General features: G+C 39.6%; 7 protein-coding genes across 9 annotated transcripts; 3 read left to right on the top strand and 4 right to left on the bottom strand.

Annotated features, from left to right (window-relative positions):
- The first annotated feature begins 24,753 nt into the window (after positions 1-24,753).
- LOC102775629 (thyroxine 5-deiodinase-like) lies at positions 24,754-26,175 on the top strand. The gene has a single exon (XM_035908656.2). The coding sequence runs from the start codon at positions 24,820-24,822 to the stop codon at positions 25,624-25,626; it is 807 nt and encodes a 268-aa protein (XP_035764549.1). The 5' UTR covers positions 24,754-24,819; the 3' UTR covers positions 25,627-26,175.
- A 25,187-nt stretch (positions 26,176-51,362) lies between these two features.
- ppp2r5cb (protein phosphatase 2, regulatory subunit B', gamma b) lies at positions 51,363-82,327 on the bottom strand. 3 transcript variants are annotated; one of them, XM_087851891.1, is made up of 16 exons: positions 82,254-82,327; positions 81,680-81,739; positions 77,042-77,207; positions 63,980-64,179; positions 60,807-60,917; positions 60,623-60,715; positions 59,919-60,049; positions 59,721-59,780; positions 58,137-58,245; positions 57,621-57,674; positions 57,044-57,214; positions 56,808-56,935; positions 56,592-56,693; positions 56,254-56,326; positions 55,768-55,884; positions 51,363-54,312 (listed from the first exon to the last, which is right to left on the bottom strand). In XM_087851891.1, the coding sequence occupies exons 1-16, from the start codon at positions 82,278-82,280 to the stop codon at positions 54,178-54,180; spliced, it is 1,737 nt and encodes a 578-aa protein (XP_087708017.1). In that variant the 5' UTR covers positions 82,281-82,327; the 3' UTR covers positions 51,363-54,177. The 3 variants fall into 3 exon arrangements, with proteins under 3 accessions (XP_087708017.1, XP_087708018.1, XP_087708019.1); XM_087851892.1 differs by having other exon boundaries at positions 77,042-77,204; XM_087851893.1 differs by lacking the exons at positions 77,042-77,207; positions 81,680-81,739; positions 82,254-82,327 and adding an exon at positions 68,635-68,876.
- Positions 82,328-84,917: 2,590 nt separating this feature from the next.
- hsp90aa1.2 (heat shock protein 90, alpha (cytosolic), class A member 1, tandem duplicate 2) lies at positions 84,918-91,255 on the bottom strand. Its single transcript, XM_006793052.3, has 11 exons — positions 91,074-91,255; positions 89,885-90,034; positions 89,354-89,720; positions 89,130-89,263; positions 87,230-87,547; positions 86,935-87,100; positions 86,631-86,821; positions 86,271-86,418; positions 85,892-86,160; positions 85,467-85,800; positions 84,918-85,368 (listed from the first exon to the last, which is right to left on the bottom strand). The coding sequence occupies exons 2-11, from the start codon at positions 90,032-90,034 to the stop codon at positions 85,256-85,258; spliced, it is 2,190 nt and encodes a 729-aa protein (XP_006793115.1). The 5' UTR covers positions 91,074-91,255; the 3' UTR covers positions 84,918-85,255.
- Positions 91,256-91,587: 332 nt separating this feature from the next.
- On the bottom strand, positions 91,588-96,192 carry hsp90aa1.1 (heat shock protein 90, alpha (cytosolic), class A member 1, tandem duplicate 1). The gene is made up of 11 exons (XM_006793050.3): positions 95,916-96,192; positions 94,834-94,983; positions 94,378-94,744; positions 94,156-94,289; positions 93,732-94,037; positions 93,481-93,646; positions 93,165-93,355; positions 92,902-93,049; positions 92,540-92,808; positions 92,091-92,424; positions 91,588-91,993 (listed from the first exon to the last, which is right to left on the bottom strand). The coding sequence occupies exons 2-11, from the start codon at positions 94,981-94,983 to the stop codon at positions 91,884-91,886; spliced, it is 2,175 nt and encodes a 724-aa protein (XP_006793113.2). The 5' UTR covers positions 95,916-96,192; the 3' UTR covers positions 91,588-91,883.
- Positions 96,193-98,238: 2,046 nt separating this feature from the next.
- On the top strand, positions 98,239-106,812 carry wdr20b (WD repeat domain 20b). The gene is made up of 4 exons (XM_006793049.2): positions 98,239-98,530; positions 100,920-101,102; positions 103,247-104,656; positions 104,990-106,812. Exons 1-4 carry the CDS (start codon positions 98,282-98,284, stop codon positions 105,044-105,046), a joined length of 1,899 nt encoding a protein of 632 aa, XP_006793112.1. The 5' UTR covers positions 98,239-98,281; the 3' UTR covers positions 105,047-106,812.
- A 2,902-nt stretch (positions 106,813-109,714) lies between these two features.
- Positions 109,715-115,541, bottom strand: mgat2 (alpha-1,6-mannosyl-glycoprotein 2-beta-N-acetylglucosaminyltransferase). The gene is made up of 2 exons (XM_006793048.3): positions 115,396-115,541; positions 109,715-113,015 (listed from the first exon to the last, which is right to left on the bottom strand). Exon 2 carries the CDS (start codon positions 112,761-112,763, stop codon positions 111,351-111,353), a length of 1,413 nt encoding a protein of 470 aa, XP_006793111.1. The 5' UTR covers positions 112,764-113,015; positions 115,396-115,541; the 3' UTR covers positions 109,715-111,350.
- A 2,436-nt stretch (positions 115,542-117,977) lies between these two features.
- On the top strand, positions 117,978-119,000 carry rps29 (ribosomal protein S29). The gene is made up of 3 exons (XM_006793047.3): positions 117,978-118,084; positions 118,555-118,654; positions 118,895-119,000. Exons 1-3 carry the CDS (start codon positions 118,023-118,025, stop codon positions 118,901-118,903), a joined length of 171 nt encoding a protein of 56 aa, XP_006793110.1. The 5' UTR covers positions 117,978-118,022; the 3' UTR covers positions 118,904-119,000.
- The last annotated feature ends 25,179 nt before the right edge of the window (positions 119,001-144,179 follow it).

The following is a 144,179-nucleotide window of genomic DNA, read 5'->3' as shown; positions in this document are numbered from 1 at the left end:
CTAATGTGCTCATAATACATCACGTCTAACACATTCCTGTAGGATAAAGATTATGGTAATGCCTGAACAACGCTCAGTCAAATGAAAGACCAGGAGATTAATAAACCTAATAAACATTTAACTTAACCTAAGCTTAATCTTTGTTTACTATGTGGAGAATAAATATTGAATGGGATTTTGGAGGGTGACTATAGGCAGCTTCACATGACAAATAATCCACACTACTAGTAACTACTAATTACTAGAAAGTTGTCTCTAAATGTCTGACAGTAGTTTCCACCATGATTCCTCAGTTACTTAAAACTTCAAACTAAATATTTATGAAAACAGTGAGACTGACATCCGTTTTATCAGCTGTCAGATTTTATCACATCTATCGTGCGAAAGACGAAGAACTGGGTCGAGAACTTGTCTGAAGCTTTTTTTTCCCCCCCACTTGCAACAAACGGGAATATTCTCCTCCTCAGATGCTTTGCCACCACTGGAAACACTCTGGTGTAGACATACAGGCGACAGGATACATAACACCCGCTCGCTCACTGTACATTTACTGGATAATAACTTGCCCTCTTCTCACATGGCCACAAAAGGATATCACGCTGACTTTGTACCTGCATGGAGGGAGGGGGTTGGGGGCAGGTCAAAGTCTGACCTGACTGAACTGCACATTTGACTGCTCACATATTACTCCACCAAGTAATTTGTACTAAAGTTAAGGGACTTATGGATTATGTAAATACTGCAGGATTGAAATCTCATAATAAAAGAGCAGTCCGTCTTGTACACAGTGTGCAGTTGGCAAATACAGCCTTTTCAAAAGAACACTCAGTATGTCTTTTTTTTTTTCATTAATCTCTCTGTACTTGTATATATCTGCTGAGTTCCTGCTGACAATGCCCAGCTCAAGGACTGCACCAGACATGTGCTCCATTATTTATTATTTATATCGCTTTCATCTTCTTTGCATCTTCTTCTCTCATTGCTAACCTAACCCCAGTGTTATGTAATGCCATCTACTATGCCGAATGAATTAATCTGTGTTCTGACAAGTGTCCTGTGGGTCTAGTTTTATCAATGCTCACAAATACCGCAGATCAAGCGTTACATCCTGCTGTGTGTTTGGAGCATGTTTGTGTGTCTGTGTGTACAGTCCATGTGCTCTCAACCACAACACGCAGTAGAGCTTAAATACGTCACCGCAGCTGGCAGCATGACTGGAACTTTCCTCCCACCCCCATGCAATCCAGGGCTGAAAGTCACAATCTTTCTTCCTCTTTGTCCCTTAAACTAATTAGTTATTTATGCTGCCCCACCTGCTCACCTCCTTTAATCCCATTCTCCCCACATTTCTTTTCTTTCTTCCTGTCACGCATAGCACATATACAACAGTATTCCTCCTTGTATGCAGCAGTTCCACAGAAATACCATGGCCTCATGTGAACCTGAGCTTTCTGCGTATTTTCTGCCTCCATGCCCCATCCCTCCTGCTGCTTTACCTAAGTATCAGAGCAAGTGCCTGCTGTTAGATAAAAAGGCTCTCTCTCATACACACATCCCTCTGCTTTGCAGCTAGACTTTAAACTTCAGTGATGACAAAAAGTTAAAAATGTAGAGTTTCAGTGTGTCTGATTTATATTGAATCTTTGTTAGAGGTTTATGTTTTAATTATTCATTTCATCTACTCTAAAATAATCACTTTTAAATAATGGCATCACTTTGAAATGTAATAAGGTGTGTTATTACATATGTAATATGTGGGAAAACATATGCTAGCATACGTTAGCTAATAACCACTGAATTGATACGGCCTGATTGCACTACCAATATGTTCTAATGAGAATTAGTTGCAATTTAATTAATGTAAGTTTCAAAAATTCCATAAAATGAAGAACTTTGCTTTGTCATATAAAATTGTGAGCTTTTGTCTTTCATTTAGGTTGGTTCTGTCAATGCCCAGATTTTCTACAAACTAAATACCTGCAGTCCAGCATACTATTGTTGCTTTGCCATATTTCACGAGCTTGCATGCTGCCTTTGGGCACTTAGAAAACATTTGCTTCCAAATTGTTGCTCTGAATGTTCATAATTAGGTCAGCACTTGCAGCCACATATAATGCCATGTTAGTTCATGCTTCTCAGTCACTAATTAAAGTTTAGTTCAAAGGAACTGAATAATGACCTTAGTTCCAGATTAATTTTTTTTAACTCAAACTGAAAATGTGTTAGTTCACATTAATAGTAATCTTCTGTGTCTAGTTCCTCTATAATTATAAACACCTTTCAAACAAATGGAATTACTGTGATTTACTAGTTGACAACCAAACTGAGTTATTTTAAATGCAAATATTGATTTAACCACCTGATGTGTCATAAAGCCAATCAGCTTGCAGATATTGAACATATACATTTTTTTGCAGTTATTTGCAAAAATTGGTATTGATTTTGATTTCTTATAATTTAGCCATTTGGCAAATTGTCAAAACCAACTTATTGTTTCAATTATTTGTGGGATTTAATATTTGGTGCTGGTGTGGCTGACATTCAGATTTCTTTTAAGGAGCATCCACACAGAACCTGACTGGACACTATCTTCCTCCACTGTTTAACAATAAACTGAACGTTTGATGCCCCACTCCGTCATCAAGGCTTTCTTTGTTAAGGTTCTAAAGGAATTATTAAAAAGTTCTTTACATTACATTCTAACTCCTGTAGATCTTATATGTTGGTGATTAGTGAGACAAAGCTGCTGATAAATGATAAATCAGCATGGTCATTTACTTGCTAATTATAGCTCTGTTTCCATACAGGCAAATGATTTCAGAACAGTAAAGGGTGAGCTAAACCAGCGCCAGCTTTTCTATCACAAGTTGGCGCTGGTCCCACCATTTTTCAGTCAAAGACCAGAGATTTATCCATGATGCACTTGCAAAAACAACCAGAACAAGCTCCTGACCGCTCAGCTTGACAAGCTCAAGTCGACACAGTTGCCCATTGGGTCAAGAAGCAAAAAAATAAATGGTGGATAGCAATATTAAGCCTGCTTCCAGAGACAATAGCCAATTGTAGTGACAGGATGGCAGCAATTCAATGCTCTGGAGTCAACAGAGCAGTGCACTAAAATCACATCATCGATTTAACATGGTCTAGCAGCCAAATCCAAACAGTGCAGTTATGCAGATTTTATTGACAGTTTGATGTATATAAGTCCTACACCATATAAATGACTGAAGCCAACAAAATAACCATGGTTATGCTTTTTATGCTATGGACACATCTTACTATAAATAAAAAGGAAGCCTTTCAAATCTTTTATGATATGATAATGATATTGTTAAACTATATAAAAGAAAAGAAAAGCAAACATGTTCTGAATCACATTTAATTTTATATTTTAAATTGTTTCAGTAGACATTTGGGATGTAGGTATTTGTTTTAGTTTGACACTGAAAAGCACCATTTGCTAACAATGGTTGGTGCAGCTCTCCCAAAGTGCGGGTGGGATAAGGATTAGGGTTAGCACATATGATGACTTACACCTCAGAAGCTTAAAGGATGATAAGCCAACCAGCCAAAAAGCTTTAGCATAGTGTTTAGTGTTTGAAATGAAATGAGAGAGCTCACTTTCAGCATGTTTTAATCTATGTCTATTTTGAGTTTTCACTGGACAAGCATTGATTGCCTTCCTTGCCCTGATGCAATTCCACTGGTTTGCAGTGATTGTGATATATAGTAACTCATGAAGTAAATCTTCATGACATTACTGAGCAGGGGCCTGTCAGATAATTTTTCGTCACCAAGATAAACTAAGAACATATGAGCAAACAACAAATAGATAAGTGTATATGTTTTGAGCAACATCAGAAAAAAATCATGGCATAGCAGTTATTTTATTAAATATAAAATTACCAAAATAGTGTATAGCATGTGCCGATCATTACATAATCTTGAATAAACCTGAAACTATATATCCAGATAAACTCCACAGGATTATTCAGAACATCGAAGGCTACGAGACGACACACACCGACACGCTCTAGGTGGTTAAAGCACACTTCTCTTTTATCCTCAGAAAGATGAATTTTAAACTTTATTATATAACAGAGAGTGGAAAGGCATATCTCCATAGTAATAGCTGTTTAAACACCCTGTAGCTTGGTGTTGTGGTAACTGAAGCTGTTTGCATTCAGCCACCCCCCTCTGATTTCATTGAGGCACTGAACATCTAAAAATGCAGAAGCCTGTCAGGGGTGCCCCATGAGGGTCTGAAACAAAGGGTGATCGTAAGAAATGCAAGTTAAAGTTTTGTCAGAGGTTTTCTGATGAAAGGAATTGAAATCAAACAGAGAGGATGACACTGCTGTACGTCACTAAGAACCTTGATAATGGATTGCATTTATATAGCACTTTTCGGGGCCCTCAAAGCGCTTTACAATTCCACTATTCATTCACTCTCACATTCACACACTGGTGGAGGCAAGCTACAGTTGTAGCCAGAGCTGCCCTCGGGCAGATTGACTAAGAACCTTAAGCAACTCTCTCTCAGATTTACCTCAATATGTGCCAGTATAAGTACAGTATGGGTCTAGAAGCACAATTTAACAAGCTCCTGAATAAAAAAAAAGCAAAGTGGATTGTCTGAAGAAATGTAATACATATTTTTGCAACTTCAAAGGGAGAGAAACCCCAGGACATCTTCAAAGGCATGTCCTTAAAAATAGACCATAGAGAAGTCCAACTTGTTTTCAGACAAAAACACAAATACAACAAAGGTAATGAAACTAAAGTAACAAAATAGAAGATCCACATACACAAATAGATTATTATATAGATCACAGCTTTAATTTCTTTTAAGGAGTGAATGGCTTGGATTTGCTAGCCTCTAATTTTATTCAACTATTGCACCCAAAACAAAATGACACATCAACCATCACTGCTTTTCCTCAGATAAAATCGAAGGCTCTATCACAAGTGATGTATGATTTTTAGCAGTTTTAAATGTTATATATTGCAATTAAAATTCTCTGAAGAATTACGTGCACTTTATGTCAGGTTTTTCTGCAAGATGTTGTAAATCATGTGTGTTATTATGGTTCGACCTGAGATTGTCATCCAACGTCCACCATGGTTTTGAAGACTTGGCTGATGAGATATAGTGGTGTTCTGTCCTTTTATTTCGGCTGGGACACATATTGTTCTTACATTTATAAATCTTACCTATTCATCAAATATCACTGCAGACTTCTTTACAGGGCATAAATATATTACTGAATTAACATATTGAAATATACACCAATGAGCCCCAACATTAAAACCTGATTTGGCTCTGCCGACTTCATGCAAAACATGCCACCATGTTTGCCACCCCTTGATTTGCAAACCCCCATTTTCAACTGTTGTTGAACTGCATACCAGTTGTTTTACCAACTATATGCCATTCAGAAATTGTCACTAATTGTTTTTTGAAATTTGCATTCTTTTATCAATGTGTGCTCAAATATGGGACTTTGCAGAAATGCTGGACCAGAAGGGCTGGATATATACAGTAGCTACAGTTAGCCTCTTCAACCAGTAGGTGGGAATCATCTAGGGGCCTGGTGCTGTCCAACTCTTCATACTTGAGACCTTTTCTTATATATCTGCCATTGTGATGGTTACTGGACTCTATTCAGGGAGGTTGCTGTGGTCTGCTCTTAGATCCATTAGCCACCGAGCATTGCCGTTATGTGCTGCGTCCTTCTCCCATATGTTCTTCCAGTGTTGCTCCATTTCCAGACTTGGTCGTGCTGTTCTCATATTGTTCCCCTGCCACTGAGAGTAAACCTTGGCTGGTTCTTTGGAGAACATCTGGTTTATTCTCCTGCCTTCTGTCTCTCTGATTTTTCAAGCGGTTGGCCAAGGCTGTGAGTCTTTGCTTGGCAATTTCCAAGGCCTCAGGTATGGACAGCTTCCTGTACTTCTTAGGCACCTTCTTTATCAGACCTTTCTGCAGCTATGCTCCTTGTGGCTGTTTAATTTGTGGCTAAGCATCTCATCTGTCTCTGCTGCCATAGTGTAGATCAGCTGGTTCGCTGGTCGCAGAATGTATTGTCTGTAATGCTGCATTCACATCATCTAATAGATCTTCTGAAGGTACTTCACGTAGTCTTGGTAACCGGCTATGGAGGATCCAGGTTTCAAGCTTCACCATGATCCTATCTCACATGTCAGTTCCTCTCGCACTCAACGATCCTTCTTACATCACATTTGGAACTTGGTACCCAATCCCAGGTGGGAGTAATGATATCTGTCCTTTGACCTGCCATCCTGGCTCCTCTTTACCATAGCAATTGTGTTGTACCTCATCAATCTCTAGCCATGAGAGCAGTTCCTTCTTCCAAATGTTGGAACACTGAGCTACTAGTTGTTTCACCGTCAATCTGGATGCTGGGTATCTAAGATTCCATAGGTCCGATACAAAGAAGCGGCTTGTTGCTGCAACATTCTTGCCTGTGCTGGATTATGGTGATATTCTATATATGAATGCTCCTGCTCAATGTCTTCGAATGGATGATTCTGTGTATCATGCTTCTCTGAGGTTCATCACTAACCGTAAATTTCAGACTCACCACTGTGAGTTATACTCTCAGGTAGGATGGCCTGCTTTGGTAAGTTGGAGGAACTCTCATTTATACAGTTTTATATATAAAGCGATACTTGGGTTGCTGCCTTCTTATCTATGTTCCCTGCTTGTAATGAAACATGCTGGTCGGTATTCTCTTCGTCCGCATGGTTACTTGTTGCTTTCTGTTCCATTTGCCTGAACTGAACTTGGTAAAAGAGCTTTTGTCCATTTAGCACCCTCGGCTTGGAACAAACTGCAGAAGGAAAATGACTGAATTTATTTCATTAAGTGCTTTTAAATCTAAACTACGAATCCTTGAGGCCAAGTAACATGCAACTGTTTCAATTAGATTGTCATTTTAACTGATTTTTTTATTTATTTATTTATTTTTATTTGAATTTTATTGAATTTTTTTTATTTTATTTGTATTCTTTCAGTTATTGTTGCATGTGTGTTGTTGCTGCCTGTGTTTGAGTAATTTCTGTAAGTGTGAGACACCTGCTGCTGCCTATCTTGGCCAGGTCTCCCTTGAAAAAGAGGTTTTTAATCTCAATGGGATTTTCCTGCTTAAATAAAGGTTAAGTATAAGGTCCCTTATCCTATTTATGTAACCCCTTCCGCTGGGGTTATTTGCATGGTAGCATTCCAACAGCACCCTATTTTCATCTCTTGCCCACTGATACCATTTTGTTCTAGTAGCCCACTTCTAATCATGGTGCCTTGGTTCCTCAACATCTGACACAGTATATACCCCATCAAAAGTTTAAGACACCTTGAAAAATGGTAAAAAAAAAAAAAAAAAAAAAAAAATCCTGTTTTTTTCATGGTTGGATCTGAACAAGTTTCTAAGTAGAGCTTCAACATGCAACAAGAACTGGGAGTGAGACAAAGCATTTTTTGGAGCATGCAATTTATTGAAAACAATGCTTAAAATAAAAACAGGCTGTTTTACAGCTGATCAAAAGTTTAGGACCACATGCCTTTAAAAGGCCAAATCTGTGCAAAAATGTGGATTCATTTTCATTTTCTGTCAGGTAGCCACACTGTCATGATGTTCTGATGGCAAAGGCAAAAAAAGGTTCCCTTTTTGAAAGTGGTCAGGTTGTTGAACTACATAAGCAGAGTTTCTCGCAGTGCAACATTGCTCCGGAGGTGGGACGCAGTAAGACAGTCATTTGCGATTTTTTTTAATAATCCTGAGGGTTATGGAACAAAAAGGTCAAGTGGAAGACCCCAAAAAATTTAACTAGCACTGAGCCAGAGGATCCAATTGGCTGTCCATCAAGGCACTGGACGATTCTCAACCCAAATTAAGGCTGTTACTGGTGCCGACTGCAGCCCCATAACCATCAGATAGCACCTGAGACTGAAGGGCTTCAAAAACAAAAAATTCCTTGACTCATTAAACGTCACCGAATTAACCGTTTGGACTTTGCAAGAGAGCACCAACCATGGGACAAGGTAGAAAGGTGGAATAAAGTTTTGTTCTCTGATGAGAAAAAAATTTAACCTTGATGGTCCTGATGGTTTCCAACATTACTGCTATGACAAGCAGATCCCACCTGAGATGTTTTCTACGCACCACATTGGAGTGGGCGCGTCTGGTCTGGGATGCTTTTTCCTTCAGTGGAATAATGGCGCTCCAGGAGGTGCATCTGCTGGCTATATCCAGATGTTGCCAAGAGCATCATGACTGAGGGCCCTCGTCTGCGTGGTAGCGACTGGGTTTTTCAGCAGGACAATGCTACAGTACACAATGCCCGCAGGACATCTTCCAGGAGAATAAAATGGTGTTCCCGTGATCTAAATCCAGAGAACCTTTGGGGGGGATGGCCACTGAAGTTTACAAAAATGGACAATAGATGTCCTTCAGAAATGCTTGCATCACGTATGCCGCAACAAATTTTTGAAGTGATCAACAATAACGGAGCTACGCATTACTGAGTTCATGTTTGTTACTTTGGCAAAAATAAAATCTATAAAATAACTAACCTAATCATACATTTTCGAATGTACTGTATGTATCCCTAAATTGCAGATCCTGTTTCATTTTGATGGTGAGAAAGACCAGTGAAATTTTCAGGCTTTTATCTTTAACAGTCTTTGAGATTTTTTTTTCAAACACAAAATGGAGATGATTGCCATCTTGGTGTTTTGAAGCATCCATTGTGAATGCAAGGTTGATCTGATTGATGATCCTTATTCTTGTATAGTAGAGACTTGGCCAACCCTAAAGCTTCCGTTTAAGTCCATGTTTTTCTTGCTGACACTGACCACTGATGTAAGAAAAAAATGGGCTTGTCAAAGATGCCAAAGGCTTCCAATTGCTGTTAGCAGTTGTCAGGTAACAAATAAACAAAGACAACACTGTTATACAAAACTCTATGCAGCAGATCATAAATTAAAAAGCAGTAATCTTTTTTTTTTATGATTTACTTAGTTTTTTATTGCAAAACCACAGTGAAGAGTAACTGGTAGACCAGGAAGTGCTAACTTCCATTTTTGCTTCTGTATGTGAAATATGTCAATCATTCATACAAGGAGCTGTGTGCATGCACAAATAATAACCTGTCACCAAGACTTTATCACTTCACTTCCCATGTGCTCCTGCTGCATTCTTCTTAAGACAAACAGGTCCACATGTCAGTACTTGTTCCACATTGTATCCATTTGCTGTAGTGTTGTCTTAATGAGTAAGACAGTTCATTTCCTATATTGTCCATGTAATCGCCCATCACTGAATTTCTCAATAATGTTTGTGCATGTTTCTGTCCAGAAGCACAAATGTTCTTAAAGATGCAGTCAGTCAAATTAGATTTTTTTAATTTATTTATTTTTAATTAGTGTTTAGTTGTTTTCATTTAGATGGAGAAATTTGTTGCAGTTTTATTATCTGAAAGGGGGCCCCTTTTATCAAAGAAGGGAAAACATGAACAGAATCGGCATCTGGATAAAATGTTGTCTTTGTTTTCTTCACCTCTAGCCTCATCTCCTTCGCTGAAATTAAGGTTATAACAAATGAAACTACGTATAAACATGCTTATTTATTCCCAATATGGTAACAATTACTAAGTCTCCCATCTCTTGATAGCTGACGACAAGCCAAACAATAATAGCTGTTTTTTTGGCTAAAACTGTGACAGCTAATGTTGGGCTCAATTGTCCAACAAAATTACACTTTCTAATAAAAAAAATTATTACATTCATACATTGTCTGAGAGTTTATTTGCTAAATGTCTGAGTTAAACAATTTTATTTTCTACTTTAAGGATAGTTTCACTAATGGTGGTTAACGTTAGCTAACAAAGGCTCACAGCAGATAAGCCAAGCTAACAGCAGCTAGCTAATAGCTGCAAAAACAGCAGTCCTTACCAGCAGAAGTCCAGAATACCCTCAACAAATCACCTCAGTATCAAAGTCATGGGACAGAAATTAGCTTCATTTACTTATTGACTTGTATCAGACAAAATGTTACCGCCTTTCCAGATGACGACACATATATATTTACAGACTGGCAGCCTGCAGTCACCACAGATGAATGGGAGCCACTGTAGCTAGGATTGTGCACTTGAGCTGAGAGGGGTAAGAACACAGAAATCAGTTGACTGCTATCTAATCTACTGACCTCTAATGATGAGATTTTACCCACTGTACCTTTAAAAAAAAATTTAATTATTTTTTTTCTTTCTCCAAAAAGCATTCCCAAAGTCCCATATTGAAATGCCCAACTTTACATTAAGAATAAATAATAACTTACAGGATGCAGTACATATAGAGTAATGTAGAAGAAGCTTTTTACAGCTGCTCCCCTAATCACAAGGGTGGTGCAGCCTATTTAAGTTTATTTTCTCCAGTTTTGTTGAATTAAATTCAAATATTTTATAAATATGTTACTTAGCAATAATAAGCAAGTATATGTGACTCTGTGGTGTCCTGTTAATAGTGTTAGCTCAAGGTTTAGCACTTAATTGTTTCCTGTCTTCAAAATATGGTCACTTCTCTTCTGAATCCAGAAAAAAAACGCATGGCCACAGCCTAACATTGAAAGGCTCTCATGTCGCTATGTCTACCTTTTATATACAATTTATGCTCTAGACACTTGAGAACAGGTAGCACAGACATGGCTTTGTCAATAATCAGCTTGCCGCCCTTTTAGTATATTCTTTGCAGTCAACTACAACAAAACATTGTGATATTTTAATTCTATTTTAAAAAGTAATAATCTCCTTGTAGTCTTGTCTTAGTCACTGGAAACCCCCACGTTTTGGTGGCTCGGTATTAAGTCCGTATTAACTGGGGGAAAGTCCCATAGTGGTTTTATTTGGTCTTAAACAACACCTAGTCATGGCTTAATACCACTTTTGTTAAAAAGAGAGAAAAAAAGACATAAATAGTCTGTGAAAACCAGAAGATATCCAATTAAGTTACACTTTTAGTGAAAGCACAGTACTGCCTTCCTTTTATGTGTTAAATAAATACTTTATATTTAGACCAGAAGATATATAAGATATGATTAAGGTTCATTCATGTGTGTTCATTCAAAGTGCTTTCGTATAGAGGTCTGTGTGCATTTTCATGAGGATCTTTATTAATCTCTTGATTAAATAAAGTCATGCTTAGGAGAGAAAAGCATACAGTATATAAAATACTACCATTTTACTATTAATATTTAACACTTAACTAGCTGGGCCTTATAAATATAGAACCGAAACATAAACTGCTTCTGAGAACTTGCAAGCACGGAAAGGAATTCTCTGTAGGCGGGACAGTTTAACAACTCGACTCTGAGTCTGTGATCTACCAGCCAAATAAACTGGTTTGCAGGTCATATGAGGTGACAACTGTTCATAGGGGAACAAGAAAGTGCACTCTGAATAATGCAAAACTTTGGTCAGCTCAACTCCTTCCACATCATATCAGCATTTAAAGTGCAAAGGTTTCTGGGAGCCTTATACGTATCTTGTTGTTTATTGACAGGTTAGCATTCCAATATGGTCCTTGTAACTTTTCAGACAGATAGCAGTGCATAGGTTGAGCTGATACTGGTGAGGGGGTTGGACATACATTGGCAAATATTTGCTCAGGCATTCTGAGGCAATAGCTTAAACTTAAAGCGTGAATCCAAAAAAGGGGGAAAAAAGTGTAAGGAGAAACCATTTTTCAACATTTTGTTTTATCGCAAATACACAGAAACACTCAGCAGAGTCAGATACATTAAGTGTGTAACTGTATCAGGTTGAAGACTGAGTCAAAGTAAATCTATGACACACGATATGAAGTAATAATATAATCTATTCAACAAGAAAAGAACTATTTGTATATGTAATCATTCAAACAAAAAATTTAAAGCCAAATAAGTGATAGTTGAAACTTTGTTACTAATAGCATTGAATAAAAATAGATTAAGTATTACAATAAAGTCACTAAGTCACTCATTTAAAATAAAATAATTCTGAAAATGCAAAAACAGTGGAGCACAGTAACAATTCCTCTTTATTTTAGCACAATAAATGCTCACTTTAAAGTATTCCATTTTGTTAACTACTTTTAACATTTCTAAAGAAGTTCCAACCATTATCTGTAATCACACAGTGGCATTTATTTTATCAAAAGAACCTGTAAGCAGTGTTGTTTCTGTTACGTTACTGAATGAGAGTAACGTATTCTGAATACTTTGGATTATTTAATATATTATCAAGTTTTTTACAACTACATTTATGTACTATTGCTATGTGATTTCTTACTTTTACTGAAGGCTACTCGCCATACCAATACCAACTAGATTTTTAAATCTTAATATAAAATGAGTAACAGTAGGGTGGACATTAGATAAGACTGCACTTTTTGCAGCAATCACGTATAGAAAACTATTCCGCGCTTATATAAAACAGGTCCGCGGCTCCGAACAGTAGTAAAGGGACCTCTGGCTAATATGTCGGGTTCCATGTCGGGCTCGTAGCCGAAAACTAGCTTTACTTTGTTGTCTGGGTCAACTTTACTAGCGAGAGACAGAGAGAGATAGCTTACTTTCAACTGGGCTACACTGCCCATAAGGCTAGATTCTTTAGGGCTATGCTTGTAACACTCTGCCTATTGCCTTCATATTAAATCATTTTTTGAACAATAATTTTTAAAAATATTTCTTCACGTCATTATGCAGGCTGCAAGTAGAGGCGACATGGGCCGCGAGATTGAGACACAGGCATTAGAGCCTCTTAATGCGTGTTTTGTTTGTGTTTCCACCGGTGTGGAATTACCAGAAATAGAGAGGGGACAACATATGAAACAGGAAAAGACCGCCGCGTAATCCCTTTATTTCAAATAAGTAACTGTATTCTGAATACCACCTTTTTAAACGGTAACTGTAACAGAATACAGTTACTCATATAATTGTATTTTAAAAACGCAACGCCGGTACAGTATTCCATTACTTCACAGCACTATCTATAAGTGAAGTGACCTTTAATGCACAGGTAAGTATACACAGGAAACATTTGTGGAAACATTCATTCTTTCCAAGAGTTAAATAATACCACTCATGCCTCTATACAGTTACAACCAGCAAACTGAGATTAGCACAAAGACTGAAAACAAGGGGGCGGTATCACAACACACCTACTGGGCAGAAACGTGCTCAGATTATCTGCACTGTAATCTGTACACGAATAACGTTCACAAGAATACAAACTCTGTGAAATACTCACAGTCTGCACGTCTGTGTTCACATGCTATAAATTGAATTAGGGAATTAGTAAATGAGCTTTAGAGGTGCAGCTTGCATGGCCTTTATCAGAAGTCATAACAAAAAATCAAAAACAAACCGTAAATCAAATTAATGCTGCTGCATTCTGTCCAAATGGTATAGTCTCGCTTTATGTGCACTTTATGGAGAGGGAGCCTGTATAGGCATGCAGCGACCTATAGCTGTCCTATATACTCTCTAAAGATGTGAGCTTCACAAGCCAACGCTGTTTGTTTCTGGTAAAACGTGCAGGCAATGTGGGAATTCTGTTAATGGCATTTTATGTTCCATGTTGGTCAAATAAACATTCAATTCCAGTAAGACTTATCCCAAGAAGTCCTCTCTGCTCATGCCTTAATCGCAGGAATCTCTGAAACACACTAAAGACTGCCTTGGGTGAACCGGGTGAAATGAACAAAATATGAGTGACATTCCTGTCTAAATCAAAATCACATTAGTAGGCCTGCTGGAAATCTCTTCTGGATAATAAATCTGTCCTTTGACATTTCAAAATAAGTCTTTCATTTTCACACCAGTGTCGCTGACGCACTTTGTTCTGGCTTTATCTCTTTTAACTTTTGGTGTAGCTTCAAGCTGAAAAGTCAAAAGAGGCAGCACGACTCATTTCAGAGCACGCTGATAAACGGCGGCACACTGTAAAACAGACCTATCTTCTCGCTGCTGACTCTTTATCAATACAACAGATTAGTTATTCTTCAGGACCAAATGACCAGATATGTGTTGCGATAAAGAAAAGAAGTCACCCTCTCTAAAGACCTCAGCAGGTGTATCAAAGGATGCTGCGGACAAAGGATGCCGGTGATCCAAGGTGATGTACCATTGTGCATCGAAGACTCCATGCAGCCAAAGTGGCCTAGACGGATTAGCCTGAGAGGGACTACATGATGGTTGCTTAGTAACTACAAACCTACTCAAATGCTTGGCGAACATTATGGGCAGGGCTGCATTTTGACCATGAATAATGAATAGTCAAAAGTGCTTTATATTCCAGCCTTACCTCACCTTGAACTCCACACAGCATGATGTAAACATATGTGCCAACAGAATCACCTCGCAGCCCTGAAACTTCTGTTGCAATAATCGGTGTACATACGTACCTGCGGCATGTGTGTTCAATAACTTTCCAGTGGCCGGTGTACTATAGTGGTTTCAGCTGGATCTCTGCCACCCTTAGTGCTTTGCTTCAGGCTCTGTCCAGGCTGTTTTTCCTATTCTGGGATGTCCTTGTATGACCCATACTTCCATGCCAAGATCCAGGCGGTGTCTAATGAAAGTAGGGTTCCAGCAGTTTATTTCAGAAAAAAAAAGGGAAGAAAAAAAAAAGAATCAAAGCTCAGGCCGACAGTGTTTCATTAGCAATACTTGTCAAGCCAGTGGTTGAGAATTTGAAAAGTAGATGTGAGAATGTGATAACAGACTGGGAGGTTTAAAGGGAAAGAAATATTTTCACAATGTAAGGGGAACCATTTGTTCTCTAAATTATTATTATTAAGCGAAGCAGAAAATATTTTCTGGTTAGCATTGACTATTGTAAAGTTTTTGCAGTGAAATGTAAAGTGGTTTCAGATTGCTTAGAGTAGGTTGTAAATTGGTGCAATCTAAAGAAAATGAAGAAGAAAAGGAAACTGAATTGTGAAGTGAATCAGAAAAACCCTAAAGATATAAAGGAAAAATTACAATTTTACCTCCATTTTTTGGGTATAATTTATTGGATTATTCTTCTTGTTTGTTAAGCTGCAATAACATGGACTGGTATTTATATAGGGTTTTTCTACCCTTACTACAGGATCATTGCACCAAAATGTAGACTTTCTAAACACAGACCAGCAAAACATCGGGAGAGAGAACCATCCAGAAGAGCTAGTGTAATCTAGGAAGTGAAAGTGAAGGTAAGCTCTTGTCCTGCTCATCCTATTGCATTTGTAATCAGGTGCTTAGGGTTTTCAGCGGTCACAGTATGTGTGCATGTGTAAGGCCCGTGATTTGAGCGACCCATGTCTGAGTGGTTTTAAGTTGACAATCGTCGCTAGAGTTAATAAGCTTAAATGCAACAGTATTTCTGATGACCTCCTGGGCTGTGGAGTCACACAAGGCTAAACCCTGTCTTAGAAGTCCTAATTATTCCATGAAAATCTGATTCAGCCCAAGACACTGGCCGAGGGCTCCTTGCAAGCCAGCACACATGCTCTTTTCCTTCTTTAGCCTTGATGTAAACAACCAAAAGACTTAGTCCAATTGAGTAATCCAGATCACAGTGGCAGTTTACCAGAGTGATGTGGAGAAGCCAAATTCACAGTAACTCCTGATCTCCTCTGTGTTTCAATTGCTTCTCTCTTACAGAAGAAGCTAAGAAATCAGCTTGGTGCCGTTTCCTTTATTAATGGCGAACACCTTTTTAGAAGCATTTAAACAATATCGTGTGATATAACATTTGATAATCTCAGGTATTGCTTTTTAATGTTTTGCAAGTTCTTGTTAAAAGTCCACATGTGCGCATTGCATAATTTCATAAAAGCATCGTGCCCTTTTCAGGCTATTCACTGGCCAAAGCTCATTACTAGACTGACATGAGTTGAACAGCAATTAGATCAGTTAGCCGATTATGTAAGTGTTTAAACTAATCAAGTGTCGGTAAAGAATAAAGACACAACAGTGTCAACATGTCAGCAGCTATCATGTTAGTAGCAGCGTCTGAGTCACTTCCCTTTAACTATGTCTTTTTTTTTCCACTTCCAGTCAGCCTCCTTTGAAACACAAATGGTGAAATTGGACTTGCAGGAAAATGCGTTTTGCAAGTTCAAGCACAAATGTTATTCCCAGAAGTATTTTTTATGGTGATTTTGAAAGTTGAATGTATTTGAATTCACCAGCATAACATTCAATCAATTATGTCAATTTACTGAAGTCTACTCTAATGCTTTTACTCTTTTTATTGCTACGATTTAGATAAAGAGAGGTGCCGGCATTGTTTTAGATTTTTTAAATAATGCTATAAACTACTTTTAATATCATGCTTATTGTGTTCATTCTTATTCATTTTCCAAATATTCTATTTAAAACAAAGAAGGTTATGGTCTTCCGCAGTGTGTGGCACCTTTTTTCTAAACAAACACACATCTGGCTTTGAGAACATCTGGTTTATTACAGCCATTTCTCAGCAGGTTGTCTTCAGTTCGTTTTAGAGATTTTGCAAAACATCAACAGAGGCCTCTAGTGCAACAGCTGCTAAACAGTTACAGGTGCTTTCAGACAGCCAGGGCGTCTGGGCTGTATTTGCAGGTGTATACTCAGCTGCTAACAGCAACTTTCCAGCTGCGTATTTTTATTCTTGGAGTCTGAATGTGGTTTTGCGGTTAAAAATAAGCTTTACTTTCTTATATTTGGCCTTCTTCTCAGGTCATCCACTCTCTGAAACAAGCTGTTGAGCTCCACTTGCTTTAAGATTATCTTTGGTTTAAGATAAATTCCTTTTGATTGGTTGGCCCTCATAAACAGAAGCAGTTATGTACTGCTGGAATACTGGATTGTGTTTTTCTCTTATATTCACAACAGAAATTATGGCCATAGTAGACAAATCTTTATGCTCGTTATTGGATAGGTGCAACCCCAGAACGAAGAATTGGTGGAGTTCTAGTTGTTCAACATGCAACAAATGTAGAAAGAAAGCAAATATGATGTTTAATCAGTGTTGTGGTTTCTGTATTCACTAGCATGGGATCCTAGTGACATAGATACCATTATCAAAGGGTGGTCACAAGGTTTTCATGTTTTTTGTTTTTTGTGAATGCTCACTCATCCCTGAGGCACTACACTACAATTCACCAACTGTACATCCGTGTCAGCTGGCAAGAGCTTGCTAACAAACAAGCTTTCTAGTATCTAGTATTGGTCAGAGGAGAATGGAAACAGTTCATTCAAATGTCTGCTCATTACAACCAAGGTATAGAGTAGAGCATCTCTGAATGCACATCTCAATGTGATTCAAAGAGTGGACCATAGCAGCAGAAAACCCTCATGTTAAATCACTTGGAGGGTATGGTCAGAATTTGAAAAAACAACATGAACACGTGGATGTATCCTGCCTTGTATCAACAATTCGGACTGCTATTGGTGATGTAACGTGTAGGGTGAATACACCTGGCACACTTTGAGCCTCTTAGCTGAGCATCATTGAAACGCAATATCCTACCTGAGTATTATTGTTGACCATGTCCGTCCCTTTACGACCACAGTGAGCAAATTTTCTGACAGCTGCTTCAAGGAGGATAATGCACTGATGCAAAACTAAAAACATTTCCAGTTCTGTTGTAGCATACATACAGAGCTCCGTTTGATGTAGGTGGCAGTCAAAAATCTGAACTGGCGAAACTAACAAAAAGCACACTGATAACAAAAAAAAACAAAAAAAACCCAATCAAATACAAAATAGTCCATTTATAGGAAAATATATAGGAAAGCAATTCGGAATGTCTAGATTTTTTATCTATCTTTCTGTGCTAAAGAAAATTAGAGTAAGTGAGTAGGAGATTGACAGGACAACAACAAAACAACAGCATCATAAGGTGATTATAATTCTGCAAAAGTTTAAATTACGTATGAACACACCCAAAGAGAAAATGAATAAAGAAACAGTGTTGCAAAGTTAGCAAGCTAGCTTCCTGGATCAGCTTTGACTGTTGCATCTTTTTGCACTGTACTGAATGTTGCTATATGTTGCATAAAAAATTAAAAGAAATTAAAATTGGCAGTTAATTTCAAGCAGGTGCTGCCTTATATTTCAAGCAATGAAACTTAGAAATAACAAGTACAAGCAGGAAAGAAAGGAACATTTTATTAAATTAAATTAAATTGAATCATTTCCTTTCTTTTTCCAATCCTTACAGAGGAAGAGGGTTTTTAAAAAAAAGCTGTGAGTACAAACAAAACCACAGCAGTTAAAAAGAGATGACCCATTGCTTCCCTTCAGGAGGGTAGAGGAACCACTAAAGGACGATTTGCTAACTAAAGCTGAGAAGACTACCTACTGGAAATGTGTCTCGGACTAATAACGTCTGATGACAGATTCAACGGGCTGTGAACAGGTAGTGGCTGAGAATTCAACTAAGCAATGACTTATAACAAAAGATTGATGATGATATGAAATTGAGTGTAAAAATAATGGTTCCACAGTGGCACGAAACCCAGTCTCCTGGGTGAAGGCCATTGGTGGGGGGGAATGTGCTGATGTTGTTTATAAATAACTTGATTTAATGAAGGAAGCAAACTGACGTCAGACGTGAGTAAAATGTATTTTATGATTTTGAGTTGCACTTTAAACACAAAAAGGTTAAATAAACATAAATCGTAAAGGTCAAATTCTCTAGCAATTTTTTCATGGGTCGGGCTTTAACCTCCTAAGACCCGAACTCTGTCATGGCATGCATTTTTAAGTTCTCTTTGCTATCTGGGCTGATTGTTTTTACATTCATCAGGTCCCAAAGAATTACGTGATTACATGTTTTGTTTTGTACCTTACCTGATTTTTGTTTCTGAGAAAAATGAGATCCACATATGAGGACATTCGCTTTAAATTTTGATAGCACAGTGGCAGTATAATGTCCTTGTAAGTGGATATCAGGCCCTTGTAGAGCAAAATTTAGTATTTTGGTCTAGCCAACCCAAAATGTGATGACCACATATGTGGACGCCAGTTCTATTTTCCTAGGAAAGTGGGAAATACATGCAATGATTTACTGAAACAAGAACAAGCATTGTGGAAATACAGCATATCGACACAACCTGAACTCTCTTAGTCAACCTTTCTTTGTCACCAACAAACCAATAACCTTCCCATTGACATCCTGTTATTCAATCGGACAAGATGCTGCCATCAGTCCATCTAGCCATTCTCTTCCACTTGTCCTTATCAGAGTTGTGGGGGGAGCTATCTTCTATCCTAGCTATCGTAACACTGATTCTAAGAATCCAGCTTCACCAATAGTGTTAAATCTGAGACTGCTTTTAGCGTAAGGCTCCATGGTGTAAATAACCTTTAATACATGTAGTGTGTCATGTCCAGTAATAATACATTACATTCAGGAAGAGTTCTCCAGGCTTTTTAGAGGACATTCAAAGCTCTGGGGAGGCCAGTCCACAACCTGCTGAGATCTATTCTTATAATATTCACTGAAAACTGGACTGGACTGGATCGCAGAAGCAGCAAATTGTAAAATTACACATCAAAAAGATGTTAAGAAGTCAACTTTTCCACGTCTCTTAACTACTAACAAAACATGAAAGGTGAAAGGTTTTGGGTCTTGAAAGAATGTGTGGGAAAAGATGTATAAACTCACTGAGCAGCTTCTTATTGAATAGATGTAAATAGTTTGGAGCTGTCCAAACTAAAATCAGGCAAAACTGGCTCAAAACAGAGTCTGTTGAATGTCCAGTTCATACTAGATATTATTTGAATGCCCATATTTTAATAAATAAATAAATTCACATTAAATTTGTATAATTAGATTTGCACACACTCATGACCTGACTATAATAAATCCCACGCTAAACCTATTGTGCTAAGGAGCCCCAGTAGTCTAATGGGGTGCAGTCATTAGGCAGTATGATAACCCATTATAAGCTTGATATGGTGCACATCCTGAAACAGACGCAGCGCTTACATATGCACATACAGTGCCATGAACATGCATTTGTTAATTTAAAATGGGCCTTTGTATACTACCAGTCAAAAGTATGGATACACCTTCTCTTTAAATGGTTCTTTATTTTTACTACTTTCTACATTACAGATACATACTGAAGTCATGAAATATATGAAGCCATATATATGGATTTTTGTAGGAAGAACAAAATGATAAATAACTCTAAATATGTCTTATATGTTAGGTTCCTGAAATTAACCACCCTTTGCTTTGTTGACAGCGCTGCAAACCCTTGGCCTTCTCTCAATAAGCTTTATGATGTAGTCACCTGAAATGGTTTTCACTACACAGGTGTGTCTTGTTAGCATTCATTTGTGGAATTTCTTACCTTCTTAATAGGGTTGGTACATCAGTTGTGTTGTGCAGACGTCAGGCTGGTACGCAACTGACAGTCTTATTTGACAACTGTTAGAATTCATATTATGGCAAGAACCAAAATCAGCTAAGTAAAGAGAGACAACAGCCCATCATTAGTTTAAGGACTGAGGTTCTGTCAGTCTGGAAAATTGCTAAAACTTTGAATGTGTCCCCAGGTGCAGTTGCAAAAACCAGGAAGCGCAGCGGCTGGCTCATAAAACACTTTACGCTCTGCTTCGGCATAAAGTCCAGTTCACCATTAACTTTCTATAATTATTTGAACATTTCACATGAGGACCGCCTCAAGAAATGAAGACCAAGAGTCACCTCTCCTGCTGAGGAATCACCAGCCTCAGAAATCACAAGTTAACAGCACCTCAGATTAAAGCCCAGATAAATGCCACACAAAGTTCCAGCAGCAACTGTTCAGGGGAGACTGTGCGAATCAAGTCTTTATGGTCAAACAAGAAACGACTACTAAGGAAAAGCAACAAGCAGGAAAGATTTGTTTGTGCCAAGAAACACCAGGAATGGACATTAAACCAGTGGAAATCTGTGCTTTGGTCCAAATTTGAGATCTTTGGTTCCACTTGCCGTGTCTTTGTGTGATGCCGAAACGGATGATCTCTGCATGCATGGTTCCAACTGTGAAGCAAGGAAGAGGTTTGATGGTATGGGGGTGTTTTGCTGGTGAAACTGTGGGGAATTTATTCAGAATTGAAGTCACACTGAACCAGCATGGCTACCACAGCATCCTGCAGCGATACGGCATCCCATCTGGTTTGTGTTTAGTTGGATCAGCATTTATTTTTTAACAGGACAATGACCCCAAACACACCTCCAGGCTGTGTAAGGGCTATTTGACCAAGAAGGACAGTGATAGAGTGCTGCGTCAGATGGCCTGGCCTCCAGAGTCACCTGACCTACACCCAATTGAGATGGCTTGGAATGAGGTGGACCGCAGAGTGAAGGCAAAAAAGCCACAAGTGCTCGGTGTCTTTGGGAACTCCTTCAAGACTCTTGGAAATCCATTTCAGGTGACAACCTCATGAAGCTCATCAAGGGGATACCAGATAGTGTGGAAAGCAAGTAATCAAAGCAAAGGGTGGCTATTTTGAAGAATCTTAAAGAGCTTAAGAATCTTAAGTTCATTCATAGTTTTGATGCCTTCATTGAAAATCTACAATGTAAATAGTCATGAAAATAAAGCAAAGCCATTAAATGAGAAGGTGTCCAAACTTTTTACTGGTAGTGTATTTGATGGGGACATTCTGTGACCATCTGGTAACAAAAAACTTAATAAAATATAAAGCCTATTGAAAAAACACACGAAATCTTTAATAAATGAATTGATTGATATAAAGGTGGGCTATGGTTACTCTACTGTAGAACAGGTTTGAACTGGAGATACCACTTTTTTTTGTCCGATACTGATATCATAAATTTGGATAAGCCAATACCAATATGAATCTGATAGTCTATTTTATAGTCAATAACACTGTTTTCTTTTATATCTTGCTGCCGTTCGTATAAGTTCATACTCAAATTTGAAAAGACAAAACACTAAAGCTATTCTATTACAAAAAAAAATACGCTGCACCCAAAGTATTTCGCAGTTCAGCAAAACTAATATTTTTATTTAACCATTTAGCAGAGCTTTAAATCTTGTTTAAAGCAATATTTAAAAAAATGTAAAATGCAGTTTTACACAGATTTCAAAAACTTTGGTTCTGAAAAAAGTGCAATCTGCACAAAATAACGTTGATATTCAATAACTACAAAGAAAAAAAATAGTCGTAGAATGGACCCTTTTTTCTTAAAGTTTAACATAAATAGACATCCTGAGTGGAAAGCAGTGCAAATAAATCAGACATGGCTTCATGACACTCATCTTATATCAAGATTGAGGTCAGTGTAAGCTGTTTCTGTGATGTTTAACCTGAGACTGAATTTTGTGTAATTTCTATACAAAACTTAAGACAAGTATGAAAATTTTTTTTTTTTTCTTGAAACCACAGAACTGTTTAACCTGCAACACAGTTAAAGTGAAAGTAAAACTTGAGTCCATCCATTGTACAGTCATACTTAGCGATGTTAAGCTTAACATCGAATGCTTTACAAACATTCAGAGATTAACTTCTCTCGGATAGCTTGCTCGGAGATGAAATGCCGGTTTGGTAGTACGTAATAAGGCTCTAGATGCTTTCAGTGTAAAGTACCACTGACAGATCTCGCACGTAACAGCCGCTCTATCACGTGACGCATACTGCTCCAATATGCTAAGGGCAATACCTGGATTACGCCATGTCACAAGTTTTGTGAGGTGCCTTTGTGATATTTAATCCGGTGTCCTTTTTTATGTCCTAGGTCAGGATCGGACCGATACTATATATTGGATCGATCCTGTCCCTAGTTTGAACAGCAGGTCATTGGGTCTTTTCTGCTCACAGTGAGGGCTGTATGGTACAGATGACCATATTAAATATATCCTCTCTTGTTGACATCATGTAGCTCTGAGAGGAGAGTGTGAAATGGAGCGCTTACAGCAGTGTGGAGACCATTTGATGCACAGGGATTATTTGTATATACAACACTTAATCACAACAATAGTCACGTCAATGTACTTTATATTGTAAGGTAAAGACCCTAACTACAATAATACAGCAGCCACCTGCCATAATCAACCAGTGATGAGAGAGAGACAATGCAAAATATACAAATATATTAAAAAATAATAATAATAATAATAATAATAATAATAATAATAATAATAATTGTCACCAAGATGGTGAATAAATCACTTGCTGCACTGGACAGCATCTGTCTCCTGCCCTTCTTCAGCCACTTTGGTCAAGCTACCTCACAGGGTAAGACGGTACTATTAGATCTTTAAGATAAGATGCAGCCTGGTTATTTGATACCCATATTTGAAGAGAATGATTTTGATTTCTATTCTGGATTTAACAGGGAGCCAGTAAAAAGAAGCCAATGTTTTATGTTTAAAATGATCATCCAACATTGTAACTGTATATGGGTGATGATAAATAGTGAACAGCATAGTAGATTCCCCTTTAAAAATTCTGTAGGTGACAAGAAACTGTATATTCCTATCTGTTTTTACAGCCGGTGTATGACACAGCCAACACAGTGAAACAAGCCATGGGGTAGAGTGAAAAAGGTAGGAGGAAAGAAAGAGAATTTTTTTAAAAAAAATAGAGGAAAGGGGACAGACTCAGGGGTGGGAAAGAAGGTTGGACACATGCTGGGAGTGTTATGGCATCAGAGAAACAGATCCAAGCAGTCACATGGATGCCATGTCATCAACGCGAGAGATGAGGAGGAAATTTCATGGTGAGGCAACATGATTTGTTCGGCCTTTTTGTATCATACTGAATAGAAGGAACTTAATATTGAGAATACAGTAATTCCACATTTCTTTTTTCTGTGTAATCATTGTAAATAGGAGGAACTTAAGCATGAGAATACAGTAATTCCACATTTCTTTTTTCTGTGTAATCATTGTAAATAGGAGGAACTTAAGAATGACAATACAGTAAATTCCACGTTTCATTTTCTAGTTTAATCATCTTTTACTAGACCAGACAGCCAGGAACAAAAAGTTGCTGACAAAATAAAAGAATTTTAACTTACAATAACCCCAAAGCCCAGCTCAGCATGGCCTACTCACTGTTCATAGCTCCCATAGACGAACATTCATTTTAATCTCACCTACACAGTACTGCCCAAATGTTGCTCAAAACGGCACAGTGATCATTTCCTCCTTCAGTTTGTGCCTTTGGGATCATGTTTTGCCATGATCACGGGCACAGACACACGCACTTTAATTTTGAAACTGGTGATGGCAGGTTTATGCTGCCTCCTTTTCCTCACAATATGTTGAGGGGCCCTAGACGAAGCGAATGACTCATCCAGCCTGGATGGTCTGTATGAATCCAGCGCCGTCTAGTGGCCGTAGAGGCCGCTGAAGCATGAAGTGAGTCAAATGTTTTGCCTACTTTCTGAACCAACCGTACGAAGTCTACATGCCCAATAAAGTGCAAAAGAGAAAAATAAATAAATAAACAAAACAAACCCCAAAAGATCGAGAACTGTCATGTGTTATCAACATTCAACCTCTCAATATATCTTCCTCTCGCGCTTCCCATGTCTTTGTGGATCTTTGAAGCCCAGAGTTGACGGGAGGTAATCCCCACCATGTGAGTGGGCGGTGCGGGTACCGGAGGCGTGTCCCCCCCCCCCCCTCCTCATTATTCAAACGCCGCTGTACCTATAAAAAGAGTGCCTGCGTGCGTCAGTTAGTTTTCTCCAATGGGTAAAGGTGACTAAATACCAGTTGTCTCGTTTGCCGGCACAGTCTCATCCTATCAGCTGGGGGAGAGATGATGGACGACTCCGGCGGTGTCCAAATGGCGAAGGCGCTGAAGCATGCAGCCCTCTGCCTGATGCTGCTGCCCCGGTTCCTTCTGGCCGCAGTTATGCTGTGGCTCCTGGATTTCTTGTGCATTAGGAAAAAAGTGCTGCTGAAAATGGGAGAGAGGCAGGAGAGCCCTGACGACCCGCCGGTGTGCGTCTCTGACTCTAACAAGATGTTCACCTTGGAGTCCCTGAGGGCCGTGTGGCATGGTCAGAAATTGGACTTTCTCAAATCTGCGCACCTTGGGCGCCCTGCGCCCAACACTGAGGTGGTGCTCGTCCAGGAGCGGAAGCAGGTGCGAATCCTGGACTGCGTGAAAGGGAAGAGACCGCTCATTCTTAACTTTGGCAGCTGCTCCTGACCGCCATTCATGACGCGTCTGACGGCGTTTCAGCGCGTCGTGAGTCAGTACGCAGACATTGCGGACTTTTTAGTTGTATATATCGAGGAGGCGCATCCCTCGGACGGCTGGGTGAGCTCGGACGCGCCGTATCAGATCCCCAAGCATCGCTGTTTGGAGGACAGACTGAGAGCCGCTCAGCTGATGCTCACTGAGGTGCCGGAGACCAACGTGGTGGTGGATAATATGGACAACTCATGTAACGCCGCGTACGGAGCCTACTTTGAGAGACTTTACATCGTGAGGGATGAAAAAGTGGTGTACCAGGGGGGCAGGGGTCCAGAGGGATACCGGATTTCCGAGCTTAGAAACTGGCTGGAACAATACAGGAACGATCTGCTGAATTCCCAAACAGCGATACTCCATGTGTAGATGCTGAACTGCCCGCTGCTCTGCCCACTCTGCTTAATAAGTATCCAACCCACAGTGCAAAATATCCAGATGCTGCTATCAGATGTTCACCCATGGCACATTGTTGTTTTTCTTGCAAAAAACATGAAGATTTTTTTTTTCAGGACTCTGTCAAAATAGCCTAAAGTCATGTTGAAGCATAGACCGTAGACTTTCATTGATTGCGCATAGCGATTCTCTTTATTTCTTCTTTTTGTATGAAAAAGTCTCAATTGGATTCAATTGGTAATCACTCTATTTTTCTACAATACCTGTGTGTGTGTGTGTGCGTGTGCGTGCGTGCGTGCGTGTGTGCGCGCGTGCGTGCTAATATCGCCTTCTGGTGTCTCTGTGAAGTTCGGTTTTTAAAAGGCTCATCCAGAAAACCGACACTGATGTTTCCGACACTGGTAGCGGGTCCATATTAGCGGGACGCCTCACTCGGTGTAACGTTGAAGCAATTGTAACTGAACAAATGTTTTTAATAAATGTCAGATTACACACTGATGACGCACTTTTGAGTGTTGAAAACGCCTTAAAGCTCTTCCTTTGGTCATCCTGGTGCATCCATTTTTATTTTACTGCTTCTGTTTACTTTTTAAAAAAAGAGAGAGAGAGAGAGAAAGGAAAGAAAGGAAAAAGTAAGTCGTCACATTTGCTTCCTTTGTAGTTTTCATATGATTGCTTATCTCTCTGTTATGACGTTGTTTACTCTCTTTTAATTTGGTAAATAATCTGTCCTTGTTGCTCATCTGTAAACCATTCACCAGTTCAAGAAAGGAACTTTTTGTGTGTCAGTGAGATGGAAAAGGAGGAAACAAAAGGCTACTCAGTTTTATTTAGACAGTTCAAAAGAAGAGGCCTGTTTCATGTTGTGTAAGACAGTTAATGAGAAATGACAGTGAAGAGAAACTGATATGATGATCAAGCAATGAGGAAAAGACAAAAAAAAAAAAAGCAAACAAAAAACCCCAAACAAATCAGAATTTAACAGAATTTGTCTAATATCAATATTACACATTAATGGAAGACATGAACATAAATTATTCTCTTTGTTGAATTCATGTAATCTGCATTTTGGCAGAAAAACCGCTCATCGGAGATTGTCTTGACTTCACCAGATAAACTGATTCACAGAAAAGCAAACTTCCATCCATCCATCTTCATCCGCTTTATCCGGGGCCGGGTCGCGGGGGCAGCAGCCTAAGCAAAGAGGCCCAGACCTCCCTCTCCCCAGCCACCTCCTCCAGCTCATCCGGGGCAAACTTTATACTCTCAATATGGAAGCTGCATATTAAAAAAAAAAAAAAAAATGGAATATTAGTTATTCTAAAGAAACTGAGATAGCTAAGCTGCATCTTTAGCTCTTAAGTCTCCCCCATTAAACATTTACACACTGCCACATAATCAGGATTAGGGAGTGCTGTGTAATACTGTAGGTCAGTTGTGGCCAATGTTACTTCTCTGTAGTTTTAATGTATTCAGGTTGATTCTCATGTATGTGCTATACAAAATTGTATGTCCTTAGGCATTAATGTAGTGTACAGCAGCAGGGGAACTGATACATCCTTGCTTTCGCTTCAGTGTTAAATCTGGGGAACAAAGTCAGTGTTCGTTTAAATTTCCCCTTTCTGATTCATTCCAGGTCTTCCAGGAAAAACAGGAAAAAAAAGAAGGTCGGTCAATTAGAAATGTCTGACCACAGAGCTTTTTAAAAACGTCACCGGTCACCTGAGAGAGATTCATGATTCAAAACTACCAAACGGGCTGTCACTGTCGAGCACTGACTCTAGCACTCAGTTTGTTTGTTTTTTAAAATGACATTTTCATTAGTGTCCCAATCCTCTTTTTTTTTCTTTTGGGTTCTGAATATAATGCAAACAACATGATCAGACAAGACTTTAAAAAAAAAAAAAAAAAAAAAAAAAACACTGATCTCTTGTTGAATTACTTGCTTGGCTACCGTGTGTCATACAGATATCAGTTTCATCTTATCTGGCAAACTGACTAATGAATCGAGAGGCAAGCAGACTGCTTAAGGGCCCATCAGACCGAGGGTTCAAACACCGATGACACATCTTTCAGTTTTATCAGATCACGCCACTGTTTGCGTCAGACGACTCGGTCTTCCAGGGAATCTTATTTTTATGGGACCAAGTGATGCTCAGTGACAGTCGGAGGATGATCTCGGTTTAAGTGGCCTCTCCAAACATACAGAGATCCGTGTGCATAACACTGAGGTATTAAGTGCATAATGGATGCAGACCATTTCAATCCCTGTTAGTATAACAGGCTTACAGAGTCTGTGTGTGACCAACATGGTCTAAGCTGATTCCCCTCCTTGCTGATAGGAGGCTTCTTTTCTTTTTAGCTCATTTTTATCACAGTGGTGAAAAATGAAACTGGTTCATAGTTGTGCTAAATATTCAATGAGTAGAAGACAACAGAATGGGTGTTTAGCAGGAAGCTTGAGAAATAGTTATTCTCCTTGTAAGCAGTAGTGCACTGACTGTATTTTAACAGTAATACGTGAGTCACACAGTGTGACTGACATGTGTTTGCTTCCTTCAGACTGTGGTTTGTGGCACTTTGCCTTTCAGAAAGCTCATCCTGCTTTTGCAAAAAACGAACCACAAATAATTCATTTTCACCATAAGTATTCATTCATAATTTCCTCATTTACTTCCCCTTTCTTTGACTGCCCATTTTCTTCTTTAACTAATCTAATATTTTAAACAACTATAAATTACAAAACTGGGAATGTAAAGGTGATGTAGCAAAGACTGTAAATATTTATATTCCTATAGGCCAAAAATCTTTTGTCTAAAACTCTGTGCAAAGTCTTGGGTTTTGCTGTTGAGTCAAATTCAGAGAAACAAATCTAAACAGATCAGTTGAAGTTGGCAAAAAAAAAAATGGCGACGGTTAGGTTAGCATAAGTACATGTACATGATCTATAGAAGTAGTTGCCTTCTCTTTCCTTTTCTTTTGTTGTGGCTTCATTTCTGCGTCTATCTCCCAGACGAACGGGCACCAAGTCAAGGTTGCGAGAATATCCTTGTTTAGACATTTGCGATTATTATTAAATGTGATTTTGTTTCAAGTTGTCAATTTCGTTTCCGTCTTGGCCAGCACACAAAAGGTTTTTAATCTCGGCACTACGTATCCTGGTTAAATAAAGCTATTAACAATAACAATCAAATAACACACAAAACAGTCTAAACTCATAATCCCTCCTGTATAATGTGGGGAAATTCCAAGGAGGGGCAATGTGGAACTATCAATTATAACAAAAAGCCAGAGATAAGATCTTCTGGTCACGTAGGTGTTCATTTGTTAAGCTCTGAGAGTGCAGTATCTTTTCATCTAAACTCTTATTGCATCCTCCACCCCAACTCGCTTTTCTGTAAGTCCTGCAGCTAAACAAATGTGTCCTTTGTTTCTTCTTGACATTTAAAATAAAATAAGGCATTTCAACTTAAAAGGAAGTGACGGTGAAGTCTGCAGAGGGAGGTACACACTCATCTTTTAGGCAGGACACGAAAGTTCATGTACCACTTTTAAGTTTTGTTGACAGCAGATTGCCAGTTTAGTTAGCAAGGTGGATCAATAGACTGTATGAGTGCATTTCACAGAGACAGATACTTGTTTCCTGCTACTGTTATTAATTTCATTGACTTGTAAATGACATGTTCAGTTGATCACAGAGAAAGGAATATTATTTGTCTGACAGCTGCATTTAAAAGTTCCCGGAGCCACCAAGACCACAAAGACAGGTGACTCATATTTGTTGAGGTTACATCATTTAGCCAACTGCCTATGTTGCGATCCACCTATCACTCAAAGTCTCAATAATATTCAAAAACATTAATTAGACAATAAATAAATGTTATCCCCAATCATGTTGTGAAAGAGGTCATGAGTAATAAGAGGTGGTATCAGTGTTTAGTTCAACCAGTTTAAAGATAATGACATTGATGTGGATTTCACCATGTTGCACAGCTTTAAATATATACAATATAATTTGCCCAAACAAATGATGTGTTTTTTATAGCAAGAAGGTTCACTGATATAATTTCATATGCTAGTGAACCAGAACATTAAAGCCCCCCTGACATCTGAAGTGAATGCCATTAATAATCTGTGCAGGCATCACCCATCCCAGTGTTGATGCAGACTAGTATAGTGCTATGCAAAGATTTTAAGACAAATTCAAAATTCAAATTTCAAATTTTTTATTTGTCACATACACAGTCATACACAGTATGATATGTAGTGAAATGCTTGGACAACTGCTCGTGACCTAAAGAAAAAGAAAAGGCTATGAATAAGATAGGAAATAAATAAATATGAAAATAAAAAAGGGTAAATTTAACCAGGAAGGAATAAAATAAAATATAAAAAAATTAAGTTAAGTTAAGAATGAGATAACTGACAATGGTCATTTTGCATCATTGCAGTATTATTATAGCATCTAAGGCACAAAAAAATGCAGTTTGTAAAATTTAAAAAAAAAAAAAGCTTGAAAGTTAACATTTGGTATGACCGCCTTTATTCTGTAACACAACCTGAAGTCTATTAGCCCAGCTTTCTTGTAATTTCTTTACAAAGTCTTCAGGCTTCTTTAAGGACATCAAAAGCTCTTCTTTAGATGTGGGTTGCGTTTAGTTTTCGTTTTCTGCCAAGATGATCCCACATTGCCTTGATAATGTTGAGGTCTGGACTGTGGGGAGGCCAGGACATGGCTGACAGTGTTCCATTAGCTGTGTCTGTGGGATCATTGTCATGCTGATAAATGAATCTGTTGCACATCAGATGCTTTCCAGATGGCATGATCAATTAAAACCTAACAGTATATTTCTGCTTTCATAATTCCATCAATGTTGATAAGATCCCCCGCACTACTGGCTGAAATGTAGCTTAAAACAATGACAGAGCCTACACCATGTTTTACAGATGGTTGTCATGGTTGTACTTTCTCCCGTCCTCCTCTCTACATATGGAGGACAATTTGAACCAAAAACGTCAAATTTGGATTCATCGTCCTGTGTCAGGTCTTTGCTGGGTTTTTTCTTATTTCTTCAAATGACTTTCTGACACTGTTCATGTGTTTTAGATACAGTTGTGTTTAGAAGTTTAAATTTAATCATCATGGGCATGAATGGCTTTTAATGATTCCTCTGTGCTGTTGTTTTTTCCAGGGTGGAATGATTGTACAGCTTTATTGACTTTAGAAAACACAAGAACTTGGATTTTGTTTAATCCACACAGGGTCAAAAGTATAAAAGCTAATATATGGTTAATGTTCTTTGGCAAGTCGCACCTTGATTAGATCCTTTTTTCAGCCATCAACAAGCTTCTCGCATAATTTTGACCTGATATATGACCACTCTTCTTGACAGAACTGGTAGAGTTCATTTAACGTAGTTGATTTGTTGGAACAGAACAAGCTTTTAAGTGTAGTCCACAAATTTTCAGTAGGGTGTCAGTTGGGGCTTTGGAAAGTTTATTCCAGAAGCTTATTGGGCTCTTTCCAAACAGCTGCAGATTCATCAATTTAAACAACTGTATTTTACTACCTGTTATTCTGATGCATCCCTACTTTCCAAAGGTCTGAAAGATTACCCAAACTGTCATCTTTAGATTATTTGGTTAGGATGTTCAGGAGCAACCCAAGGAACTAAAAGAGGGTCATCCAAGAAAGACGCCTCTGCTCCAAAATGTTGAAGCTCAACTGAAATTTGCAGTTGCAAAAGACCTTTTTAGAGAAACCAAATGCCTTCGGGAGACAGGTTTTATGGTCAGATGAGAAAAAGATTGGGCTATCTGTCCACAATGACAAAAGATATGTTTGGAGGCGCAAAGGTGAAGCTTTCAAACCTAAGAACACAGTACCACTGTCACGCATGGCGGTGGTATCATCATGCTCTGAAACTTTTTTTGTTCCCAGTGGTAGAGGTACAATGTAGAGAGTAAATTGACAAATGAATAAGGAGGACTACCTCTAAATACATCGACTACCCATATGTCAACTGCTGTATATTATGGCTGGAACAACCAATTAAAATTCCATGTAAATTGTTTGATGATTATAACCTGCAGGGTATTTCCTGTTGCCACCAGGTGGTGCTATAAGTGTGACATAATATTGGCACATAGATGCCTATGAACTCAAAAATGCTGACAAAATTATACATTAAATTCAAAATGGCTCACTACCATTGGAGTTTAGTCCATGGCTTCAAGAGACTTTGTGCATCTTGATCGTGTCTGCCAAATTTCATGATTTTTTTAGGCTTTTCAAGACCTCAACAATTAACTTCTGTTTCAAGACGAATCACCATGGAACCAGGGTTTGTTGTTAAATGAAATCTCACAATTTTCACACTGAAGCATCATCAAAGTCTGATATTTATTCATGTGGTCAATCTGGGAGGAGTAGAACATAAAATTAAAACATTACATTTCCTGTTTTCACTAGGTGGAGCTCTAACTATTGTTGACAAGTATCACATCAGTCTATTCAGGGCTGGACTCTCATCTTGCCTGTGAACTTTGGGAGAGACTGGACCCACGTGTCTTTGTTGTTATAGCAATTTCATGCTTCATGGTGAAACATTAAAATTCGCAGTGCCACCAGGGTGACGCCCTTTGGCAAAAAATTCACAGAACCTAAGACCAACTTCTTGAGTTATTTTGGGTGGCTCAGGTCAGTCACCTTGAAGCTGTATCTCAAAGTGTAAAACATGCCATTTCCTGTTCCCACTAGGTGGTGCTGTAACCATTGTTAAATATTACAATTCAAATATATTCAAGGGTATACCCTTATCAAACTTTGGATTATTCCTTTGTGAATGACAGCAAATTAAAATATCACAGCGAATGATCAAAATTTGCTGTGGCACCACAGACATGCCCTTAGCCAGACATGCCAAAAACTCGAACCCTTAGCGGAATGCCCAGGTCTGCAGTTAAGACTGACCAAATATGAAGTTAGCAACTAACTGGTAAACTTGCCAGTTGATAGAAATTATGTTTAAGGTGAGCTGTAATGTTTTGCTATAGTGGATCAACATCTGTTGGTTGCATCCATTAGTTAAGAACTTTTAACTATGTTTAAAAGTTGATTTAGTACTTTTTTATGCTTGTCACGGTATTTCATATTTTATAAGCAGTATTTCATCAAAAAACCTAAATTATTAAGCTTTATATCATCGTATTCATTTTATCCCTTCCAGCAGAGGCAAAAGCCTTTTTAAAAAAGACTTTATAATAGATATCCATATAATCCGTGAGTATTTTGTTAAGTTAATGTTCCAGTGAGTTCCATGCTGTATTACTTAGAAACCACAGGAACCCATCTTTTGGCATAGGGCCACTTCTTCTGCATGAAGCACTGACTTTGGCATTAAAAGAACAGAAGAAATCCCAGAACATGGTAAATGGTTGTTAACGACCACGGCAAACCCAGTGGCATTTTAACCATTTTTATTAATACTGGACGGTTGCTGTTCACAATACATGTAGAGCTGCGGCTCTCCCGCTGCCCGCTCAACATCACCACAACAACAACGCCAACCACAGGAATTAGTACAATATTTAATTCGGCGGGGCGTGACTGCGGATGCCGTGCAGGTGCGTCCGCCTCCTCTGCACGGCACCGCAGGCCACGCCCCGCCACAATGGTAAATGGTAAATGGCCTGTATTTGTATAGCGCTTTACATACCTACAATTCTGTTCCCAAAGTCAGGACACATACTCACGGAGAGGCAGCTTTTCAGTGGTATGGTCCTCGTCTGTGGAACAGCCTGCCGGAGAAGCTCAGGGCCGCAGAGAACGTTTTTAAGGTTTTTAAGAACAGGCTCAAGACCCACCTTTTTAATTTAGCTTTCACCTAACGTTTATTTATTTTATGCTTATTTATTCTATCCTGTTATTCTATTTATTAATTTAGGTTTTACCTAATATTTATTGATTTTATTCTTATTCATTTTTCATCTTCTTACTCTATTTATATTTATATTTATATTGTATCCCGTTCCTATTTATTTTATCTTTTTACCCTGTATATATCCTATTGGGTCATATCTCCAGTGTTTCCTCGGAGGGGGATCTCTGCACCGGGGCTGTGATCGACCGTGGCTGCTGGGGCTCTGGGGGTCCTCTCAGGCTGGCTGGGGGGCTTCTTTGCCTCCCTCCTGCTGTGTGCCCAGCCTGGAGGTTGCGGTATGTGACCGGCTCCTGGTGCAGACGGCTCCCTGTGATAGTGTTTCCTCACTTGGCTCATGCGTACCCAGCCCAATTTTACTCTTTAAGTGTGCGTGTGTGTTGTGTGTGTGTGTGGGGGGGGTATTCATGATCGTTTATGTTAATGAGAGTGTGGGGAGTGAGTTGGAGGGCGGGTTGGGCTGCTTTTAACCATCTAAAGCACTTTGTGCTACATTTTTTGTATGAAAAGTAAAGATAAAGATTGATTGATTGAATATATAAAGTTCCTGATATGTGATGAATCATTCTGTTATCTGAAATGAGGTGACGTCTAGGAAGACATAAAATCTGTTGGTGAAATGATCATTTTTCATCTTGCCAATCTCATGACTTTCCATTTAGCTGCAAGCCCTTGAAGTCATATGATGTACAAAACAAGGTTTGTGACCATGGGACAGTGTAGCCATGTGAAACGATAGTCTATGACAAATTTTTTACCTGACCTTAGTGACCCCACTGGATAACTTTTATCATGTTTATCACTTTTATCAAGCTTTTGATTTGGTACAAGACTAGAATCAGAAATTTTGCTGCCATTAAAGACAGAATCCAAAAGTTTTTTCTTTTAGTGCTGTGAGACTCAAACTGGGAAACATACCTGCAATGAGCAAGCCATAATTTTACATAATTAGGTCTGAGCCTTGTAACACACGGCACTAGTGACAAAGTCTCATATAGTGTATAGAATTGTGCAGACAATACAAACTGTGGAAAACACACATCATAATAAAAAAAAAAATGGCTAGACAATAACACTAGGGAGATTTGACTCAGTTTCATAAACTATGCAAACATCAGAGGCAATAATAAGATTAAAAGAATCACAGAAGCAGTGAGCACTCATTTTCAGTGAGGAGGTGACCACAGATGGCTGTATGCTGGTATCAGACTTTTAGATAAGCTTGTGTCATCACATAGTTTACACCTAACACATGGCACATAAATGACTAGCTTACTGATAGAAATACCTTATCAAGATGGGAAATGCTTCCCAGACTTCCCAAACAATGGAAAACCACAACTTAGCACACAGGCTGAAATTGAGCATTCAACAGTTGGATGAAATACAATTACATAGTGAGACAGCTCAAAAGCAATATTTATATATTACAATATATAGGGAGGGTTATGAAGAATATACCAGATGGATCCTTCAAATCCCAGGAAAAGAAGAACATATTTGTGAGCCACACATGGGACAAGCCTTCATTGCCTTCCTAAAAAGAAATGTGGCATTCGAGGGACGTAGCCCCTAAAATAGGGAACAGCTACAATGTGACAAGCGACAAGTAGAAATAGCCCACTCATTGGCTAATGGCTTGTGATTGACAGGTTATTAACCAATGAGTATATCCTGGATAATTCACTTTTCTGAGTCTTAAAACCACCAACATTTTCTTTTTTACTGAAGTCACAGAGTAGGAGCAAGTGGTGGGGTTCCCCCCCAAAGGCTTCCATAGAGCTATATTTGCGACTTGGAGCCCCTAGTGGTCATTAAAAACAATGCAGGTTTAAAGCACTTCCATGTTAGCTTCACTTTTCACGCATCCGTCTTTTATGTCGTCTGTGGTCCAGATAGATTGTGGTGTAACTTAAAAACCAAAGGAGTTGACATCGATGGTGGCCCTACAGTCACTTGTGTGTATAGCTGCCTGTTTTCCACGACAGCGCCACAAGTGTCTGCAGCTAGCTAATGTGAGCTTAAAAATGTAATCCTCTAACACCAATAAATGACAGCCTCCCAAAATAACACAGACTAAAAAACAAATGATAATAACAAAAAATAAATGTATTCATCTCAAGAAAGTGTTTTTAGTAAGAGAACTTTAGTAAGAAAGCTTCGTTAGCAGCTAGCTACTATGTTGGGGAGCCTTTTTATAATAGCTAATAGTGATGGATCATGAGTAAGACAAGCTACTACATCACTACATATGTCATGTTCTGGTTTTCAGAGACATTCCCATAGTCACTGATGTTAGAGGTGAAACTAGTAATCAGCATGGCATTTGATTCACGTCATTTGGTTTCATTAAATTAACACTAACAGAGAGGTTCAAGCTTTCAACTTAGAAGATTATTGCCTCCAGTTTATAATGTCAGCTGATTCGTTTAAAATCCCTGTGATGATCATGCTGGCTAATTATTTTATCAACTCATGTAACAAATCTCATATTTATGAAGCATAGCATTGTACATGTAGGTGCGTCACAAAGTCACAGACACTAATTATAATTAGTATAGTAATTAGTAACTGTATGTCACTTGATACTACAGTATCAAGTGACATACAGATAAAATGTTAGAATTCCACTTCCCAAAACTGGATTACAGACCTCTTGTTCAGTTAATGACACTGTGAGCATTCACCTGTCATTCAAAGTAGCAAACTTGCAATTGTAATAATGCAAACTTACTAAATAAAAATGTAGATAGGTAAGTTCTAAAACAATTCCACATGAAAAGGGAAACTAACCATACAGTCCATATCTTTTTACCTTGTGGTTATTTTGCACTGAAGATTGGCATTTTAAAATGAGAGCCATGGCAACCTTAATCAAACATTTTTTATGCTTTTTTACCACGAGTCCCCTAGGGTCCATTCAGGTCCAAGTGACATAAATTTTAGCATCTGTCAGTTAACACCAAGGCACACACAGTGCACTAACTGCACAAGAGCTTTAGGAAACATAACATAACATGAATGACTACTCCTTTATTGGATCTCTGGCAATCCAGACCAGTAAGGGGATTCATTTATTTTGGGAGTGGCCATTCCAGTATATATATATATATATATATATATATATATATATATATATATATATATATATATATATATATATATATATATATAAAAATAAAAATCAGTCTTGTGTATGTCTCTCTTTTTTGGGGGCCAATGCTCATTCGTGCCTATCTTTGCATGTTTATAAGGATGAACAATAGGGTGTTGAATATAGTTACTGAATGGTCACTGTGATGAAAAGCTTCAAAAAAGTCTTGCATTTAAATTTCTAAGGCATCAAGTACAACTCATCACAAACAGAACCTATAACCAAACCTAAATTTTAATGATTATTATTCTTTATATTTCAGAGCATGTAAAGAGGGAGAAATGAACTTTTACTCCTGACATTTTAGGGCACTTGCTTGGTTTTGTTTGTGTTTTTAGTGTGCACAAAAAACTTCATATATTCATACATCTCGCTTAGTTTAGTAAGGATTTAGTGGGGCTCTACAATTATTTTTAAAAGTTTTTCCAAGGGTAACTTATAGCAAAAGCTATCAATTTTTTCAAATGTCTCTGATCCATAATTCAGGGGGTACATCAATCACAGTGAGAGGAGGCTGCTTTGGAGAAATGGTAAAAAGTAATTAAAGTAAGAAGAATAGGCAGGAAATCGTAGGAGGCCAATGATGCAGGCAATAATTTTGGGATGGAAACTAGATGAATCATTCAGCCAAGTTTTTTTTTTCTCTTATGGAAAAAAATGTCATTGTGGCAGCCAGTTACTCTGCATATCACCTCAGTGTGGCATCTGTATCCTGGTTGCCATAGGAATATGGTTGCTATGAGATCAATTTATCTGGAGATCTGGCGGTTGCAGATGTCACTGGGTGCTGCTCTCAATAACAATGCCCTGGTCAAATTACATATATTTAAGGTTTACAGTCGATACTTACTTTGACAGAAAAGAGTTTAACAAAGACTGACATTTTGGGTACTTCACTCTCCTCCGGTAACTGCGTAAAACTGTGACCCGAACGCACACTCTCGAGTGTTCAATATATCAGATGAATGCCACAGATGCCAAACCTACTCTAGTTTCATTCAGTAATTAATATCCATAAGTGTCATATGAAAATTGCTTTATTGCTCATATGTCTTCATTTATGTCAGCCTGTGTTTATCACAAGTGATAAGAGGGAGTGACTGTAAGACTATACAATGTCCTCACAAGGATGTCAGCTACAGGACACATTTGGGCAAGTTTAGGCCCGGGAGGCTGCAGACCATCTCAATCTCACCAGCAATGTCCTGGAGAAAAAAAAACCCCACCAACAACAAAATAGATTCCTGCTAAGGAATTTTGAGGCAAATTACTTAAGTGAGCCTGAATTATTTTACTTAATTTCATATGTGCTCTGTCAGTTTTTACCACCAAGCCATACGACACCTCAACCACAACACTTAAACACGCACAACACAGCACTCAGAAGCTACCCTGCAGCTTCACAAGTACTCTGTTTAATCTGCACTGGTCACTTCACTTTATTGTTATTGATATTTATATTTAAAAGTGCAATACTGTAATTTTCTGCTGCTCATTCCTGTGCAATATCCCATCTGCCCTCCCGTCATATTTCTTTTCAAGATTTTCTTATTTAATCGCTAGTGTACATATATTTATATTTATAGATACATATATATTTAGTCATCTTTTCTCTTTTACCATGTCTCTCTAATATTTTGCTCCTTACTATTTTTTTATTTTATTTTATTATATTTTATTATATTTTCTCCTACTGTATCATGCAGCTGAGTGACTGCTGCTCGTCAAACACATTTCATTGCAATGTTGACCCTGTGCTAACTTGCATATGACAAATAAAACTGAAAACAGTGTATGTACTCTGTGGGGTATGTGGCACAAGTGGGAAGGTAGTTTTCTAATGTGCGACCTTTGCTTACTTAATTGCTTATTTAACTTAAGTTCTGAAAACACACACACACAGTTCGTCAGCAATGAAAAGGATGTGAAGCGGTTAAAGGCAAGAGCAAATCGCCTGCTGTTTGTGAACAGTAGCTGAGCCTCATTACAGTGTTAGAAGCAGAGAGAAGCAGTAATGGGCTACAGCCTGAAAGTACATTAGTATCAAAGCAGGCTGAAACTGAGGTGAGCTGCACTAAAACGTCAGGTAGCCGTAAAGTGAAACCAGTGCAGAGGGGCCATGAATTCTTCTAATGGCCAGCAGGGGACCCCATGAGCACTTTCCTGATGCGTTTCAGTCTGGCTTAAGTCTTAATGAATGCCACAGTATCTTCTTTGTGTCCCATTTAGAGCAAAATAGATGATACATCAGGGTGGGCTATCGGTGTGACCAATCTGACAAGTCATAAAATGTTCTCAGTAGCTGCGTCAGAGCCACTGCTTGTGATTTGTGATTTTAAAAAAATCCAAGCAGGCAGTGACTCGAAAAAGGAACCACGAGAGAACATGAAGAGTTGTGAGAAAAAAGTCAAATTTAAAACAAGCTGCCAGAGAAACCTGCCTGTAAATGTCATTTCTAGATTTAATTACCATGAATCAAGCAAAGGTGTACAAATATTTACTATATGCTGCCGCCTCTGGGACAAGGGATAATTGAGTTGTGTCTCCTGGGCAGAGATGTGAAGTAATGAAGTACAAATACTTGAATACTGTACTTAAGTAGAATTTCACTTATCTGTACTTTATTTACTTTTTACTTTTACTCCCTACATTTTTACACAAATCTGTTCTTTCTTCTCCTATCTGCCAGGATCAGCTGCTTCTCAGAGAGAGAAAATAATGAGAGCTCACTTCACCCACAGATGGAGAAAGATATAAGAAGGCCATAAAAGACGGGACAGAGAGGAAGAAGAGGTCAGATTTAAAGTTAAGGACTGTTCAGTGGTAATTTACAGACTGAAAATTTAAAGCTGACATGTAATGTCAGCATTTTAATCAAATACTGGATTTGTATGTAATACGTTTTGATGAATCAGTATTCTAACTTTATGTTATTAAATGTTGCACGGAAATACTGGGTAGTTTTGTCCAATATAAACATGTCAGCTTGCTGTACTGTGGTGAGTTTGAACATCTGTGCTTGAATGTAATATCTCTGCTCCTGGGTAGCTTTCTTGATTGAATGACTGTCTAGCATTTCAAATGATGGTTAAAAAACATTAAAAAAAGCTCCATTAATGAGCAGTTAAATGATGCTGTGGCCTCAAAAACACACTGTGATCACAACATAAAAGATTGATTCACTTAATTTAAACGTTCTTCACCTTAAATGCTTCATTTTCTGTAAAATGCATGTCTTAGCTTGCGGGCTTAAATTTGCCACCTGCCCGTTAAACTACATAAACTGCTTGATTTTCTTGTAAAACAGCAGTTTTGTCATTTTATACACTTGAAAACAATAAGTTATGATTTGATAAAGAATATGATACAAATGTTTACTCACTGTTTTCTCACAGAGCATACTTTGTACTGCCTAACTGCCAAACTATTCACGCTCACTGAACAGCAGTGCTGACACATGACAAGCATAACATTAAACTGTGCACTGTGCATGATGTTCTTTTTAATGTCTTTTGGATTTTACAAACTTTATTGAATAGGGAGAAATTTAATTAACATTAATTTCATTCATCTGCTGGCAAAGACTTTATCTCTGATATGATGCGTTAGGGTGTTCTAGGATCTATGGCTTAACCTCCTAAGACCCGAACTTTTTAATTTCTCTTTGATATTTGGGCATATTGGGGCTCAATGAATGTAAAAACAAAGAATTACCAGATTTTTTTTTACGTTATTTTTGTTTTTATGAAAAATCAGAGCCACATATGAAGATATTCGTTTAAATTTTGATAGAACAGTAGCAGTATAATGTCCTCGTAAGTGGATATCAGGCTCTTGTAGAGCAAAATTGAGTATTTTGGTCTAAATAACGCAAAATGTGATGTCCACATATGTGGACGCCAGGTCCTAGGAGGTTAAAAACACCAGAAAACATAAAAAATAAAAGGTCCTGGTAAGGATAAATAATAGTAATGTTTCATTAATTGATTGCCATTTTCTTCACATGACAGGCTTATAGCTAGTCTTCTTAAAAGAGAAATGTATTTTTCTTATCCAGATCATTTACTGGAGAAATGATAGGCACACAGTTTTTCTTGGTAAGCAATGCTGTTTGGATTTAAGGCGAGTTTTGCACTTATTTCGCCTCAGCTTCCTGACATGTTTTTAACTAAGAGAGATGAGGTGTGAAGCCCCTCTAGGGGTAAAATTGCAAATTTCCAGCTGCTCTTCTGGCAAGCTCAGACCCTCCGGTGTGTTAGGGAGAGAAAGGAGAGAAGAAAATGAAAATCCCTGTGTGTTTCATTTCTGGTCATTTTTCTGTTCTGATTTAAAATGTCTTTCAATCTCTTTGAATCAATGTTCTCGTTGAATAGGGAGCCCCCCGTTCTCACACACACACACGCCTTTCCTTGCAATCCACAGCAGGATGATCATTAAGCATCGTGTATCTTGTGAACAGATTTAGGGAAGCCTGTTACTGTGGCGCCGTGGTCAGTGTGGCTTTGAAATCTCTCTTTTCAGAGGGGAAGATATCATTTTGGAAGATTCTAGGCTTCTTTTTTTTTTTTGGAGCAAAGCAATAGAGATCACCCTCTCACTCCAATGCTTTTAGCTTGAAAATGTAGCTATATTGTTGTGTGACGTCAAATTCATTTTATATCAAGGGCTGCATACAGTTCACTTTGATCTTAAGTGAGCCGGACCAGTTCAAAGACATTTGACTGCACATTTAATCCATGAAATATCATAATATAATATAAAGAAATGCAATTTCAACAGCACATCTCATGTTTTGTACATAAATGTGTAAAATTGTAAAATTACATAAAAAGTTCTGGTAGCTCACTGCTCGGACTGTCCCGTCTATAATAGGAACTTCTGTCATTGAATTGTTTATCTATTACTTTATTACTCTGATGTAGTGTGAATGGCTTTGGGGAGATCTTTATCATCAGCCAAAGTTGTAAACCTATTAGAGTTCATCTACAAATGCCTTGCTATTTTTATCCAGAGGGCCGGAGTCTTTGCCAGGCCGATTCTGGTCCCCAGACCTTCTGTTTACCACCCCTGCTCTATAGGCGTATGGAGCTGTTTAACAGCCTGGTGTCACTGTAAATAACCAATAAACTACAGCTATTTAAGAAGTGGCCTGGTAAACTATAGCTACTCTAATCTTATCTAACAGCGAATAACATTAAGTAGTTTGATAAACAGCTAATGACTATACATAATCAGCTGTTAGGAATTAGTAACTAAATGCATCCAAGAATGCCTGAGTCTTTTATTTTATTCAGGATTTGGTTGTTTAATGAATATAACAAAGAAACTCAGTTTTGTTGACTGCCCACAGTTAATTAAATTTAATGGTGTTAAGCTGCCAGATTAAAGTACTCTTGAGCAAGATTCCAGTACAATAATGAGGTATATTGTTTTACTGTTGTTGAACTGGTTAAAGGTTTCTGGGTCACTGATTAATAATAATAATAATAATAATAATAATAATGGATTGCATTTATATAGCGCTTTTCGGGGCCCTCAAAGCACTGTACAATTCCACTATTCATTCTCTCTCACATTCACACACTGGTGGAGGCAAGCTATGGTTGTAGCCACAGCTGCCCTGGGGCAGACTGACAGAAGCGAGGCTGCCATATCGCGCCATCAGCCCCTCTGGCCATCACCAGTAGGTGAAGTGTCTTGCCCAAGGACACAATGACTGAGACTGTCCAAGACAGGGTTCAAACCGGCAACCTTCCGGTTACAAGACGAACTGCAAACTCGAGCCCCAGCTTGGACAGTCTCAGTCATTGTGTCCTTGGGAAAGACACTTCACCCATTGCCTACTGGTGGTGGTCAGAGGGCCCGGTGGCGCCAGTGTCCGGCGGCCTCGCCTCTGTCCGTGCGCCCCAGGGTGGCTGTGGCTACAATGTAGCTTGCCATCACCAGTGTGTGTGAATGGGTGGATGACTGGATGTGTAAAGCGCTTTGGGGTCCTTAGGGACTTGTAAAGGATTATACAAATGCAGGCCATTTACTATTTACTAAACACCACAGCCTATTGTGTCAGTATTGTTCCCGACCATGTCCATCCCTTAATGACCGAAGCGTACCCACGATGTGGTTGGCAGCTTACAGCAGGTCCAAAATTTCAAATGACATGTTCATTCTTGAACATGACAATGAGTTCACTGTGGCCAAATGGCCTCTCTGTGATGCTCTTTTTTATGTCCCAAATCAAGTTACTGTGCTGTTGCAAATTAACCAAATTAGTTTTGAGATGTCCAACATCTTTTCTCGTCTTCTGTTTACCCTCTTTCTACTTTTTTATGAACAGGCTGTTGGCTTGCATTTTAAAATATAATATAAAAATGTATATAAAATAAATCATTTCTAATTTTCACCTTGAAATGATTTCCTAATCATTCCAATTTTACCGTGTCCTAACTTCTTATGAAACAGACAGAGCTGAATTAAGATTGTTTTGACAGTTTGTTTACTACATACCAATCATTTATTTCCACTCAACTGAAAGATCAGCACTTAGTGTGATTTCAGACTTCTAATAGGATTAATCGAAGCTTCCAAAAACATAATATTTAGACCAAAGCAGAGGAAGAGAGTCAAATGCCAATCTTTGTAAGTTCTTATTTTGCTGAATTAGATTTTCAGTCTTTTTTTTCCTCCTAGAGCTCTTTGAAAATCTGGTTAGTGATATTAAGATAACTGCGTTTCTAATGTGCATAGATTATTCTTCAAGGGGAATTCCGACACGTGCAAACGGCTGTCCTGCTCATAGTGAAAGCATGCTATCAGCAATGGCCCCAGCTCTGTAAGAATGTGTATAATGCAGGTAGAAAATAAGAAATTCTGATCTATGTAAATGCTGTGCATTACTGCACATTTTGGTATTAAAGTGATGTCAGCTAAATATAGAGCCAACACTAATACAGATACTTTTAACTTATATAGTGAGCTTAATAATCAATTTGCGAATTCTGAACAAACTTTAATGACCACTAAATCACTGTGATTTTTAATTTTTGTGATTTTTTTTTGTTTGTTTGATTTTGGAGACCCTGAATCTAAATGTGACTGTCTCTAAAGTGTAGTGGGCTGCATACTGAACTTAGGGAACAGAAACAAAGTATTGGTTTTTTGCACTAGTATCCATCTGATACCAATACCAGCACTGGTATCAGTACTAATGATATTTTAATTGAGCTGCCAACCTCTAGTATCGGTTAATTCGTGGGTTGAGCAGGTGACTCTGACCTGAAGCCCCGTGCTGTGTATCTTCCCCCCTGATCTCTCCGCTTTTCTGTCTCCAATAAAGACAAAACGCCCAAAGCAAATAAGAAATTTGGCAGAAGACTCTGAATAAATAATACCAACTGTAGAGAGAAAGCTCACTGCGACTGTTTCTGGGATTTCTTTTCTTCTGCCATCATCTTAATGTTACCCATAAATAGTAACAGCCTTCTTTAGTTTTGTCATTTCTGTTTTCTCTGAAAAATCCACAGTTGTTGATAAAGTATGTTCAGGTGATGGCTGAGCTTTAGATGTGCAAAAACAGCAACAGCAATATGTGTGCAAGGCTACTTGTGTCACAGCAGCTTGCACATGCAATGGCATTGCTAAAACCGCATATGCACAATGAGGATGTTTGGTTGTTGGTTCTTCATGATGCATGCGTGCATGATTTTTATTTTTTATTTTTTTATTATTGCTTATAGATGTTAATGGGCAGTTAGCTGACAGCCCTGCATATTTCTTCGCACAGGAGCCGGTTGCTCTAAAGGAAAATCTATCTCAGGGCTACACAGCATGTGCAGACAGGCCTAAAGCAAACAACCATGTGCCGTGGACTAACTTCAGAGGTTAAAAAGCTGGTTTAACATTAGAATGAATATGTACCCTTCTTCCCGAGGGTCGACCTCCAGCAGGCTATCCATCCCCGGCCACATGCAGCAAAAATCAATGAAGTCAGAGCTTTTTGTGTTTCTATAAGAAACTCTGGAGACCAAGCCGCCCAAAATCAGCTTGACCCCAATGCCAACATGCAGACACTCCCACGTCTTTTTTTTTGTTAACCATCAGAAGAAGCTTGTATTCATTTACCTTCTGTTACCCTGTTAATGCACTGCAAGTTGGAAGAGCCTGTGTGACTTTCAAGCAAAGAATCATGTATAAGTTGCAGAATATGCTTTTCCACAATTAAGTCATAGTTCATGCATTTACATCTGCAGACATGCTATACCTGCGCTAATGGTAATGGCACGCAGGTGCTCATAGTGTGTTATAGTTTGTGAAAGATGCGCCTAGAATTGAATTTCTTGCAAAATATACCCCGAAAAAACAAATGCGCAGCACGTGAATGCAGCCATGCACATGCTGAGAAAAAATCATTCTCCAGTGCTGTTTAGATAAAGCTTCTAATCTGAACATCCTCTTCTGCAGAAGTTTGCCTGCATCATTTCAGCTATTGCTCAGCCAAGTGGAAAAAGAGCAAAGAGTGTGAAAAAGCTTTGTGTGTGTGTGTGTGTCTGTCTGGCTCGGGCTTTTTTTTCTTCCTTCCTCCAATTTCCTTCGTCCTTTTTGACATATTTCCAAATACAAGTATACAACTCGGTGCTCTGCACAGTCTTTTCTGCCCTTCAAGTCCCTCAAGTGTGCTCTGACGTTGTGTGCTGAGAGCAGCGAGGCTCCAGACAGTCAGGTGAGGCTGCTGTCTCCAAACACCGTTCTGGTTCATCTCCCCAGCACATCGTCACACAGTTGCCGGTGGTGTCGTACACCACCGAGCCCTTTATGCGTCTGCGTGGATTCAGCAGACAATCAGGTCGTCCCCAGATGCCCCTGAATCACTGCAAGATAATGAAGGTTCTGTGTGTCTCAGACAGACATGGAAGGCTGTCCTGGTATGACTCTGTTGTGCCCAGAGTGGTAGGCTGCAGGATTACTGCTGGAGAGGTTAACACAGTTTTGTCTCCAAAACGCACATACACGTGCATCCACGTGCACGTGGAGCAGCAGGGAAACTAGTTGTGGAGAGAGAGCGGGCCAATAACGTCAAGACTCCGCAGTCTTCTGATCAGGCAGATGTGAGGTCGGATTTCGACTCTGGTTTTATTGATCTGAATTCAGACTTTCATACCTTTGCTTTTTTTTTTTCCACATCAGTTTTTTCCAGGCTCATTAATTAAACCTCACACTGTTTTTAAAGACACACACGTGAATGCTGTCCTCAGGCCATAGCTCTGACTCTGGTATTATTTATTTTATTTTGTCCCTTTAAAAATACTTTGAAGATGAATTCAATTTTTGGACTCATTTTCTCAAACCTAATTTAAAAGCAGCACTGAGAGTACACAGTCAGTAATCAAGATAATAGAAACATGACATTTTTCCTCTTTTCAGAACTAATAACATCAATATATGTTTAAATTTGACCACAGCTGAACCGAGCCTCTGTGTTTTTATTCATTAATCAACTAAACATTGTTTGTTTTTGTGCTTAAAAAAAAGAAAGAAAATAATATCAGTAAAATGAAGTTTTCATCTTTTTTTATTACTGACAGCCAAGAAAGCCAGCAGCCTGCGTTTTCCAATGGAACGCTGTGATTCCAAGTGTATAACATTTATGCATGATTTTTTTGAGACTTCTACATCATCGGTGGGATTTTCTTCCCCCTTAACGAAACCTGATGTAGGCAATCAGATACATGCGGTGCTACTGTGAGCCATAAACTGCAGAAAAATGCAGGATTTTTTGGAGAAATTATACAAATGAAACATATGCAAATGGATATTTAATGTGTACATTTTTAATTGTTGAAACAATTAAAATCTTCTGGGTTTACATGGTGAAGTATGGTTTAAAGTAAAAAGAGCAAATAATTTGTTTCAGGCCAAATTACAAATCCCTTTTTTGGCCCTTACAGGTCTGGACAAACTCATCATTTCAGTGAGTAAAAGCAGCAGAAGTTCCTGTGTGCCGCTGCTGAAAACGGTCAAAGAATCATAGGTAAGAGTTTAGAGTTGTGTTTCCAAGGTTTCTTGTTCAAGTTTGAAATCATTTCTGTCAAATAATGAATGGATTTCTCCCAAAGAATGAGCTGTGAGTCATACTGATGAGGTCTAACTTCATAAATAAGTCTTTACAGAACATGAGGGTTGTTTCTAGTTTCACTGGCAGGGTTATATCTTCAAACACTTAAGCAAAGTGCTGTTTTACCAAACTTTGTGGTGTCCCTGTAAGGAAGTTTGCTTTGTTCAAGCCGGACGAATCTGAAGTGAAGTTGTCTCTGCCTCTGTGTGTGCGCAAACGTAAGGATGCTGGGCTGCTCCTGGGCCTGATCCCAAGTCCTCGGCTTTGATGCTGAGGACTTTGAAGCCGGAGTGTCGAGCATCAAAGAAAGCGGGCCTGGGCTGCACCCCAGCTCTCCATCCTCAGGGGGAGAGCGGCTGGAGTGCGAGGTGTGACTCGTCGCTTTCCGGAAAAAGACTTCAGGTGTTGCACAGCACCAGCACGAGAGGAAAAGATGAAGTGGATATAAGACCACAGAGCTAAATCCCAGACCCCCTGTGTGATATGATGAGTCACTTCTTGGCTTGCAAACATCACACACACACACAAAGACACACGTAGGCATCACTCATACGTAATATCTGGTCCACACAGATGTGCCCACAACAGACTTCCGATTAAAGTAATGCACAGCCGAAAGCTTTTCCTAAAATCTGATTGGATAGAGTCAAAATGGGGGTCGACGCTCCAAACTTTGGAGCACTGTTTCCATGGCAATAGGTTCTGACATCTCCTGTCGTGACGAGATGCTTTTTGGTTGCAAGAACTGGGGGGGGGGGGGGGGGGGGGGGGTTCGCACAACAAGATTTGAGCACTGACAGTCAAGGAACGCTGTCAGAACATCCTAATAAAAAAGAGTGAAATAAAAAAAAGGGGGGGGGGGGGGGGGCAACACACCATATTTGAAGTCGAGAAGTGTGGTACAAGAGTGTGACTGCAGGCAAAAACAATGAACCCATGTGACCTCATCTGAGAGGAGGGAGAGAGAGATACACAGAGCCTTTTAGCCACCCACAAAACCCACTGATTTATTTTGATTTTCAATGACGCACGCAGCCCTGAGGAATATTTCCTTAGATAATTGGAGGACAATGTGTTGACAATGAGCCCAATTGGGATTTTTTTCTAGTTTTTGTTTTTCCATCCTCATTAGGGCGAGCTTTTAGGAACAAGGGTTATTATGCCCATTCAGAGTAAATATAGAAATCTGTGAATAATAAGTTTGCTGAATGCAACAAGGGCGCACGATCAAACGCCAACAAAGCGAGAAATAAATAAATTAAATAATTGACACACTTTCCCTTCTGCTTTCATGCCAGCAGCCCAACAGTTGTGTGTTTTTGGAGGCGAAAAATATGCGAGTCTATTTGTTTTCCAAATCCCAGCTGGTTCATTTGGGTTCAGCAGATGAATCCCAGCAGGGGTGCTAGACACAAGAGGGTGGGTGCCAAACCTCACTGTTGTCTTCAAATGAATAGAGATTGAAAATGTGACGTCATTCAGGGGCAAAAGCCGCAAAGGATTCTGGGAACGAGTGGCAAGCGGTACTAGCGCACGCAGGCTTTCACATGGAAACAGTCACATAGCGATAAAAAGAAACAAAAAATGGCAAGAAACTGTTGTATTATTAACTGCAATAGCCGGTCACATGACAGCCACGGGAAGCCGACGGGTAAAGAGATCGGTTGTTATCGGATTACGTCGTGGAAGAGAAATTGTTTAAGCGTTTCCGAAGTAACAAAGAGCCGACGGATGGCCTGGATTGCAGCAATTTGAAGACCAAATATAACGTTTCAGAACACTCCAGCCCACATGTTAGTCTGCTCCAAGCATTTCCACAAAGGTAAGTCTTCTGTTGTAGTTATTACGTCATTTATCGTAACATAATTGTTGATGTAGGTTAAAAATAAGTCTTATATTGATTTGAATTGAATTCGTTGCTACTTTGTTCACTGTGGCTTTGCGGGCTAATGTTTGACAATTTTTTGATGTGTCTTATAGAAAACCAGCCTACAAAATGCTGGAAGGCGATCCAGACTGGGCACCCTCTATCAACCTGGGTCAGACCGAGTTTAAAGCGGCTACCACAGCGAGATTTGATCGGTTGAGAGTTAGAGCGAGATCAAAACAGCCACGAAAAGTCCGCATATATGTGCCCAAGTGTTGTATTGAAGCAAGCAAGTGATGAATAACTGTTTTCCAGGATGTTAGTTTTTGTTTTCATTGTTGATTTGTTTTTCACCGAAGCAGCTAATAAAGCACGATGTAATACAATTTTGCCTCCTTCTTGTAAGATTCTATAATAGAATGAAACAATATTTATAAATAAAGAAAAATTGAATTAATTACAAAACTCTTTTTTTTATATTAGATCTGAAAATGTTGTGTAATACTACAACCTGAAACAACAAATAGATTGCGTTGGCCTGTGCAGGAGATAAAGAACAAAAATGTAACAACAGCGGTGAAATGGAATAGTCCAAATCACCAAAGTAAACTGGACCTGGGCTTGTTGCAGGGATCTGAAGTTACTAAACATTTTGTGAGTGTATGCACTCACACTTAGGACCATATAATTATAAATATGTGCGTGATGAAAGTTGGGCAGCACGCTAACGTCCTTACTCCACTCTGTATGCTCGTGTGGGTCTGACCCTTTCAGTCTTTGATTTTTTTCCTCGTACTTTTTTTTTTTTTTTTTGCCTTTTCGTCAAGTCTGTCTTTGTACGGACCTGCCTTGTTCTCCGTCGTTTTGTACATAACTGTTTTTGGGGCAAATAAAATGTAAGTAGGGATTAAAACCGCAGAATTAATAATTACCGGTGCTGGAAATGCTAGTGTTTGATGCAGTGTCTCGATGTTGTTGCCACATGTACCCACAATGCAATGCGCGAAAGTCACGTGGTCTGTCAATCTCATAAGTGAAACTTGAGTGACCTCAGACAAGCCAATTTAGAGAGCGTTCGGGCAATGTGAATGGCTGATGGAAGCACCTAGCAACACTCGAAGACAAGAGGAGAAAAAGAAAGCCGTGTCCTTCAGATGATACCCGAATGAATATCACTGCTTCTGATCTGAAAAGAGGATATGATCACATTTTAGCCTGGAACTGGTTGGTAAAAGTACCATAAAAAAGGATGAAAACATTCAAACATTCAGAGAAAATGCAACATAGACTACTCTTATTGTAATCCAGTGTAAAATTATGAAACCAAACTGACTGGGTTATATACTTTTTCAGAATGAGAAATAATTAACAGGACGCCAACAACAAATGAGATTCTATTTTGAAAATGAGCTTTTAATGTTAAAAATAAAGGGCTGAAAACATCAAAGGGGGCAAGCTGATGTGCATTTCATTTCTGTAATACTTTGCGCACCCCTCGTATTTCTTATTTCTGAAATGCCAAATCATCTTTTAATTTGGAGGTAGAAAAAGTCTGCAGAGATGCATGAAGTCTGCATCTTAAAAGTGTGAGAAATGAGTGCACTGAAGGCAAGTGAAGCACCACATCAATTCACGATTAAACTTCTTGACAAGACAATTAATCTGCGTGTTGAGGAGGTTCAAATATTGAATACTTTTTTTTCTCCAGCAGGGGGCAGCAAAAGGCTTTATTTCTTTAGTAACTTGTGGATGCATCAGGGTTTTTTTCAGGATTGGGGATCTGGGGTTCCTCTTTTAGTGTTTTTCATTATTTTTAATCACTCATTAATAATGAAGATGAGTTACATTAAGACGTGTTAAAAATGCGCATGTGTGTTACAACCTGTCATTGCTAATGTGTAAATATACTGGATGGGCAGTCTTTGGAGACTTTATGGGCCATGTGATCTAAGCTCCTACAGTTTGGCTTATTTGGTTTTCTGACTTCAAATTCAAAGCTAATTTGTTCTTGTCCAACTTAAAAAAAATTACTAAACTTTACTAAACTGAAATACATCAATTTGAACACACTCGAGCTGGTTGTCTTAGTTTTACTATAAACACTAAACACACTGCATCAAATTAAGTTCCACAATTAACCCCGACTCAAACCAAAGATTGGCTGTACATTTAAAAGAAATGACTGGCGGCTAGACTTTGGAAGATTGATCTAAATATCAATAGTATTGATACAACTATTGATAGATCCAATGAATCAATGCTATCTTTTAAGTTCACTGAATTGTGTTAAACTTCAGGCTAAATTATGATCTTCTAAATCACTGAGATGCCATTTGCTCTCCAGCTTACGAGTTTTCTGCTATAGCGTGATGCTTCTGGGTTCCCCCATAAGGTTTCCTAATGATCTATAAAGCCCACGTCGTTTTTTGGACACCACTCAGACAGAATCTTTGTTATTTTAGCTTGTGGAGTGTTAGATATTTACAGAGCAATCAAAAGATGATGCAGATGAACAGAGCAGATGATCATCTGGATCAAAAAGTTACAAAATGTCAACACTATTTAGTCCAAGCATGAACTTGTGACCATCAGGAGCACTGCAAGGAAAAAAGATGACACACACACTGTTTTTTTCTTAGGATGAAAATATAAAACTCACATGTTCTCTTTATTTGCTGTATATAGATAGATGTACACCACTGGAGATTTGGATAAAAGCACACACGAAAAGCTCATGTATGTAGGGTCAACACATCTGGAGGTGAAAAAAAAAAAAATGGAAAAGATGTCAAAATTACAAAGATAAAAAACTATCCAAATTCTATATGGTTTCTAACTGTAAATAGTTACATGTGTTGAACTCTGTCCCACAAAACAACTGTCTGCAGTTGCTAATAACCTCTGTAATCTGTACACGGGATATTTTGTACAAAATATGAAATCTACCATTTAATAATAGTTATAACACAAAAGTACATTATATGTACAATATTAGACAAAGCCATTTAGTATCAGACGCATACTAAAGGACACTTGCAAATATAACTCTTTTCAAAGAAACAAAAACAAAGCTTATGTCAAATGAAGAGAGCTCCAAAGAAGCCAATATTAAAGCCATCTGAAGAAGAACAGCAGTCACCAATGGGAGCCAGCACTGCGCTTCAGCCGGGATGGAATCGCTTTCCTTTTTGTCGGGTTTCGGTGAAAGCCTTGAATGACTGTTGTTCTCCAAGACAAACATGGAGAGAACTGAACAGTGTGGTTGCAGTACTATTTACAAATTTGCACATTCAGTTGAAAACACTGACAAAGAGGTTGTGCGAGCAAAGGAAGAATAAAACCACAACAAAACAAATTTTTAAAAAGAACTTGCAAGCATCCAGAAGCAAACACGTGCTCAAATAACGAGCCCTACAGGTTTTGTTTCGTGTTGTGTTTTTAAACTGAAGAGGGCGTGCACCGTGCGGGCACGCAGGTGGAGGGCGGGACGAGAGAGGATCAGACTATGGGACGAATCAGAAAAAGTGGAACGGGAATAGACGGGCCACAGGATGGAAGAAGAAAAGCTGGGATGGGAGGTGATTTTCCTCTCCTGTATAGGCTAGCTCTTAACAACAGGCACTATGGGGAGGGGACTCAAACACTCAAACAAGCGCACACACACATAGACACACACACACACCAAGACAGACAGCATCACGGATTTCAAATGTTTACTAGTTTGTTTTAGTTTCAGTTGTGTTGTGAGAGTCTTTCAAGTGTTATCAGGAAGTGCTTCTTTGCTGAAGTGGTTTGGGGCAACCACGCCATCTCTGCTCTTTAGCCTTGAACTCAAAAAAACAAAACGGATCCAACTACGTAGCTTCAACAAGGCAGAAGTCCAACAACGGACCTGAATACGGTTTTTATGGAAACTACTGTTATAACCTTTGAAATCATCTGACATTTTATGTCATGCTGCTACTCGGTTCTCAGTTGAGTAAATACCCTCTCCGACTACAAAAGGCACTGTGAAAAGAAAGGCTTATGTTTGACCTCTTCAAACCAAACATACCTCCACTACGGAGCAATCTATTCTCTACCAATTGTTGTACAAATAAAAGGATCTTGCTTGAAAAGATTTGAAAAACAAAAAAAGACAAAGTTCATTATCGGCACGGTTTCTGCCCCGGTTTAACTTCTCTTAACACACAGTAACATCGTGTTAATCCCAAACAACCTAGTACATCTCTTTAACCTCTCATAAGCCTTAAATGAATGATAGTGACTCGTACTGAATGCTAATAACCATGTTAAACACACAATGGCTGGACGTAAATAGGAAACTAAAAATAAATCGTCACAATCCGCTCTCATGTAACCGGGCAGCCAAACATGCTTGGGCCGCGGACTCATCGCTGTGACCGATAAAAAAATGCTTTAACTTTAAGCCATACACGTTTGGGGACTCGTGCTAACTGACTGCCTTCAAAATTAAAAGATCTTTTTTTCTTAAAAACAGGAACTAAATGAGAAAGTTGGCACCGAACTAGGTTTCTACACGGGAATAATGATGTGCAGAAGAAAAACCTGGAACCTCAGTCAGGTTGGCCGTGTTTGATGAACAGCACTGAGTTAAAAGGTTTTTTTTTTCTCCAAATCCTTGACACACACCCCTGCTGAATTCAGGAGTGGCCCGGTCCTGATGAATGGAGTGAATGAATGAATCCTAAAATAATAGCAAGCAACAGAACAGTTCTTCAGATAGGACGTGATTTTTTTTAAATCTTAGAAGAGCTCCTAATATAGCATGAAGGGAAAAATATAAACAGCTAACTAGTTTAAATGTTATGAGAAAAAACAGCCAATATTAAATATACAGAAAGAACTGACACAGTCTCACCTCACTGTAGATGGCCTCCATTGAGGTTACAGTTGGGGGCTCTTATTATTTGTACAAGCACCTGACGTCGATAAAGAAGAGACGAGAAGAAGACGGCTCACACACACTCACACTCACACACAACAGAACAGAACACCTGAGAAAAATGACCAGAAGGGGGCAGCACAGCACCCCAAAACACAAGTTGAGCGGACAGGGGGAGGGAAAAACAAAACAAAACAAAAAAAAAAACAGAAGAAAAGGAGATTATGACAATTTCTTGTTTGAAGTTCAGTATACGGCGGGTTGCTGTGGTCATGCAGGACATCCCAGCACCGCAAGCAAGAACCAGGTGAAGGGGTGGGGATCAGTAAGGACCGAGCACCGCTTGTCTCGCAAAGCCGGACCTGGCTTAGATGTGTGGCTTTAGACATTTTCTGTGTCAGGTGGAGCTGGGATCATTTCTGTGTTGCACTGGGCTGGACTGAGATACCACAGTTCTGTTTTGTTTTGGGGGGGTTTTGTGCTGGCCCTCCGTGGGTTTGTGATTCCACTGTGGATGCTGCTGGTTTATGGTAGGTCTGGGATGGTCTCTTAATGGCCATCGTGTGGCGTCAACATTTCCTCTGCTCTTCGGTGCAACTCCAAAGCTGTGACTGTGGAGATGTCTTTGGGGAGCTCAGATTTCCTCCGCATCAGCGGGCGTTCTCTGCGCTGGTCTTTTTGGATCTAGACACAGACACAAAGAGGGATCAATAAAATCAGAACTAATGCATTTACAGCCCCACTTCATGAACCTAAGCTTCTGCACAGAGGCCCGTTTTACAGGTCGAACAAGATATTAATTCTTGCAATTTGCTTTCCTTTCAAACCCTTTTCTCACTTACATGACAAAACTAAAAGTCTTTAGCTGATAAGCGATACAATTCAAAACTGTATAATAAAGAAAAATGTGATAGTGCTCTGTACTATCACAAGTCTCTGGCAATATTGTCTTTTAACACTCTTTGTTCATCTCGTCTCTGTTGTTTGGGTTTGGAAGGCAGACAGGATGCTCAAGTGATTTATGTAATCTGTCTCCGTTTCAGCAGCTGGAATAACCATCTTTGCTCAGGAATTACTTGTGGGGCCAAACAGCTGAGTCATAAAAGTTCATTTGTGATTCTGAAGAAATATTTCTTAAACCAACAACCTGCAAATTCACTGTATGTGTGCATTTTATGACCACTGTTTCAAAACAATGCAAAGATGCTGTCTGCAACAGTCCTACACCCACATACTTTACACAAACAGGAGTGTGCAGACAGTTTAGAGGTTCTGTGCTGCTCGGTCGAGAGCATTCCACATTTTAGCATTTGACAGATATTAACAAAAAAACAAAGTGATGACAGGACGCATTAGGAGCTGCATCGATCGCGCAGAATTGGAACATCCGCATTCGTCTTTGTGCTTCTGAAAAGCTGCTGGTGGCAGCGACAGTTGCACAGTAACCACTACAAAGTCCCCTGATAGTGCTGCTGTTTTCACACGCGCCACACAGATATTTATGGGCCTGAACGTGGTTTTTATTTACAGCACAGCTATCGCTAAAACAGCACAGACACACCAAACTGGACGATTTAGGCAAAGTGACTGGCACACGGCATGAGAAAAATGTCGCTAAGCCTGAGCTGCACAGTTCACAATTTTAAATGTCCTAAAATTGCTTTTGTATTTATGTCAACTAATGAGAGAGGCTCCAGCGCATCCTGCAAAATGAGCTGTGATTAGTGGAATTCATTTGCGGTATTATTATTAGCTTTTTTCACATCACACATTTTCTTCATCATTAACATTTCTTGTGGTTTTCTGCTGCTTTGAAGCAAACTGAAAGAAAAAAAACTGGACTGCTGGACTGTGGCTGTGTGGTTCCACTTAACATAACCACATTTATTTGTTTTCAAACAAAAATAAACCTCCATTCCTGGCGCCAAAGTCAGTATCAATAAATAAATTAAAGTGTCCAAATTTCTGCTTTTTATGACCACGTATGATTTCATTAAGACTTACTCGACTGCTCTAACATCTGAAATGTAAACAGGTGTCATATTAAAGCGATATTCATCAAAGCTTGTGCACATTTCAGTGTGAACGTGTGGTACCCCTCAGATACAGGCATGCATATTAAATGTTACACACACTGACCTGTGTGGCTTCCTCAACTACTGCTTTCTTTAGCATGTTGACATCGTCTAGCAGTGGCCCGTCTGTCTCCATGTCCATCGGACTCCCTGATCCTATTGAGTCCACATACACGACAAACTGCAGCACAGGAAGAGAAAGAAAAGTTAACCACAAAGAATCGCATTATCCAATATACAAGTTTGTGAGAGGTGCTAGCTTTAAGCAGAACTTTTCTCAATGACTTTAATCCTCAGCTTTTGGATTTCTCCACAATCCATCCTGTAACTTTCCATCTGTTGCTTCCACACATACACAAAAGAAAAAAGGAAGAGAAGAAAAACTAGAAACTCTTTTTCCTTTTTTCTCAGTTGGAGTGTTTGTCAAAACACCAACTGATGTTCATCACCAAAACATCAAACCCTGCTTGATTCGCACTGAGACACCCTGCAAACCACTGAGAGGTTTGCAGTACTGTCAGAATTGCTAGGTTACTATTTATTTGCTCACCTGTGGGTTTGCCTTTGCTAGATTCTCAATCTTCACCCATGCTTCTTCTCTCTCTTTCCATTTGGCTTTCTCTCTGACACACAAACACACACAGAGTCATCATAAGAGACTTCTTCAAACCAGAGAAGATTTGCTGAAAGATAAACTCACGTTAAAAAAGTTATGTACCCAAACTCTTTCAAGTTAAGAGATTGTGGTTTTAGTTTGTATCTACTTAGTCATCTTTTCCACTTCTAATGATGTTTAAACAATGTTTTCCATGACGTTTCTAACACTGTAATGAGAACAAGGAAACTGTAGCTTGCGCTGTATGTGTGATGTCTCCCTGCATTACTTACTTGCTTTTTTCTGCCCTGAACTGCTGGGTGCAGTCATCAAACAGTTTCTGGTTCATCTCCATAAAGAGCTTCAGAGCATTGTAAATCAACCCATGAATCGTCCTACAGACACAAAAAGGTTACCACAGGTCACTTGCTTTGCTTACGCACTATCCTCATAAACTTCATCATAAAGATAAACAGATAAATGGAGGGGGTGGGTGGGGGGAGCCTCACTTGTTCCAGTGGGTTTTGGAATTGCGGTAAAGGGCCGGGAACATGATGGGGAGGATCTTGGCAGCGTTGTCGCTGATCAGGCTCATGATATACTCATTATTCCAGTAGTACAGCGCTCGCTCTGCTACCTGACAACACAGTTTTGCACAGGGTTACGTGCGCACACAGACAAACAGAATGCACACTGTACGATTAACTAAAACACGCATCAAAATAAACAGGGATGTGGTTCAGACCTGAAAGTGCGGGCTTGACACACATTTGGCCAGCTGTCTGAAGAGGGGTTCCATGACTTTGACGAACTCCGAAGGCTCAATGACATCCAGTATCTCCTCCAGTTCGTTGAGGAACATAACTTCTTTTGGACTGTGGGTCTTTGGCCAATACTTTAACAATGCCATTACCGTCTACGCACACAGACACACAGGCAGGATACCAGGCTTATTAAAGAGGAAGCAGGAATGTTTGGACAGCCGATTTTGGTCAGCTATTAATCTGCTGATGGGGGATTACATGAGCTTACATTACAAAAACTATCAGTAGAAGCAGAAACAGTAGTCAACATATTCATAAAGTAGTTTAGTTGATCTCAGGGCCTTAATGCAAGCACACAAAATCCAAAACACCTTCCAGCAAGTTTGTGAGGACTTGTGAGCGTGTTTATGTTTGCTCCGACCTTACCCACCATAAAACAAACAGAGAATACTGTCTTGAGGAGTTTGAATGACGTATGTCAGAAAAGAGCTTGAAGGTCAATCGATAATAAAAAAAAAAAAATGCCAAAAAATCAATATCAAAATAAATAAATCTTACCGGTTCTGTAAGGGTGCTGTCCTTCTCTAAGAACTGTACCACACAGTAGGCCAGCTGGGAAATAAAAGGGAAAAAGAGGAAACGGCATTTGTTTTCATTTTGACAAAATCAGAAGTATCATAAATATTATTGGGAGAGAGATTGCACTCAAACTACAGAATCTACACAATAAAGTAACATCAAAGATGGCGGCTGTCCTAAACGTTCTAATCAGGCAAAAAAATGTTGCTGCATTGGCACATGAGCACAGTGTACGCTATTTTTAAACATTAGTTAGGGGTAAAAGGACCAGATTGTTAAGTTGAAATGTGCATTTTTATCGGGTGAACATTGAGAGGTAAAGTTATGACTAACTCCACATTTTTTATCATTGGATACATGCTTCACTGACAAAATAACTGCTTTGAGGCATTACCTGCATGTCTGCCAAGTGAAAAGACTTTGCTCGAGACATACTTTTGTTACAGCGTTTTGCTTAGCAGAGGAAGGCAGAGGAAAACATAAGAAAATTCCTACCTGTGGGTGATACACACTAAGGGACTTGACTTTGTGCAAAGGCAGGAGGACTTTCAGCAGGAATATCTTGTGCTCTTCTTTCAAAGGTAATGCAAATCCATTGATTATGCTGCGAGGAAGATTGTTATTAGAGAAGAAATTACTCTAGTTTACAATAATTCTGCATCTAAATATTAATTTAAAAAAAATACAGTACTGTGTAAAAGTCTTGAGCCACCACTAATGCTCTTATACATTTCTTCCAAGGAGTCAGCCTGTCATTTTTGAAATGGTCTTGAACAATAGTTCTGCAGGATTTCTGAAGCTCTTTCAAAGACTTTCTTTGGACACTGGCTGTTCTTTCACTCATTTTCAGTCCTTGTACTTGAACATTATCAGAGAAAAAATTTTTCAGCACAGACCTACGAGCACAAAATAATCTCTCAACTCATGGGATGAACCAGTAATATGTCCATACATAGCAACTTTGCAAATACCATGTGGCCTTTCAGGTGTTTACTGAAGCCTCATTAGAAATGTTCTAATGAAAATGACAAATCACACAAGGACTGGACTGAAATCAGTGGCAACAAGTCTTAAGGAGTGATGGCGTCAAAATCTGTATCCTCCACAATACAACTCCATCTGGAAAGCATCTGATTGCCAACAGCTTCATTTTTCAATTGCATCCAGAGAAGTGCTTTGAATGTCCTTCAAGAAGCCCGGAGAACCATTTCTGAAGACTACTTAAAGAGATCACAAGAAAGCTCAGGCTGTGTTGAAGGATAAAGGAGGCGTTACTAAATATTGACTCTTAAACTTACTAAAACTGTGCAAACTCACTTTTTGCCTCATATACTCTATTTCCATTTAAATTTGCAAATGGTATAAATCACTGCACCCTTTAGCCATTATCCTAGCAAACTACAAAGAAAAAAAGAGGTAGCTCAACACTTTTGCACATACTGTGTGTGTACGTACACACATATACTTATATACACACATAGGGGTGTACATAAGTGGTCTGCAGGTGCACTTTCGCTATCAAAATAAAAGAAGCGCACCAGATCAGAAGTTGCAACGCACGTTTGCGTACATAAGATTTTCTGGAGGAGGACAGCCTTTTTTTTTAAAACTCTTAAAGATGTCGTAGAAGCTCCTTTAAGCAATTACTTTGGTGTTCCTCCACCTCCAAAGAAATGTCAGAGGGAGTCCGCAAAAGAAACACGTATTCTCGTAAAGAAGAAGAAGCGCGTATTCTCGGAAAAGTGGTTGGAGGAGGTGAACTGGCTTCAAACAAATGATGAACACACAGAGATGTGGTGCAGAATATGCCATGAAAATCCCACTCTAGTGGACCAAAACAGTGCCTTTTATATGTATGCAAACGCACGATGCAACTTCATATCTGGTGCGCATCTTTTATTTTGATAGCGAATGCGCACCTGCGGACCACTTGTGTACGTGTATGTATGTACCACTTGTGTGTGTACACACACACACACACACACACACACACACACACACACACATAAAAAACAAACCTATATTTTGAGCCCTATACTGTGAACAGCAGCTGCTTTAACAAATCTAAAAGTATCTTACCTGCCTAGTATTTCCAGTAGTTCTGCAATTCCATTATGATGCTCAGTCTCATAAATGAACCTGAAAAAGGGCAAACACACACAAGTTAGCAATAATGTTGCTTTAAAAAAAACAAAAAAAAAAAACAAAAACAAGAACAAGAACAAACCATAAACAAAACAAGCACCATTAATGTAGCTATGGAAGACACACACTCACCTATAAAATATGTTATTAATCTGTTTTCTAATGTATGCTCGAAGGCCCAGGAACTTCCCATAGATGCGATGGAGAGTGGTCTTTAAAAAATCTCTTTCTCTGGGGTCTTCACTGTCAAAAAGTTCTAAGAGCTGAAGAAACACACACACAAAAAAAGGTTACTGGGACAATAAAATTAAACGTAACCGAGTACTACATACAATGCTCTTAAATGGGCATGTTACGGTTTTTATTCTTTCGTCACATTGATACTATTACAGAAATGCAGAAATGCATGCTCATACTAAACATGGCTAAAGCTTCAAACAATGATGTCAGTGTATGCGCAACTAATCTGAAAAAGCCAAAACTTCAGGCCTTAGGCTGCTTTAGTCACTAAACTTCAGACAAACATTGGCCTCAAATGACGTGTAGGAGAGCAGATATCCTCAATATGTTCTTTCCAGGCATCTGTGCGCACAGTCAAAGCTGTACACGCAGATGTCTCACCCACATGCACAAAGGCAGAGCAGCTAAAACAGCTTGTTTTAGACAGTGCACGAACAGAGGGGCTGGACCAAGCACCGATATACGATAAACAAGGATTATTTTGAACTATCAATCATGCAAAGCTTGTCTAGTTAAGAATAAAAATATTAAGGTGGAAATGAGCATCATAGCTCCTCTTTACAGAGAAAGAAGCTGTGCTCTAGCAACATGCTCACCTGCAATACAAACCTCTGGTCAATATACTTTTTGGCTATGTTTGGTTGAAAGTCTGGTGACTCTAAGAACCGCAGGAAGAACTCGTAGACGAGCTGTGGAAGAGGGGCAAAGACTTTAAAACAACAAAAATAGGTGAATAGGCTCTTTCTAACTAAACCATGTATGTGGGTGTGATGCACGTACCTGTAGATGCGGCCACGCAGCTTCTAGAGTGGGTTCATCTTCCTCTGGGTCAAACTCTGCACCGGTGGGGTTGGATGACGGCGGCAATGCCCTAAACATATTCACAGCAAACTGGGAAACAAAAACAAGAGGACAGACAGTCGGACATGCCAGATAAATATAAACTTGAAAAAGACATTTCCCCAACAGAAATCCAAACTACTCAAGGTAGCGGTGGCCTCTGCCCTTTTTATTTGCATAAAAACACAATATTTAAAAGATCACCATTTCTTTGTTTACGTAGGCTGCCAGTAACCTGTAGTAACAAATAGATCAAATCCATTGGACCATGTACTGTCCAAACTGCCTTTAAAAGACAAGTAAAATATTTCTATCAGCACAGACGTGTTTGAATGTTGCAAAATCCACTTTTTGCCATTTTTTAAACATTGTCTGGATCCACAAATTATGAGACGACTCTCCTCCTTCCTTTTCCTTCTTGAGCCCTTCGAGTTTACAACCAACTGAGACGTCAAAACCTGATAAGCACTGCCCCCGGCTGTGAAGGAGACCCGCCTTATTAAATTCCGAATGAGCAGCTGCTGTGGCTAATGTTACCTTAAGGTTTGAGTGTACTCCTACGAGCCACAGTTATGTCAAAATTGGAATGCTGTAATGTAATGAAAAGCAGATATTATGAAAAGCAATAAACAAGAACAGAGTGCAGGTTACTGTGTTTCATGTTGCTTTTTAATCAGCCTTTAGATTCGTTTGCTTCTCTCTGTTCTCGTATCTTCCTCTTTTTAACATTTCATACATTTGACTACGATGAATCTGTGTATCTGTGGACTGACTGTGAAATGTATCCATTTTTTCATGCTACATCCGCAGCACATATTAGGTATACTAGGCAAGTGAGCGTTGATTTGGGGATTGGTGTATATTCGTTTCTTCAGATTAAGAGCAAAAAATGTGCAGTATGGATTAGTTAATATCTGCAAAATACAGCAGACTCTGTAAGGGGCAAAGACGTTAAAACGTTATGGAAAGAAAGACCTGTGAAGTATTTTGAGATTACATTTTAAATACACATTGTGCAAACATATCAGACTTAAACTGTTTTTTAACAAGTCCAGTGTAATATATCAACTTTGAGGTATTGTTTGTATTAAAGAATTAATAAAAAGGTGGTAGGTGACTGGATATCAACAGTCTCTTGCGCTAGTTGTCCACACTGGCCTATTTCTGTGACTGTACAGACCTCAGACTGTGAAGAATCTATTTTGCCTGTGAGATGGCGCATTCAGAACTCCTTTGGGATTCCAGTCGATCAGAGGTCAAAGCACTCTCATTCACCATCAGGTTATTATTCCGAGCAGAAATCACTCCTTACTTTCAACAAATAGATCAGGACAACGAAACCACTGTTACAGTGCCATGTAGTGCAAATAATGCCTGTTTAAATAATGATGAACACTGAGATGTCAAAAATGCTCTGAAATACAGAAACCTTACGGAAGTAAATAATGTGCGAAGTTTTAGCATAAGAATACACAGAATACACTTTATTACCATAAAGGAAAATGTCGTGTCACACTTTACTTTGATCATAAAAGCCATCAGTGGACTTCAAAGAGCCCTTGTCTTTAAGGGGGTACGGGGACAGGCGCTGCCAGGAGTAAGAGTATATTTTTATGCTGATTTGACAGCTCAGTTGCATTTTCTGCCGCATTGATCAAATAAAGCCCAGGCGAAGGAGGACGGGGGGAAATTTGCACCTTGATCATCTGCAGTTTACCATGTGGCATTGAGGCCGGCCTTTGATTAACATCAAAGGCTTTGTAATTTGGCTTGGAAAAGCAAATTTGGCACCAGGAACACATTGAGACCACGACCTAAGAGGAACACCTCTCCAACACAGGAGCTCCAACACAGCTGCACTGGCAACACCCTGATTAAACGAGCAGTTTTCAGACCTACACCATTGAGGGGTACAAACAATTTAGGGTGTGCAATACACGAACAATCTTTAGACAAATTCAAACAAGAGACATGCTGGAGAAAACAAACAGATCACCTGGGTGCATACGAATTATTTAAATGATCTTAAAAGATTTGTGGCAAAAAAAACTACCAAAATAAAAACTAAAATGGGTGAAGTGAAAACCATCTTTCACTGTCAAGAAACCAAATACATTCTCATCTTAGCTGAAAGTTATAACCTTAGTCCCGCCACGCATTTTCCTCTTATTTTCGTTTGCTATGTGCATTTGTTTACCAATGAAAGTGTTGATCATGGGGTCCTCAGCTTTTATATGATATATCTGAATATCATAGTGAAAACCACAAAATGTTCGTTCCATGCTGCGAAAATGAAACTGAAGAAAACAAATCAGCTTCATCACAAACATGAAAAAGAAAGAAAAGGGAATCTACCGGGTGAGATGGCTCTTCGAGGCCATGTGGCTTCCACTGAGCCTTTTTTCACAATTACAACTTACACAATTTTACAGTAAGAGAAGTGACACGTGACATCTCGCTAACACGAAATAAAGCAATTATAAAGGAACAATGCAGAGTTTGTGTAAGTGAATATTTTTAAACCTAAACTACTAAACCATCCCCCAAACCATATTACACATTGCATATTCTATGGAATAAAAAGCTTTATGAGAAATATCATCAGCTATAGAACCACAGCACTAGTACATCACAGGACATTACAGATTTTAATGTTCTATTTTAAATCATTTAAAGCTTTCATTTATGGAAACACTGGTGGCAGAGTTTCCTCACACTTAAACTTGACTTGGGTGGGAGTCCCATGTATCTTGGCAACATACTTTGCATTTTATTTAAATTTTTTCCTCCATCTCAGACAATGATGTGACCTATTTACAACTGGAAAATTCCCTTACTCTTATTTTGAAAGTTAAGTTGACATAAGATGTAGCCTTTCGAGACAAAGTCCACACATACTTTTGCAATATGAGTAACCAAATTGCTTTTTATGCAAGGCTTTACTTTTTTCCAGGAGTTGAGTGATACAAAGTACAAAGATGGCTAACTAAGTTTAGTTAAGTATGTTCACTTATACTCTCTACTTATTAAACATTTGCCAGGTCAAAATAAAATAATAAAATAAAAACAACTGGTCCAAGCTTCTCATTTCCACTGTTTACTGTAATACTGACCATGTGAACCACTTCTGGGTAGATCGGTTCGGTGATGACATTCCTGTTGTGGGTGATGTACTCCACCATCTCGCTCAGCGCGGCTCGTTTCACCTCCTTCCATTTCAGGTCACTCAGTGGGTCTGAGACGAAATCGAAGAGAACGCAGCACTGACGCAACTTCTGGATAAACAGCTTCTCCTGCTCTGCAGGGGGAACATCTGTGAAACACGGAGAGAAGAAAGGCTGGAATTAAATTCAAATTCCCTTCACAAAGCCAAATGTCAATGATTTTTAACATTAGACAGAGCAGCAATGATACTGACAGGCTGACTTACTTTTAAAAGTTTTGCTAAGCAATCTCTTCATTTTACAACCATATTTTATTTTGCTGTGAGCCATCACAAAGGACTTATAATGTTATAGACTGCAAGGCATGTCTCTGAATAACTTTAGGTTTACTGAGCTAGTTCTGTGCTTGTTTGAGACAGAACGATTGCAGCTTTTGTGTGTGCGTTTTCATTTATTTGACAGTTCAGGAAATGCTGGATTTCCTACTGAAAACTCTTTAATAAAAACACCAGATACACATATTTTGTGCTTCTCCAGAGGAAAGAACGTTTCGACTTGCTGGCTTTATTCTGGGCATGACTGCGTTGTTTTTACAGACGTCACTGGAACTGTGAATTTGTGCACAGCAGCTCAGCTGTTAGCTTGGAGATAAGCATTTTGGTTGATAAAGCAGAATATATCCGGGTGGCACGTCACATGAAGATAATGAAGTTACCAGTGCTCCATGCATCAACTGTGCACAGCAGCTCTCTCTGTGCTGCCAGTGTACCCAGTGATGAAAGCCTGCTGACAGCCAAATAACAAATCACAGCTGCTTAAAGCAATAACCAATCACAGAGTAGAGCAGCCCTCCAGTTGACGTATCCGTGCGCCAACTGTTGTGAAATCCTTTTGGTAAAAAATGAAAACTGTTCATCCAAATGATTTCAAACTCAACTTTGCACACACATACACACGTTCCTCTAGTTATTAAAGCAAAAAGCAACCAATTCCACTTAGTGAGGTAATGACTGCTATGTTATCACCACATCAATGATGCAAAAGATCTAAATCACCCTCTGGGAATGTGGGGCCACACCTACCTGTGTATTATTATTAGCTTGCAATTAAAAAAAAAAAAAAAAAAAAACATCGCATGCTTTTGCAGCCAATGAATTTTGCACAATGAGCCAACCTCCAATCAGTGTCCGTTTAAATGATTTATAACCACTTGACAGCTTCCTCAAAGATATGAACGATTAGAGAAAAGTATGAAAACATTTTTTGTCTGCAATTAAGTAATTAAGTGACAATAACAAAGCTTCTAAACAGAATTATTATATATTAAAATAGATCATAATTTCAATCAACTTTCTGGACTGCTCAGAGGGAACTTGAACAGAGCTTGAAGGGTTTGCACACTCCATACATAATAAGGTGTACAACAGTGCAAGGTATGAAAGTACGGACGTTTTTATAAACAAGACCTACTCTAAATCTACAAGTAACCATTTTAGCAATTTTAGAAATAGCTATAATGTGCGCTCTCTCCCTTTATCAGCACTCAGGAAGAAGAGCTCTGAATAAAGTGCAACTTACTTTCACCTTTTTTTGACAAAAGTAGAAAGGACGCCATTACTACAAGCAGCCTATATAGCACCAAATAACCGCAGCATTATGCACTCGACTGTGATGGGGCCTTCACTAGGACACAGCTATTTCCCTTTTCTTTACAATGATCAAAACTGTCAGTAGCAGCCTATAATAAATGACACGAGTCACAGAGAGGAAGCTTCACCTCTGAATTAGCCTGAGCTGATCCGATTCCCAAGCTCCAGAAAATACCATGAAACCAAGAGAAGTGGATTGGTGCCCATTCATTTTCATCCAACACGGGGATTAGTGTCTTAAAACAGAATGTCACCTTATAAAACCTACCTATGGGGCAGCATTAATCTCTTCATCACAGTCTGTGATTCTTGAGTCTTTCTCTTCACCCCATTAACAATCTGCATGTGTACCCTACATCACCATGGTGACTGCAGGCAGAGACAGGACTTTGGACCAGGGGGTGACCACTGCTAATCAGAGACGCATGTCTGCTGCTTCTACACTGGAATCAAGAGACCGCTGAATTGCTGATCACATCAGCTATGGCTGAAGAAAGTGTCAGCAAAGGCATCATGCAAAACATGAATCATGGAGTAAAGTCAGTCAGTCAGCACTCCCTGCTACACTCAGTAATCTTACAGATACATTTATAAACGTGGCTTTCTTGAACACTTTGGAATAAAGAGTTAAAACAGCATGGTAATCTGTGATTATATATCTACAGTATTTTCTCTGCAGACCCTGCTTTGCATAAGTTGATACCAGACAAAATGTTAACAGCTGGCACCAATAAAATAGGTCAATTCTAAAAGATTCAGTAATGGAGGCAATGCTCACAGACTAGAACCTCAAATTGTGACTGACAGCACACCTCCACATTAGTCACAGAGGAAACGTTAGCATTTAAAACAGCATGAAACAAAGCTGTCTGAGGGCTACCTGTAAATCCTATAAGTTCTTTTAGGTAGACTACTCTTTTGGTTTATTGAACCAATAATGTATTTGCTTTATAATTTCCCAACACTGTTACAGTGTCAAAGCTTTGTGGTGAATCTTCCTTACTTCACTGTTGCTAACTTTCTTATCTAATGGCTCTTTGTTGGCTCTTTGTTGGCTCTTGTTTTACGTTTGTCTGTTTTTATACAAACAGTTATACATGCCATAAGATATTTTGAAAAAACTGGAAGATTTTTGCATTTATATTTAGAAGACTAACTGCCATATTCAAACTAATATCCGCAAACAGGATCTAATTGAGCACAGTAAAAGGTCAAACATCAGCCAAGCTCTCGAGCTTTTGCCACAACATCCGTGGAGAACACTAAAGGTGATCCATTTTGTATTTCTGGAACAAGTTGACATAAGAGTGTCTTCCTTTCCAATGAGGTGCACTAACTGTGAAAGTAAAACTCACGACCACTTTTTGTGTTCATGACTAAAATTCAGCTTGCTTCTGCTTAAGTGCGTACAGTGTGTTTAAAAAAATATATATATTAAGCCTTGTTTGGACAGTGAGCACAAATACTTGTCAAAATGATGAACAATCCTCTCTAAATGCATGCAAGTTAATAAAAATATTTATAAGTGTTAAGTTAATATAGTAGCATCTGTCTTACTAGGAAGTCTCAAAATTTTACCCTTAACTCTTTAACGCTTGAAATCCTACAAGGAGTAACCCTTTAAGGTCTTTTCTGAATTGAGCTGCTTATAGAACAAAATGACTGGGTGTGCAGATTTGTGAGGGTGGTCTCTGCTTATTCAGCTACCCTTTGAAAAACCAAGAAACCATCATAATGGTCATCAAACAACATCTTTACTGATAAACACTGAGGTGTCAAAATTTGTCATTAAGAGTAGAGGGGAGGTGGTCAAATGTGGTGTTTATAGCGAAAAGAGTAAGATGAATACAGAAAAACAGTTGCCGAGTTATTTGAGGCTTAGTACACCTGCATCAAGTTTTGTTCCTATTACTGTTACAGGCCGACTCACGAGCACCTCGACTCATCAGCCTCTGAGTGCTGAGAGGTCTACCAGCTCCTGTTACACAACAGCACTAGGGTTTCTGAACAGACCTAAAATATTAAGAGACCTGCTGTGCAACTGCAGACTTCACACACAAGCGTCTCTGCATGGATCAGTGACTAACCTTTACTCATCTAAAAGCTCCAGCATGCATACAGGAAACCAGCCACGAACACAAATTGCTTCTAAGCACAACTCTTGACTCAGACGTTCTGTACTACGGAATATGAAAATAACTGATTAATAAAGTGCCCCTAATGGCAAATGTGGTGCGCTTACCATCTGTTACTTCAGACACAGGATATCCGAAGGAGGGACCGGTGGCTTTCTGCCATAACTTGCTGTAATTATCACTATGCATATAAATGTCACGAGACCATGTTAACAGCCACATAAGCAACACCGTGATACTGACATCACTGTGACAGCAGCAAGCATATGAAATAATTGGCTGCATGTTAAACACACACTGCCACTTCATCTAGAGACAGCTTCCAGCTTCCTTAAGTTTGTCTGAATCAACGGCAACTCAAAAAGAACACTGGAGCTACAACAACATCAAACAACCTTTCCACTTATGTTAGTCACATTGCACCAATACAATACAGACATATACAAACTAAAAACAAGCTTTAACCTCACTTCCTATGACATCAATAGTGTTGATGGGGGAGGGGAGACTCAAAACTAACAATCTTACACCCCCCCCCCCCCCCCCCCCCTCTCTAAACTAAAGCTAAGCTTTGCAATGTCTTGGCAGAACCCTTCCTCGCTGACATACAGACACAATCACCTCCTTTCTCTTTCAAAAACCCTCGTGCAAACAACACTAAAAAAACTCTTAAACTCGCCTCCACAAAAGTAATGATACATATAATATCAAGCTTTTTTTTTCTTCTTCTTTTTTAAATCACCAGCTGTGGCTGCTTAACACTCAAGCCCACCTCCTCTTTAAACAGACCAGTACACAGCAGCAGATTTCCTATTCTCACCTCTAAAATGCATGAGGGCCACAGGCTGGAAAGGCCCATTGGCGCTCGGTCCATCCAGAACCATCCCGCCGGCAGCTCTAGTACATGCCAACATCAGTGAGCTGAGGCAGGAAACAGGAGAGAAGAGGGTAGCCCAGGCTAAGGCGAGGAGCCAGCCTCCATTTTAGCACGAACGCTGAGCAGAAAATGAAGCTCCCCTGCTGCTGGAGGGAACCAGCTAGTTAGTGATGTCATCCCACACAGAAGCAACCTGGTTGGTTAGCTGCAATCACATGGGCGGGCTGTCAGAATAAATAAACATGAGGAAAGAGACTGGCTGTTGGAGTGGGGAGAAAAGGGGTGGGCCAGTTACTGTGATTGGGCCATAAGAACCTACATCTGTCAAGGAGTTTTTAAAGCACAAACAACTCGCCTGAATTCCATTTAACCGGTTCTGAAATAACCACAAATGGAATAATAATACCGTGGAATACAAATAACTGTACAACATGTAGGTTGCTTGTAAGAAGCAGAGGACAAAGGAAACAATTTATTTCTCTTTTAGTCTTTAACTCCCAACAACACCCACATGGAAAAGAAATAAGAAAAACTTATAAAAGACTTGCATCAGCTTTAGCTTGCTTCATATAGTGAATCATGTAAGGCTTATATGATTTACTCATGAAAGTGGCCACTTTCTCATTACTTTCACATATTGTTTTAGGAAGTATCCAAAACATACAAGTTTCATGTATATAATTTTTCAAGGGATCTTATATCTGTTTTCACTCTTGTAAGCTTTTCATACAAGTTTCACACAAGACAAATACAAACTTTAGAAGATCTATATATATATTTTCCATATTGGCAAACCTAAATAAAACAACAAAATACAACAAGGTGTTCAGTGCTTAATGTCACCTTACACTGGTCATCAACTAGTGAACCTTTTTTTAATGTCTGCTGCCATTTCCAGCATGCGTGCCAACTTTGTGAGCGTGTGTCTGTGTTTGCATGACAGATGGCTCTTCGGCAGCACGGCCTGAGCCCAGGTGTATGTGACAAGAGAAACAGGAAGGCAGGAAGTCTCAATGTGAGCAACACAGGATGTGCATATGCAGAAAGCCACATTTTGAATCAGCAGCACTGGGGAACAAAAGCCTGCACTGTAAACCTTTGCGGGCACGTCGGTGACACAGACAATTAAAAGCAACAAATCCATACTCCCAGTCACTGGCGTAGCACTCCCAAATATAGTAACCACTGCACCCTTAGAATACAATAGGGCTCTGTAAAACTCTGCACACAGACACACACAATCAGAACATACACCGACATATTTTATTTTTTGGTGCATGCCGTATGTGTCATCATACTGAAAGTACAGTAAGCACATACAGACAAGGTGTCGAAACAGTGATTCAGCTAAAGTCATAAGCATTCCTATGCACGAAGAATAACGACGCAAATACAGTGTAGATGGGTGTGAATTAAACAGATTTGGACTACAGTGACATATAATCCAATAATATTTGCTGCATAAGAAAGCCACCGAGGAGAAAAGACTGTACAAAAAGACTTTGCTTACCCCATTAGAATGAACATTTCATAACCGTAGCTGTGTGACAACCCACAAACATTTCTATTAAAATGTGTGTATGGAATACTAGCCTTCGCATTTACTTCTCTTTTGTGAAGGACAAAAAGCGACATTATTTTTTTTGCACTATGATTGCTGTCATTTCAGTGATTGGCAGCGTTAGCTAAGATTACATAAAACTGGCCGAGCAACTACAGCAAGGCAACAGGGTTGTTTTTCCTATGCAGTTTCTGCATAATATGCAAAGAAGGAAGACATTCATATACTCTTGACTGCTTAAAAGTAATTAGGGGAATCAATATTTCTGAATAATATTGTCCAGCAGATGTAACTGTATACAGAGGTTTGGTTAAGCTCAGGGCGATCGTGGCTCGATCGAGTTGGGAGCTTGCCTTGTAATCGGAAGGTTGCCTGTTCGAGCCCCGGCTTGGACAGTCTCGGTCGTTGTGTCCTTGGGCGAGACACTTCACCCGTTGCCTACTGGTGGTGGTCAGAGAGCCCGGTGGCACCAGTGTCGGGAGCCTCGCCTCTGTCAGTGCGCCCCAGGGTGGCTGTGGCTACAATGTAGCTTGCCATCAAGCTACATTGTGTGAATGTGTGTGTGAATGGGTGGATGACTGGATGTGTAAAGCGCTAGTAAGTAAAGCGTTATACAAATAGAGGCCATTTATCATTTAAGCTCAAAAAAGAAAAATAGAACACGCAAAACTGTTTTGGAAGTTTCACACTTTAAAAAAAAAACACTGTTTTAGGCTAATGTAATGTTTGTGCAAAATGCATTTTGTGTGGTATTTCATAAAGCACATAATGGTGTCACGGTTCCTCCCTGTGGGTTTGTATTTCTCCGCTGGAGGTGCAGGAGGTTTGGTGTGGTTCGAGTCAGGCTGCTGTTTGTTCTTGCACGCTTCTTGTATTGCCACTGTTGCTCCTGCTACACAACCTTGAGCTTGTATACGTGTTTGTCTGCAGGTTAGAGAATGTAAAGAGTCTTACACTAAAGTCAACTGTACAAAATGGGAACAACTACACCCCTAATGGATGTAATACTTAACATCTAGTGTAGTTGGTCCTAATATATACGATAATGGAGCACTTCATCAGGAGGAACTAATCTGGGCATATAAAGGGCTCTTTCTTGCCATTTTGTACCTTAGGCATAGTGCATCCCATCTGTAGATCTGCTGTTCTGACCATGAGAAAATACTGGATTACTCATTACAAATGCTACTTTGGCACATGCATTCACCAAAGTCGAGCTTTCTGCTGTGTCTGTGCTATTTTTTAAATGCGAAGAAACTTGTGAGATTGAAACCATGCTTGTGTTGTAGCAGAGCTTTTTCTAAACATATCATTGATTATCAGGAGCACTGCCTAAAATACACAACGAAGTGGTTCATTCACAGGTCTGCTGGTCTTCAAGGTCATGGTCCTCTGTAAATGCTTAAGGCTCCGATCTATTTGGAGAAACAGACTGATCGACGCAGCTGAGGACACAGGCTCTTTAAACAGTGGCTGAACTTAGGCAGCTTCCAATGATAGAGACATCTTTATCAAGATCCAACCTATTTTTTCTTCTTCTCGTAACACAAAGATGAATCACAAAGCGATGATACATGCTGATCTGTATTAGTCACATTAGAAGCAGATATATTAAGAAACAAAGCCCAGATTTGTTCATTGTGCCACTAAAAATGTTGCACAAGTGGAAAACACCTGTGGCTGATGACTGCAAGATAAACACGCTTGGAGATCGCATTTAATGTTGCAGATTAAACCTGGTAACTTGAGGAATGTGTTATTTTAATATGTACAACAGTTTAAAAGCTTAAAACGTTTTTCAAAGTCCAAAAACAAGTTTTAGACCTGCAGATACAGTAAACTGGCATGTGTGTGAATTAATTAAATACCATTTTCAATATTTACTATTCTTCCAAACAAAAGACCACCAATTCAGATACAGTGTCATGTTTTTTAGTAGGATCCTGTCATTTCTGAATGTTGCTGATGCATAAATGAAATATTCACTGCTTAAATATAGCAATGTGTCTCATTCTCTGACTTCTAGCTACAAAACCCTTCTAGAAGCAATGCTGAAGAGTCCAATCATGCAAAACCAGTGCACAGCTTGAGCAGTTTTAACACCATGATCACTGCCAGTGACTTTTTTTGTATTTTTATTCATATGAAATTTCTGACCCGGGAAGTTTCTCTCCTAGTTGTAGGGGCCTTTTTCTGCTTGCACATGTATTCAAAGTTAAAGACGTTTCTCTGACATGACATGACAAGTATTGATTTAACGTTAAGATTACTTCCTGGAAGCTTTAGAATGTAATTAAAAGACAACCGCAGTAAAAGCAACATTTTGATTCACAAAAATAAAAACTGACTGACGTACACTTTAGTAGTTTGACTTAGACCTGTGTTTTCTGCTAACAGTCAGTGACACCTACTAAACAACTGTATTACAGGTAGCAATAGCAGAACTAAACACACAACTTATTTCGTTTTAACATCTTCACATGTTTCCTGTCATTATCCTGTCTCCCTAGTGCTAGACTGAAAAAATGCTTAAAAAAACATAACTGCTGACCATATAACTTCTGTCATCTTTACTGTTTATCCCTCAAAATGAAGATGACTGTACACTGAAGAAGTCAAACATAACTAGCTGTTGGTACACAGTGTGACACCAAAAAAAATAGCTCCAACCCTCTGAGGCATGAACCTCTGAAAGTCCCCTGTGATATGTCACACCAACATGTCAGCAGCAGATTTCTTATATTCTGTGAACTGTCAGAAGCACTGCAGCTTATTAGACTTGGGACAGCCCACTGTCTCCAGTAGGGATGGGTATCGTTTAGATTTTATCCGATACCAGTACCAAACCGGTACTTTTGAAACGGTGCCGGTGCTTAAACGGTGCTTGAACCAGTGCTTAAAGAATGAAGAACACAAACTTTGTCCAAAAACCTCTCATGTTCAGCTGTTTTTTTGTAAAAAGATAACAATGTTAGCCTTTTCTGCAGCTATAGGGCATATATGGTATCACTCTTGGCTGGAAGCAGTGCTTAAACAATGGAGGAAAAAAAACAAACTTTATCCAAAAACCTCTCATGTTTAGCTGTTTCCCACTTTTTCTTTGGTCATTTTAGCCTTTTTGGCCAGGGTGAAGGGAGTATCTGCCATCAAACAAGAAGACAGCCGCATGCAACTATGATGGTGTTTGCTAGTTCACCTTACATGCATTAATGTAATAACGTGGTTAGCCTATTGAACGTAAATTACACTAACAACATTAAGCTACTCACGCAGAGAAGAACGGCTGCTGCTGCCATCATCATCCGTCATCATTTCTGCTACACTGGCAGGGCTAGGGGCCAGGACGCTCCTCTTCAGGTTTTTGGGGGATGTTGCTAACTCCGGGTCCGATAACAGGCACCACACCCGCAGTAGATGCGCTCGGTGTGAGGTCTCGCAGCAAGCTATCAAATATGGCGCATTTCTCGGCTTTTAAAAAAACGCTATGCGTCGCCAGGTGTTTCATCAGATTCGAGGAGTTACCTCCTTTGCACAGTATCACCTTAAAGCACTTGTTGCAGGCTGCTGAGTTTGCATCTTTTGCTGTGAAGTACAGCCAGACTGCTTCGCCTTGGGCATTTTTAATCTGTAGCTCTGCTCTAAAAGAACGTACGTACCTGGCCCCGCCTACTATCCTCGGAAACGTAAAATGATTGGCTAGAATCTAAAGTGTATCACAGCTCAGAAAAAAAAAGCACCGAAATAAAGCAACGAAATGTGAGCTGCTTTTCGGTCTGGTTACTACCGTTTATGTCAGAACCGATACCGGTACCCATCCCTAGTCTCCAGCTGTCCCTGCTCCGTGCTTCGTCATTTGTGTCCATTGTGTCTTTGACTAGTGCTGAAGCCCGTGTACCGTTCTCACCGATAAGATTCATTTCAGACAATTAATAATTTACAATGAACTACGCTCATTCAACAGGAGAAACACAACAACGGGAGAAACATATAACAATTTGTGAAGCATAAACTAAATCCAAACTACTTTGAATACTAGTAGCTACATGTTTATAAAAGAGCAGAAATGTCCCAACTTAACCTGTGACAATAAAAATAATATTTTATATCCTGTACCCACCAGAATCTGCCGTGACATAGGCATTTAGCCTCGTCACTATCTGTAACATTTTACTCTACACAATTTTTCTCTCATCCAACTGTTTACTCAGTAAAACATATCTCAGAGTTAGCACGAACTACTGTTCACAGACTAATAAACATTCTCGGTCATTATGATTTCATTATGTTGTTTTTGTAAGGCTTTTCCTGGTGTCCTTCTGTTTAAGTGTTTTATTTTCCTTATGTTTTCTTTTTTACATTATGTACAATGTTTGCATATCTGCGGTCTGCCGACTGTTAGTTATATCCATTAAAGTGCCCCTTAAAACAGTTTCACATTATAAAGGAACATGGAAAAGTTTTGCATTGCCATCAAGCATCGTCTCATTAAAAAGCTAAGGACTGTAAATCCCATGTAATTTCATACACTATGTTAACTAAGTATTATCTGTTTTTAAACTTAAAACTCTGGTTACAAGTAGATATACTTATGTCTTTCAACATCACCTCTCATATTTGACACTCTAGCCACAAGGTGGCACCAAACCCTGTGAGACCAAGGCTCCATGAAGGAGAGCTCCTGCTTTAAAAGAGAACCCATACAGAGGGAGCAACTGTTGTTGTTCTGTGCTTTTTGGCACATGTATATAACACTTGCAACGAGACAAAGAAAGAGGAATTAATCTCCTGTTTACTTGCCTCAGTCAGACAGATCTCCAGCTAAACATTATGCCAAACACAAAAACACAAGTTTGGATTTGTGTATTTTGTCTTATAAAATCTACACACAAAAAAAACGGCAGCTCACCACATCGAGTTTCAACAGAAACCAAACTATCGTCCAAACAAATGCAAAAATTTGAACCATACAGTCAAAGAAAGCACACATGAATCTGGAAGTTCATGGGAAAGGCCTGCTTCTGGTCAGGGTTTTTAAGTCTCGCCTCAACTTTGCGGCTCTGCGGGACAGGCTCACGGACATGTGTTTCCATCAGGAGGTGGTGAACATGCCTGGAATGAAAACAGGCCAAGCGAGGAGCCTGTTTGGACAGGACTAAGTGATAACATCTACTTGGCCACTGTGGGATAATGTTTTGCAGAATGTTATCAAAGCTCTCATTGGGGTGTGGGAAGTGAGCAGGCTGTATCAGAAATGAAGTTAAGCCTATTGGTTTCCTCACACGTTACAAAGGTAACGGCTAGCTAAGATAAAGACACAATCATTTTTTTATGGCAGAGCAAAAAGACACAATGAACAATAAATGGCCTGTTATCATGTTGCCACCTTAGGAAATCCAACTTTGCTCTACTTGCCAAGGTTTCCAAAAACAGAAATAACATTCGTAAATTGAAGAACGCTGCCTTTGCTCTACTGTGAGCTTACAAGCCTCCCACCGATGACGAAAAACAAAAACAAAAGCGCTCTTTTCTGCACACACGGCATCAGTGCCAGAACGTCCACAACATTGAGTGTTCAATGTTTGCTAGACAGACACGGCACAGAAAAATATCCTTTACCAAATACAGAAACTTTTGAGCAAGTAACCCAACGAGACTGCATTCACCACAATTCGGGGTTACAACAGTTCCATAAACTTTACACTGCTGTTGCATCAACTGTAAATAATCTAACAATCCAGGAAATATCTGTCCTTGAAAGGAGATGGATAATTCTCCCTACCCACTCTGAAAGTGTCGGGCACATTTCCAATGTCCCAACTTTGTTTCACTTACTAATAGTCATCTGGGGACCACTAAAATACCCTTTTCCTACGAGATTCATATTTTTCCTGAGTCTGAACATTTAGAAAGAAACAGAAACAGTATAACCAATTCCTGTTGTGCCATTGCCACTATCAGTTATAAAATTGTTTTTGAAGTTTAATTACATGATTATTTAACAGCTAACAATGTCAATATAACTGTCTATAAAGCGTATCACTATGTTAGGTAACTATAATTAAACTACTGAGAAATGATGCGTGCAGTCATCCATGTATACACAGGACAATGCTGACAATATGCATTTAATGTGTCGCAGCAGTGTTTGCTCATTGCTTTGGATCTGGCACTGAACTTGGACACTAAATATCCATATACATCTGTAAAGTTCACGAGGAAAGACAGCAGGAGGAATAGTAGTAGCTGGCAGACATGTCTTATCTGCTCACTGGCAACATTCGGAAACACAAGGGCCGTGGAATTAAAGCTTTATCTCTGGATTACCACTAAATATAGATGCTTGGGTTAAATCCAGAGCAAAATCCATGCCATGCTTGTCCTCTGTTTGTTTCCACATATTGCATAATGTCATGTTCAGCCTGGTATTAAAATGGGGGTGATGCAGCAAGGGATGCTCATGGGCACTTCTGTGGGGAAGGAGTGACTAAATAATTGAGTATGTGCTTGTTAGTACATAATTCTGTGAGGTGTGCACTTATCTAGATCTGCATTTGAGACATTTCTTACATATTAACATACACAGGCAGACCAGGTAGTTTTTTCTCCACCTGCCAAATTTGGTTGATTTGATTCTTGAATTCTGTGCAAAACCCCGAAGCGTGAAAACATTACCTCAACTCCGTTCTCTATGAATACATAACAAATGCAAATTCTCCCAAATCGAGCGCACTCTGTAGTTCATTATGTGATTACATGAAATGGATTTCAGACTGTTGCACAGGTGAATACCTTTAAAAGCAGGAAGTTTCTGCAGTTCCCTGTTGTTGCTCAAGCTGAAGCGAGAGGAGCTCTGCCTCTTGTCCTTTTTGACAGGTGTCTGGGAACCTGGCTGCTTCCCCTTTAGTAGCTGAGTTGTTGGAGGAACACTATTGCTAGTCTTCCTGTTAGAGCTCTGCTGAAACAAGAGAAAACACACATTAGTTACACGGACATAAGAGCAAAGACACACTAAAAAAAAAAAAAAAATATGCAGGTATAAAATATGGGCGAATGAACCTCTGTAGAAATCTAATAAAAATGTGTGCATGCAGCCACCAGCCAAGGAGCACAACTGGTACTTTTAATTATATACTAGAGGTGGGGGGAAAAATCGATACTGTGTAGTATCGTGATATTTTGCTTGCTAATAATGTATCGATACAGGGACAGCAGAAATCGATATTTTGTTACAAAAATGTTTGTGCTCTGACTTCAGAGCATGTTGATCAGCTCCTTTTTCTGAGCAAGAATCCTGACATTCCTTTACTGTCCAAATGTGTTTAACTTTTTTTTTATGGCAGCAATAAACATGACAGTTTACTTTTTCACTCCTCTTGCTTGTTTTATTTTAATTAAGTTTAAAACTTTTTTATTTAATGTAAAATTATATTTTGTTTTAATTTACTTTCAAATTCTTCAGTTGCTGAATGGGCTGTATAGTTTTCACAAATTGCATAGTTCAGAATAGCTATAATTGTACCAGATGGTTGCATTCAGTTAAGTTGGACTAGACTGTAATACAAACCGTTCAGTTTGTCAACATTAAAACCGACTGAAATGAGAGAAAGACTGAGTGTGAGACTTTGATATTAGATAAAATGAATATTGATAAAGTTTACTTTTATGTACAGAATCTGAATATCGCAAAATATTTTTAAAAATTGCAATAATATCGTATCGTGCGTTAAGTATTGTGATAATATCGTATCGTGGGATGTATGGGGATTCCCACCTCTATTATATACACTGAGTTGCCATCCACTTGACAAAATGCTCATTAAAAAAACAAAACTGTTTACCAAATGTACAATTACACTTACTCTAATGTACAATTGCTCTTTACAATAGTGCATCATCCTGATGTGGGATCACCTGAAAGCAGCAAGTTCAACTGATCCAGCCTTCCTACTAGGATCCATTTATCAGTGTGGACCTGATGACACAGAGCTTAATTCACCTGATGCAGCTGTGGAGCTGTGTCAGTCTGAGTCACAAGAGATTTATCAAATTCACTTAAGACCCAGACAAAGTTGGCCACAGTCTGAGCCACACTACAAGACAGACAATCAGTCTGTGCCACTATAAAGCTGTTGTGTGTAGTGGAAAATACCGCTGTGCTGACCTCTGCTATGAACTCGATTACATATTAATGTACTGGAAAGATCTGAATTAACTCGTGTAAGTATATTAGGCCAAAGTAGAAACATCTGTCATCTATGGTTCTTCTCATTTAATGCTTCAAATGTTCATTTGTCAGTTATGGTTGCTGACAACAAGCCAAATGAAAGCTACATATATATTACATAACAGCCTTTACAGTTCTGCATTGCTGGTTGACAGAGCATATGGGAAAAAAGGAAGGGTGGGGGCGGTGGCAACAGCTTGCAGCCCAGCGATTTTAATTTGACACAGGTTGGTGCACTAGCTGATCTAATACATGGCTGCTGACACGCAAGTCTAATGCTGGCAGAGGCTGAAACTTTCAGCTTGAAAAAAAAAAAAATTTCGGTAGGTCGGCAAGGATGACTAATATATGTAATTGTTAACCAGCTGTCATTAAAGGACAGGTTTTAAAATAGAACAGATACGGCCTTTATTGTAATTGTAAATATACAACGCAAATGTATATTTGCGTTGTATATCAGAGCTTTAACTACATAACTACATAAAGTTCTGAAATAGATATAAAGCTTAATGAAATTATCTGCTAACTGACAAGTGTGGATTTTATAACTCAATAAACTGGACTGTGTATATAACACAAGGCAATAAAATAGTGTGTTTCCCACAGATTTAGCTCGTACAGTCATGGTCTAAAGTTTTCATTTCATGTTTTTATAATATGGTAAAAACATAATCATAGGCATTTGATAAGCTTCAAAACCTTTTGTTGTCAGTGTGACATGCTGGATGTCAGCTTCGGGGCCAAGTCCAGAAGCTCATAAAAATGAATCTGATCTCTTGGCACAATAACACTGAACCAGTGTGAATGACTACTGTAAAAACTCAAGTTGCATATTGTATACAATAAGAAAATTTGAGTAACTGCCATGACCATAATCTGTGTGTATGTGTGCCTTTGTGGTTTATATGCAAATCGGACACGGGGGGGGGGGGGGGGGGGTGTCTCTTGAAAGGATGAAAAGAAAAATATGTAAATGTTAAAATGAGTCAAGTGTATTTGGGCAGACTTCAAAAGACCTTGCCACCTAAGCTCAGTCCATCTGTGGTGACACCGGAATACAGCCTGGTTGAGAACATTGTAATCTGTGCAAGAGCAGGACTACCTTTTGCTTTCTAGGCAGCACAAACAGCTGCCGGCTCTCATTTCACACGCACATAACTGCATTCAAATGCTTGCCTTCCTTTAAAAAAAAAAAAAAAAGCCTCTAGTTGTTTGAGGAATGAAGGAAGTCAGATCTTCCTTTTCTCTGCTCAGTGTGGGTAGCTCCTCCCCACAAACACACAGTAAAACAGCAGAAAAGAAAATGTAGTTGGATCATAAATGACAACTGAACAAAGTAATGACTCTCACACTGAGCTTGAAGTGAACTTTTGCACATATAGGGAAACACTAAACATTGTTTAAACTATGCTATCTTCCTGGTGCCACAGAATTTCCTCATATTTTATTTTATTTTTTTACAAGCAGTGTATGACTGTGCAGCACAACAAAGCAATGATTCACATGAGATGCTAGTAATGCAGACGGACAAACTCAATGTTGAACAATTTTGTTATGAGGGCCAAAGATAAATTTTCCCAGATGCGTCCTAATCCAGATGTAAGCAAAAAGGTTTTATAGCAAGTCACAACACATCACTCCTCAAAGGAATTTTATTACTGAACATCATAGATCAATGCATTAGTAGCAAGTGGTGTATGAATAGCAATAGCTATAGCTATCCTACTTTAGAAAAATCACAAGGCAGCAGTTTCATGAATGTTGAATAAAATTTGTGTTTTGAAGTAAAGCTTTCTGCTTAAAGCCGCTGTATGACAGGTCAACCATGTAATTATGGGTGAAATATTGATGAACTCAGCCATGCCCTAAACTGGTGTTAACGACACATTTAGCAACAGGGTATCAACATCAAAAAGAGAGCAGCTTGAGTCACATGAAGTCACTCACCAGTCCACTAAAGATCCAAGGCTATGCGGCTATGAGATTATGATTTTAAAGTTCAGTCATTATCATCATCCCATTTTACTAGTTTTATTAGTACAGGGAGGTCAAATGTAAGGCCCAGGGACCAGAATGAGAATGGCAAAGACTCCAATCCTGCAGGCCAGACAGCTTTAGAAAATATGAAGGAGTTCATAGATTCCTATTGATTAATCACTCCCTACTCCCATTCATACTCCTACAAAGCCATTAAGTAAGAGATAAACAATTAAATGACAGAAAGTTCATGTTTTTCCAATATTACAGTAAGTCCACAGTTGTGATGGACTGAGATTTTCAAATTGAGATGGCCAACACAAGTAGTCCATACTCCCATATTTCACTATGGTGTTCATGTGACTCACATCCATCATTAGTTTGCTCGCTACAGCAAATTTGGTCACAAAGAAGAATTTTCCCCTGATGAGTTCAAAGAATCATGAGACCTAAAATAGAATAAGCTTTTCTTGTTCCACTCCACAGGAGGCTTCCTGTCCTTTTGCATGAGTACTTGCTGTCAAGTGAAAAATATACAATTTCTCCACAAGTATATAACATAGGCATCATGGTTTGTGGAGGCCTTTGTGATGCATTTAAGTATTCTGAATCGGCACTTCAGGAGCAACATTATAAATTGTAATCTGCAAAACACTGAATTGATAACAAGACAATAAACTAGATATACACAAAACCTGATGAGCTTTATCGTGTCCCTCTTCATCTTTTTTAAATTGAAAAAATAAGTTCAGCATGTACGTTCATTTCTATTGTAAGCACAATCACTAATACTGGAGACCACTATCATGCAGTAATAATCCAATTATAATGTAATACTCCTCTTGCAAAGCTGGTGTCACTAAATTCCATTTAATTTTAAATGACTTGGAGGTAATTACATCAAGTTGAAAAGGTTATCCCCAACCCTTGCGGTCCCTGTTTGATCTGTGATGAGTCTAGGGTGTGTTGGTTTTTTTAACTGCTTGTTTAGCTTTTAATATATCATTTACAAGTTTCTACTTTCTCTATCTAATCGAATGTTATATATCGCTCTGTGTTTAGGGTCTTTGGTAATGTATATGCTCATTCTGTTTGAGTTGTTCTCTTGGGCAGGGGACTATCACAAACGAGATCTGACATCTCAAACGTCCCAATTTGAGGGTTAAATACATTTTAAATAAAAATAAAGTTATGTGTTCTTAGAGTGGTTTTCCTTGTTAGAATACCTCATGTTCTGAATTCTCCTGTCCTCCACTCTTCCCCACTTTGCCAGACTTGGGAGACTCCTGCAAAAACATTTTAAATCAAAAGATTAAAAACTTGATTTAATTAAATGAAGTTTATATTGGTTGACAACATCAGGTGAATGCAATCGGTGAATGCCGCCTTGCACAAATCCAAGCTAAATATAGCATGCCTGCCCACCCAGTCTCGCACTCCTGTTTAACCACACTGTAAAGTCTGCTGTTAGCTAGCTCACGTTACACGACCCGAGGTTTCAGCTTCTAAAAGTCCTTAAATTTACACCAAAATAACACACACGTGCAATGTAAGTATCACTTTAAGATAAGGGTGCTCTATTTACATAACACTGCACAACGTGCCAAGTGCTAACATGATGGCAGGATAGGGCTAGCAGGTAATAATTGCAGGCTGGCTAACGTTTGTGTGATGGGACACTGCGCTGGTAGCAAAATGTCGTATTATACACCCGGCACATTATCAATAAATTCAATGAAATGTAACTCGTGCAAAGTTTATTCACTATCGACACAGCCAGCTAGCTTTTGTCTAACTCACCTTATCTTTTTTCGTTTTATTCGGCATTGTACAAGCGTAACCGCCCTTGCTCCCCTCACGGATACTCCACAACCAAAACCTTGACAACTCTCAGGACAGCACACTGCAAGGCGGTTCAGTCTGCCCTTACGCTGTGATTGGCTGTTTTCAGTCAGCTGACTCTGGCGCGTCACGCTAACGATGACCAGCGTAAAGGCACCGAGAGCGCACCCTGCCGGTGACAGGACAGCAACACATGGGATTACAGGCTTCCGATACTTTGGATTACAGCCATCGACAGCATACTTCCTATGGTCATTCCATGGAAAATCAAGCAGTACCTCCCACATGACCCCCTCATAATGAATTGGTAGTGTATATTTTTTTCATTACAGATACATGTTCAGGTACAGTTTTTATTTTACTTATTCCTTTTCATTCAATTTTTCCTCCAAAATCTTTGAGCATCACAATCCTGGCACATACCACAGTTTCAGGAGCGAATCTGCTAAAAACTCGTCTCCATAGGTTTGCGTTTCCTTAATGTTTCTCTCAGTGTTTTTGGCTCTTGTTCTTCTAATGCGTGTGTGTGAGTGTAGTGCAGGAATGAATGCATAACCATGTGTTTGAATATGTAGAATTCTCTTTAATGAGTGATTTTATCCAAACTGTGAAGTAATTTGTTACTAGGTTTAAAAAATCCTATATAAATAAAGTTGTTATTATTATTAAAGTAGTGGTAGCAGTAGAAGTAGTAGTATACTGCAGAATTTTGGGTAGACTCGGATGGTGAAAACAAATTATAACATTTTATACCAGGCTGACCCATCTTCGTTATGTGTCAAAATAATTTTCCTTTATAGTTATATAGCGCTTTACTTAGTCCCTACGGACCTCAAAGCGCTTTACACTACATTCAGTCGTTTACACACTGGTGTGTGGCAAGCTACACAGCTGCCCTGGGGCGCACTGACAGAGGTGAAGCTCCGCCACCGGGCCCTCTGAACACCACCAGGCGGCAACGGGTGAAGTGTCTTGCCCAAGGACACAATGACCGAGACCGTCGGAGCCGGGGCTCGAACCGGCAACCTTCCGATTACAAGACAAACTGCCAACTCTTGAGCCACGATCACCCTAGTGGTCATAATTTTCCGTTTTTACCTACCTTCTTCTTTCAGCTGGTTGAGACCCCTAGGCCGGACCTTTCTAGAATATTTGAACAGCTTGGTAGAACCTTCGTTGAATACATAACGACTGCCATCTACTGGTGGTTAACACGAACCCACACGTGTAAAATGACTTGGACATATAGGATAAAAGCATTGAGGAATGCATGAAAATATCTAAATTAATGTTTAAGCTTATGAGTTAAAGTCTAAGGAGCTTGGAAAGAAAAGCGTCTGGACTTCTTTAGGTTGCTTGAAGATGTTTCACTACTCATCCGAGAAGCTTCTTCAGTTATAGGGTAAAATGGTGGAGAGTCCAGACTCTTTTCTTCCCAAGCTCCTTAGACTGCGATGACCTGGATGACTGAGAACATTTACAGACTTATGAGTTAAACATGTGCCTTTCCACAAATAACAAAATGGGTGAGCCTTAATTTGATCATTTGTATCTTAGAAGAAGCTTAAAGATAGATAAGAAGCAGAAAAGTAGAAGAGGAGACAAAAAAAGGAAGTTATTTTTGGAAGAATCTGACTACAGCAATGATGTATTATATAAGCCTTTCCTTCCTCTTTAGGAGTTTCTCTGTCCACTTTTACTTTTTCAACACAAACATCTATATCCTTGTAGCTTCAATCTGGCAAGAAATATCAGTCCTGTGGAAAAGACTTCAGTGAGGTTACGTAAAAATGAACAAATTCCCAAATTATAGCCAAAAAAAGAAGCCTCGAGTTCTTTTGGCTTTTCCCCGTTTGTCTTTCTTTCAATTCGTTCCCAATAAAGGCATAATTATCAGACTTATCTGCTATTGCTTGACTTCCCCTCAAGCATTTAGCTTTTTATTACACAAGATTGTTTGCTTTTTCCATGGAGAATCTAAAAAGGCAACTGGAGAGCAAACAATCTGCCCAAGGGCAATGCTTCATTCATATGAAGCAAAGAAAAAAGGGGTGGTTCTTCCCTTTCTTTCACTCTGTTTAAACAAGCATTGGTTTGGTAGCTTATGTGTAAACAGTGTTGACTTCACTGGTTGTAAATGAAAACAGTATACTTCAAACATGGAAATTACAACGTCACATCATCACTTTATATTTATCAAGATACAAATTTCTGTCAAATGATGGATAACAAATGTCTTTAAAAAAATCCTGGTGAGAAAAAAAAAAGGTTCTAAAATAATGTTTGTACTTCATTTGAGCTGAATTAAGAAACCCTTTTGACATAGTTTCCTACTTGTTGAGAACAAAGTCTAAAGCAGTTCTTCGACTACAAGTGAACACTAATAGTTTCATTGATTTTCTCTCTCTCTCTCTCTCTCTCTCTCTCTCTCTCTCTCTCTCTCTCTCTCTCTATATATATATATATATATATATATATATATATATATATATATATATATATATATATATATATATATATATAGTGGACAGGTTAACCCACTTGTCCAATCTAAAAAAATGCAGCATACTATACATAAGACTTGTGTTCACTCATCAGTAACAATACAAGTAACCAAATAGCTTAACATGGTAAACCTTTATTAATGGTTTTTGCACCGTTTCAAATAACAGTATTGTGTTTTGTTATATTTACAATAAAGAACAAAATTTGGAATGTCAAATACAAAAAGAACAAATGCATCAATACAACTCAATACAAAAACAAAAATGACGATCTGAAAACTCTAAAGATCTAAAGGAATGACTGAACTGCATGTGGTCAACGCAAGTGGAAATAAAGTTACGTTGGTCATCAAAAGTGTTTAGGAACAGACATTCCAGGCTCATTTACAACATTTAACATTAATTTTTGTATAACATTAGTTTTTTTTTAAAATCTAAACAGGAAATGGAAGCTGATTAGTCCACCTCTTCCATCCTAGATGTGTCATCATCTTCCCCTTCAAGAGGGGGCATGTCCTCAGTGGGTGCAGAGGTGTTATCGTCAGATGTCACATCATCTTCATCAATACCTGGAAGGAAAATAGGAGCAGATCAGTCAGCAAAGCAGGGGTAACTCGTTTACTGGCAAACATACCACCAAAAGATACAAGATTTAACAGATACTCACCAAGACCTAGTTTGATCATTCTGTAGATGCGGTTGGAGTGGGTCTGTGGGTCATCCAGTGTGAATCCTGAGGAGAGCAGGGCAGTCTCGAAAAGAAGGATGACCAGATCTTTCACAGACTTGTCATTCTTATCGGCCTCTGCCTTCTGCCTCAAGGTCTCCATGATTGGGTGGTCAGGATTGATCTCAAGGTGCTTCTTTGCTGCCATGTATCCCATGGTGGAGTTATCCCTCAGCGCCTGAGCCTTCATGATCCTCTCCATGTTGGCCGTCCATCCATATGTGCTGGTGACAATGCAGCAAGGGGAAGAAACTAGGCGGTTGGAGACTGTGACCTGCAGAGGAAAACAAAAGCCACCGGTATCAATCAGTTGAACAATAAAACAAATTCCGTTGTTATATTGTCATTTGGTTTCATCAGCTTACCTTTTCAACCTTCTTCTCTAAGATATCCTTCATAATTTTGCATAGGTTCTCAAACTGAGATTTCTTCTCCTCCTGCTTCTTCTTCTCCTCCTCATCCTCAGGCAGCTCCAGGCCTTCCTTGGTTACTGAAACCAAGTTCTTGCCCTCAAACTCCTTCAGCTGCTGGACACAGTACTCATCGATGGGCTCAATCATGTAGATGACCTCAAGGCCAGCTTTGCGAAGACGCTCCACAAAGGCAGAGTTGGCAACCTGGTCTTTGGTCTCACCTGAAATGCAGACATGATAATGTTGTTCATTCATGCCATATTGCCCACATGAGACAAGTTTTGTTTGCCGAACGCATGCTTTTGATTGGCGGTTTTAAAAGTGTCCTCACCAGTGATGTAGTAGATGTGTTTCTGGTTGTCCTTCATACGTGTGACATAGTCCTTCAGGGACACCATCTCATCTCCAGAGGCTGATGTGTAGTACCGCAGCAGCTCAGAAAGCTTCTTCCTGTTCTGGGAGTCCTCATGGATGCCAAGCTGTAATAAGGAAAACAGTCAACTGTTATCAACAGTGCAGATTTATTCAGCTGAATGTGCAAAAAAAATTGCAGGCGCTACCACTGGCATTCAATTGTTGTTAAGCTACTTTATAATATCCATACTGCTAGAGCTGAATTATTCAAGCAAAAGAATTAAAGACAAGATCTGGTAACCTTGCACCTCACTCAGTCAAGGCTGTGGATACTGACCTTGATGTTCTTGGAGAACTGCTCGTAGAACTTCTTGTAGTTGTCCTTGTCCTCAGCCAGTTCTGTGAAAAGCTCCAGGCACTTCTTGACCAGGTTCTTGCGGATGACCTTCAGGATCTTGCTCTGCTGCAGCATCTCTCTGGAGATGTTCAGTGGCAGGTCCTCAGAGTCCACCACACCCTTGATGAAATCTGATAGGAAGCAGAAAGGAAACTGTTAAAACTCTAAAGATTCCATTGTGTCATTTTCATTATGATAATTCTATTATTGTTAGGGCAATTGTAATCCATAGTTTAATACTCACTGAGATACTCTGGGATGAGCTCCTCGCAGTTGTCCATGATGAAGACTCTGCGCACGTACAGCTTGATGTTGTTCTTCTTCTTCTTGTTCTCAAAGAGGTCGAAAGGAGCACGCCGAGGCACGAAGAGCAGGGCACGGAATTCAAGCTGACCCTCTACTGAGAAGTGCTGTTAGGCAAAAAAATAAAAAATTAAAGTGATTATATATTGGACTACATTATATCAGACACAATTTTCCTCCTATAAAGTACGGCTACATTTTTAGGTATTTTTAAAATAACATCTCAAAAGCCCAACCTTGACAGCCAAGTGGTCTTCCCAGTCATTGGTGAGACTCTTGTAGAACTCTCCATATTCCTCATTCGTGATGTCATCTGGGTTTCGGGTCCACAGTGGTTTGGTCTTGTTCAATTCTTCCTGGTCAATGTACTTTTCCTTGATCTTCTTCTTCTTCTTCTTTTTGTCTGACTTGTCATGGTCATGTTCTTCATCTGATCCAACATCCTCAATCTCAGGTTTGTCCTCATCCTTCTCCTCATCTTTCTCCTCCTCCTCCTTCTCTTTCTCCTCCTCTGCCTCGTCGTCACTCACCTCCTTGTCCCTCTCTTTCTCCACCTGGAAGGAAAATACATTTGGTCACACACTAAAGAATTTCCCTACACCTTAGCCTTAGGCATAGCTGGACTGGCCATCGGGCATACCGGGCATTTGCCCAGTGGGCCAATGGTGATTTTTCGTTTTTAAGGGCCGATGATTTTTTTTTAATTTATTTTTTTATAACAGTATAAACAATGAAAGGTGATGGATTGGCCAGATGCTGGCAGATGTGTAAAAATAACTCAGTTGTTTGGTGGTGGCTATGGCGGAGCTGCCACAAGAGGCCCGGTGGATGAGGGAAAGGGGAGGCAGGAGGAGCAAAGACCAGAGGCGGCCGCCCGTCCGAGTGTCAGGTGAACTGAACTTCAGGTAAGAAGTTATGACCTGCAGTCTATCTGGGTCAGATATAATCCAAGTTTAGGTGTAGTTTATTTTCGTTGTGCTGAGTTTTTACCGTCAGTTACAATAACTTGTACTGCGTACTAGCTAGCATGACGGAGTTTCTACAGCTGGGTGGGTGCTATGTTACTGATAGTGAACTTTATTTTATTCATAAGGTTGCCAACCGTCCCCTGAAAAATGGAATTTTCCCGTATTCAGAGAAATATCACGCGGTTCGCATTGAGGTGAAAAGGAACACAGTTTGTCCTGTACTTCAGCTAGAATGGAAAAAGACACAAAGCTGGAGTTTTTCTGTCTTTACGCTGTCAGCTGTCTCTTCTTCTCTCATTCAATCGTGAAAGTGATCAATGATCAGTTGATCGGCTTTTCTGTCTTGCTTGTTTATCGCCCACTTTGCGCCAGAAAGAGGAAACCAGCAGATGTTGCGTTAAACAACAGCAGCACGTTTAAGCTTGATCAGCTGTTAGAATTTATTTAATATTAATTTCTAGTATCAGCTGATGTTTGCTGGAGCCACAGCTGTAAAAGCTGCTGGTCATTATGTCAGTTTGGTTATCTGGGGGAGAGGGAAGCATGAAGATGAAACCAGGAGATATCCTTACTGAATCATCAGAGCTGAACAGGTGATGGAGAAACAAGTTTACCTTTTAGGTGAAAGAATGAGTTGAAGGGAAGTTATGAACTGTTTCTGAGAGACAAATAACACCAGGATCCTTTTCTAAGTTGCTGACAGCTGGTAACTGTGCAGGGGCGGGTCTAGCAAAGCTTTGCCAGGGGGCCAGGTAGGGCATTAACAGGGAGAGGGGGGCACAAATACCACAAAAACCTTTCTTATTCTTATTTAAAATATCTAGCTTTTATTAAATAATTATCTGAATCTTACAACCAAAGTTTTTTTCTGATGTACAACGTATAGAAATCATACATATACCAACAAGACAGTGTACATCACTGTCACAACAGCGTTTTGCTTTATGGTTTTTCCTATAATACCTGGTGGGCCGGTCTGTAGTCAAAATGCCCGGGCCGATTCTTTGTCCCAGTCCAGCCCTGGCCTTAGGGAGTCACTATTTTATAATATCAGTGTTTCAGAGATTTATTGAGCAACTTTCTCAGAAGTCTAAAGTGCAGAAGCTATCTGCAATAGTTACAAATTTAATTCCTCTATGGGATCATTAAATATGACTTAAGTACTTACAAATAGCGTAATAGGGTAGCCAATGAACTGTGAGTGCTTCTTAACAATCTCTTTGACCCTTCGCTCTTCAAGGTATTCTGTCTGGTCTTCTTTGAGGTGCAGGATCACTTTAGTTCCACGTCCCAGTGGCTCAGCTGTAGAGGAAGACCATAGGTCAGTATACTTTATAACCACTGGGTTAAATGATTAATAATTCACTTCAAATTCTGGGTTATATCACTTACAGTTGTCTACTTTAACTGTGAATGAGCCACCAGCAGATGATTCCCAGGCGTACTGCTCGTCATCGTTGTGCTTGGTAACGACTGTCACCTTCTCGGCTACCAGGTAGGCAGAGTAGAAACCCACACCGAACTGACCGATCATGGAAATGTCAGCTCCAGCCTGCAGAGCCTCCATGAACGCTTTGGTGCCGGACTTTGCAATTGTGCCCAAGTTGTTGATCAGGTCAGCTTTGGTCATGCCAATACCTGTGTCAACTAGGGTTAGAGAACGCTCCTCTTTGTTGGGAATGATCTCAATTTTGAGGTCTTTGCCAGTTTCCAGCTTGGTAGGATCAGTGAGACTCTCATAGCGGATTTTGTCCAGTGCCTGACGGAGCAAAACACAATGTTAATTGTTTAAACAAATTCCAGAATTTATTCTGTATTGATAATAATATAATTCAATTTCTTAAGGGAAAAAAAAGCATGTAATTTAATTTTTTTTATTTTAAATAATAAACACAGCAACACAGACTAATACTGAAAACCTACATCTGAGGAGTTGGAAATAAGTTCCCTGAGGAAGATCTCTTTGTTGGAATAGAAAGTGTTGATGATCAGGGACATAAGCTGAGCAATCTCAGCCTGGAATGCGAAGGTCTCTGCCTCCTCCTCCATTGGTTGGTCATGCATTTCAGGCATCTGAGTGAAGACGGAGAACAAATATTGATTTTTAGAAAACACATTGACTAAAGTGACTGGAACACAATATAAAATACTATTTTTATGACACTAAATGTTTGCATCCCAGCAACGTACATTTGAAAAACACTGCCAATCCTTCTTATGTAAGATGTTGCAGTTACAGCTTATCCTTATTAAGTAGCCTCGATGTTACATTAAGGAATTAACAGCAGTTCAAACTAAAGCAAATTCTCTGTAGATGTGTAGTATATAGTGACTTTCCTGGGTTTCTTTCTTGCTTACTTTCATAATTTTGTATTAAAAAGGTACAAGGACCTTTTTTTCCCTTCTTGGACTGTGAATTTAATCTCTGCTTGGTTATTGGCTAATCAGAGATTAACACATGGCTTGAATAGCATATCCGTATCAGCAGAAATGACTCCACCTGCTGGTTTCCCAGGTGAAGTGCAAGTTTCTAGAAGGTACGAGGAGGCAAGAAGAACTCTCTAGCAGTTTCCATAGGAATCAAAAGCTCCGCCTCTCATACAGCTGACGAGATTATAAGAATGCACACTCTGTACCTACTGATTTTGCACTGAATTAAAACCTGGTACAAGGATAAGGTGGCCCAAAAATATTGCAGAAATTTTAGCACAGGAAATTTGATTAAGGTTCAAACAGTTAAACCCCTGCTTAACATAACACCTTCCTCCCAAATGCATCACTAAAGCATCCTGCCATGTGGCTACTGTCCGGCAGGTTTGAATTCTGAAATGAGGCACAATAGGAATCAAATTCTTATTACCGTTTATGAAGCTGACATTAATATTCTCAGAGCAGATATTAATACTTTTTAATCAGTTTTTAAAGACCAAGTGCTGTAACTAGATTTCACCCTTTCTTCACTTTAGCCTCACTTTCTGTCCAGACATGACAAAAATGTCAGCTTCGTTTATAAATTAATGTCAAATAAGCTAACATTTAGTACTATTAAATCTGAATTTCAGGGAGTGTAATATTTTCGTATCCCAAATGTCTGTGGTAAGGCTGTATTTACCTTGGTTTGCAGTGTGCCCAAAACTCCTGAGGAAGATGTGTAGAGATCCTTCCTTATTCGCAGGTTCGTTGACTGCTAATGCTCCTATGGAAACTGGTGTAACGGTGCGGTTTTTATACCCTCTATGACCATTCCAGAAATCCTCCTGACACAAGCTTCCAGAACCGTCTGGAATCCTCCTGCTCGGCGGTGGCCGCTCACTGGCCCGGTGGCCTGTCAATCATGGTGCGTGTACATGCCTCTCTGCCTTTCTTGGCAGAAGGAGGCGGGATTAAGGGAGGGGACGCTGAGCCTAATGAGTAAGGCATGTGAGAGCAGAAACTAAAATGAACCATGCTGTATTCACTGAAAATTCCAGAATACATGATAAATCAAACGATGTAATTGATAAATGTAAGCCAGCTGTATAATGCGCTTCTCTAATACAACTTTTCACCTTTCTGTATTATTGTTTGTAGGAAGCAAGAACAAGTGATAAAATAAAGTGCAGTAGATCAATGAAAAGTGACAGGTGTCATTTTTAAAATATATTTTATTACAAATTTGATTGCTTTTCATAAAAAATGTTACAAAAGAGATATAAGTCAAACCCCCAGTGACTTAATAATACTCTTAGTGATTGTCAGAAGTTTTATAAGTGGCCGATACAATATAAACTAAAGCCACTGTGGTCTGTATTAATTCCATCAACTTTTTCTGACTAGCACATTGTTTACTAACAGAAATTCTGCTAAAAAATAATGTACATTTAAATTAGGAACATAAATTACAAAAATAAAAATGAAAGCCAGAAAAAGTCTAGTAAATAATTTAGTCAACTTCCTCCATTCTTGATGTGTCATCATCGCCTTCCAAGACTGGCATATCTTCATCAGCGGGCTGAATTATGTCTTCAACTGCAGAATCATCATCATCAATTCCTGTGTATAGAAATACATCCATTAAAAAACAAATTCCTCAATTAATGTATAATAACCTAACTACTACCTGAATGTTCAAAGGAAAAGATATACATACCAAGACCAAGTTTGATCATTCTGTAGATGCGGTTAGCATGTGTCTGTGGGTCTTCCAGTGTGAATCCTGAGGAGAGCAGAGCGGTCTCGAACAGGAGAATGACCAGGTCCTTCACAGCTTTGTCGTTCTTGTCAGCCTCTGCCTTCTCCCTCAAGGTCTCAACAATTGGATGCAAGGGATTAATCTCAAGGTGCTTCTTTGCAGTCATGTAGCCCAAGGTGGAGTTGTCTCTCAGTGCCTGAGACTTCATGATCCTCTCCATGTTTGCCGTCCATCCATAGGTGCTGGTGACAATGCAGCAAGGGGAAGCAACCAAACGGTTCGAAACTACAACCTGTCAGGATAGAAATTCAGTATCTTTAGTATGTTTGAACACAGTCAAGCCAACTTCTCATCCCTAACAATGTTAACTATAATAACTGTATCATTTTCTGAAGAAGAAAAATTACCTTTTCAATCTTCTTGTCAAGGATGTCCTTCATGATCTTGCAGAGGTCCTCAAACTTAGTCTTGAGCTCTTCCTGCTTCTTCTTCTCATCCTCATCTTCAGGCAGCTCCAGGCCTTCCTTGGTTACTGAAACCAAGTTCTTGCCATCGTACTCCTTCAGCTGCTGGACGCAGTACTCATCGATGGGCTCAATCATGTAGATGACCTCCAGGCCAGCTTTGCGAAGGCGCTCCACAAAGGCAGAGTTGGCAACCTGGTCTTTGGTCTCACCTGTTAAAGTTATTTCAATATGGTATTTAATGAACTTAAACTCCTGGGGAATACTTGAAAACAAAGGAAAATAAACCACACTGAATAACTTACCAGTGATGTAGTAGATGTGCTTCTGGTTATCCTTCATACGAGAGACATAGTCCTTGAGGGAAACCATTTCATCTCCAGAGGCTGAGGTGTAGTAGCGGAGCAGCTCAGACAGTTTCTTCCTGTTCTGGGAGTCTTCATGGATTCCAAGCTAAACATAAAAAACAGCGTGTGATTTTATGGTATTAAAATCCATGCAAGATGATTGGTAACTGACATTTTTTCTGAAGTTTTAGAGGTGAAGAAATTCAGATGGATGAACCTACCTTGATGTTCTTGGAGAACTGCTCATAGAACTTCTTGTAGTTGTCCTTGTCCTCAGCCAGTTCTGAGAAAAGCTCCATGCACTTCTTGACCAGGTTCTTGCGGATGACCTTCAGGATCTTGCTCTGCTGCAGCATCTCTCTGGAGATGTTCAGTGGCAGGTCCTCAGAGTCCACCACACCCTTGATGAAATCTGAGTAGGGAAAATAAACTGGTCAGCTACCCAAAGCCAGGAGTTGAGTTCCAAAAACAATTACTAATAACTATGAATTTTGAGAGAATGCGTCAAGATTTATGTGTTACTTCATTGTTACTTACTGAGGTATTCTGGGATCAGTTCTTCACAGTTGTCCATGATGAAGACCCTGCGCACATAAAGCTTGATGTTGTTTCTCTTTCTCTTGTTTTCAAAGAGGTCAAACGCAGCTCTTCTGGGTACAAAGAGCAAGGCGCGGAACTCCAGCTGGCCTTCCACTGAGAAATGCTGCGGGGGTAGATATGTATTAATTAGCATAACATTATTGCAACTGGTGTTGCTAAATATGTTAGATAAATAAGATTTAGCTTACCTTCACAGCCAGGTGGTCTTCCCAGTCATTGGTAAGACTCTTGTAGAACTCGCCATACTCTTCATTGGTGATGTCATCAGGGTTACGGGTCCAGATAGGCTTGGTCTTGTTGAGCTCCTGGGCATCAATGTACTTCTCCTTGACCTTCTTCTTCCTCTTGTTCTTGCCATCCTTTGTATCTTCATCCTCATCAGAGCCAACGTCCTCAATCTTAGGTTTGTCCTTGTCCTCAGTAGCCTCTTTCTCAACCTCCTCTTCCTTTTCTCCCTCCTCCAGGTCTACTTCCTTCTCCCTTGTCTTCTCCACCTTAAATATGCAAAGGCATATTTAAAATTTGTTTTGCCATGCCATTATCACAGTCAATGTGTGGTTATTATCAAGTATCGATTGAATAATTGTTCTTACTGTGTAATTAAAAACTTACAAAAAGTGTGATGGGATAGCCAATGAACTGTGAGTGCTTCTTCACAACTTCTTTGACGCGCTTCTCCTCGCAGTACTCTGTCTGGTCTTCCTTGAGGTGAAGGATCACTTTTGTGCCTCTGCCAATTGGCTCTCCTAAAATCAACAACAAAATTAGAACCGTGGCAGACAGGGTTAAAATGACTGATTCAATTGTTCTGTAAATGAGGGGACTAAGACATACCTGTATCAGGCCTGACTGTGAATGAGCCTCCAGCTGCAGACTCCCACACATACTGCTCGTCATCGTTGTGCTTGGTAATGACTGTCACCTTCTCGGCTACCAGGTAGGCAGAGTAAAAACCCACACCAAACTGACCGATCATGGAGATATCAGCTCCAGCTTGCAGAGCCTCCATGAACGCTTTGGTGCCGGACTTTGCGATTGTGCCCAGGTTGTTGATCAGGTCAGCTTTGGTCATGCCGATACCTGTGTCAAGGAGGGTCAGGGTGCGAGCATGCAGATCAGGCCTGATTTCAATCTTCAGGTCCTTGCAGGACTCAAGTTTGGTGGGATCCGTCAAGCTTTCATATCTGATTTTATCCAAGGCCTGCCGAGAATAGATAACTCAATTAAAATACTTTTTTTTTTGGCAAAAAAAAGAGGAAAACATGATGCTGAAGTGTTTATTTCCCTTACATCTGAGGAGTTGGAGATGAGCTCCCTAAGGAAGATCTCTTTATTTGAGTAGAAAGTGTTGATAATAAGGGACATCAGCTGAGCAATTTCAGCCTGGAAGGCAAAGGTCTCCACCTCCTCCTCCATAATGTGTGCAGAGCTCTCAGGCATCTAAAGGGGGAGAACATATTGGGTAACATTTTTCAGAAAAAAAAGAAAAAAAGAAATTGTACCTCTATATTTTTGTGTTTTCGAATAATTATATTTTCACCTGTAGTTTAAATTTATTTACTCTGAACTTCTACAGTTAAGTTTTTCTCAGGCAGCCACATGGCCTGCTGATGCGCACATGTTCCTTCTGTCAATCAGAGAACTGGCATTTTTGGGGGGGAGGGGGGGGGGTGTTCAGATGCTTTGGAAACCCCTAATAGCTCCAATGTGTGCAGTCTTTTTGTTAAAAAAAATAGCAACTTGAAATTCAAACATGAAAGAAAAACTAACTTTGTTTTTTCAGCATAGGAAGGGGTAGTCTGTTGTCAGGGCTACTGCATATATTTTTTTAGGCCTTCTAAGAACATTTCATAGATTAAACAAAAAATTTAATCCAGAATCAATAATTCCTTTACAGTTTACTAAGCTAAGATGCAAATGTGCTGCATCAGCTGTTAGAATAGATTCTGAGAAGCCATTGGTCCCATACTTGGGTCACCTTGCTTGCCATGTGCTTCATGCCTGTAACAGTCCTACTTAGACACTGATAGAAAAGCACATACACTATACCATTCTGATTCTAACCGATAGTAAAGGTTAAAGTTAATTACGTTATATCACAAAAGCACCCAATATACTGTAAAAAGCAAAAGTTGTTTTAAATTTTCTAATTCTTACCTTGAATTCTAATTCATACCCTGAATATAATCTTTATTTTTTGTTACTTTGTATAGTTAAATCAATCACTGAGCTTGATTTCTCTTCTTCAAGAGCTTCAAGTGTGTGCTTGGCTGCTGCTCCTGTGAGCAGTAAGTGTCATGTGAATTAAATCACTCACTTTACATAAAACCGTGCAAGCACCCAGTATACTCTAAAATTGATTCCATTCTTACCTTAGATTTAATCTTTGTCTTCTGTCACCTCTAGTAGTCAAATGTATCACTGAGCTTGACTACTCTTCTTGGAGAACTTCAAGTGTGTGCTTCTCTGCTGCTCCTGTGGGCAGTAAGTCTCTCTTGGTTGTGTTCTAGTGAGTGTCTTCTGACTCTATGCAGACCACACGGCATGACGATGTCTTTTTATACTTACGGGATGGTTTCTCGAAGCTCCCATTCAGAAGCTTCCAGATTGTATGCTCACTACAGTCAGGGGGGTGCTGAGGAATGGTCTGGAAGGGGGTTACGATTGGGACATTGGAGCTCTAAAGTTGGTGTGCCCTTATAGGGTTGCAGAGTCACAAGGAGTGCCTGTCAGTCACAATGAGAGCTTCACTGATAGCTGTTAGACGGCATAACCCAGCACCACAGCTGTGCATTGCCTTTGCCATCAGCAGCTGTCATGGTGCCCCACTGCACCCACATATGCTCATATTTAAAGCCATTTGTGATGCTGTTTGCAACTTGCTGTCCATTCACAGTTTAGATTAGGCATGTTAAATTCATTTCATTGTGGGACACATAGAGCCCACTTTGATCTTCAGTGGGCCGGACCAGAGAAAGACATTTACCTAAACATTTAATCCCTGAGATGTCTTTAATGGAATTTTAACAGTGTCTCTCAATTTTTCCACATCACAAACACATTTAAAATGGATTTCTTGTAAAAAAAAAAAAAAAAAAAGAAGAAGAAGAAGAAAAGAAAAGAAAAGAAAACTAATAAAAGAAAAAACTAAAAAAACAAACAAAAACAAAACAAATTTATATAGTATAACACAGAAACAGGAACTTTTCTGCAATTTAATTGTTTATCTATTACTTAACTACTTTTGTATAGTATGAATGGCTATGGGGGAGATTTTTATGAATAGGAAAAGTTGTAAAAACTAATGAAAATACAGTCAAAAGTTCAAAATCTGTGCACTCATTCACATTTCACAATCAGAGTGGTGTCTTTGCTGGGCTGGGCCTGGTTTAGCTCATACCTTCATACACTTCTGAATTTGTTCTGGGCTATTAATAAATTTATTGATTAATAAATTGACCAAACAGAAATTCTGGGGGGAAACCCATATGCTGCCTTATTTACACATCTATATATGCATATTGTCAAAGTTTAGATTACCTTTTCTTTATTTGCATAATGCATATTGCAGACCAACTTACTAGGAATGTCTAGAACTTTCCATTTAATTTCCTGATTTTCATTTGTGGATTGCAAACAGAATATGCCATCCAAAGTATTTGGTGATAGAGAGAGACTTATAGTGAAGCAAACTGAATTTTGACTATGCTCTGTGGCCATTGGCCAAACTTAAATTCTCGCAGAAATCATAAGCTTCTCTGCTTATTAATATGTGTATGCCAAAGACACAGTGTGTTGATGAGAGCTTGTGATGGTTTAGCAAGAGGTTGTAAAAACCCATTCATCCCATAACACTTGGAATAGGCTGCACTATACTACTTACATGTAAAAATAATTAAAGTCAGACTTGTGTAAGACAGACGACTAGAATACACTAGTCCGATCTGAACGGTAATGGCTTTACTTACCAGAGGAGGGCAGTGTATCGCACTTTCTAGGGATCCGTTACATAATCGAAATGTTTTCAGCTGGTAGCAGACGTTACTAGAAGCTGAATACTCATGTACCTCAGTGTAAACTGATGAAAGAGAGAAGCCAACTTTCTCGGTGTTCCACTATTCTGTTTGAGTAAGACAGTGAGTCAGTCCTTTTTTTAATGAAATGGAAGAATGATAATAATAGCAATGTTTCTGGAACTTAGTGCCAGAAGGTAGTTTTTACATCCCGGGATGGTTCTTACTTTGGTGCTTTGATTACAGAAGTGACCATGAGTTTCAGTCTTGGTTTTCTGTTTCAGAACTTTCTGTCTTTGCCTTGACTATGGAAGATTTTATTGCACAGAGAGATCCTCCCCCCCTTTTTTTAAATTTACTAATAATATTTATTTTTGTTTACTCTGTTTATACTCAATTGAAAGCTTTTTCACTATAAGTTTTCTTATTATTACATAGAATTTTTATTTGTATTCATTCAAAATAAATCTAATTTATTTATTACTTTGGTGGTCCATAAAAGTTGTAAAAAAACATTGATTTTACCAACAAAAAATATTAACAGCGAGTTATTTTAAGTCGATGTGTTTATTATTTACATCAATCGCGTTTTACACGCGCATACGCTTCTGTTTTTCTGCTTGACTCTATAATTCACTGTACGCATGGCTGCGACCGCAACGGTCCAACGCATGCGCTCTCGCTGACATCCGGGGCCAGGACAAGGATGAACGGCGATTTCCAAGATGGCGGCGGAGGGAGGAGGGAAGGAGATGAACGAAATTAAAACTCAGTTCACCACACGAGAAGGTGTCTACAAACTCCTCACTCACTCTGAATACAGCCGCCCGAACAGGGTGCCTTTCAACTCGCAGGGCTCCAATCCCGTCAAGGTCTCCTTCGTCAATGTAAACGACCAGTCCGGCAACGGCGACAGGATCTGTTTCAATGTGGGCCGGGAACTCTACTTTTATATCTACAAAGGCGTGAGAAAGGTAAACAGTACTGAGCGAGGAGGCAAAGTAACCGCTGTTCGGGAGCAGTCCGTTAATTTGACATATTTAAATGCGTTGCAAACCAGCTGTCAGCTCTCTCGGCTTCTGTTATTTAAGTGCGCAGATTATCAAGACAAGGCCATGTAGCAAACCTAGCTAAGTTAGAGACTGATTAGCATTCTTAGCTAACATCGCCACAGTTGTTGTTGTTGTTGTTGCTTCGATTAGATTTGTGCGCCCTCCAAGGTTCGCTAGTTAATTCGGCGAAAAGCTGTGAAATTATCCAGTGAACTGTGCTATACGAGAAAAGGCTTCTCCTGTTCTGTCATGTTATGTGGTGTTTGTTTATCCTCGTTTCTTTACGTGGAAAGTGCACCTCTACACTGTCGGTGGCAATACAGACAGGAAACAACTTTGTTGTTCCTTTTAAAGAAGCCACTGACTGCATGTAAGCTTTAGACTTTGTAAGCTGTGGGCATGGAAGTGAACAGTGTTGTTTTTCGTGGTGTAATGATGTGGGAACGCTACTGTCAGGACTGGGTTGTGATGCAATGTGATCCACTGTTTAGGTTGCGTGCAGTGGTGATGTCATTGCAGCAAGACACGATGGTGACTGTGACAGCGGTGATCATGCTGGTGATGTGCTTGACCCGTAAGCCGGGTGTAGCGGCCAAGCATCCTAATAAGGACTCACACTTTTGTTCGTGTTTTGGTTTTCCACGAAAACTCTAACATTGCATATTGACGTTAATGTTAGAGCTGTTCTTCTGTCGTCTTTAACAAAAGTAAAGTGCAAAGAGGAACACTTATTTTGGATAATTCCAAGTTAATATGGTGTACTACTTGGTAAAGGGCAACCTTTGGGTTTGAAAAGTTATGAAGTCTGTTATTTGACAGCAAGTTAAGCCACAGAATTGTGTGTTTCGATTTTACAGTTTTTGAACCCTGAGGCTAGTGTTTGACGTTTCCTTTTGATTAAAAAAAAATCCTCAGATTGACTGAGCAACTGTAAAACTGCAATGTCAAAACATTTAACAACACCGCTGTCTATGGAAAAGAGATCCTAGAGAAAATTTTAGAATAGTGATAAAAATGCTGACACGTTTACTACTTAATCAAAACTGCAGGGAGTAAATATGAGCCATTATAACTGTTTGCCAGTAAACAGCAATGTTAACCTGTTGATGCAACAAAATTGAACCAGAGTAAATGCTGCATTAGCTTTAGGGACAGCATTTGTATTCAGGTTCATTTTCCTGATGTAGGGACGTCTCGCGTGGTTTTTAACATCAGCAATTCTCAATTCTCAGCAATCAAAACTTCCGCATCAAGTTTTGGAATCCCAGAGCACGGACTGAACTAGTGCAGCCACACACACACACACACACACACACACACACACACACGCATTCAGCTATCTTAGTGAGGACCTTCATTGACATAATGGCCCTTTACCCCAACCATTAAAAATGAATGTCTAACTCGAACCCTTACCCTAAACCTAACCATAGCCTAATTGTAACCCTGACACTAAAACCACATTTTGAGCCTCAAAAAGGCCTTCAAACTTGTGAGGACCGGTGTGTGTCCTCACAAGTGACTGTTGGTTCTCACAAGTATAGTAGAATGCAGATTTCGGTCCTCACAAAGATAGCTAACATAGATGGATAACACACACACACATTACAAGGTGAAGGCCTGACTATCCGGATTATTTTGGGGTTAAATGTCTTGTTCAAAGACCCAGTGATGTGCATAAAGAAGGAGCATATGGTCAAACCACTAATCTTACAATCAATGGGATTGCCACTTAACATCTCAAAGTTTTTCAGCCATATACAGGATAGTGGGTAAAAGAAATTGAAGCACAGTGAGTTGTATATAAAGTTTATTGTTCAAGGATTAGACAGATCCACTGCAAACAGTTGGGATCAAGCAAGTTTTGTTTGAGGTATTTATTTCTGTTTAAACTTTATCTTAGCAGCTGAACATCCCTGGTAATATGTCTTCTGTCTCTAACCCAGGTGGAATATGAAGCATCCTTGTATAAATGATTTATGACAGTCTAGCCACAGCATCATCGTAGCACTTGTATTGTCGGGCAGCCATAGATGCTTATTTTATCTCATTTTATTTTGAGCTGCCTCTTTGACAACACTGATACCTTTAGAAGCGTTGCAACTCCTAACCTTTCTCTCTGACTTGTTTTATGGCCCAAAATAGACCTGAAGAAAGTGATAGACATGAAGCTGTCACAAATGTTAGATTTGCATTAGTCAGGCTTTGTTGCTCTTTCTTTCTATTTTGGAATAATGACTTTCTGCATGTAACAACATATCACAGTTTCTTTAATTTATTTTTAGTCATGTCAATGTGTTTGTAATTGCAGGCTGCTGATCTTAGTAAGCCCATAGACAAGAGGATATACAAAGGAACGCAGCCTACGTGCCATGACTTCAACCCCCTCACAGCTACAGCAGAAAGTGTCTCTCTGCTGGTGGGCTTCTCAGCTGGCCAGGTGCAGCTCATAGACCCAATAAAGAAGGAAACCAGCAAACTCTTCAATGAGGAGGTGGGTAGCAGTTATCATTGTTTTGAAGACAACTTGCCTCTCTTGAGCCTTGTACTATGAAGAAGGATTTGAGGCTTAATAATGTAACTTTGGGTTTAACCCTGGATTTTCAGTGTTCCAAATGTGGTCCACTACTTACCAGGGTACATCGCCAACATAATTTGTACCGTAGACCTAATCTGCTCTACAGGTTATGTTTGACGTAAGAGATAAACAGGTATGTTCAGTTTTCTGGAATGAAGCATCACTAATCCTAGATGATCCTTGTGATCCAAGTGCGTAGATAGTTAAAGGTTGTAAAAAAAAATAAATTAAAAAAAAGAAAAGAAAATCTAAAGTCTTTGTTTTTCTCTGATGAGCATTAGTAATAAATATAAATTCTTCCTTTTGTCCAAGCTGTCTGTGAGTCATTTTAAAACTTTTATTGTACTTTGAATAGACTAAACTTTATTAATATTGCTTTTTCAGTCTAGCTGGCCAAAGAAGATGAAGCTCACACATAATCGAGCAGCATCATGAATGCATCAAAACAAAGGAACTTTATTTTTGGTTTCTGAAGAGTTTCCCCTCTCATCGAAGAGGTTTTGTAAAATTCTAAAACAACTCGTGGAGAATCTCAATGACTTAATCTCTAGTGGGGGTTGTCCTGAGGTCTTGTGAGCCACTGTTAATTATGTGAGTCGTCACATGAGCCAAGATGTGAAACAAGGCTTTGGTCATTATTGTAATCAGGGCCAAGGTGTGAATCCTCTATGAGTCTTTGCCTCACTTTATCATAATATGAGGTATTTGGTGTTGTCCTGTCCTTTTCCTGTTGAGGTGGCTCTGTTATGTTGTGTAATGCATTTGTGGAGTGGGTGTTTGGTTCCTCCCATGTAAAAATTTGAACACTGCTTACTGAATTACACTGTGTTGTTTAGCTTATGTTAGAGTATTTTAGCCTTGGGATGAGCCAGTTTTTGTCTTGAGGGTTTTCCATGGTGAAACGTGTACTAGGGTGTTAATGGTTGGAGAACATTTTTTGGAACTTATCTAAAATACTTGCCACATACTGGACAACAGTTTATTTCCCTTTGTTGTTCTCTCTCCCTGGTGGATGTCGGAGGTTTGTTCTGGTGCACTTATTCTCATATTAATAAGGTGTCTCCAAAAGTTGATTCTGTTCATCTGGACGTAGCGTTTTCAGTGGGAGAAACATTTCATCACTCATTAAAGTAACTTCTTCAGTCTCAGCTGACTGCAGGTTTCCCCAATCTTATAAACAGTACATTTGCATAACGACTGAACCGACCTCCCAGTCCATTGTTCCTTCAGTGGGTTGGTTTCAGTCATTATGCAGGCTTCTGCTTTATAGGTTTCTATTTAGACACAGGTGTCATCTGCCCATCTGATCTCTGAAGGCGATCAGACAGTGTTACTTTCCACTTCCACTATACAAAAATTGGTTACACTGGGGAAGCCATGGCGCATATATGCTTTAGTCTGTAGCAACCTTCATATTTGAATTATATGGTGGCTCATTTTCACAAACCACAAAAGATACCAGTTGCCTTCTTCTCAAGCAGTCCAGACTCCCATGACCTGGACATTCTCTGACTGAGATAACAACATAGACATATTTAGATGACTCTTTTTTTACTGTACTTTTGTCTCAAACACACAAACTCTCTGGTGCAATAGCTTTAGCCCTGATACGCGTGTGTGTGCTCGTGCGCGAGTGTGTGTTCATGCACGTGTTAGTTTAATTTTTAAGCCTCTATTATGTCTTTAAACTCTATTTTTATAATACAATAGTGTATATCACTCTGCTTCCCTTAGTCTTACCCCATTTCTGATTGGTCATATTCTTTCATATGAACATCCTCATAGCTAGATCGAGAAACCTGACTTAGCATGTTGTTAATCACCTTTGTGTGACCCCTTAGCTTGACTGCTGATTTTGGGGTAAGTGGTGACAAATAGAAAAAAGGTGTCATGGATATGATGAACTTTCCTTGTACAGGCTCCCAATAATATGTTTATCAGAATCAGAATACTTTATTAATCCTTAAAGAAATTATGTTTATGTTTGATCTAGTCCACTAGCTGACCCGTCTCCTTGTTTTTTGCTTTGTCTTTCCTTTTTTCTATTCTTCTCTTTCCAGAGACTTATCGACAAGTCGAGAGTAACGTGTGTGCGATGGGTTCCTGGTTCAGAGAGCCTGTTTCTTGTGGCTCACTCCAGTGGCAGCATGTACTTGTACAATGTGGAAAACACCTGTGGCACCACAGCACCTCACTACCAGCTCCTTAAGCAGGGTGAAAATTATGCTGTGCATACCTGCAAGAGCAAATCGGCTCGTAACCCGTTACTGCGGTGGACAGTGGGCGAAGGGGCGCTCAATGAGTTTGCTTTCTCCCCAGATGGAAAGTTTCTAGCTTGTGCGAGCCAGGATGGCTTCCTGCGGGTTTTTGGCTTTGATGCCGCAGAGCTACACGGAACTATGAAGAGCTACTTCGGTGGCTTACTGTGCGTGTGCTGGAGCCCCGATGGACGGTATATTGTGGCAGGAGGGGAGGACGACCTGGTGACGGTTTGGTCATTTTTGGACTGTAGAGTCATTGCACGAGGGCATGGCCACAAGTCATGGGTGAGCGTGGTGGCGTTTGACCACTGTACCACCAGTGTTGAGGATGGCGACTTGCCTGCGGAGTTTAGTGGCAGCGACGAGGACTTTCACGAGCAGAATCACTTCGGTGCAGGCAGAGACAGAGCAAACAGTTCTCATTCTCGGCTTTCTAAGAGAAACTCTACGGACAGTAGGCCGGTTAGTGTGACCTACAGATTTGGCTCAGTGGGACAGGACACCCAGCTGTGCTTGTGGGACCTCACAGAGGACATTCTCTTTCCTCACCTCCCTTTGTCCCGCACTCGAACACACACTAATGTTATGAGTGCCACAAGCCCTCCAGCAACAGGACAAACTCCTTCTACTCTGTCCACGACCACCAGTTCCGGTGGCACCAACAGTAAAGACAATTTGAGCAATAGTAGCACTAGCGGCAACCCAACTAACTCCCTCCCCGGCACCTTGCCTCGGTCCAATAGCTTGCCTCACTCCTCAAATCCAGCGGGGGGCAGCACCCCCAACAGTAACACAGGCAGCAGCAACAGCAGCAGCAGCACCACCACCGCCACAACCAAGGCCAACAGCATCATTGACAGCGCTTTCATCGCCACCAGCGTCAGCAAGTTTGCAACACTGTCGTTACACGACTCGCGGAAGGAACGCCACGAGAAGGACCACAAGAGAAACCACAGCATGGGTCACATCAGCAGCAAGAGCAGCGACAAGCTAAACCAGCTCAGCTCGTCAAAGATGGCGAAAGCTGACGCTGCTAAGACTTTAGGCACTACTCTGTGCCCACGCATGGAGGAGGTGCCGCTGCTGGAACCGCTGGTGTGCAAAAAGATAGCTCACGAAAGACTCACTGTGTTAATCTTCCTGGAGGACTGTCTGGTAACAGCCTGTCAGGAGGGTTTCGTTTGCACCTGGGCTAGGCCTGGGAAAGTGGTGAGTGACGGGCCTCATGAGAATACTCTCTTGTGACACTTTAAAGTTATGTTTGTTGTTGTTGTTGTTTTGTTTTTGAGTAATTCTTGCATTCAGAAGCAGTTGGGTTTGGGTTTGAGTTCACACCTCATATATATCTATATCTATCTATCTCTCTATATATCTATACATATATTTATATATTATAAACCTGCATCAGTTTTGATTATAAATAGGACAGTTTGTTTAAAAAAAAGAAGAAAGAGCAAACCTCACGGCCTCACTGTTCTACCTCTCGTGTTACATTTGAGTAAAAACCTTTATTATCAATGTGTGTTATCTGTCTCTCCACAGGGATTGCTATCATCTCAAAACAACCCAGCCAATTCCCCCAGTGGAACAGTAGTATAGTCGATGCTGGTGCTGCTAATAACAGCTCCACGCAACAGAGACGTGGGGACGACCACGGCCGAGGCCCTGCGGCGCTTCTTCACACACAGTCACACATCACATGACCTCGAGTGTTTCCTTTCATTCTCATCACTACAAGCACCCAGATGCTCTCTTTGTGTTACTGTTCATGTTAAGAATTTTGGCCAAGGCCAGAGTTAGAAACTTGACCCCCTTTGTTTCGTGTGTGTGTGTGTGCGCGTGCGCCTGTGTGGGGGAGGTGGAGTGGGTTTAAAGGGTGCTATTGGAAGTTAGAGGGCAAGTTTTAAATCATCCAGGAGGCTTATGGGAAGGTTTGACTGGCTTCATTATTGCATCTATGCTCATATCAGAACGTGTCTAGTCTAACAATAACAAACTAATCCCCCAATCTCTTGTGCCTGTAAATCTTCAAAGACTAGACACGGTGTAAGCATTTGTGATGATGCCTCAACCTGACCTTTTTGTGTGCGTTTAATTAAATCCCTTTTTTTAAGAAAAAAAGAAAGAGAAAAAATAAATGTAATATATTCACAGATAAAGGGAATAAGATGAGGGACTGTTTTGGAGCGACAGCAGCATATCCCCAAAGCGAAGTCTCTTATTTTTCACCTCCTGGGTGATTCCTTGTGCAGTCACGGTTGTCAAACACCTGCCCAAGAGAGACTGCCTTTTACTTCCTTTTGAAACGTTTTTAAGTCCGAGTTGTCAAACTCAGGAGTTTATTTGCACAGTTTTGTTTTTCTTTCATTCTTTTCCTTCCCTTGTATGTTTTGAACTCATGAGGGTGGAACAAGTTTTTCAAAACGCTTTGAAAGCACTTGGGGAAACGGCTTGTTATCGTTTTGTCTCAACGCTGGATGCTGCAATCATAGTTTTTTATATGAAAAAAAAAAATTGTTTGCACTTAATAGTTAGAGGAGTATGGCTTTACATTTTGGAGTGTGTAAGGACTCCTTGACAAGGTTGTTATATAAATAGAATTTAAAAAAACAAAAACTTTGTATCTATTGAGCATTTATTTTAATATTGTTTCGGATGAAATGGGCTCTGTAATATATGTAAATATTGTACATCAGTGATTTATGAGTGAAATGATCATATTACATTAATTGAAAATCCTCATTTCAGAAAATAGTGATATTTCTAAAACAGAAAATCTATACCTAATATTAAAACAAATCTTGAATATGCAGGTGAAAATGTTTCTTTTCTGTTGTACATAGAGAAATTTCAGGTGTATTTTTATTAATGAAACGTTTGGTATAGGAAATGTCTATCCTTTTGTCTAACAGGTAGTGCTGAATGCTAGCTAGCCTGTCGCTGCAGATTCCTTTTACTACGTAGACAGGTAGGCGCAGAGGCAGTGGTCTATAATTCAGCCATCACTTCGAGCTCAGGTAAACCACAGGAAGACCAACGCTGGCATAGTTCCCCTCACCCATAGGCAGCAGTCCCATCCGTCATAATACTTGTGAAACTCACTTTAACAAATAAGACTGACAACCTTGTTCTGCACACAGGACTGAAATCTGTGACTTCTGTTATATTGCCAGTAACTGATGCTGAACTTGTGAACAAACTTGACACTGTGTTGAATTACCAGCTGACGTGCGTCAGCACTCGGTGGCGGGGGTAGGTGCTTGAGGTGAGGGGTGCTTTTTCAGGCACCCACACAGAACTAAGGATATTAACAGTGGGAGCCTTTTCCTCCATGTGACGCCTATTAAAACAGCTTTGACAGACTACCTGTTCTGTTTGTGTTCACTGTTTATTTACACATGAAACCACGTGTTCATGCAACACTTATTAGATGGACATGCACCTCCATGCTTTCTTCTGCCTGGATAAGCGGTCAGGCTCAATACAATGTGAATTTCTTACATTGTTAACCTTTACTTTTATCGCATAGGGAAAGAAGTATTAATTTTTTTCACTTCATAATGAAGGACAAGCACAACTAATAATTTCCCATGATGGCTTGGTTCCAGGGCAGGGTTCTAGGGCAAACTCATTTGACATTGTGAGCCACGTACTGCCCACTTTGATCTAAAGCAACCTGGATGAGTAAAATTCCCTTTTCTTTTGATTTAATTGCAGAGATGTCTTATAAGCTTTGCAATTGTAACAACATCTCAGTTTTTCAACATGACAAAGAAATCCTGCTGCGGTAAATGAATGAAATCTGGCTTAAATAGTGAGAAATAAATGTGTAAGATAGCGGGAAAACCTCTGGTTGCTCATCACACAGACTGTCCTGTCATTGCAAAACAAAGCTTTTGTTTATTCACAGCAAATGTCCCTTTTTGTGGACCAATTCTAAAAAACAAAATCAAATAAAGAGACATTTCTGAAATAATTTGTGAGAAAATTGGCAGATTTCTGTTATTTAAATGTTAATGAATTACTCTGGTGTAGCATGAACGAATGAACAGCCATGGGGGAGGTTTTTATTAGCAAAAACACAGTTAAAAGTCAAAAATTGATGCCTTCCTTCACATTTTCCAAAACCATCCAGTGGACCGAATTTACCGTGTCAATTCTGGCCCCCGGGCCTTAAGTTTGACACACCTTATCTAGGAGATTTCTAAAATTTACTTTTACTTCATTTTGAGAATTACCTCCATGACTACTGAAGTATTAGTATTGCAGCTAACCAGCAGGTGGCAGTCTTGTTTAGGCAAATGAGAGCTTTTGGAATGTTTTTTCCATAACAATCACTTGATCAAACGGGGAAATTGCTGTCTATGTGATATGTAGCCTATATCCTGTTGTCTCCCCCTTGTTCTCCCATCACAAATGTATTGCTTCCACTTCATATATATTTTATATTCAAAGAGCGGAATAAAACTGCTTCTCCATAATTTATGAGCTACTTTTAGGAGAAACACAAGCACTCATAGCCATTAAACCGGCAGCCGGTGGCATCGCTGTTATGTGAGGGGGAAAAAAAGGTGTGATCAGCAGGATAGACTGGCACAATCATCCCGTCAGGCTGTCACTAAAATAGCTCTGACTGCATTACTGATCTCTTCTGGGCTGGCAACATCAAGCTTGAGCAAGTGTCAATCAGAATTAGTGAGATATTTACATTTAAAAACAAAAACCCCACTGATTGTAATATATGTGCTATTATTGTGCTTTCTGTGCTGTTTACAAACCCGATCACCTTTGAATGGCAATCAAACTACAGTAGCGTCGAGCACAGGCTTGAAAAGAGCTGCATCTATCTTACACCTTCGGGGAAATGGGCCCTCTTTGATAGGTATTCAATAGCTTGAAAACGAATCCCACTGCACAATCCCTCTTTGACCATCTTTTCGCACTGATGCAATTCCCTCGTCTGCATGTCTCCATATATTGACCCAGAGTTTTGTTTACCTGCAATGTGTGCAACGTCTATGAATGATTAATATTGCCTCTCGGGGGCTAGAAGCCCAGACTGAGCAACATTTCATGTGATGCAGAAACTTGACATCTTAAGATACTGTGAGGAGGGAGGGGAAAAAATTAATTCATGCCTTTATGTCAGTGATAGATTTGAACGTACACGTCTAGTCAAGTTGGGGAAAGGATCACATTGATCTAGTTTCATTTTCAAGCTCCGCAGGGATGTTTATTTAACCCGCTGCTAAGACCTATGGTTAGTTTAGACATTAAAGAATGAGTTATATTACAAAGTCGGGATAAGAGGGTGACAAATTAAATGCAACATGGAATACAAAGTTGCTTCATTAGGATGGCTGTATTGACAATTGGCCTGGATTCTAGAGTGGATAGGCAGTTTTTTTCCTCTGCGCCTTTTCAACTGCAATTTAGATAACTGTATCAGGAATTTTTAGGGGGGGGGGGGGGGGGGGGGGAGAGAGAGAGAGAGAGAGAGAGAGAGAGAGGTATGGATAATGGTCTTGGGCTGTACAGACCTTAAATCCAACACATAACAGTTTCTAACGCTCCGATGTCAGATAACCATTAGTCACCACGTATCAAGAACAATGTGCCACTTCTTCTATTCTCAGTTCTATTCTAAGCCATGCTTCCCTTGTGGTACAGGCCCAATTATTAAGTATGCACCATGGGAACAGCTGTACAATTTGCCAGTTGCATGACCTCAGAGAAGCAGCAGCAGTATGACTGCATGTCTTCACACTGCATTATGACTTGAAGTTTACTAATAAGAAATTAACAGGAACTGCTTACACTGCAGAGATTGCATTGCTTTGTTTTTGTACCGAAGAAGAACATTTGAGAGGCTTTGTGTCAATCTAAATAGAAAAATTCCCACTAAGGAAACAACTTCCTCTACATACATTAAAGTATTTCATCTTTAATTCATGTGGTGCTTTATGCTGAGAGTTGTGTCACTGAAAGGCCACCGGCAGAGTCTACCAGAGGAGGCCTTAAATGTGAACTGTTTGAAGAGTTCAGTCACTGATAACTTATTCCAGATTTTGAAAAGTATGCAGAACTGATTGTTGAACACTGCCAGGAGGATGGTTGAGGGATGGAGTGATGGAAAGGGAGTAGAGGATCAATGCAGCCAGAGAAGCCAGTGAGCTCGGGCCTCAGCGGAAACTATCAATACTGAGCTGTGGCCTAAGCACTTAAAATGCAAATGCATCTTCAATAGGAACAACAGAAAACAGAAAGTAGTGTCAGAGCCTTGGGAGCTCTCCAGGTGCATCCTGTTTATTTCTCTGTGAGAATCTCTGCAGATACAGTGGCACAACGTTATACTACATTGGGTAGGGGCAGTGATGCATTGCAACAAAACAATGGCCTGCAGTTTTATTTAGCTGCAGTGCATCACCATACTTCTGTCAAATATAACACGATGAAAACTGTAGCTCTGCGCGCCCCCGTTACTGAAAGCACTGATGGAATTGAATTCCGAACTGCTGCAGTCACTTTAATATCGAGTCTTCTGCTGTTCTCTAATAACCTGTTGAAGCTAAATGGAAAATTATTTAAATAGAATGAGGTGTCTCAGCGGATCTACTTTGATCTCAGCAAATTTGTGAGATATAAATACCTTCAAACTAATTATGTGAGCACAGCGGGACCTCTGAGTCCATCGTTTCGCCAAACTCGTGACTGCACCAGTGAGCACTTGCCCGCTCTTCCCAATTTACCACCTACTGAGATACAGATGGGTGACAAATTACGGGAACACCTGAATGCATAAGTGCTATAGTGAGGGGATGCTGTAGCTCAGTTATCCTGCAAGGGTCACCGGTCAACTTAAGAGGAAGAGATCCCTACTCATCAATAAAACGTTGTTCTGAGCAGTCACCTTTAGTCCACAAACATTTCCACCCTGATGAGCAGAAATTGAGTGGTCAAAAGCACAGGATGTGAGAAGTTAGGGTTTCTTCAGAGTATTTAGGGTTTGACAAAAAAAATTTTGACCGGAGAGATAACGGTGGGCAGTCACCAGGCTTCAACTCAAATTCCTAAGCCAGATTTCAGACATTTTTAAGCTACTGTTAATTTGGACCCAGTTCTGCCTTGGTGCCTTTTGTAGGCCAGATTTTCATAGGTTTGAACTTATCATTTCTTAGTGTGTACTATAAGATGTTGGGATCATTTCCTTGGATGGAAAATTAGGGCGGATAGAATCCGTGGCTTGCCTTTCAGTCCAGTCACTGGTATATTTCTTGTGATAGCTCCTTCCATACCCACTGACACCAGTTTTTGGCACTAGCAACAGACGTTTATGAGTTAGAAACTGGCAAATGATCCGTGGAAAAGGAGCACAGGGTAGTGCTGGTCCTAGTTTCGCTTTGGTGCATTTTGTAAATGGACCTATAAGCTGCGTAGGAAAAATTTGTGGTTCTTTCTGTCATAAGAAACTCACGGCAACCTTTAGGCAATGTTCTGACCTTTTTTCCAGTATATGTGTGCAGACTGAGCAATGGCAACAGGTCAGTGGAAACCAGTGGCTTAAGTTATGTTGACATTACCTTTAATTTGTTTCCCATCAGTATGTTTTTAGACTTTGAATATCAAATGATGCATATAATAATCTTAAAATCTTCTTATAGAAAACACAGCAATATATATTGTTTAGTATATCAATGATACAAAACATTGCAGACTTGTTAGGAATTACTTAAATAATTCAATGTAAAGACATATTTGTGTTAAAGAAGCCAAAAATCCAACATTCGTCTTTATTTGGAACAAGCCAATAAAACAGGCAATATTAAGAATAGTTCATAAAGATTTACTTTTTCTTTATATAGGATGCAAAAGAGACAATAATATATAATAGTAGCAATTAAGGTCACTGTAATCGAACATAGCTCTTGCAGAGTTCATGATCCCTGATGTCTCCCCAGCCCCCATTTTTCACATGTGGGGCCACTCCTCCTGCCCCGTTGGCTGGCAATCTCTTTGTGATCAGGAGGTTTTTTGGGAACAGCTGGTTCCCACTGCTCTGTAGGATGTTTTCTATCTTGGTTTTCTGGTTAATGGGCATGCAAGAAGCCTTCTTGTGGTGCATGCCGCAGTCTCCGGCATGGAAAATCCGTGGTGCCTCGCTCACCATTACCTTCCAGTAGGAGGGCAGGCATGACACAGTCAAGTGTTGTAAAGACCAATCCCAGTTGTAGTCATCATAAGTGCAAAAGGTGTCGGTGCATTGGATGAGTTTCTGGTACGTCTCTCTACTCAGAGCCATCCCCATGTTGTGCTCAGTGGACTTCCAGGCTTTCACCTCCACTTTATTTGCTTTGCTGGAGTAACCGATGTGGCTGTAGCTCCCCAGTGAGAGGATATCGCAGTCTGTGCACTGCTCCCTTTTCAGAGTAGTCATTTGCTTTAAGAGATGGATAAAGTCCGGAGACAAGTAGTGGTCCTCTTCGATCAGGAGAACGAGACCCTTATGGTCTTTGAGAACTCGAACTCTGTCCCATACAAAGTGAAGCTTCCACCACCAGTGGTGCTTGGTCTGGGAAAACTTGGCCTCCCGGTAGTGTCCAAACGAGTCAGGGTACTCTGCGTTAATGCAACCCAGTTTTAAGGCGTCTTTTTTGGGGATGTCTCTGGGGCAGTCCCTGGGGTCATTTCCAGGGAACTCCTGTGGGTACAGCTGGATGCTGAAGGGGAAGAAGATCTGGAGGACTTGGCAGAAGTCAACAGAGGCAACCACTTTGTTAATCTCAGGGGACCAGTAGTCATGGCTGAATATCAGCAGTATGCTATCCACACCTCTGGTCTTTCGTAAACTGTCTACCAATAGCTTTAGATAGTCTGGTCGGTTATGGACCTGAACTACTACAACCAAATCATCCTTCTTTCGAGTCGTCTTAAATTTCTCTTCATTTCTTATTGTCTGATCAAAGTTTAGCTGGAAGACAATGCCACGGTAGACTAAAGTGGTATTATCCACATCTGGCTTGGATATTTTGGGTTTGTCCTTTTCTTTTTCTTGGTGTGTGTCATTTGCTTGTATAACAGGTGCTGGGACAGGTGCCCGACTGACCGCTGGCGTTGCTTGTTCCTGGTTATGACTGTTGACGCTATTACTGCTGCTGCTGCTGCTGATAATGTTGCTCCTCCGCACCGCCTCCACTTCCCTGGGTAACGATCCACTGTCGTTCTTCTTCTGCCTTCCACTGCTCCAGAAAGCCAGGCCACATATGACAACCACCAGAGTCAGTAACACCACCTTCCTCTTGTAGATTCGGAATCTCATGATAGAGGGTTATCCTCTTGTAAAGGGAGAGAAGTTGATAATCGGGACTCAAGATGCAGCTGTATGGGGGGCTTACGCTTTGCACTGAGAACAGGAGCGATTTAAAAAGAAAGTGCTATGAGGCTAAGTGTTGGCAAAATTAACTGTTGTTGTAAACATGGATCCCACTGGAATGTCACTGGTGCTGAATGAATATTCCATAAGGCATGACGGTTTCTGAGAGGCAGCAGAGTGGCAGTGTGCGTGCACCACCTGAATGAAAAATAAACCAGAAAATAAAATTAAGTGCATTGTGACAGGTGGGGGTAAGGCAATGTTGCGAAAATCTTGACAGAAATTTGTTTCCACAGTATATAAAGCACATTGCCATGCTGCACCATGGAAAAAGAGATCAACTGATGTTTAAGCATACACTGTTGCACATTACGCAAGACCAAACTCGGTGCAGTAATCAACACTCATTAGCTTTTGCCATCCCACACACATAAGGTAGGTCACTTGGTAACAGCTGAACCACCTACAAGACAAATGTGCAAAACTAATATGGTGATAACTGTAGGAAACAGCATCAATCTCTGTAAATGGCTAATATTTAGACCTGCAGTTTAAGTTACTATGTCAATCGGTTTGAACTTCTATTCAAACATACAGTGCAGTACTATGAAAGTTTTAGGTACTTCATTCAGAACACTGACCAGTCTATCTGTTAAAGTGCTGCAGCTGAGTTTTGACGTGCACATAAAAGAAAAGCATAGTGCTGTATTGTTAGTGACACTTGAATGGCTTTACCTGGCTGTGAACCAAAAATATCTTGTTTTTTTCTTGTTTTTCTAACTTTACTGCCAGAACCCACTAACTATGGAGTGATTTCACTCTCAGCTCTGACATCTGACTTCCAAACTAAATGTAAAGCAATACTCACACAATAATGTTATCAGAGTAGGAGACGCCAGGAAAAAATTCCTGTTTAGGAACTATTCCCTAGGAGCGTCTCATTCTATAATCACAATGGACAAATTTAACATACACATCGCATAACAACTGAGCTGAATTTTTTTCTTATATTTACAAGTAAAATGATCACTCAGGAGAAAGTTAAACGCAACAGAGTCTATCCTTCTTGAAAATGTTGTACTTAACGGTACAGAGACAGTTGTTTATCATATAGCTTTGAGATCAGTTTAGTTAGAATTAATCAGATTAGATTATTAAACAGGGGCTACAATCAAGGAAGACAAAATTCAAATGAAAAAGAAGCAGATTTTACAAAGTGCCTAAAACAAGCTACCTGCCAAGTGCCACCAAAAACTGTCAACATAACTGCTGCTGTTTTACAGGCAGAACATTGACCATATCAAATACAGATTTCTGTATATGTTCTGTACTTTGCATTGAGCTAATACCTGAAAGCACCTCCAGTTTACTTATCTTCCCTTATCTGCAGAGTACAGTTAACATATCCAATAAAATGCATTTTGTCTGATGACAATATAAAAGTATATATTATGGTTTCACAGACATTCAATAAATGATAATCACCGAGCTTTATCAGAAATATACATGCAACTGGCTGCCAGCCAGCCCCTACGAAGAGTATCACAAACACCATTGTGATTTCATCCAATCCTCACCCTTACCCCATACTTCATCTTCGCTTATATCGTTAATGTTGGTTAAAGCTCAATGCTTCTAATTTGCCCTCCATTTATTTTCCTCCTTAACTGCATTATCAATATTGATCGCTCATTTCTGCTGAGCAAACCTCCATACTTTATTCGTTATTAAATTAGTGGTCTCTCAGGCTGACTACCTGACCATTTATTCTGTTTTCTGGCTGCCTGAAAACTCTACTTAATGGTAGCATCCAGTCCAGACTGCAGTGTGTCACCGACACTGCCTGAGAAAGGTATCTGATACCTACTAGAGTCTGTGATAACAGAAGTAAACACATTCCCTGTAGCTGCCCCACACAGACATATACATTAAAGTAAGCCCCAAATGCTATTAGCAAATGTGCACAGAAATGTATTAATATGTGATGTGTACTTTAAGGAAAGCAGCTAAATGCAGGAGTAAAACGATACAGATCTCTAACCCACATTCTTCAAATTATTGCAATTTGCATGCCCACATTCGGCTTTTCCGTGCTAAATGCTTTCCACACGCATCCTGCCAAATCAACTCAAATATTTGGTTTACAGCTTAAAGTATTTCCCATTTTAATCCACTTAATTTATTTTATCGTGACCTAAACCGGTTTATACTAGCAGTACAAGCGCCTATCATGTAAATGTGCAGTTTCGTCTTGGAGCCTACAGCACAAACCCCATCAGTTTTTTCTGTCCTAAATTGGCCGCCGTTGGACAACACCGAGCCAGCGGCGGCTTCAATCGATTTTTTTAAACCACGAGATACAGTTTTTATCATTTCGTCGACTGACACAAAACCCACAGAAAGCAGCCGAAAACAACAGCGGGCGCCTCGGCTTCGCTCTTTTATGACAGCCAGCATCACGGAAATGCTAATAGCAAGTTAGCAACGGCGTCAGCTAGCAACTTGCAAGTAACCCGCCCGGACCGAACCACCGTCAACACCGTGTCGAACCACAACAACCACGCTCACAGTAGTTTACCTAAAACCGCAGAATCCGTGCGGAGCTTTCACTGTGAAGAGTCAGTACGGTGGCTTCCCATTCTCCTCCATACCGTTCTGCAAAATGCACGGCAAACGCAACTGTCGACTAGCTGTGTGAAAACACTGCCTGTCGCTGTCCCACAATGCAACGGGCCAGCGGGGGGCACCAGAGATACCCGAAATATCTTGAATCCCCGCTGCTGCTCCTGCTGCTGCGGATACTCTGCTCTCTAAACTGACCTTATGATGAGATTTGAGTGGCTAGGAAAACTTATTGGGCCTGTTTGAATTACCGGTGTCATCCCAAAATGTGATTGACCCCCCAAAAGTAATTTCCCATGTTTTTATGTGTGATTTGCTTTTTTTGATGTCTAAAATCTGTGCTTGTTGGGGGGTAAATAGTCTGTGGTAAACAAGATTTACGAAGGGGTTATATATAAAATAAAGAAATTACTTGTTTTTTGTTTCTTTGTTTATTACCTTGCATTATTATACCTACATTATATTCAAACCAGTCATTTTTGGCTTTATAGACTATAAAATTTTTTAATGTCAGTGTCATTTTTTACCTGGATGAATAAAGGCTATATCAAAGTTGTTGATTTTTTTTTTTAAGTCACAGACTAGAATGATCTTTCTAGCTTTAAATGACTTGATATAATTTACAATTAAGTTCAGTTGAATTAGATTCAGTGTATTTAGTACCAAATCTTAACAACAGTGTCCTCAGGGCACTTTATATTGTAAAGTCCCTACAATAATAGAGAGAGAATTCCAGCAGTCAGATGATGAGCAAGCACTTGGCAACAGTGGAAAGGAAAAACTCTTTTAGCAAGAAGAAACTGGTAGGACCAGGGAGAGGCTGCCATCTGACACAACCGGCTGGGGTTGAGGGGAGGGAGACCAAAAGGCGCACTGTGAAAGAGGGTCCGAGTTTAATAATCACTACTAATAATAGCTATGTTTGACGGATTGCAGGCCAACAACTCATCTACAACATTTTAAATGCTGGCAATTATTTGTTGGCAAATAACAGAAATCACTTTTTGGCACAACACTGGGATTTCTTGATTATTTATACAATGTGTTGCAAATCTACACAGACTGCCTTAATTGCTACTTTTTTGTTTTTGTTTTTTTCTTTTTCACTGATCACTCGCAGTGCAGACCCAAAAAAGGGAAGTGTTGAATTTTGTTAACTCGTGGAACCTATTTCAGCAATACCAACCTCCATCAGATGCTACACGTAGCTCCATGTAAGATGTGTACAACACAGAAAAGGAATTTTGGATCAATCCTCCCTACAAACTGTTCCCACAATAGATCTTGATTGAACATCCCTCTTCGAGTCATCCCACAGCATCTCAATTGGTTTAAGGTGAACATATCCTGACTTTGCCATTCAAAAAACAGTTTCTTATTTCCCAGCTATTCTGCTGAAGAATTACCTGTGCACTTCGGGCCTTTGTGTAGCTATTGTCCCATCACCTAACCTCTCCCAATATAGGTCATGGACAGCTGCCATAATAATCTCTTGTTAAATTTTCCTGACAGACTTATGCATTGTTCCCTCAGTGAGGACATGGGGTCTTGGTACTAAGATGCAGTGCATTTTCCTTATAAACCTGCTTGCTTCCTTCTTCTTCAGTAGTTCAGTGTTTGTCTCCTTTATTGAGAATAAAAGATGATGCCAAAGATGTTATGAAACAGCAGGGGATCTTCTGCAAATTTGAAACATACTATTAAAAATACAAAAAAAAAAGATTCTTTGCCCTGATAAAAATGACACAATAATTCTGAGTAAAATGCAACTGAAATATATAAAATCAAAGGCTGAATTATTCAAAGAATGAATCATGCAAAAATGCAAGGTGCAAACTCAATGTACCAATCAATATTTTAATTTAAAGTTGATGTTGTACCTATGTCACGAAATTACTTGGAAGATTTACATATAATTTAAATATAATCATATTTAAAGTTTGTATTTGCAGTATATTTCTTTCTTTCTTTCTTTCTTTTCTTTTTTAGAATATACAATAACTATGTATCTGTTTGTGAGTAGTTTTTTGAGAAACTGGAGTTAAATACATTATTTGTTTAGTCTGATTGCGTTTGGTTATAATCTTAAATGAAGATTAAACCGCATTTTGTGGGTAATCAATGAACAATTTCAGGCATTTGTGGTTTGGATGATTTTTTATTGCAGTACATTTGTACATGTCATGAGTTAATTTGAAGGATTATGTGTGCAACCAGATGCTCACGCTAAACAGAAAGAGCAAGCACTTTGCTGTTTTAAGTGTTTATGGTCAACAGACAATTGTTTCTGAGATGAAGACTGAATAGTTTAATATAACATGGTTTTATTTAAATGAAGGGCTTAGAGCTGTAAGAGGGTTAAATGATGTCGCGGTTACCCATTGGGCTGTGAGATTTATTAATTCAAATTGATTATTTTTGGCGATGTACAAAAAAAAAAGTATTTCAGGTTAGATTTGATGCAAACAGCCGCTAGGAGGCGGTACCCAACAACCCGAAGCCGGAAATAAAGCACCAGAAAGCCTATTTGCGCAGGCGCGCCCGTTCTTCTTCCTTTCCGACACTCGAGCGAAAAGAGACAAGATGGGCCATCAGCAGCTCTATTGGAGTCACCCCAGAAAATTCGGACAGGGATCCCGCTCCTGGTCAGTGTCTACTTTGTTGCGTTGTTTATCGGTTAACGTGATCAAGTTGAGGTGATATAAGGTGTTTCTGACCTCCCCATCTTAAAAAAAATGCTACCAAACGTGCACCGCATGTGCCCTGAACCTGAGCTAATATGGCGGAGGCGAATACTCCCTCCTTCCCTATTAGCATTAGCCGTGTGTGTCTTTTGACCGGATTTGGTTTTATAACGGCTAGAGTTACCGAAAGCCCTTAATGCATATGAGTTAAGCGTGTAATTTCTTCCGTCGCTTGATCGGAAGAAATGTAACAAATGTTTAACGTTATTGAGAGTAGCATTATTACAGGACTGTTAAAAGTTAGCCCCGGTGTTCAGAAGAGCACACCGAATGCACACCGGCTCATAGTTTACGACAATCGGCGCCAGAGTTTTGTATAACTGGTACATAAAAGCGTATATATGATTAATCCTACTCTAATGTTGTTGCAGCCGAGTGTGCTCTAACAGACATGGCTTGATCCGTAAATACGGGATCAACATGTGCCGCCAGTGCTTCAGGCAGTACGCTAAAGACATCGGCTTCGTTAAGGTAAGTTGTATTTTTCTGTTGCCTCTCAAATTGATCATAACTTTACATCACAGAACATCAACTGAATTTCCCACTGTATAAAGTTTCATTAGGACTGGCTTTGCTGATTTGAGGATGAAGCCCATGAATTAAATGTTTTAGTCTTGCATGAGTTTCATGCTGTTTTGCTTTTTGCTCCTTACAAGCATGCTATATGCCCGTCTCCTTACAATAACTAACACCTATTTTGTGTTCTTACAGCTGGACTAAGATGTCTTGTGCTGACGTCCTCGGATGGGTCAAGTTGTCAGAAGTCTGGCCATGATGGGATAATTCGTCATTGCAAATAAATTTGTTTTTTGTCCAATTTGATTGATTTTTGCGTGGTTATTGATTGGCATGAATTTGATATTTTTTTCCCACAATGGATAAAAAGGACTTTTAGATGAGCGATCAAACACTATTAATGACCTTTGGTTTTGCTCAGCAGCAAAGTCATGTTGGTCAGGCAGTTAAAGATGTTTCCATTTTAAATAAAATGTCTTAGTTGGTCACCTACTTTGAGCTGCTGTTCATTAAGAGTTAAGCGAACAGGTTTTCTATAGCAAGAGGTTTTAAATATGAGTAAAACTGAAACTTGATCGAGCAGTATTTAGTGACTTCATGTCATTAGATTATAATTGTGTAGTAAAGCATGAACATTGAGTTGCAAGCCTTATAGCACTTCTCTTTCTTTCTTTCTTTTGTTTTTTTACATAGGTGAAATGTAGACATCCTTGTAATAGGTAGATAACTGCAGAGAAATGGTTTGTATCCATGGAAACTGGTGCGTGGGGAAAGAATGATGGGAAGAAAACGCAATAGGAATGGAATAGCCTTGATAATTTGATAATGGGGTGGGGAAGCTTTCAGACAGGTCGGCCGTGCCTGTCGTTTGAAAACAAACCAGGCAGCATGGAAGTAAAATATTTCAGGTGGAAACTCAATTTTAAGGTTGCATTGTGGTTGAGTGGTCACATTTCTTTGTTAATAACCTTTAATGGGACATCCGCTGAGCTATTTTGCAAGAAGTCAAGTAGTGCAATTAATCCTCACAGTTGTGCATCATGGCAGCGGCGTAAAGTGCAGCTGATTAATTTTTAATTCAGCGGGCCTTCACGTAAAACAACACACCCCCAGCTCTCTTCCAAAGACTGCTAACATGCTGAGATAATAGTCTTGCTCAAAGTTAATGAAATTTGATAAGTCCCCTGTAGTGTGCCTAATTGCTTAGCACCTCGTGACTGAAGCTACCAAAGTGAAGCTATTTGTTTAAGGCTGTTCCCAGGTAGATGGGATTCTGTGCAATCTGATATTGAGTTTTTCTGTTTCTTGTTCTTTTTTTTCTTTTTTTTTTGCCAGGATTTACTATAAAATATTTCTCATTATTGTTCTCACCTTTAAAAAAAATAGCGTGAAGTGTTAGGCACTAGATGGCAGCAGCACGTCATGCTCAGTGCCATTGATGATGCCACTGACTGCTGGTAATGCTATTTATGCTGCTCCCCCCCCCCCCCCCCCCCCCCCACCTCCAAAAAAAAAAAAAATCTTTCATGCATCATAATTATATACCTTTTGCCATCAGGTACTAGAGAAGCTTAATGGGGTCTAAAGTGGGCACTTAAAAGTGATGTTTGTGGCAGATTGAAAAGGATAAAAAACTAAAAATACATTGTAGTTGTGCAGCTACTTAGACTTTTTAAAAAAGCATAGTAAATCTACTCTTTTATGCTCAAGGTTCAGATTTTAATCTGTTTAATTCAAGGCAATAACTAAAATATGGTTGGGAAATGCTAGCGTACCACAAATAATAAATGTGTTTTTGTTCAGCAGGAATGAGATGAAACTTTAATGCTCCCGTTGGGGAAATTGTAAAAAAGAAACAAAATGATATAAAAATGAAATTGACACAAGCACTCAAACCTATAATTCTAGCAACACAACAAACTGCTTAGAAATAAAAGGATGAATGAATAGTGATAGAGATGTTTAAAATTAGAGCAGCAGCCCTCATTATAATGAGTCTTTGGAAGTCCAGTACATGCACAAAATGAACAAGTGAAACTTTTTAAATGAAGGAAATAAATAATAGGTACTTCCTGCCAAATGCAGTAAATATATGCAATATAGCTACTTTAAACATACAACTGTCTGACTGAACTTAAGAAATGGAAGCACAGCGTGTGCAAAACATTCTGCAAGGCTAAGGCGTATTTTATGGGGTGTATTGATGTCTACCTCAGATCTGTAGGTATTTTAAAAGTAGGCCAATAAGTTATGCATAAAAGGAGCCTGTGTGCAGGAACGGGCAGGCCAGTTTGGAGCTGAACACACAAGCGCTCCTTGTTGCATCACTGCACCATGTTGGCGGGTGGAAGGTGTTGTCTTTGATGTTCGGTTCAACTGCCTTTTTTTCTTCTTTGCACCGCATCAATGTTCTCGCTGTGCTGTCTCCTCAGTACACAACTTCCACGACAACTGACTCAGTGAAAAATCAGTTTCATCCAACCTGAATCTTTTTCAAAAAGTCTCCCATCGTTGTTACTGTTCACTGGCTTTGTGTGGTCACACAGTTTGCTCCAGCTCCACTTTCTGCCTTACACTGTGCTATTTTTATATATGTAGCCTACATATAGTTAGGTTCACATGTGTTTGGAAAATAGCTCTGTTTAAATCCTTTGTCCTCAGTACACAGTGGCTTGTGAATCAGACGATTGTTTTCTGAGGTACAAAAGAATTTGAGCAATTGACTTAAGTGAAAATAGAGTTGTTAAGAAATTGCCTCCATGTCCTTAAATAATTCTAGTTTTTACTTATTTTTCACATTTTTATTTTAGTTATAAAAGTTAATGATCCAGGAAGTAAACCTTAAATCTTATCAAATCTGAAATATTGTTACCAGAAATGCTGTTTTGGCATAACGATCCACATTTTAACTTTGACTATCAGTCCTTTGTTGTTAAAATTTGTAACAAACCAACTGAGTGGAAACCTATTGTTGGTCGACTCTTTGTCCAAATGTGTGAAGAGCTGGAGTTTCCCAGAGAAATATGCAGTTTTGGTGACACAGTGAGTAGCAGTAACTAAGTAGCATTTATTATCAGACAGTAATGGTTTAGCACATATGTTACACGTACGTTTAGCATACACGTTCACTTTTCCTTTTGGGCTACTGCTTCAACTTTAGTCTTGCATTTTGTAAAGGGAGGAGAACCACAAAGGCATATATAACATAGACAGTGTTTAAAAAATGGACCTGGTTCTCTGGTCTGAAAAGGGAAGCCCATGCAGAAGTGCCTTAAAGCTGCATTCATTTCCTGTAGCTGGCAGGGAGAGAATCCTGAATAAGCACAATGGTTATTATTATGCTCCCGTTTTGGACAAAATAAATGGTAAAGCAGGGTACATACCTACCTTGGGACTTGCACCTTGATACTGTATGAGGATGCAGTGTCCCTCTGTTTCACACATTTATTGTCAATGCTCAAACTTAGACTTCTCAAATCAGTGGTGTTGGCAACATCACAAAAGCTATGATCATCTTTCACATAGATTTAAATAATAATGGAAAAATTGAATCCACTGAAACTGAATGGATGGATGGATAACATATTTATCTGATCTTTAGTAGCTCATAATCACTGACTTCTTTCCTTCTTCCCCATTAGAAATTATTTAAAAAATCTACTCAGCAAAGTTATCAAGTATAAAACCAATATAACTAAAATATGACAATAAGGTCAGTTAACTGTTTACTTAGGGGTAATGATACGTTTTCTTTGGATATATTGTTAATACACTGAAGTTATGAGTTACGGGTTTTATTAGAAGCAATGTTGCAAATAAATTTGTGAAGTCTCTTTTATTTTAGTGACCTGATGAGATAATTGCATCTGTACATGGAGGGGATGGTCGACAGTTTACTGGGAGTAACAGTTAATTTTATTATCCCTAAGTGATGTACGTGCTGGTAAAATCGACTGTTTGTGGCTATAAAAGACTCTGTGATCGCTCATGTGTGCCGCGCTTGTACACACACATAAATATGTTATTGTGTGCACTTTGTGGTCACAGCCAGATCTTAACGCTGAAAGCAAACCTGAATGGAACACTAGTTTGAACAAACCAGAAGGGAGCTGTTGGTGTGATGGCTTGGGACCCAAAGTCTCTGAGCTACTGTGACTGACTGCCAGATACATTGCAGAGGTCTGCCATCCATCTCCTAGATTATAGCAAAAAATAGGTGAATTGAAAACGTTACAGCACACTGTTGGCATGGAAACATTCCTCTGGGTTTACCTGCTTTTGATTGTTAGACCAAGAGGCACTTCTCTCTGCAAGGTTCCTCCAAACGGCTGTGGGCAAACATGCAACTCATTCATGCTCCCCCTCTCCCAGTTTCCACAGAGTGGGATAGATGTTGACTGAGGGATGGCAAATGAAAAATATGAAGAAAAGAGCAGCAGCCAGAGACATAAAGAAAAAATAGATTAATTGAAGAAAGAAGCAATAGTAAAAGCAGAACCTGTGAAATTATGCAATGATTAACAGGCTATTGTGTAAGACGCCCTAAGAATAATAGCTGATAATTACAGCATGTTTTGTTCCTGACATTCTCCTTTTCTTTATGTTATAGTAAGCTGGAGGACTGAAGATAAAACATATTTGTTATTATTTTCCACAGTTGCTATAAAACAGCAATATATTTACCCACAAACATCACCTGACTACATTATTATCTCAGATATTTTTCTGTTTCGGTGTACTCCCTTGAGACGTGAGCTGCGCACTTCACTGAGCTTTATTACAGTCCAGTACGGAGCACCTGGCTGACTCAATCGCTCCAGTCAAACAGAAGCTAATTCTCCAGCCTCCATGGAATAAGCGTGCCGCAAAGCCCCAATTTAGGCTTAGATGACTTCAGCAAACATTAATTTCTCCATAAATTTCAAGGGAATTGCCTCAGCAATGCAGACTTTGTTTACCTAAAGTCAGCTGTGCGGCCAATATTAGACTTACAGAGATATGTGCAGCCTATAACGTCGGGCAGATATTAAATAAAACCAAAAAGTAACATCAGCTGGCTGTGAAAGTCTCCAAGGCTAAATGGAAATCGCATGCTAAGCCCATGGCTGACAAGTCACCACAGGAAATGCGCAGGTGTAATTATTAATGGCCGTCATCCATTTAGATGCTGTGTTGCCAGAATCCTGCTGCAGTCTGAGCTGTTGCTTAGTGGGACATTTAAATGAACAAAGCCGTCGTGAGCGCCGCTGTGAAAGAGATCAATTATGGTGTTTTTGCTAGGCCAGAGGAGGCTGATAGACATTCACTTTGTTTTCATTGCGACTCCGGAGGTGGCCAAGATCCACACGACACCTCATGAAAGAAGATGGTGCTTAAAATAATATATATATTTTTTTTTTTTTCTTTTCACTTTTGGCTTTCAGTATTTCTATGAAAAACACAAATTCCTAATTAGAAGTCAGTGAACACTGCAGCCATGCCCGTGCACAGCACAGCTCACTGTTATAGAAAGCAACGATCGTTAATGTTATTAGTAACACCTGCGCTTTCCCAATGACAACTCAAACGTGCTGTTGAGAGGACAGAAGAAGAGCAAGTTGGCCTGTAATGAAATACGTTGAGAAAATAAGACAATTCGTATTTGAAACGACTGATTTGTTAAAGTTTTGTGACTATCCTCTGAGCTCACTGCTCACTTCAAACATGATATAGCGGTGGATATTCGGTTGGCGGAGGGATTCAAACAGCAGGCAGAGATGCACTGACACGTCAGAGAGTGGGAGCACCGAATGCTGCGTTTGCCGATGGAGCGCAGCTCAAACTAGCCAAACTTAATCCAATTACATGAGCGTTTCTATAAAGATAATGAAAATCCAAAATCTTCAGGAAACTGATATTTCCAAGATGAATGATCAGAAGTTCATATACACTCATGGGTATGAATCCTATGTTAATCTTGAGCTTTTAAATTTTTTTTAGAACTATTCCTTTTTCGGGGTGAAATGATTATACAGCATACATCTTTAATGACTTTATTAAAAAGGAATTCAAGATTCAAAGATTCAAGATTCAAAGTGTTTATTGTCATGTGTACAGAAGAAATAGCATTTCTCTGTGCAATGAAATTCTTCCTTTGCTGTCCATACACAAATGCCAAGTTAGGTAGGGTTGAAGGAACAAGATAATTAAGGATAAAAATAAGACAAGATATTAAGATAAATATGGTAAAAATAAGGATAAAAATAATAAAAGATAACTAAATAAGTACAAAAATAAGTAAATGAAGACAAATGAGGTATGCAGTTGTCAATGTAAAAGGATGTACAAAGGAGCTTAATGTGCGAAATGAACTTAGTGTGCAAATTGCAGTTGAGGTAGGTCAGCTGTTCAGGAGTCTGATAACAGTGGGGAATTGGGTGCACCTGACTTGCTCTAACCAAACAGGCTCAGATATATATACATACACCCTATGAACATTTGGTTAAATGTCCCCTAGCAAGTTGCATGTCAACACTTTTGGTAGCTGTCAACAAGCTTCTGTCATAATTCCAGCTGGACTACTCTACTTGGCAGAATCGGTAGAGTTCATTTAAATTGGTTGGTTTCTTGGCAGAGACTTGGCTTTTAAACACAGTCCACAAATTTTCAATAGTCTAAGGCTTGAGGTTTGATGGTTTCTGGGTTGTTCCTGAACATCCTGACCAATTTCCTCTAAGTGACAGTTTGGGTCTTCTCCAGATATTGGCAAAGTGGTGACACATCTGAATAAGTTGTACTTACCTACAGTTATTTGAAGTAATGATCCTGAAATATGCAGTTGTTTAAAAATGTCTCCAATATAAAAAATGAGAATCATATAAATCTATGATTCTCATTTTTCCATGGCCTTTTGCTTTGTTCTAAGTATCGGTCAGTCCAATGAGTGCAATCAAACAAATCCTTTAAGACTAGCAAAGAGAAACTACCAGTTGTAATCAATTATAATCACTAATGAAAACATGAAGGGGGTTGTCCGGTTAAAAGACACTGTAGAATCTAAACAAGACCAAAATTCAGTCATGGGAAAATAGGTACATTCACCTAAAGCCTGTTGTTGTAATGCCAGTTACAGAAAATGTGAAACAACATAAAAATAGGTTGGCTGAATATTAATAACGAGGGTCAAGAAATATGTCACCTCTCTGCAAAGGTAGGTGTATGATCAGCACTAACTTTTTTTTACTCACTCTGTAATTTCAGTGCTGAAATACAGAGCCAGACATGAAAAATGTGTTGCTTACCAAATATGACAAATACAAAAGACGGTCTGGAAAAGGTTTGTTGGTATTCAGTCTGCACTGTATTGGCTGGCACAATGCTGCATTTAATGAATTACACTATACATGCATCCCATGGGATTCATCAAACATCTGTGGAGAGTCGGTCCACAGTGAAGGTCATAAGAGGATCTGTCTTTTTGAAGATATGGATGTGGAACCTTTTCCTTTTTTTTCCTTTTAATTCTTTAAAATTTACTGTTAGGTTTCCACCAATAAATATAAAAAAACATAATGTGATTTTATCTGAATGGTCATCCTCTCGTGCAGCTCTCAAGCTCTTTCAGGATGACTGCTAAATTTAGATTTCAGTGTGGAAGTCCCATTCTGTCCACTTGCACTGGTGTTTTGGCAGTGTGTCACAGTGCTGACCATTCAACTAGAATTTCACTCGAAGCTAGTATGCATGAATGTCATCCCTCAGACATGTCAGCATGTTTCAGTGGAAACGGTCAATTCAGATTTCTTTCCATGCAAGTTTAACATCTGTGACCTAAAGAGGGATGTAAAAAAATAGCATCTATGAAATCTATACAGTACTGCATGAAAAAAAGATGACTCTGATTGGCCAAATTTCAAACGGATATGGTTGTTAGAGCCCTACTGATTTATCGGTAGGTCGATATTAGCTATTGGTATCAGTATTTATAATGACTGATAAACACACGTGTGGGAAACCACAGACACCATAACCAGCTGATCCTAGCAGAATCAGACAGAGTGTAAATGACTCAATAAATAAATAAACATAACAAATGGTAGGTGTTGGGTCTGCACTTCCACAGGCCCTGCTGGTTCAGAAACTTATTCCCGTTAACAAAGCAAGACGAACAGCTCAACCGGTTTTCACATGCTAGCAAGGGAAGGATCTCAGAGCAGCCCTTCTGCCCTTGGTGTCAGACTGAGGTTTACACAAACACCCACTGTAAAACCCCCTTATGGTTATAAAAGATAAGGCACTAGGTGTGTGTGTGTGTGTATGTGCATGTGAGTGTGTGTGAGATGGGGGTGCGTTTGTGTGACTTCCTGCTCCTAAAAGGGTCATCTCCCCCACCCTGTATATGGCTTAACCCCTCTAATATAAGGACAGAGTTATTAGCTCCTGATCTGAAAGTGTGAAGTGTGAAAGCAGTCCGTGCCTGTGCAGAGTTATAGTTATTGTCTTCTTTGAGACTATAATTTCCAACTTGGCTAACTCATTTGGCTTAGCAGTTGTTATAGAATCTTTTGACATATCTGTCACTAATTTCTTCTTTATTGTGAGACTGAATGAAAAGGTCAGTTTTTCAGGGCAAAAATAACATTGACCCTGTTAATATTGGCTGTTTTACTGAAATTATTATGTTATTGTGTGCAAAAAAAATTATTTGTGCTTTCTAAAGAAAACTAGAAATGTTACACTGAAAATCCCTTGCTCTATCAAAAAAGCACTTAGGAACATTTTGATAAAAACTTGAAATGTCAAGTTTTCTATCCAGTAGGTCTGTTCTTCAGTTTTGGTAAGTGAGATTCACTTATTTTATTTCTATGTCACTTTGCACAGAAACATAAACCTAACTGGTGCAATGTGTTTCTAAGGTCTTTTGGTGGTACCTCGTTAACCAGGCTTGCTACTGTTAGCTGATGACTTAGCACTCCACACCCATCCAAGTATGGTCACTTCTGGCTCCTAATATAACAAATCCACAACAGCTATTGTCAGGGACCAAGCAATAAAGCATAAAGGACACAGGTGTTTTAATTCAAAAAGGGGGTTTTATTGACCCAAAAATATGAAAATATATTTAACAAAGCCAAAACTTAAACAGGCAGACCAATAAAAGAGGTCAACTCAATAGACTAAACTCAAGATAATAATTAACAAAACCTCAAACAAACATAAGATAAACTGACCTGCTGAAATGACACACGGGGAACTTAAATACTGGTTTAGCTAAACCAAATGACACACACGGGGGAAAACAAGATGGCTGCCATATAACCAACTAATACAAAACAATTAAACAAACATGAAACACCCCCCCAGGCCATGAAGCATGTGGTGCAATCCAATTAGGCTGTCAGTGGTACTTCAGGTCTACCAGCCCTTTGCCACACCTTTTGCCAGACAGGAGGAGAAGCCAACTCCCAGGTAACTCAAACAAAGAAAGATGTATTAATATAACATAAAACAGAACTTTGACCTTGCAAGGTTAATATGTGTGCACGCCATATAAACATTGGAAGGTGTGATGGAAAAATAAATACATTTAATAAAGAAACAATATTGAACAATAAGTAGAATATTTTAAAGTAGTGACTGTAAATTAAACTAAAGTGAATCAACGGGTGGTGAGGTGTGGAGCTTACCATGTGTGGCATGCCATCACAGCTATAATTGAAGCCAGTAAGTGATGTCACCTGTTGTATACAATCTATGGCTCAAATGTGAATGGGTTTGTTGTAATGTCCCAAATCCTGTGAGCTAAACCATTACATTCTAGAGTAAATCTTCTAAAACTGTGCTAAAAACCAATAAGATATAACATAATGTGCAAAACACTGTCTGCTTCCCACAGTTCAGGGAAAAGATGCTGCACATCTTAAATATGCCTGTGGGGGCAGTGCTGCCCCGCAGCTGAGACTGGAAGTGCCAGTCAGAGCAGGCACAGAGCAGTGAAAGGTGAGGTGACAGGAGGTGCTGTGCATCTCTCTTGGGAAGATCTCTCCAGTCACAGCAGAGGAAAAAAAAACCAAACTAACAAAACCAGAGAGAGAGCGATGCAGAATGTTTAGAAGCAACCTTGATCAGGCTGTCAGCTTGGGTTATATCTAATTGAATACAGCATGCCATTTGAAGTGGAGAGTACGGCTTGAGCAGAAAAGAGAAGCCAGAGTAGGGCAGGCACAGCGGGAGAGTAGCACTCACCAAACAAACAAAAAACAGACAAATCAAAGAGTAAACACATGAAATGTTCAAGCAGACAGCCCAGATCTTTTCTCTGTGTCCAACATCATGCACTGTCTTTACGTATGTGCTGTTATTACCTGCAGTGGCGGAGAGGCTGTAAATCTCAACAAATGTAATTTGGGGAATAAGTAAAAGGTGAAGGAGACTGCGCCACTTTGTCACTAAACTCATCATTTCAGGCCTGATTTGAAAATGCATGGAAAATAGCGTTGGAAGTATTAGTCACAGCTCTGTGTTAAAGCAGGTTAAACGATATCAAACTCTGCTCTCAGGAAACATAATACGGCGACGGAGGTCAGCGGCTGTTTCGGTGTTTGACTGGCCTGCTATTGGTAGCTCAATAGACCGGAAAGCTCAGGGGCAGTGGAAAAAAAAAATATTACTCATAAATGGAAAAGATCACATATTGGCATTTGAAAGTCTGCAGAGAAATGGTGTCACAGAGGAGACTCATCTGTCATATCTCCTCAGGCTAGAAGGATGTGATGTTCTGTCAGAATTGAAATATTTCTCACGCAGGTCAGTGGCTCCAAATACTTTATTTTACTGCTATAATCCCCCTATTACATCCATTCACATGCACCATATATATTCACCCACCTAGTGGTGTGAATATATTCACAGCTTTTGCCTGTAAATGAGGAGATATGACCACAAGCCTTTATGCAGTATGGAAATACCCACTCATAACCGTGTCTGTCAATCTCTTTTCTTACACCGGTTTGGATGTTAACCTTTGAATTGTCAGTGCCTGGCATGAACATGACCAATGCTAACATTTTTCATTCCTCACATTTATAAATCGCCAGCAGAGACTGCGTGGAATTGAATAGTTTAGAAGATTTGCATATAAAATTACACTGCAGTGCATATTAAAGGAGCAGTCCGTGCAGGTAGGGAAGAATAAAAACAAAGAAAAATAAGTGGGCAAGTTCATATGCGACGTCCATTTTTGCAATAGTTCTGTGTGATACTTATATAACCTGCATTGCTGATACCAACACAGATACTGATACTTTTAACCTAATATAAACCACATATAATATTAGGTTTTTAGGTATATAAAATATAATATAACCTAATACTAATTATTTAACAGTGGGCTACATACTAAACTTAGATGATAGAAACAAACTATTGCGCTAGTATCGATCCAATATCAGTACTCGCATTGATATTGATCCCTCTGCTCTTTTCCAGTAGCAGCAACTGGTCACGGGTCGCTGCTGAATTGTTCCTGCAGAGTTACTGTGAATTCCCCAACTTGTTTGATATGATAAGCAGATGTTCAAGATGACGAACAGCTGCCAGCCGCTGATCTTATTAGTAGCTGCTAATTCTTTCTGCTGCGCCTCTAGTTGGGAAGTGTCTGTTTCTTTGCCACCCGATTGTCACACTGTGCTACGGCTCAGGCTCGCTGTCTCTCTGCTCACACGTCAACGCTAGCACTTCTAATCCAGGAGAGAAAATGAACTGTCACACATGTTTGATTGTTAAAAGTGGCTGCTGGTTTCCGTGACAACACCTCCACCGGCTGGGTTTGGAGTAATGGGCAGGCAAGACTTTTTTTTTTTCTTTCAATATTTCAAAAGTGGTAATTCAAATGGAGGCTGAATTCACAGAGCGACAACGTGACAGATGCAACTCCATTTTTCAAGATGAATGTAGAAATGATGCAGCCCAGGGAGAATCAGAGAAAGCGCCATAAAACCCAGCAGTTCAGACGGAGGCACAGAGAGCAGACTTTCCCCGCTCACTCCACTTCCAGCCATTCGTACTTATTTTTTTATTAACCCCACTCCTACCATAACCATTATCCCTCTGGCTATTACGCATAAGATCCCCCCAGACCGACCAACATGCCAGAAAATGACTGGCATTAAATATGACACACGGTCCTTATGCCATCATTGCAGAGAGGGCCATTTTCCTCTTGAGTGAAAGGGAGGATGGTGCAGAGCGGATTTTTTTTTTCTTTTTCTTTTTTCACGACAAACAGGCCTAATGCGGTGTTTGAGTCATATAACTTCCACAGGCTCCCACCTGCATTTGCATTCGAGAACCACAACAAACTGCTGCTTCTCCTCATGCATACATGCAGCAGGATGAAGCCTTTCATCAGGCTGATCACTGTTGTTTTGTGTGGTTAAGCATTCTTTTAATGACTCAGTAGCCACTCAAAGCTACATTTGAAATGCACATCAACGAGCATTTGTTTTGGTGATGTTGCCCAACCTCTGCCATCAAATGGCCATTCTGTAGAAGTGAGTGGATCAATCCAAATACCGATACCAGCGCTTCTTTTGGCATCAGATCAATACTGTTGATGATTGATTCTTTGTTTCTATCTATAATGTTTCTTTGGCAATGAAAAATTTACATAAAAAATACACAGTGAAAAATGTCAGAGCATTTTTGTGTTGATTGTTACATCTATTTCATTTATAGCCTACAGCACATTTAACATGCAATGAACCAAAAGGTCTTTACTTTCTAGGTCTACAAATAAAGAGTTTCAAAATCCATGAAAAACTGAAAGGTTTGTTGCAAAAGCTAATGGTTTTGGGGAGTCAAAATGATGTAGTCATCAAAATGTGTTTAGAATTTGCAAATTGGTGATGATTCATTTCATAAGTCATGACACACTGCTCTCCAGTACATAAGGTGCCTTGGTGGGGTAAAAGTATTGGTATCGATATTGGTATTGGCAATACTGGCCCTGTATTTACTTGGCATCCGATCGATACCAAATTTGCAATATCACACTACCATTTTGACCTGTCAGAACTTGCTACTAATTAAAGTTAAAGTTAGGGATACTTGCACTGAGAGGATGCCTCTGCAACAGTCTGTCCAACAGAGCGGATTCAGTAGAAATGACATGTTCTTGTAAAGGAAAATGCTTTATAATAAACCAGGTAAATTCAAATTATTATTCCACACCATAACACTCTGTGGTACACATATTCTCTGTAACTTCAGCAGTCTCAAGAGGTTAACTGGCTTGGTTACAGCAAAATATGTTCTTGCCCATAGCAATGACAAGTGTAGGATTAAGGAGTCACACAGAAAAGGATAGCATAGTGCATTGTTGTTTGGCGCTAAGATATGTCCCTCCCTGTGGATTCGCTGTCTGTTTGCCTGCAGCAGCATGACCTGCCCACTCTTGGCTCTCTGCTACTGCTGTGCAGGGATCTCTCAGGATTTATTGATTCCAGCCTGTCCACCCACCAGAGGATCCGATGCTAGTTAACATGATGCAGAGTCCACATATTCAGAGGCCAGAGAGTACTGCAGGCCTGAACTCCGGTTTGAGTAATTGAAAATGATGGCGATCAGTCAGAGCCAGGTTGCAGCTGATTAGGTGTGTTTACAAACAGGTAGAGAAATCAATGAAGACAGGTCAGTAGAAATCATAAGTATCTGAATGAACATCGGTGAGCGGTACAAGGAGTCAAGAGGTGCACTGGATTAATGCAGTGGCCTTAAGCATTATGTAAGTAGCAGTTAAAAACAGCTGGTGTCACCAATGTTTCAGTTAATAACGCAAATAATAATTACACATTTGCATTTGCCTTTTCAGTGCCATCCATCCATTCATTCATTTTCTGCTGCTGCTTATCCAGGTCTCAGTCATGCGGTCTGCAGTCTGATACCCCCCCCCCCCCCCCCCCCCCTCTCTCTAATTCTTCTGGGAGCTCTTCCCAAGCGAGCAGAGGAACACAATCATCCCCAGTCTGTCCTGTACCAGCCTCAGGGACTCCCACTGAGAGGTGCCAGAAATATCTCACCTAGGAGGTGCCCAGGAGGCATCCTAATCAGGTGCCCGAATAACCTCAACTTAGCTGTTATTCTCAACTCCTTTGGATGAGCAGTGACTCAACTCCGAGTCCTTCATGAATCTAAAGTTGGACAGAAACTCACAGTTCTGACTGTAAAATTCTATAAAAAAAAAAATATTCTGTGGACGAGACAACAGGTAATATTTCTGGAAGGTTTGAGTCTTGTTCCATCTGGCATAAAACTAAGAGCATTTGATAAAAAGATTATCATACCAACAGTCAAACATGGTGGTGGTAGAGTGATGGTCTTGGACTGCTTTGCTGCTTCGTGACATGGATGACTTGCTATAAACGATGGGACCATGAATTCTGCTCTCTAACAGAAAATCCTGAAGGAGAATGTCTGGCCAGTCAGTTTGTGCCCTGAAGCTCAAGCACATTTGGGGTATGCTGCAGAGCAACGATTCAAAACACACCAATGAATGTTTAAAAAGAAAAGAGAAAAGAAAAGAAAATGAAGGTTTTAGAGAGGCCGAGTCAAAGTCTGAACATGAATTATATTGAGCTTCTTTTGCATGACCTTAAACTCCCCAGTGTGGCTGAACGAAAACAATTCTGAAAAGAACAGTGGGCTATAATTCCTTCAGAGAGATGTGAAAGACTCTTTGCCAGTTATTACAAACACTTGAGTGCAGATCTTCCTACCAAGGATAGCACAATCTATTAGCTATTGGAGGCAGTTACCTTTTTGCTTTGGGCCAGGTAGTTTGGATAGCTTTTGTCCTTTAATAAGTGAAATAATCAATTAAAAAAATATGTATTTACACAGGTTATCTCTGTCAAATATTATTAATAATGTCAATTTGGATAGCAGACATGAGGTAAATAATTTTGTGTAGGCACGGCCAGAAGATTCCAGCCTTTTAAGTATGCTTTAAGGTGGTGAACAATGGCATCTGCCAGAGTTTAGGATACTTTTTGTAGATTTTCTCTCTGAGCATGCACAGGATATTAAGTTTCACAGCACTGACGGTGTCGACATAGCATAGAGGACAACTTCAGGGCATACAGACCCATGGAGATGCAAAAAAATGAAGAAGCACACTCCTGACTGTGGATGTCCGTCTTCCATGCTTGGCCACTGAAGACTGTGTTTTTTTCTCTGGTCATACCCAAAGACCCAGCTCTCATCATAAGTGATTATTCACAAATAACTGTGGCTTTTGCTACTTAAGTGAAAACAGAATCTGGTTTCATTATTTTATCATAGCCTACACGATGCCTTAAGGCCACTGCTGTTGTGATTTGGCGCTGTATGAATAAAATTGAATTGAGATGAATTAAACAACAACAGCTTCATCCCATCTTAAGGGATGCACCCATATACCAGTCATTTCAATGATATATCAACAGATAATATAAGTAGTGATAGATAATATAAGTAGTGGGTGTATATTGTTGTGTCACATGTTTCTCTGGCACAAAAAGAGGAATTAAAAAATCTGACGCAGATACATTGTTGAAATAATTATTTAGACCGCTGATGTTATTTTGGTTGTTAAACATTTTTTAGTTAGTTTTTTGGTGCATCCCTTTGAAAATTTGCATGTTACCGGTGTAACGTTGGCATCTCATCATTCATCTTCCCTTTCTTTGATAGCTTGCTCTACATCATTACACTTAGATTTAACGTGGTACTCAATCAAGCCTTGGGATGTTCATAAATTACGCCGGCTGCCAAGATGAAATGAATAATTGCAGGAGTCGAGTATTATTTCGAGCCCCGCCAGGTTGAGCTTCGTGCAACCTCTGTCATGCACTGGGAGGGATCGTGCAGTGACGCCTGCCCATCGAGGGTGGCCGCACGCAGACTTACGATGGTGGCGATGAGGAGGGGAAAGGCTTGGTGTGGCGCAATACACGATAAGGTTTCTGCACCACTGTGGACAGCACTGGGGGATTGTGGGAGAGAGCTTATCAGTCTGCGTCAGGGTCTATCAGCGTCTGTCATGTTTACTCCTCAGGTGTGCTGGCTGCTGGCTGACTGTTCTGCCAAGGCTCCTTCATATCAGCCAGCTGAGAGCTAACCGGGAGCACAAACACAAACCCACCCACTGCTGCTGCAAACCAAAAACCTCTCTATTACCTCATCCTATATATAAATCTCTTTTTCTCAGAGTTTAGCTACTTTTCCTGCCTCATCCTTTCCCAGCTTGCCTTTTAGTCTGTAACCACTCTGCCACTCTCTGTTCACCTGTCTTGGAATGGATATGAAGTGAATCATCCTTTAACAGGATATCAACAGACTTGACCAAATAGCTCTACACCAGCCTGTGTGTTTGTACGTGTGTACTATGTTTATTTATCTTTGTGGGGACCAGAAATGGGAATTTCACTATACTTGTGGGGACCAACAGCCTTTATGGGGACAAAATGCCAGTGTCCACGAGTTTGAAGGCATTTTTGAGGCTCAAAATTTGGTTTTTGGGTCAGCATTACAATTAGGTTATGGCTAGGTTAGTGACTTGTTTTTGATGGTTAGAGTTAGGGAAAACAGTATGTCAATAAGATGTCCCCACTAAGATATGAAAACACAAGTGTGTGTGTGTCTTAAAGTGAAGTGACAGAGCAGAGAAGTCATTTTGCACTCTGCAACCTCTTCTCTGCTCTTACAGAAGCTAAAAATGATCCTGCGTGGAGGAGGGAGGAAGTGATTGTGTAAGACACAGACAAAGGGTGGCATACACTAAATATGGGAATTTAAATTCTGAAATTTTGTTTGTGCCTGTGTGCCACAGAAAGAAAGAGAAAAGGGGAAATGAGAGAAAAGTGAGAGGACAACGTTAAAATGAAAGAGAGGGAGAGAGATTTGAGAGAGATTGTCAAAATGTCGCGGGTAGAAAAGTCAGCAGTGAGGTGAAGAGGAGTCAAACAGAGCGAGAGCAGGAGGTTGAAACCATAATTAGTGTCAGTGAGTCACTACGAGTGGCCCTGTGTGATGTCACTGGCTCCCCCGTCCTCTGTATCCCGCACTGAGGACAAGCTTGGCGACTCGCACATCCTGACCTCTCGCCTTGCTAAGGAACACGCTGTACTCTCTTCTGTTTTACTGCTGCACAGCCTCCAGGCTCCGGTCTCCAGCCCTAGCTGTGTCGCCTGTAATGACCTCATCACTGTTTGCGGGGTCACACTCACGCCTGCTGTGGCTGCTGATGTGTCAGCGTGTGTGTGTATATGTGTGTGTGTGAATGTGGGAGAGCGGGAGAGAGGGAGTCCTATTTTCCAAGCGTGCATCTTTCTTATCACTGGTAGAGCATGAAGAGCTGCTGCATGACTGACAGCAGAATCAAACCAGTGTAGCAAATACCGTCTGCCTGACCATCTCGCTGGCAAATCAATGTAACATTGGAGCAAATCAGAGCAACATATGAGAAGTGGCCTCTGTACATTCCTCCTCTGTGAGGCAGACGACCGTGGCCTGTGTCATGCTGTTTTCTCCTCACTGTGGTATCACAGAGAGGCAGGCGGCCAACCACTGTGAAGGAGTGTGCTCTGGAATGACAAACACCCACTTGATCTCATGAACCTGCATAACAAATGGATCTCAGTGCCACGGACATGGCCAGTGCCGTGAGAGATAGAAAGGTTGAGGAATTCACATGGCACACACACACACACACGCATGCACTAAACACAAAATAATTTGCATCAGTCACAAAACATTTAAAAAGACAACAGCTTGGGAATAATAAAGTGAAATTTAAAAAATCAAACAGAAACAGAAAAAATATTGAGTGAGAGTAATAAAAGTCTTTTTTCTTTTTCAGCAGAGTATCTATTAACCATAAATAGAAATACATATGACACATAGCCTGCAGGTTTATCCGAGTGGAAGTGGAAATTACTTGAGAAACGGCTGGTCTAGGCAGGGGTGAGCAATTAATATTACCAGTTCTGCTCAATATTCATTTGATCTCTTTACAAGCTCATTGGTGCCGCCCTCCACAACAGTCCTTGATTCTCATGGAAGCGTAACTTCCCACCCCATTCTAGAGTATAGAATCGCTTTCTTTTTTTATTTTGCCACATGCATGCACGTCTTCCCACACCTACCTAAGCACTACTCTGCCGACTTAATGATTTTGCTTCTTGTTGTTTAAATAAAGCAGCCAAATTGTGACAAACTTGCATAGACTGCTTCTTGTCATAGTCCTGCACTGGTGTGCTCCTCTATCTATGGTCTCTAGAGTTCTCGATTGGGTTGGGCAGGTTCTGTCTCCGCCCTTGGGTGGTAGATTTAGTCTTCCTGTCTTTCAGCCTGATTCCCACTTCCTCATCAGGACCAGTTTATATCCTGAGCTGCTTGAGCTTCCGTTCCTTAATAGATTTCCAAACCTCCTGAGAGTGGTAATCAGGCTCAGCGAGAGCTTCTCCGCATTCTAGTGCTTTCCCCGGTGTTTACGTTTGTGTTCTTCTATGGGTGATGGACAATCTTCCAACCAGATTTGCTCACTGTTCCAGTTGAGTTCGTCCTTTTTGGTGGAAAATAGCCCCCAATGTCCCCCAGTGGCTTCAGGAAACAAACTCATGTCCCTTGATCCTTAGTATAGCTCGCCCTACCTCTCTAAGTAAGCCAAAGTCTTCCAAGCTAAAATCTCCTCAGGATCAATTCTGTACCATCTCTCCACAGTAGCCTTACTGGACTAATGCACATTTCCTCTCTCCCAGCGTTCTCAAGCCCCCCTGGCTGACACTATTTCCTGAATCATGAATAAGTTGCAGTCAGTCTCTGTTTAAAACCTCTTTGTGTCAATAAACCACCAACATCATTTTTAAAAAGTGGCCTTTATCAGTGTACTACTGTTTAAACCATTTCTGCCCCATAAAACATCCTTGGATGCAACTGTAAACATTATTATTGGAGTATTCCGGGGGTGGTCACGTGTTTCAGGTCTTTGAACTTCACACATCCTCTCACCGGTGACTCAGCTGTGGCTGACTGGGCCACAGCTTGACTTCAGGTTGGGTCTCCTCTCTGAATCCCAGATGCCTCGCTGATATTCTTGATAGTTCAGCTCCTTGACAGTTCCGTGAAACGGAGTTAGCTCAGGGCCTTGAAGAGAATGCCCCAGAAATCCTCCTCTGCATCCAACTTTAATGGGCATGCATCCTGACACTTTACCCTGCTACTGGCAGACGATGACCAGTTATTCATCCGAGGACCTTTTTCCTTTTTTTTTTTTTTTTTTTGCACTTCCTCCATGCGATCCTCCCACAGCACTGTCAGTTTCACTAGTGTGATATTTTTGGTGGCCTCAGTGACCAGGAGAATGTCTGGCCTCAGGGCAGCTGTAACTGTGCAGTGGGAACTTCAGATGGCTCTCTAGAGAATACTGCACATTGTTATGCCCACTAAAACAGTTATTTTTGGAAATTATGCTACAGCATGTAATGTTACCATGACCTTTTGTTGATTCAGATTGCTTCAGACTGGATGGCTCTATAGATTTTTTCTTGCAATTGATTTACACCAGAGTACGCTGGTTCATAGAGGTGTAAGAGGAAGGCATCTAGATAGACTGATATCTCCCTCTCGCGTCTGAAAAACAACAACAAAACAACAATAACAAAGGGAAAGGGTTGTTTATGTGAAGTGGTGTTTGGAGCAGAGAAGGTTTTATATCTCTGGTATAAATTTAACGTGCTTAAATCTGTTCGAGATTTAAAATGAGAATATAATGGACCATGTCTTTAATCAATCAATAACCACAATAAAATTCTGACATTATGTTTGTATGATGCCAATTCACTAATTTTAGCTTGATTAAGTTAAAAATACTGGGCTTGTGTGTGGAGTATGCGCCTTCTAGCTGTGCTGGTTTCTTCAGCGTCCTCCAAAAGTCCACAGACATGCATGTCATGTTAATTGATCTCAAAATGAGAGAAAGCGTATTGGACAAAGTGTTGTATCAATATATGGGTTAATGGGGCTAAGTGCTTTGAGTAGTCAATAAGCGTAGTAAAGCCAGTGCTTTTCAATTAGTGAGTATAGCCTTTGTTTTTCAAGATTTGCATTTTCTTTTTAATTATTGAGAAGTTGCTAGCTACATGTATAAGACAACACAACCAACAGTTAGCGTGTTGTAGCTGTGTTACAAGTTTTTTTTGCTAAGAAGAATACATTTTGATTTGGGGTGCAACAGGATGAGAGCAGACATAGCGCTCCGCTCTGCTGCTTCAGCTGCCTCAGCTGGACTTAGGCGCGCTCGGCTCATGACATTAGATAGTTCTGAATTATTAAAAATCCTAGATCCACGGTGTGCATTTGTTACCTGTGACCTAATCGCGCAAAGGCTTCTAATAACAGACGTTATTATTCATTTTGTTGTGAGACACAACTTGAACTTCAGCAGCTCATCATCACCAGACCCACTGTCTGATTTAACAAGTGTTCGAACCTTTAATGATCTTCCAAAATGGTCTGTTTCTCATTTTGTTCTTTCTTTCTTAATTTTTCTCCATCTCCATTTTTTTCTGCAGGAAGTTATGACACATTAGGCTTTTATTCCCCCCCCCTTGGAAAATTTGTACTCTGTACCTGTACATGTATTTCAACATGGGAAGGTGCATGGGAGCATATGTGTTGCCTTCCATCCATTTTTGATGACCACATAGAGTTATCCACACAGCCTCCACCTGCTTCCTCCAGGCAGCCTCCAAGCTGCCAGATTTACTGAGGCATGGAGCCAGAACAAACTGTGTTTTAAAAAAATAAAAAAATAACACTGTCAATATTTTAGAAAGACAGCACAGTGAGAAGATTGCGTGTAATAGGTGGGAACTCAGAGAGTTTTGAGCCTGACCCTTGTATATGCATTTGTGGGAGTTGCATTTTCAAGGTGAAAAATATGGGGCGAGAAATATTTAAATCAAGCATGCAAACTGATTTAGTAATGTTTAATGTTTGCCACATGCAGTTTACTGCTAATTGCCCCAATATTCAACACTTAAAAAAACGCAAGTCTCAATTTTTGCAATCCCTATACTGTAATAAACTTTAAAAACACATTTTTATCTCAATTACATTCAAGCTGAAGACAAGCTGAAATCTTCACCCTAATAAAGAAAGCGATGCATTTTCTTGAAAAAGTGTATTCAAAAAACATAAACAAAGCAGGCTGTTGGCTATCAATTGCTAACACTACCCAGTCATATGCAAAGTGTTAAGGTTAATGTATGGACCCACCTGCCACTGGGACACAAACTTCAATTCAAAAGCAGTGATTTAAGGTCAGAGTAATGAGTAATATAACTAACTAAACACCTCCTATTATGAGTTTAAATTCACTTTTAACCGAATTTATATGAATATGTAACTCTACATACTTACGAGTAACTTCAAACTGAATTTCTGTTATTATCGCTGCCTGCATGCAGTATCCTCATGTCCCACTAGGGGGCCCCAACCATGACTTTGGGAATCACTGTGCTAGTTGAACGTTTCAGCACCATGGACAGCGCGCAGATGATCGGTTTTAGAGGTGAACCTGCATTAATTCAGCTGCATGCAGTTTGACAGTACGTGAGATATAGATATTGTATAAATGCACACATACGGCATCTTTTTTTTTTTTTAATCCAGCATAAAAAGTTGTAGTTGTATTTTTAACACTAATAAACAATCAGACACTTCTGGTTTTTTTTATCCCTTGAAGTGATGCACGTTGTCTTAATACAAGACAAGACTGCAACAGAACTCGATGTGAAAATATTGTTGCACGGCTTGCAGTCCTACACTGGCTACCATAGGGCTACATTTAACATACATGTGTATGACCTTTATTTATGTGCTTTTCTGATTACAATTAACAAGCTGCGCTTGCCCTGTTGGTAAATTGAGTGCAGCTGAATATCATCTCATGGTTTGCAGCCTTGCTCTAAATTACGGGTCTCTTGGCAGAATGGGCATGCTATTTTGACACCTGTCAGCACTCTTTGCACACACGCTTAGCAAATCTGATCTGATACAGACCTCCATTCTCTATTTAAGAAGGGCTCACTTTATAACTTAGCCTGAATGTATAAATAGCTTGAGAAATTCAGAACCTTACCTTGAGAGGTGTATTTGTAACATAAAAACATACCAGAAATGAGTTTGCAGGTTACTTTTTGACACAGCAGTGAAATGAAAGAAAATGTGCGATTTCTTTTTTCTTTTTTTTGTCTATGGTAGTTGTTCTACTACCATGGCACACTGGCACAGACTGTACTGGGATCTGCTGATTGTGTTAGTAATGCTCCATGTTAAACAGATGGGACAAAATGGAGGGAACAGCGCAGTGCTTGTGTGTCTGACCTAGCAATGCATTTTAACAGAAAAAGCAGTCAGGGAGCCTGAGCAAAAATACCACCCAACTGGTGCTGAAAATAAGCAGCTTCTCTTGTCTGTCTGGTGTAATTCTCACAGTGTTCAGCCTGTCATGAAATTATTAAGTCCAAAAAAAAAAAAAAAATCCTGTAGGGATTTCTCTGCCTTGCCATAAGTCTTTCTCCTGATCAGTCTAGCACAACATGATGTATGTAGATGGTCTTGCAGCTCATCTGTCATTTGAAGAAGAGACTGTCTGATTCCACCTGGCTGGGAAATGCACACACTGTTCTGCATTCATCTACCCCAAGCCCTGCCCAGCACACACCCACTCTGACACACACAAACCAGAGGAAACAAATGGACAAAGCTTTCTTTGTGCTTTAAATGAATGTTGCACTGGGGCACGGCTGTCATAGCAAATCACAGTAACACTCAGCATGCCTCTATGCTTCTGTTAAAAGAACACCATGAGCTCCCCCCATTAATCCATACACTGTCTCAAGCTCCACAGTACAGGAAAATAGGACACTTTTATTGAATCCACAGTTGCATGTTTTTTTATTATGCATCTAGTACACAGCATTTAGTGGCCTCATTTAGAGCAGATGATGTTATATCATGGTGCATGTGACTGTCTATACTTTATACCAATGGAAAACAGCAAATCAAGGGTGCATATGTGAGCGTTTGTCTCTTTGAATGTGCTCACATTATGGAACTTTTATGCGTTATGAGCTTGGTCTCATTCCCAACTCGTCACACATGGGACGCTTGTTCAGAACCACTTAGTGTTAATTTTGAATGCTGTGGGTACAATTTAGCATAATTTCCAACATGCAGGGTTGATTTTTAACACAAACCTTGATCTGTTCCTCATCCTCACCAAACACTATTTCTGGTGCTTTAAATTGAGCCAAACAGAGAACGAAATAAGACAGCGAGAGAAGATATGAACTGCAGTCCTGGGTAATTTACTCATTCCCATGACAGTTGCATTAAACCCAATACTGTCAGAAGGCCGGGGTTTGTGTCCCCTGTGGGAGCTTTGTTCTTTGCACTTATTTTTATTATGTAATTAATCACTTGTTAGTTCTTTTCCCCTTCCTATTTTATTTCATGTTTACTAATTTTTGGGCTAAACACCACAACTATTTGGTCTTGAAATAGATTATGGTTTTGTTTATATATTACTGTTCATGAAACTGTAATGTCAACAGCTCCTGTATGTTATAATTTAGAGGAAATCTTAAAACCCTTCCAACACGCTTATATTCTGCTGTCTTTATCTTGATTCATGTATGTCAGAATCAGTGTTAGTCAAGTTACTTGAAAAAAGTAAACAGTAACTAATTACTGATTACTTCCCCACAAAAGTAATCCAGTTACTTTACTGATTACTTATTTTCAAAAGTAATTAATTACTTAGTTACTTTTTAAAAACACGATTTACAACCTGAATAGGTGATAAAGTGATAGATCTTTCAGCCCAATTCTACTTTTTCTGCATAATCCATCATACAAAATGTAATCAAATGGAAAAGTCCCTTTTTAAAACTTTTTTTATTAGTTTTAACCTTTTAACTTTATGCATCAAGCAAAAATTTAATTATATGCACCATTCTCTGACTTGAAGAAATTAGATTAACATTTAAACCTATTTTCTGCACATTCCAGCACATAAAATAATTTTTTTTTTGGTGTGGTACACTCACTCTTTCAAATAGATGCAAGTAAAACACAGCAGAAAATAAATAAAGTCAAAGACTAGCGGTCCTTTTGCTCTATTTTCACCTGGAAAGCAGGAGTAGGGTAGGCGGAGGTTCACCCTGGTGCAGGTATGCCGCAGCGGTCAGTGGAAGAATCTGCGAGTTTCTCTGTGAGTTTCCCATTACGTGGTTGCGCACTCGGTGTTTGCTTGGAAGTTTAGGGGGTTTTTTCGCTGTAAAAAGAAGTTTTCTTCCCACGCACAACGGACACTAATGTTTTTGTCACTTTCTATGGAATCAAACTCAAAGTAAGGTCAGTACTTCCACGCTTTAAACGCTGCACGCTCATACTCTCTCCCGCACTCGATATATTATCCGTTGTTGATCTGCACACAGCTGTTGTCATGAACATTGCACTTGCTTACGTCACTGTCATGAGACATTCTCGCAAAAAAATCACGGTTTTAGTAACGCAGCGTTCCTACGGGAAAGTAACGGTAATCTAATTACGTTTTTGCAATAGTAATCCCTTACTTTACACGTTACTTGAAAAAAGTAATCGGATTACAGTAACACGTTACTGCCCATCTCTGGTCAGAATAGATGTAACAATTACAAAAAAGATCTTTTTATCATCCATCCATCTATCCAAAAGCAGTTTAAAGCCCATTTAAAACAAGAGCTCTCAGAGAGCACAACTTCTCAGAAGGCAATGGCTTTACTAAAACTTTGATCTTTTATGATATGACGTTAGCCTGTGTTTTTTTTTTTCAAGGTCAACTTTGACCTTGGACGCCAATAACAAAGGTCAAGGTCTAATGCTAAGCCAACCTAGGTACTCATGTCCCCAAGGCCTGGCATATTGTTGTGAAGTTTGAAGATCATCTATAAAAAGTTGTAGGCATTATAACATTCTTACTGATTTTCACAGTTTGTGTGTATTTGACCCAAACCCGAAATCTTGAAAATCTAACAAAGAGACAGAACTGATGTCATACTCATACTATTAACCCAAGATCTTTTTTTTTTAACACTGATACAAGATACAATTTTTTACAATTTTTGAGCACAGTGGCAACATTGTCCCTGTTACAAGTCAGTGTACCATTAAAACACTTGTGAATCTGTTATTTATGAGCTGAAATAGTTAAAAAAAAAAAAAAAGTTGTTATGAAGGGAAACATCCCACGCAGGGCCCATTTTCCCTCTCCATTCCATGTCTCTTTGATCATCTGAGTTTGTCCTCACTTCTCTCTCCCTGCTTTAGCCTTTCCATATCAATCGTTATTTTATATACACTTCATCAAAGCAGCTTCAGGGCAAAAAAAAAAAAAAAAAAGCACAAAACCTCAGCA

The sequence above is a fragment of the Neolamprologus brichardi genome, chromosome 15 (assembly GCF_056152115.1).
Source record: "Neolamprologus brichardi isolate AB-2024 chromosome 15, ASM5615211v1, whole genome shotgun sequence".
Classification (NCBI taxonomy): domain Eukaryota; kingdom Metazoa; phylum Chordata; class Actinopteri; order Cichliformes; family Cichlidae; genus Neolamprologus; species Neolamprologus brichardi.
This window is presented reverse-complemented; position numbering and strand designations above follow the sequence as displayed.

Bases quoted from the DNA above. Each gene is read 5' to 3' on its own strand.
- ppp2r5cb (XM_087851891.1), bottom strand. From the start codon at position 82,280: ATGCCGAATAAAACGAAAAAAGATAAG. The intron at 81,740-82,253 runs GTGAGTTAGACA...ATGTTTTTGCAG, and splicing joins ATAAAACGAAAAAAGATAAG to GAGTCTCCCAAGTCTGGCAA. The intron at 57,675-58,136 runs GTAGGAATTTTC...TTTATTTCCCAG, and splicing joins TTAGTGTGTATCACCCACAG to CTGGCCTACTGTGTGGTACA.
- hsp90aa1.2 (XM_006793052.3), bottom strand. From the start codon at position 90,034: ATGCCTGAAATGCATGACCAACCAATGGAGGAGGAGGCAGAGACCTTC. The intron at 89,721-89,884 runs GTAGGTTTTCAG...TTGCTCCGTCAG, and splicing joins TTATTTCCAACTCCTCAGAT to GCACTGGACAAAATCCGCTA. The intron at 85,801-85,891 runs GTAAGCTGATGA...TTTCCTCTGCAG, and splicing joins TAGAGAAGAAGGTTGAAAAG to GTCACAGTCTCCAACCGCCT.
- wdr20b (XM_006793049.2), top strand. From the start codon at position 98,282: ATGGCGGCGGAGGGAGGAGGGAAGGAGATGAACGAAATTAAAACTCAG. The intron at 98,531-100,919 runs GTAAACAGTACT...TTGTAATTGCAG, and splicing joins TCTACAAAGGCGTGAGAAAG to GCTGCTGATCTTAGTAAGCC. The intron at 104,657-104,989 runs GTGAGTGACGGG...GTCTCTCCACAG, and splicing joins GGGCTAGGCCTGGGAAAGTG to GGATTGCTATCATCTCAAAA.
- mgat2 (XM_006793048.3), bottom strand. From the start codon at position 112,763: ATGAGATTCCGAATCTACAAGAGGAAGGTGGTGTTACTGACTCTGGTG.
- hsp90aa1.1 (XM_006793050.3), bottom strand. From the start codon at position 94,983: ATGCCTGAGAGCTCTGCACACATTATGGAGGAGGAGGTGGAGACCTTT. The intron at 94,038-94,155 runs GTAAGTTTTTAA...TGCATATTTAAG, and splicing joins GCTATCCCATCACACTTTTT to GTGGAGAAGACAAGGGAGAA. The intron at 93,356-93,480 runs GTAAGTAACAAT...TTCCCTACTCAG, and splicing joins ACTGATCCCAGAATACCTCA to ATTTCATCAAGGGTGTGGTG.
- rps29 (XM_006793047.3), top strand. From the start codon at position 118,023: ATGGGCCATCAGCAGCTCTATTGGAGTCACCCCAGAAAATTCGGACAG. The intron at 118,085-118,554 runs GTCAGTGTCTAC...ATGTTGTTGCAG, and splicing joins GGACAGGGATCCCGCTCCTG to CCGAGTGTGCTCTAACAGAC.